At 41.2% G+C, this 136,662-nt stretch overlaps 3 protein-coding genes and 2 pseudogenes across 60 annotated transcripts; 1 reads left to right on the top strand and 4 right to left on the bottom strand.

Moving 5' to 3' along the window:
- The first annotated feature begins 15,382 nt into the window (after nucleotides 1-15,382).
- LOC106010279 (leptin receptor gene-related protein pseudogene) lies at nucleotides 15,383-16,374 on the top strand (annotated as a pseudogene).
- Nucleotides 16,375-37,004: 20,630 nt separating this feature from the next.
- Nucleotides 37,005-90,446, bottom strand: Cfap53 (cilia and flagella associated protein 53). 3 transcript variants are annotated; one of them, XM_021236621.2, is made up of 9 exons: nucleotides 90,069-90,446; nucleotides 89,388-89,453; nucleotides 84,855-85,084; nucleotides 84,037-84,210; nucleotides 53,736-53,988; nucleotides 52,358-52,576; nucleotides 48,260-48,476; nucleotides 44,442-44,544; nucleotides 37,005-39,884 (listed from the first exon to the last, which is right to left on the bottom strand). In XM_021236621.2, the coding sequence occupies exons 1-9, from the start codon at nucleotides 90,123-90,125 to the stop codon at nucleotides 39,656-39,658; spliced, it is 1,548 nt and encodes a 515-aa protein (XP_021092280.2). In that variant the 5' UTR covers nucleotides 90,126-90,446; the 3' UTR covers nucleotides 37,005-39,655. The 3 variants fall into 3 exon arrangements, with proteins under 3 accessions (XP_021092280.2, XP_021092279.2, XP_004855189.2); XM_021236620.2 differs by having other exon boundaries at nucleotides 37,083-39,884; nucleotides 53,685-53,988; XM_004855132.3 differs by lacking the exon at nucleotides 89,388-89,453 and having other exon boundaries at nucleotides 37,083-39,884; nucleotides 53,685-53,988; nucleotides 90,069-90,150.
- On the bottom strand, nucleotides 53,995-74,684 carry LOC147830084 (coiled-coil domain-containing protein 152 pseudogene; annotated as a pseudogene). Its single transcript, XR_015443713.1, has one exon. The product of XR_015443713.1 is annotated as a coiled-coil domain-containing protein 152 pseudogene (transcript).
- Nucleotides 90,447-90,586: 140 nt separating the features above from the next.
- Mbd1 (methyl-CpG binding domain protein 1) lies at nucleotides 90,587-105,949 on the bottom strand. Of its 50 annotated transcripts, XM_013075949.3 has the most exons (18): nucleotides 105,788-105,949; nucleotides 104,333-104,467; nucleotides 100,571-100,685; nucleotides 100,307-100,473; nucleotides 100,140-100,222; nucleotides 99,866-99,906; nucleotides 99,342-99,488; nucleotides 99,120-99,248; nucleotides 98,866-98,940; nucleotides 98,482-98,598; nucleotides 98,331-98,399; nucleotides 97,518-97,685; nucleotides 96,906-97,205; nucleotides 96,675-96,812; nucleotides 96,202-96,333; nucleotides 96,054-96,115; nucleotides 94,826-94,897; nucleotides 92,250-93,194 (listed from the first exon to the last, which is right to left on the bottom strand). In XM_013075949.3, the coding sequence occupies exons 2-17, from the start codon at nucleotides 104,440-104,442 to the stop codon at nucleotides 94,858-94,860; spliced, it is 1,893 nt and encodes a 630-aa protein (XP_012931403.1). In that variant the 5' UTR covers nucleotides 104,443-104,467; nucleotides 105,788-105,949; the 3' UTR covers nucleotides 92,250-93,194; nucleotides 94,826-94,857. The 50 variants fall into 50 exon arrangements, with proteins under 50 accessions (XP_087048859.1, XP_087048849.1, XP_012931399.1 ...); XM_087192733.1 differs by lacking the exons at nucleotides 92,250-93,194; nucleotides 94,826-94,897 and adding an exon at nucleotides 90,587-91,481 and having other exon boundaries at nucleotides 105,749-105,949; XM_087192723.1 differs by lacking the exon at nucleotides 92,250-93,194 and adding an exon at nucleotides 90,587-91,481 and having other exon boundaries at nucleotides 100,140-100,473.
- A 1,005-nt stretch (nucleotides 105,950-106,954) lies between these two features.
- On the bottom strand, nucleotides 106,955-112,863 carry Cxxc1 (CXXC finger protein 1). Of its 6 annotated transcripts, none has more exons than XM_087192892.1 (15): nucleotides 111,983-112,510; nucleotides 111,169-111,283; nucleotides 110,968-111,068; nucleotides 110,442-110,677; nucleotides 110,177-110,353; nucleotides 109,755-109,781; nucleotides 109,433-109,678; nucleotides 109,138-109,266; nucleotides 108,805-108,989; nucleotides 108,293-108,500; nucleotides 108,103-108,213; nucleotides 107,915-107,964; nucleotides 107,673-107,769; nucleotides 107,310-107,462; nucleotides 106,955-107,234 (listed from the first exon to the last, which is right to left on the bottom strand). In XM_087192892.1, the coding sequence occupies exons 1-15, from the start codon at nucleotides 111,987-111,989 to the stop codon at nucleotides 107,088-107,090; spliced, it is 1,989 nt and encodes a 662-aa protein (XP_087049018.1). In that variant the 5' UTR covers nucleotides 111,990-112,510; the 3' UTR covers nucleotides 106,955-107,087. The 6 variants fall into 6 exon arrangements, with proteins under 6 accessions (XP_087049018.1, XP_087049027.1, XP_087049037.1 ...); XM_087192901.1 differs by having other exon boundaries at nucleotides 109,147-109,266; nucleotides 111,983-112,507; XM_087192911.1 differs by having other exon boundaries at nucleotides 109,159-109,266; nucleotides 111,983-112,471.
- Nucleotides 112,864-136,662: the final 23,799 nt, after the last annotated feature.

The raw sequence follows: 136,662 nt of genomic DNA, 5'->3' as shown, positions 1-136,662 counted from the left end.
GTCCACTAGAAGCAAGAGTCCCCTGGCTCCTTTTTCAAAACTATCTCTGTGTCTTGTCTTTAATCTCTTTTTACCCCCTCTGGTTAGGCATTCTGAGCAGCCTGGTTTCCTACAAGTGGTGCCCAAACACGGATCTGGTCAGGGAAGGTCTGCCCAAGTGGAAGGAGTAGTGAATCAGTGATGGGGAGATCTGAAGCAGAGATGAGTTGGCCAGCAAAGAAATGAAAAGTACGCACATGTGGAAAACTTTTCCTGAACCAGGATAGTGGGGAAGAATTTGTGAAATGAAGAACAATGTTATGTCCATTTATTAAAAATGTTGTTGCTGAAGGACCCTAGTCAGCAAGACAGACTTCACATTGCTGCTTGACCCACCTGCCTGCCCTTTAGATGAACTCAGAAGGAGGAAGCTTAAAAACCTCCTCCCCTTGAAAGTCTCTTTAGAAATAACAATTAATCAACTATTGTTTTACAAATGTTCTAACAGCAGGATGTTCTGCTTCTGTACCTTTCACTTGCTTTGCTAGTTCTATCCCATGGGGGTGCCTAGAAGGTGTATAAAATATGTTGGCCTCAATGGTGTATAAAACATGTTTGTCTCCCCCCAAGTCGGGGCTCGAGTCTGATGCTTGGTTCAGGTTCTGGTCGGTAATAAACTCCTGTGTAGATTTAATATCGGTCTCTGGTTGGTTCTCTCTTGCTGGATCTAACATTGCACCAGTTTGGTGCTCAAGTTATTACCCAATTTTTTTCTCATATGTTATAAAATATTATCAAATGTAACTCTTGGTTCACTCAGATTGGCACATTAGATGTAGAAAATTGGGATGGATTAGTAGAAAATTTAAAGAGTGCTCATACTCAGGGCTCTGTTATATCTCCTGAAATTTTCTCTGCATGGAGAAAATTGAAAAATCTTCATGGAATTTTGTCCATGCAGTTCTTTGTTCTTTAACCCACATCTATTGCACTCTTGGGAGGAGATAAAAATGAGGGTGAAGAGCCTTGGCCTTCTCTTCTTCCTCTTCCCCTTCCACCTGTGGTTGATACAGAAGTAGTGTCTCCTTATCAAACATTGGTCAGAAGGCTGTGCTTAATGTACAGCCCCTTGAGACATGTACATTTCCAATTAATATTCATCCCAATCCTAACAATCTACAACAGAATATTTATGAGCATCATCCTTTGGAGTGTAAATTGTTTAAAGAATTAAAATCCAGTGTTATGAACAATGGGGTTCAAGGACCCCACGGCTTCTAACAAGCCCATGTTGGGCTTGTTAGACTCTATCTTAGGAGCTTTGTGCTTGGCCCCTTTAGGTATCAAGCACTTGGCTAGGCCCTGCCTTTCTATAGGACAATATCTACATTTCCATGTTAATCTTCAAGAATTAGCAGATGAGCAAGCACATCAGAATCGAGTGGCAGGAAATCCTGAGATTACTGAAGATATGCTGCTAGGAACGGGTCTATATTCAGATCTAATCCAACATTTAACCATTCCAGATCAGGCTTATCAGCAAATGGCTCTTATAATAAAATGAGCTTGAGCAACCATTCCTGAGGAGAGTACTCCCACTCAGTTCTTCTTACACATTCTTCAGGACTCTCAGACCTTACCCCCAGTTCTTAACTCAATTACAAGAATCTGTCTGATAACAGATGCCACATACCCAAGTGGCAGAGATTGCTGTATTACAGTTGGCTTTTGAGAATGCTAATAAGGATTGCAAAGAAGTATTAGGGGCCATCTGAGCTACTAAAAACCTTGGGAATTATTTAAAGGCATTCCAGAATGTAGATACTGAAAACTATAAATCTTTATTTGCTCAAGCTGTGCTTAGTTTAAGCAAACAAAATCAGGCTTCTTCAAAACCACAATGTTTTAATTGTGGCAAAACAGGGCATATTCATAAACAATGTACCCAACCCTAGAGGAAAAAAAAAGTTTCAGTCATCCCTCCCCTGGTAGGAAAAGCACCAGGCCTCTGCCCTAGGTGTCAGAAAGGAAATAATTGGGCTACTCACTGTCATTCTAAATATCACAAAGATGGCACCCCACTAATGGGAAAAGGGATGTGGGCCTAGTCCCAGGCCTGACAAACAATGGGGGCATTTCCAGTACAGGCTTACAACCCTAGTCCTCTGTGGGTCTCCAGAGGAATATTGAATCCCTTACCAATAGAACCCCCCAGGAAGCACAGGATTAGACCTTCTAGCTACTGAATGAGTGACTGATTAGCAGAGATAAACTCACTAAAATTTCCATGGGAATTTCAGGACCTCTCCCTTTAGGTACTGTGGGTCTAGTCTTAGGAAACAGTAGATTAAACCTACAGGTTGTTGAAGATTATTCCTGGGATTATTGATTCAGATGGGGGGGGATTCAGATTGTGATTCAGTCACATAATGTCTAGGTTTTTGAACCAAGACATTATATTACCCAATTGCTTCTCTTACCAGTTGTCAAAACTAGAGCTACTAGTCAAGAACAGATTTGAAGACTAAAAGATTTGGCAGTACCTCCCATAAAGAGGTGTTCTTTGCTCAAGATATCACAGGCCAATGGCCCATGTATACTATTAAGATTAAAGGAAAATACTTTCAGGGATTAATGGATCCTGGTGCAGATGTTTCGGTGATGCGTTCATCTCAATGGCCACCCACATGGGCAGGAGCTCATAGGCCAGTCCTGTGGAATTGCAGCAGGAGCAGGCTGCAGAGCACTCATAGGGTAAATACATACATTAATAGCTCTCAAATCCTGGAGCAGCCTCCACTTTCCTGATTTTTTTTTTGGTATAATAAAAAATGGGAGTATTCCAGGGGCTAGTGGAAGGCTCAATATGTCTTGCCTTTAACTGCTCCTCTACCAACACTTGTAAGTGAATGAACTTCTTCTTTTGTAGGGCCAATTGATCCACCCAAACAGGAGCATCAGTCTTCCATTTTAATGGAAGAGCAGTCTTTGGATGGAGAGAAGCCCCAATGACTGCTATTAAAAATTTATCTTATGGTCAAGACCTTCCCTTCCATTTCTCTGATAGAGGGCTGGGAATTTAGCTCAGTGGTTCTGGCGCCTGCCTCAAAAGTGCAAGGTCCTGAGTTTGATCCCCGGTACCAACCCCCCCCCCAAAAAGCATTTCTCTGATAGACTTCTGTGGGTTTGGGATTGTCTTGTTGATTTTTTCCCAGCCTTTATCCTGGAACATAGCCCATATTTTGCATCATTTTATTAACAAGTGGGATTGCCTCTTTAGTAATTTGAATCCACTATTCTTTCAGCAGATCCCTGTCTTGCAGTTTAACTGGGATCCCTGCAATGAATGGCTGAAAGACCCCCTTAGAGCTATCAGAGCCTACATAAGGCAGAGGGTAGCACTCTGCATAACCTGCCTGGGTGACCTGAACTCCACCAGAGACTGGACTTCATAGTCAAGTAGTGAGCAATAAATGTCAACCTATTGAATGGCTTTATCTCCTTAACTAGCTTACTAAAAGTCTTCAGATCTAAGCACAACAAATAGCAAAGCTAATTCAGAAGGTCCTCCACCACAGTATATAGCTTTTAGAATTTGATTCCAATCATATCATGTTCCCTATTGATCTTGCACAGCATACCCATTTATTACAAACTTCTCTGGTCTGGCAGATAGCCTTTGCAGATTATGTAGGATTAGTTGATAATCATTATTCTTCTGATAAGCTTATACAGTTATATTGCCATTATTTGTTTATCTTACTTAGAAATACTCAGACGATTCCTCTTACAGATGCCCTAATATACTTTACAGATGGATCTTCTTGTGGTTTTGCCACTTACTGGCTATACAAAATCACCAGAGAATTGCTACCCCTAGACTTTCAGCTCAAAGATATCAGTAATTTGACTGGCACAGCTGATCAAGCCTGGGAGTTGCAATGAACTATTGATTCCAAATTACAGTCTGAAGTTACCATCCTAGAGTCCATTGTGATGTGCTTAGGGGATCAGATAAAGAGTTTGCAACTACAGTAGGATCTGCACTGTTATTTCAACATTACTAGGTTCTGCATTACCCCTTTAAAGTATAATAAATCCACACAACTTTGGGGGTTTGTATAAAAAAGGCACTACAGGGACCCCTAGAAACTAACTTTGCATTTGATATAGAAAATCTAGGAAAGGAAGTTTTGTCTATGTCCCAAAAAACTGAGGATTTTGATAAGAAAGTACAACAATGGAGCCAATTTGCACAGGCATTGGATCAACTTAATCCTTGGAGTTATATGAAGGCTCATCTTGGCATGTACATAGGATTGATGGGATTCTTAATTATCTGTCTTATTGTTTTATTCATAGTCTGCAACCTTGGAGAAGAACCTAACAATGTATGAAACAGGTGCAACTTCACTTCACTTTGTTCCAGCTGCTGCTATTGCAAAAACAAAGGCAAGGAGATGTAGGAAAGTAGACATAAGGATCCAGGCCCAGTTGACCTTCCCTGTAGACACAAAGGAAGGAACAGCAAGCTGATCCTCCTTTGGCAACATCCTGGCATGCTGGTGTATTGCGAGTCCCAGAGAAGAAGTCAACAACAGCTGAGATCTAGTATAGAGAAATACTTACCTGGGGTCAGGGATTTAGCTCAGTGGTTCTGGCACCTGCTGAGCAAGTGCAAGGTCCCAAGTTTGATCCCAGGTACCCCCCCACCCAAAAAAAAGAGAGAGAGAGAAAAATACTTACCTGGATAGATTCTGCAAATAATGAGAAACAGATGAACTTTCCATTAACATAATTTCTTGTTCCCTTGCCTAAGTTGAATAAAAGCAAAGTGAGCCAGATGCTCAGAGTTTTTTGTCCACTAGAGGCAAGAATCCCTGGCCCCTCTTTCAAAATTATCTCTGTGTCCTGTCTTTAATCTCTGTTTGCACCCTCCAATGAGGCATTTCTTACAGGCTGGTTTCCTGCAGATAGCCACAAGAAACAGTCATGGAGAAGTTGCAGACAAGACATAGACCCCCTGAGAAGATTAAACTCTGGCTGGTAAGGTCATAAGACTCCACCCTCTATGGTGAGAGGCCAGGCCCAGTGTTTGTGGCTTTCAGGGGTGTCTAGGTTCAAAAGTTCTGGGTTTAAGTCTAGCAGTCTGCTTGAATACCCACCCTGCTCTCAGAATAGAGACCAGTGGTCTGACTGCTTTAACCATCTACTAACATGAGCAAGGGCATGCATTGGTTTGGATGGTTGCCACAGCCTAGGTTGTATGGACAGAGGGGCCTCTGGAATGAGGACCATCACAAGCTAACATCATAAAGCTAATATGAGAAAACTGTGACTTGCTGGATTCCAAGATTGCAGACCCCCAAAAGAAACCACTCATTTAAAAATACAAAGAGTTTTTTTTTAACTCATTTTATTTTTTGTTTATTCTTCATTATTTTGGGGGCTATGGGGTTTTATTAATTCTTTTTTTCTTACAGTTTTTTCTTGTATTTTCTTTTATTTTTCTCCTTTTTCTTTTTCTTATTTATTCTTTTGTTACTTTTACCTAATTCTATTAAGTTCCTTTTTCTCCTTAGTAAGCTCCTTTACCTCATTTTTTTCTTTCCCCCTTCTCATTTTCCATTGCTTAGTTTTTCAAATTGTACTTTCTTCATCCTCCAATTCCTTCTCCCCTCTACCTTTACTAGTATAATTATAAAGCATTATTAATCTTTAGATAGTTCTATGCTATTACTGTTGAATTCAGTTCTGCTGTTAATGGAGCCATACTTGTTGCATTTAGTAGATATTTCCTGTATGTCTATATTTTCTTTGTCTTAGTGTTTATACTATAATTGTAGATGTCTATGACTAAGGATACTACATTATTAGTTCTTATGGTATGTCAACAGCTAGCTTGTCTTTCACACTTTTATTATTATTCATTGTTTTGCACTACATTAAATTATTTTATTGGTACATTGTAGGTATACAACATAATTACATTTCTCATTGGGAATTGTACCTTTACATAATGCATCTTGGTTCTTATTATTTCCCCATTCCCAGCCCTTCCTTCACCCCCTCCACCCTTCCATATTTACAAAGACTTTATTTTTCCATTTCTCATCATTTTCCCTTACCCTTCTTTCCTTTCCCCTGCCCCTCCCACTACCCCTACCCCTTTGGACCTTTTCTTCCTATTTTGCATTATCGATTATTCATTCTAATCATTGGTACATTTTAAGTATACAATATAATGACATTCATCATTGGAAATTTGCACCTTTACATAGTCTCTCTTGGTTCTTATTTTTCACCCTTGCCCAGCCCTCCCTTCAACCCCTCCATTCCTCCCTATTTACAAAGATTTTGTTCCTATTTTTCTGTTTCCTCATATTAATCCCATTCCCTTCTATCCTTTCCCCTAGCCCTCCCACTTCCTCCCCCTTTGCCCTTTTTCTTCCTATTTCACATTACCTATTATGCATTTAGTCCTTATTTACACTTTCAGTTTCTCACACCAGAGAAACTATTCAGTATTTATACATGTGTGTCCTATTTATTTCACTTAAGAGTATCGCCTCAATGTGCATCCACTTAGCTATAAATGTCTCTAATTTCTTATTTTTTATGGCTGAGTAGTACTCCATTTTATAAAAAAACCCACATTTTCTTTATCCAGTCTCCAGTTGATGGGCTTTTGGGCTGCTTCCAAGTTTTAGCTATCACAAACAGTGCTGCTATGAACATGGGCGCACATATATCACTGTGGTATGATACTTTTAATTCTTTGGGGAAGATCCCCAGCAGTGGAATAGCAGGGTCAAATGGGACTTCCAGTCCTAGTTCTTTGAGGTATCTCCATACTGATTTCCATAGTGCTTGCACCAGTCTACACTCCCACCAGCAGTGAAGCAGGGTTCCTCTTTCCCCACAGCCCCGCCAGCATTGGTTATTGGTGGATTTCATGATAGCAGCCATTCTTTCTGGAGTGAAGTGGAATCTCAGCATAGTTTTCATTTGCATCTCTCAAATGACCAGTGATGTTGAACATTTTTTCATGTATTTGTTTGCTATTTCTACTTCTTTGTCTGAGAAATGTCTGTTCATTTCAGATGCCTATTTTCAGATTGGGTCTTTAAATTTGGGAGGTCTGATCTTTTTAAGTTCTTTATAGATTCGAGATAGTAGACCTTTGTCTGAGGAACAGCAGGTGAAGATTTTTTCCCACATTGTGGATTGTCTCTTCACACTGCTGTTGGTTTCTCTTTCTGTGCAGAAGCCTTTTAATAAGAAGAGATCCCATTTGTTGATGGTTTGTGCTAGTTCACGGGCAACTGAGGTTTTGTTCATAAAATCTTTTCCTACACTGATGTCTTCAAGGGTTCTACCTAACCTCTGTTCCAACTGGTTCAAAGTTTCTATTTTAATATTTAGATCTTTAATCCATTTTGATTTTAGTTTAGTGCATGGTGAGAGATACAGGTCTAATATTAATCTTTGGCAAGTTGAAGCCCAATTTTTCCAGCACCATTTATTAAAGAGGCTGTCTTTCCTCCAGGGAGGATGTTTGGCTCCTTTGTTGAAGATGAGGTGGCTGAGTGTGTCTGGCATTGTTTCTGCATCTTCTAATCTGTTCCACTGGTCCTCAAGTCTGTTTCTTTGCCAGTACCATGCTGTTTTTATCACAGTAGCTTTGTAGTAGAGTTGCAGGTTGGGGATTGTGATATCCCTGCCATGTCTCTGTTACCTAGAATTGCTTTTGCTATTCTGGGTCTCTTCTTGCTCCAAATGAATTTTTGGATTGATTTCTCAAGGTCCATGAAGTCTGCTGCTGGGATCTCAGTTGGAATTGCATTAAATCTATATAGCAGTGTTGGAAGTATGGCCATTTTCACTATATTAATCCTTCCTACCCAGGAGCAGGAGATGTCTTTCCATTTTCTGATATCATCTTCAATCTCTCTTTTCAGAGTGCTATAGTTTTCAGAGAAGAGGTCTTTGATTTCTTTCATTAGGTTGATTCCTAGGTATTTCAGTTTTTTGGATGCTATTGTGAAAGGAATTATTTGCCCTATTTCTCTCTCAGTGAGTCTGTCATTCATGTAGGGGAAAGCTATTGATTTTTGTGTGTTGACCTTGTAACCAGCTACTTGACTGAATTTGGTTATTAAGTCTAGAAGACTTTTGCTGGAGTTCTTGGGGTCTTCTATATAGAGTATCATGTCATCTGCAAATAATGACAATTTGACTTCTTCATTACCTATCTTTATTCCTTTTATTTCTTTCACTTGTCTAATTGCCATGGCTAATGTTTCCAGAACTATATTGCACAAGAGTGGTGATAGTGGACATCCTTGTCTTGTTCCTGATTTTAGTGTGAAGGATTTCAGTTTTTGACCATTGAGTATGATATTGGCTGTTGGTTTTTCATAGATGGCTTCTATCAGTTTGAGGTAGAGACCATCTATTCCAATTTTTTGTAGGGTTTTTATCATAAATGCATGTTGGATTTTGTCAAATGCTTTTTCTGCATCTATGGAGATAATCATGTGGTTTTTGTCCTTGGCTCTATTGATATAGTGTATTACATTGATTGATTTTCATATACTAAACCATCCCTGCATCCCTGGGATGAATCCCACTTGATCAGGGTGTATGATCTTCTTGATGATCTTCTGCATTCTATTTACCATTATCTTATTAAGAATTTTTGCATCTATGTTCATTAATGAGATTAGCCTATAGTTTTTTTTTTTTTGGTTGGGTCTTTCTCTGCTCTGGGGATCAAGGTGATGCTTGATTCCAGGAATGAATTTGGGAGTATTGCTTCCCTTTCAATTTCATTGAACAGTTTAAACAGTAGTGGAAGTAGTTCCTCTCTAAATGTCTTGTAGAATTCAGCAGTGAAGCCATCAGGTCCTGGGCTTTTCTTAGTTGATAAGATTTTAATTACATTTTCAATTTCATTGGTTGATATTGGGTTGTTCAGAATTTTTAGGTCTTCTTCGTTCAACTTTGGTAATTCATACGTATTTAGGAATCTGTCCATTTCTTCTGTGTTGTCCATCTTATTGGAGTATAGGTTCTGGAAGTAGGTATTGATGATCCTCTGGGTTTCTGCTGGGTCTGTTGTAATTTCACTCTTTTCATTCCCAATTGCATGGATTTGGGCCTTTTCTTTCCTTTTTCTGACAAGGTTGGCTAAAGGTTTGTCAATTTTGTTGATTCTTTCAAAGAACTAACTCTTGGCTTCATTGATTTTTTGTATTGTTCTCTTAGTCTCCATTGCATTGATTTCTCCTCTGATCTTTATAATTTCCTCCCTTGTATGAGCTTTGGGGTTGTCCTGCTCTTCTTTTTCTAGAAGCTTGAGGCTCAGCATCAGGTTGTTATTGGGCTCGTTCTGTTTTCCTAATATTCGTATTCACTGCTATGAATTTCCCTCAAGACTGCTTTCATTGTGTCCCACAGATTCTGATATGTTGTATTGTCATTGTCATTTAATTGAAGGGACTGACTGATTTCTTCTTTAATTTCCTCTGTGACTTATTGGTTATCCAGAAGTGTGTTGTTCAATTTCCAAGTGTTTGTGAAATTTTTTGAGTTTCTTTTGCTATGGATCTCCAATTTCATCGCACTATGGTCTGATAATATACAGGGGATAACTTCAATTCCTTTGCACTTACTTAAACATGTTCTATGTGTGAGTATGTGGTCTATTTTGGAGAATGACCCATGTGCAGCTGAGAAGAATGTGTATTCTGATTTTGTGGGGTGGAAGACTCTGGAAACATCTGTTAAGTTCATTTGTTCAAGAGTTTGGTTGAGTTCTAGTATTTCATTACTTATTTTTAGTCTAGTTAATCTATCTATTTGTGACAGTGGGGTGTTGAGGTCCCCCACTACAATTGTATTAGTGTATATATGACTTTTCATGTCCGTTAGTATTTGTTTTATATAGTTGGGTGCACTAGTGTTTGGTGCATAGATATTTATGATTGTCATCTCTTCCTCTTGGATTCTTCCCTTTACAAGGATGTAGTGTCCTTCTTCATCTCTCTTCATCAGTGTTGGTTTGAAATCTACTTGATCTGTCAAGAGCATAGCTACTCCTGCTTTTTTTCGGGTTCCTGTCACATGCAGTATTGTTTTCCACCCTTTAACTTTCAGTCTATGAGTTTCCTTTTGAATTAAGTGTGTTTCTTGTATGCAGCATATTGTTGGATTTTGCTTCTTGACCCATGCTGCCCATCTATTTCTTTTGACTGGTGAATTGAGACCATTAACATTGATTCTTATAACTGAAACATATTGACTTGTCATTGCCATGACTTTTTCTTTTTGTTGGGTTCTCCCCCTTTACATTTAATTTCTTGTCATGCCAGATGGGTTCATTCTGCTTTGCTTCCTGGGGTTGTGATCCTCAATGTCTGTTCCTAGGATATTGTGTCAGATTCTTTGGAGTGCTGGTTTGGTATTCATGAAGTTCCTAAGGTGCTCTTTTTCATGAAAGTATCTTATTTCTCCATCCATTTTGAAAGATAGTTTTGCAGGGTACATCAATCTGGGTTGGAGGCTGTTTTCTTTTAGGGCTTGGAATATGTCACTCCAAGCTCTTCTTGCCTTGATGGTTTGTGTTGAGAAGTCTGCTGTGATTCTGATAGGCTTTCCTTTGTATGTGATTTGCTTCTTTTCTCTAACTGCTTGTAGAACTTTGTTCTTCTGTTGTGTTTCTGGAATCTTAACAATTATATGTCTATGTGTAGATTTTTTTTGATCAAGGCTATTTGGAGTCCTATATGCCTCACTTACCTGTATGTCAAGTTCTTTTCCCCTGCTTGGGAAGTTTTCTGCCATTATTTCTGTGAAGAGATTTTTTTTATGTCATCTGTACTCTCTCCTGTTTCTTCTTTGAGTCCAATCAGTCTTATGTTATTCTTCTTTACATCATCTAGCAGCTGCTGGATTGATTTCTCATGTTCCCTTATAATTTTGAAGCAATTTTCTTTTCCTGGTCACTAATTGCAATCTTATCTTCTATATCTGAAATTCTGTCCTCACATTGGCTCATTCTGCTGTGTAGACTTTCAGTGGAGTTTTTCATGTCCTGGAAATCTATTTGCATCTGTTTTATGGATTCCATTTGTTTCCTATGTTGGGATTCCATCATGTTCCTGAGCTCCTCTCTAGATTTATTAATCATGTCTTGCACTAGGGGCACAATTTCTCCTGTTATCTGAGAAATTATTTCTGATTTCATTTTTTCCAGATCCCCTTTTGTTGCCAGTTCAGTGGGTCCAGGTGGTTGAGTATCAGAGTGTTCCATCTCATTTCCCTTTGGGGTTGCTGTAGGTGATCTGGAAGTCTGGTTTTGAGACATATTTGCATGTTTTCTCATTTCAACTGGGGTTGGGCCTGTTGGAGCCTGCTTGGATTACCTCTTCTGAGCTGGGAGAGGTGGGACAGGAGCCTGGAGCAGCAGTAGGGATGGTGGCCCAAAAGCCCTTCCTGTGGGCTGGGAGCAGTGGAAGAGATGGTGGCCAGGACGCCCCTTTCTCTCATCCAGGAGCAGTGGGATGGTGGCTCAGAAGCCCCTACCTCTGGGCCAGGAGCAGTGGGAGGGATGGTGGACTGGAAGCCCCTTCCTCTGGGCCAGGAGTGGAGGGACAGAAGGTGGCCCAAAGCCCTTTCCTGTGGGCTGGGAGCAGTGGGAGTGATGGTGACCAGGAAGCCCCTTCCTCTGTACCAGGAACAGTGGGACAGCAGCTCAGAAGCTCCTACCTGTGTGCTGGGAGCAGCAGGACTCAGTATCTTGCTCTGGTGGTCCGGTGTCCTCTGCGTCTTTGTAGTGTGGAACCAGGTGGCTGTACAGAGGAGCAGGGTGGGTCCGGTGCATTGTTGCTAGGGCATGTGCTGATTTGGCATGTTCTGCTTGACTCGGGACCTTGGTAGGGTGTCCGTAGACCTGCCTGTTGGCAGTGGCCTGATTCGGCATGTTCCAAGGGACTCAGGACCTTGGTATGGTGTCTGCACATCTGCCTGTCTGCAGTGGGCTGATTCAGCATGTTCTGCTTGACTCAGGACCTCGGTAGGGTGTCTGCAGACCTGCCTGTCTACAGAGGGCTGATTCAGCATGTTCCACATGACTTGGGACCTCGGTAGGGCATGCGCAGACCTGCCTGTCTGCAGCAGGCTGATTTGGCATGTCTGTTATTATTGATTTTGTTGCTATTGCTAGAGTGGTATAGTGGTTGATATTAATTGATTTTTCTCTTTTTGTCAATACTTGAATTGCTTTTGTATCATTAACAATACAGCTCTTCATTACTAGAGAACTGGGTGCTGGACAAACTATACTATGTCATGCCCTCCCAAATTAATGGGAATGGTTGGATCTTGGGACAGAGGCAAAGACCTATAGTTAGACAAAGGACTAATATCTAAATATATACAGAACTCAAAAATATTAGACCACCCTGAATAAAGGACTCAATCAAAAAATTGGCAAATAAATGAATAGACACTTCTCAGAACAAGTACAAGGAGCCAATAAATATATGAAAAAATGTTTGACACACTTGCCACTAGAATGCAAATCAAAACAACATTGAGATTCCATTTTCAGAAAGAATGACTGTCATCGAGAAATCAAATAATAAATTCTAGAAAGACTGCAGAGAAACAGGGCTGGAGATTTAGCTCAGTGGTTTTGCCACCTGCTGTGCAAGTGCAAGGACCCTAGTTTGATCCCCAGTACCAGAAAAACAAAAAAAAAACCCAAAAGACTGCAGAGAAAAAAAGAAGACTTCTACATTGTTGATGGGAATATAAATTAGCACACCCACTATGGAAATCAGTATGGAGATTCTTGAAAACAGTAAAAAATTGAAATTCCATTTGACCCTGCTATTCCCCTTCTAGGTCTCTTCCCAAAAGAGTGAACAACATCATATTATAGTGCTACATTCATGCCCATATTTATAACAGTACAACTCATAATTGCTAAATTTTAGTAGTGGCCTACATGTCCATCAACAGATGAATAGATAAGAAGGTGTGGTATTTTTACTAAATGGAGTACTATTCTTCCTTTAAAAAGTATAAACTTAAATCACTTGTAAGAAAATGAATACACCTTGAGACCATAATGTTAAAGTGAAATAAATCAGACACAAATGTTGCATGGTTTCTCTTATATGAAGAACACAAATTATAAATAAGGAGCAAAATAAAAGATAAGCAATAGGATAATAAGAAATAGATCTTTTATGAAAGAAGGGAACCAAGAGATGAAGGGAACGGGAAGGGAAAAAGGGGAAGGGAATGACAAAAGGAATTAAGATGTGTTATATACCTGTACCAATTCCCCACAAAGAATGTAATCAGTATGTACTGCAATCATGTGCCAATAAAAATAAAATTTCAATGCAATTTTTAAAAAATGCAGTGGGGTGAGGGGGTGGGCCAGCGTTAAGCTTGTGCTATGGACCACCTGGGGATAGAAACCTGAGGGCTGTCCTCAGAGAAGCAGGAAACAGTGTGGTCAGAGCAACCAAATGCATCTGGGTCTCCTGGGGCAGTCACGGAGGGCTGACTGACTTGGTGAATCAGTAATTTCCTCTGGCTGATGAGTGAGGGGACGATGGTGCTCCAGGCAGAAGGGACAGTCAACAGCTTCTTTATTCAACACCTTACAAAAGAAGAGTTGGAGGTGGGCACAGTGCATGCACTGTACCTCTCACCCCAGCACTTAAGGAGGCTGAGGCAGGAGGATCACAAGTTCAGGGCCTGGCTGGGCAACTTAGTGAGACCCTGTCTCAAAAATAAAAGGGCTGAGGATCTCTCTCAGTGGTAGAGTGCCCCTGATGCAACCCCTGTACACCACACACACACGCACATACACACGCATGCACACACATGATAGTTGGTCACATCTGTATTCAGTCCTTTAGGGCTCTGTGCCCTGTGCTGGAGGTTAGATTTTACCAGGCAGGGGAGCCAAGGAAGTTCCTGAGGATGAGTTTGGCAGGTTGTGTTCTCAAGTCACTCTGGTGGGAATTCAAGACTAGAGAGGCAGGGCTATGCAAGCAGTGGGGAGAACACTGAGGGCCAAGAGGAGAACCAATGGCAGTCGGCTGGCCAGGGGAGAGTTTGGGGTGACTTCTGGATGTCTGCAGAGCTGCATGACAGAAGGGGGTGGTGGAGACCAGCCAGAGCGAGTCATCTTGATGTCCATGTACAGACCCACCACTGTCATTAAGTGAAGAATGATAGTAGGAACTGTTTCTGCACATACGTGCTCATCCAGAGTTCTCCCAGCTATTGCTTTATTCTAGCTTTAGAGATGGGATCATTGCTGCCTTCATCCCTAGCTGTGAGCTGGAAGCCCAGAGCAAGGCCTGTCCCAGTCCGTCTGGCAGGAGGGACAGAGGCCGAAGTGGGGTGCAGGTTCTGTTTCCCAGCCAGAGGTTTCCATGATTCCACGACTGACTCCACATCCAGGGCTGTAGTCTGTGACACACCTGACTGTTCCAAGGTGAGCAAAGAGCCACTGCTGCTCTGTGCTGAATGCCATGGCAGAGAGACACAGACCTTGTGCTTCTAAAGCCAAAATCCTTGTTTTTGGTCCTCTCCAGGGGCTTGTGGACTCGTGACCTCCACATGTACTGACCAGTGTTGGTTTAATGTGTAATTTCACTCCTATGTGAACATCCCTCTCTGTGGGGTCCTGGAGGCTACTGTGAGTGCAGACAGTCTCTCAGGTTGCTCTTTGGAAAGCTGTCCCTGGATTTCAGGAAGAATGAGCAGCTCTCGGCTGTGGCTGGGTCAGTGACGGCCACACCTGTTCTGAGCCTCTTCCCCTCTCCATGAGCCATTTCCTCACCAGGAAAATGAGGGTCTTGACAGATTCTCGAAGAGCCCTTGCAGCAGTACTGTGGTGACTTTTGAAACATACAAAATCCATCTAGCTCCAGAAGTCAGAGTCTGACCTCCTGGAGGCCGCCCAGGTCTTCTGGGTGAAGAGCAAACCCCCTTCTCACTCTTCAGCTCCTCTCTGCCCCGAGAGGAGCCCAGTAACGTGGCTGCAAAGCCATCCTTGCTTCCACTTTGCTGACAATTGTTCCTGAAAGCAAGGGGAGGCTCGGTTGTTCCTCAAAGAGTGAAGCATCGTAAGTGTCTAACTGATGGAGACAAAGATGATGACAGAGCAAATGCAGTTGGAGACCAGATGATAATTTTTAATAAATGTGAAATAATGAAACTTGGAAAGAAAGCCATTTTGTTGTTTGGCACTGCAGTACTGTTGTGATCTATTGTAATAAACAGTACTGCACTATAGTACTGTTGTGATCTATTTTTATACCTTCCATATTAAAATCCCTTCTTTTTTTTTTTAATCCATTCAACAAGCATGAACGGAGCGCCTGTTCTCAGCCTGGAGATGAATGATGCGGGACCGAGGCAGATGGAGCCTGTCCTCATGTGAGTGAGGAGACTGGACGGAGCCAGTGCCGGCAGAGTTCAGAGGGCTCTGCACTCTAGTGTGAGCAGGACCTGCAGGGTGCACGGCCAGCATTAGCTCACTGCCTGTAGGAAGGGAAGTGTGGCCCAAGCAAAGGCCACTGTGGCCACAGGTTAGGAGAATGAGGGAAAATGGTACAAAAGGAGCGAAGAAGTACTACCCGCCATGAGGCCTTTTAGACCAAGGCAAGGAAGTTGGCCTTTATCTTTAAGCACTGAAGACTTTCAGCCTTGTGCACACTCAGAAGATCTTTACTAACTTAGCACACACCAGCTAGCACACAGCCACAGCATGTTCTATGGGGAGAGCAGAGATGATCTAGACTCTGTCCTGAAAGAAACTGCAGCTCAGCCATACAGGAAACAGTAACATTTGTAGGTCATACCTTCTATAGTTGTTTCTTAAGCTACATACATATTAACAGCCAGTAATTTTTAAATTATCACTATTATACCTGGCAGAATCATCTTATGTTTAATACCCATGATCGATTAATTCCTTGACCCAGACATTTGAAATAATGACTTTGAAATGAGAGCCTGTCTTAGTGTAACTGTGGCTTTCCCTGGCCCACCTGCAGCATCTACTGGCCCCTGTTCATGCTGGTCTTCCACACTATCTCACTCCTGCCCCACTGCATTGCCAAGAAGGTCACCTATGACTCTGATGTGGCCAGCAGTGCCTGCCAGGAGCTGGCCTACTTCTTTACCATCAGGATCGTTGTTTCTGCATTTGGGTTTCCTGTTATTCTGGCTTGTGTGGCTGATCAAGTGGGGAGCCTGCAGCCTGGTGCTGGTGGCAACGCTGTCATTTTCTTGACAAGTCAAGGATTTTTCCTCATCTTTGGAAGAGAAGATGATTTTGGCTGGGTGCAGTGGTAGCACTTTGCTCTGACAGAGCCCTGCGTTCCTTAGACTTTGTACTATGTTTGTTTGTGTACACATGAGGTGTTTTACTATGGCCTTTATATGCTGAGCTTTTATACCTTCCTATCATGATCATTTTTAAGGAAGACTCCACAAGTAAGAGGTTAGTTTTATTTCCAGCAAGTAAAAGTTGAATTATGTCATTTGTTTGGCTCTTCACATGGCTGCAGTGTGCTCAGAGTCAGCGCCATGTGTAGACAGCTGCTCATTCAGGCAGGGCTCCCAGGGCCCAGGGAGACAGAGTCAGCCCCCTGTGTGCCCCAGGCCTGTACCTCTCCAAACAGGGTCCACAGATCAAGGGCAGCAGTAGAACCCTGGACTTTGGGCCTTGTTAGATACACAGCACACAAAGGCCCACTCCTGAGTGACTCATGTACACATTAATGCTTGACAACCTTTGCCATGGAGGAATAAGCATCGACCCTGACTGCCTTGTCCTCCTTTGGCTCAACCACTTAAACTTGCTGGGTGTCACCTTCTCCTTTGTAAGAAAATACCCCACCTGCCTGAGTTCAGATGCCCTTTGATGTCTGAGATTCACACTGTAGTACACAGGCTGTTTGTCAGACCTGCAGCATGTGTTCTCAGCAGGGAACAGGTATGCCCTTCACACCTGAGAGGCAGTGGCTGTTGTCACAGTGCTGGGCACAGGAAGGGAGGCCTGTCTTGGAAGAAAGGATGGGTAATGCTTCATCATTCCCCAACCTGCCCTTCCCTTGCCAGGGCCTATGTGCTCTTTCCTCTCAATGGCTCTGACTTCCACTTCTTAAGAAGACAAGAGGACATGGGGGCAGCAGAGGGTGGATCACTTAGTTTTATTGACATTTTGATGTACTTCTTATCCTTCATGTAAAACTTTAAGGCACCTGTGAATGAATCATTAGCAGTGCATGTCAGGTTGAATCCTGAGATCATGGATCTAGCTCATCTTCTTAGCCAAGATCTGCTGAGAAAAGGAAATACAAAAACTGGAACCACTTGATCGGATTACAACCAGTGACTTTAAAACATAGATGTGCAGCTACTGCTGTGTGTTTGGAACACGTCCACCTTGAGGTTTGAGCCCCTCGGGACCAGTGCTCCCTCCCTGGCCAGGGCTGGGGCTGTGGGGACAGGGGACAGACAAGCATGGCTCCTCAGAGGATTATGTGTAATGCTGTGTTTTGACACTGTGCAGGATCTCATGTCCTCAGTGTTCTGTTTACATGTACAATTGTTCAAGTTGTTATTTCCAATATTTCCATTAGAAAAATTATTTAGATACTTTATAATTTTAAGCAACATTCTTAATCATGGCACTTGGCACTTATTGTATTGCAATAAATTTCACTTCTAACACAAAAGAAAAAAATGCAGTGGGAACATAAAAAAATTGACATTATAGTATTTAAGTTACAGAATTTCAGGAGAAGAGTAAGCATCACTCTAAGAAAATTTTTGCCTTTCAGGGAAGAAAATTAGTGCATTTCCACTTGTACACAGGGTAGTTGTATCGTGTTTGGTGTAATTATGAACTTCTATTGTATTTGGAGATTCAGTATGGTTTAAGGAGGCGTGTTTGGTTGTCAACTTGATAAAAGGTAGATTATGAGAATATGAGAATTAATTGTGTTATGGCAACTTGACTTGAATATGAACTGCCTAGCAGATTATTGTAGCACTGTTTTGGGTGTGTCTGTGGATAACACACATAGTTCCAGCTGAACTGAGGGGGAAAGATCCATCCTGAATGAGGGTGGCAGCAGCCAAAATGCTTGTAGGCTGGGCAGAATAAAAATGAAAAAAAAGAGCCATGTTCTGCTGGGAGCACTGCACTGTAGATCAATATGGCCAGGCCTAACTTGTCTCTTCCCACAGATGAGGCAGGGCCCCATAGGAAGAGAACAGGTGACAAGAGGGTAGGCATGGTGGAGCAAAGCCTGGCCGAAAAGAGGATGTGCCTTCCTCCCTGTATGTTCCCCATAAAACCATCAAAGCATGAGGTTCTGCAGACCTTAGCTACTCTCCTGGCTCCAGTTACAGACCAGCCCCTTTTACCTCCCCCTGCACTTCCATTATCTCTACCACTATAAATAAATGTGCTGCAGTTGCCTGACAGAACTTCTTTCACCAGGAAGAAGGCTTCAACTTGTCCTAGCTTTGTTTCTCTTTGTTCTTTTGTGTCTCTTTGTTTTTTCTTGATCCCCCGTCATGACTCTCACTCCATGGACCCTTCAGCCACACAGGCTGAGGCAGTTGGTGCGTGAAACAGGCAGAGTAGGAGTACAAGGGAGGAAACCAACTTGCAGATTGAGGTGAAGGGGATGACTCAGGGGTGTATGCATGCAGGAATAAGTTAGGGATGAGGTAGATTGGAAATGCACCAGGTGTAAATCATGGGGCAATCTGGATCCCATGAGTGACAGCTATATTCAGAAATGCTTGTGGCACTTTTAAAAGCTAGATAGTAAGATATCCCAATTAGTAAAATTCTTGAATTTTGTGAATCCGGACATATAGACAAGGGTGGGGAAAGAATTACGAGCCTGCTACACAGCAGAAGGACCAGAAAAGGTCCCTATATATACCTTTTCCTTATGGACTCTAATCCATGAGTGCTTTAATGATGGAGCCTCCTTGGAATCCACCCCTAAAGATCAGGCAACAAATATTGTTCTTAAATCAAAAGAGACTACCCAGAAATGTGGAGCTGTGGGGAGGTCTTGCCCAGTCTGGAGCTGTGGGCTCCACCTGGGGAACTTGCTGCCTCTTGCTGTGGTGGCTCTGGTGGGGATGTACTCAGTGGGGAAGGTGGTGGCAGAACTCTTGAGGCAAGTATTATAGTGCTTTCATTGTTGGCATGGTGGAAAGTTAAATCTACAACTTTTTCTGCACTGTAGGCTCGAACTTCTGCTTTGCAAGAACAAAGAAATTCCAAAACGCCACATGGTAGGACTTCATTATTCCTTGCAGACAGGCAAGGGAGACTTTTAAGGTGCCTACACCCACTGCTCTGCCTGCTTTTGCTCCCTTACCTCCCCCGCTCCTGGAGTGGGACTTCACAAAATGAAGGAAGGTATAATTCTCTCCTGGCCCTGCCTATTTACATATCAACAACTTGCTTGGCAGATTACACTAACAAGAAATTCCATTGGGCCCTATTGTTTTCTACACAAATATTGGAAAACAAAACATAAGGTTTTAAAACAATTAAAACAAAAATGGTGAAGATCAGAGATAAAAGACCAAATGCTAAACTACTGCCCAGTGCCTGCTATAGTCTACTTGCTCCATGTTATCAGCTGTGCTGTCTTGCTGGGCAGGGGAAACTTAAAAAACAAACAAACAAAAAACCAAAATAAAAATCAAATTATAAATTCTGGCTAATTGACAAATGTACCTTTCATCTCCAACTTAAAGTAATGTTTAATTGATGTTTGGTTTCCAGATATTTAATTGGTGTATTTAAAACATTTCTTCTACATTGCAAATTTTAAAATTGTAATTATAGGATTAACTTGCTCTTCTCTCTACTTTCAGCTTACAGACTTCTGAGAATATAACACATGATCATGCTACTGTTCTATTAGTAGCTTTTTATAAAAGACTACACTTACAGGTATAAATCACTTTTATTACTTCTGGTTCTAATTACAAGAGATCTCTGTTAGTTGTCCTACAAAAGTTTTGACTAGTCTTAATTACAATTATAACCAAAAAATTATAAAAGAAATGTTATAATTCAAATTGGCCAAATATATTTGAGTGCACTCTAGTTTCATAAATTGTCTTATATGTTTGCTTGTTTGTCTGTCCAATTGTTTGAGCCCAACAACATATTTTTACTTTTTTCCCTTAAAAATTTTTCTTAAAAGATATTTGCCTAAACTTTAAATTGGCTTATAGGTAAATGTTATAAAGTTAAAAGCATGCCTTCCTTTTCCTCCAGGTTGCTAGCTGATCAAAATGACATCAAAGTTTAGCTTTGATTGTAATGCATATTGTTGTGCAAAGCGAGCTGGTAGATCACCAAACACTGAGACAAACAACAAAGTTAAAACTGAAAGGAGTTTATTCATGTGTGTGGACTCCACTCCCTAAGTGAAGTGAGGCCCTGAGTCCAGGAACAGCACAGTTTTTATAGGGTGTTATAACAGCATAGCTTTTATAGGTGTTATTTGAAGAAAAGACATTCAAGGGGAGGTTAACGTGTTTTTGACTAGTTGCAAAAATATTTTTCACAACTCAGCTATCTTATCTTGCTGCCTTGTCAGGTTAGGATGTTTTGTGGTTAAAAGGAGGTGTCAGGCACCAACCATTTCCAAGAAGCGATGAAGCAAGTTTACAGAAGCAGAACAAGCAGTTACAAATACATCTACATTATAAGGTGAGGGGTATGAGGGGAGTTCATCTACAGGTCATGATGGCATTTCTTGGGTTCATCTTGGTCTCACATTCCCGACTGCTTTTTGTACAGAATCAAACCTTTGATTCATCATCTCATCTCTACATGTCATCTCTACATAGTCTCCTTCTTCTTCTTGAGGCAATGGTTCATACATCTGGCTTAACAACATGATTTTCACATTGTCTATTTGTTTGGACACATACCTGGTTATGACCTTTAGCATGCAACAACATGATAATAAACACACAATCACAACTATGACCACAAGAAAAAGCTGTTTAAACCATTGCATGTCAGACAACCATTGGGTTAACCAGTGGAACAAATCCCATCCTAAGTTTTCATTGTGTACTTTTTCTACCAACTTTTCTAATTGTTTTATTTTTTCTTGTATCCCTGGGCTGTTGTTGGTCATATTAAAACAGCACATATTTTTTACTTTTTCACATCCTTGATGATGGAGTAGGAGCAAGTAATCTATTGCCACCCTGTTGTCTAGTATAGCTTGTCAGTGTTCTTATAATTCCTGATTAATTAGTGCCAATGTAGATGATGTGGGGTTTAAACCTTTGACCACCTTACATGCCAATTTTCATACCGCCTTTTCATCATGAACCCCTATGGAAGCCAGAGCAACCACAGATGCTATCATAGATATCACTTCAGTATCTGTTAGAAGACCTACATCATCATCGAATCCTGGTTCAGTATAGGGCGACCACCATTTAACTCTGTTGGGCTTTATCAAATCAGTTCTATCTGGCAATATTATGGGCAATTGACTCAAGCAGCACCAGGCCTCAGACAAGTAGGCAGGGATATAATTAAACATTACTGCTTCACATGTATAAAACCATCCTAATGGTAAGGGTATATAACCCTCACCATATATGATCTCTTGTTCTTCATAACAAGTCAATTTTTCTGATCTTTTTAATCTTAGACATCTTGTAGTAAAATTTTTATATAAAGCACATTGTATATGATTTAACATAATCACCCAAGATGTATATAACTTAATAAGATTTTTTGGTTTAAAATAAGAGGGGATCCCCCAATTGTAACTATCTTCATATGTAAGATTTTTTTTCCTGGGATGTCTTTAAACAGGGTGTAAGGCTACATCAGACTCAAGGGAGTACACACTGTGATGAGACAACTCCCTAGTATGTAATGGAAATTTACATCTACATTTAAACAGAATTCAGACAGATTAAGTGATTGTGCCAGCTGAATCCAAACATTACCAGTAACATCCAATTGTCTTTGGGGTAATATTGCCAATGTTTCAGAAAATAATGACTTAAAAATAATGATCATGACAAATGCTGAATTACAGGTCAATATAGCAAACATCATTTGTCCTTTTTCAGTCGTAGCTTTTTGTTGCCTGGTTGACTGATGATCTTCCATTTGACCTCCAGGGTGTCTTCAGGAGCTGTTTTAATGTGACAGTGATGTATCCATGGTGTTTTTCCCATGACCTTTACAGCAGATGGCATCATCAAGATCACCTAGAAAGGTCCCTCCCAATGTGGCTCCAGAGCTTTAGATGAATGTCTCTTTACCAACACCAGATCTCCAGGCTGAAATTTATGGCAGGTGACCTCAGGTTGAGGGGTCAGCCTGGCCTCCTGAACTTGATTCTGCAGCTCCTGTTGGATTACCTGGAGGGCTTTTAAAGAATTCAACAAAGTATGATTTTCACATTCTGATACATTTTCCAAATTCACCCTTGGCAGTAAGGGAGGTGGTCTCCTGAACGTGATTTCATAAGGAATTAACTTTTCTATGTAAGGAGTGCACCTAGCCTGCAAGAGGACCAGTGGGAGGAAGTCTGGCCAGCTTCCTCCAGTTTCCAAAACAAACTTAGTTAATTTTTCTTTTAAGGTACGGTTCATGCTTTCCACTTGCCCTGAACTTTGTGGCTGATAGGCACAATGAAGTTTCCAATCAATGTTGAGGGCCTTGGCCACCAATTGGGATACCTTGGCCATGAAGGCTGGGCCATTGTCAGACCCCAGAGCATGGGGGAGGCCAAATCAGGGGATGAGCTCCTGTAATAACTTTTTACTAACTATTGTAGCTGTCTCTTCTTTAGTCGGGCAGGCTTCTACCCATCCAAAGTAAGTATCTACCCAAATCAACAGGTACTTATATCCATGGCTGGGCTTGATTTCAGTAAAATCCAATTTCCAAATTTCCCCAGGATGCTCACCTCGGCGTCGGGTTCCCTCGCCTCCAAGCATTACCTTGGCATTTACCTGGGTGCATATCTGGCATTGGGCACAAACATCCTGGACCATGGCAGCCAGCTTAGGGGTTAAGAATCTGGAACTTATCGATTGTCTGAGTTTCTTTTCTTCTAGGTGAGTAAACTGGTGTATCTGTTGAATTAGCTGTCAGCCAAGAGCCTGAGGCAAGAAAACTCGGCTGCTGGGATGACTCCACCATCCATTTTTATCTTGTACAGCCCCCACCTGGGCATTTTGTTTTTCTTCTTCTGATGAATAGTGTGGTGTAGCCAGCAGCTCAGGAAAAGCTTTAAGGGGCAGGGTGAGGGCCATCCCCACTGGTTTTCTGGCAGCCAATTTAGCCGCTAGATTAGCCTTTTGATTTCCTATGGCCTCTGATGTGTTGGGCCTCTGATGACCCTTGAAGTGTATTATAGCCACTGATTTAGGCTTCCATACAGCTTCTAGCAGAGCTAGAGTCTCATGTTTGTTTTTAATGTCTTTCCCTCCTGAGGTGAGCAGGCCCTGTTGTTTATATATCTCTCCATGAACATGTACAGTAGAAAAGGCATACCAACTATACATGTAGATGTTGACAACCTTCCCTTAACTCAGGTTTAAGGCCTGAGTAAGAGCCCTCAGCTCTGCCTGTTGGGCTGAAGTGCCAGATACCAGAGCAGCAGCCCACCTTGTCACTCCCTGGCCATCCACCACTGCTGCCCCCGCATACCTGACTCCTTGCCTGACGAAGCTGCTTCCATCCATGAAGAATGTCTCTTCAGGGTCTTTTAGGGGCACATCCTGCAAATCAGGTCTGGTCATGGTTATGTCCTGGAGGGTCTCCTTGCAGTCATGTAGAGGGGTCATCAGGTCTGAGGCAGGCAGCAGGGTCATGGGGTTTAAGGTAGTGGCCTCTGTGAACTTGATCCAGGGCTGGTCAATCAGGAGCGCCTGATATTGAGTCAGTCTGGCATTTGACATCCATCACTCAGAGCCTCCTTGCAGCATGGAGGAGACTGCATGTGGCATGCTGATCGTAAGCCCCTGACCCAGGCTTAGCTTGTCTGCCTCCTTTATGAGGAGGGCTGTTGCCGTGATGGCTCTGAGGCAGGGTGGCTAGCCAGCAGCCACAGGATCAAGCCTTTTGGATGAATATGCCACAGGTCTTTTCCAGGGTCCTAAGGTTTGAGTAAGGACCCCTTTTGCCACTCCATTTTTCTGAGCCAAGAACAATCGGAAAGGTTTTCCAATGTCTGGGAGGTCCAAAGCTGGTGCCTGAACAAGGGCTTGTTTCAGGGTCTCAAACACCCTCTGTTCAGTCTCTGTCCACACTAACGGTGTGTTTCTTCTGGGTGTGGCTGCATATAGGGGCTTTGCAATCTCCGCAAACCCTATAATCCAGAGTCAGCAGTAACCAGCAGTTCCCAAAAACTCTCACACCTGTCTCTTTGTGGTGAGTGTTGGGATCTGTAATATAGCTTGTTTCCATCTCTGAGACAGTCATCAGGTGCCCCTGTCAATCTCATACCCAAGGTAAGTGACCTGGGAGGCACAGATCTGGGCCTTTTTGGCTGACACTTGATATCCCAATTTTTGTAGCAATCCCAACAAGTCCTTAGTACCTGCCATACAGGTGTCCTGATCATCAGCCGCTACTAGGAGGTCAACTACATACTGGAGAAGGGTCACTTCAGGATGAGACGCTCTGAATGGAGCCAAGTCCTTATTTAGAGCCTCATCAAACAGGGTGGGAGCATTTTTGAACCCTTTTGGCAATCTTGTCCAGGTCAGCTGTCCCAAGTACCCTCCTTTGGGATCCACCCATTCGAAGGCAAAAAGGGACTGACTCACCTCAGCCAATGACAGACCAAAGAAGGCATCTTTGAGGTCCAGCACAGTGTAGACTTATTGTTGCAGGGGCAGGAGGCTCAGCAGGGTATAGGGATTTGGCACAGTGGGGTGTACAGTCTCAGTTCTTTTGTTTACCTCTCGGAGGTCTTAGACAGGCCTGTAGTCAGAAGTACCAGGCTTTTGGACAGGCAGGAGTTGGGTATTCCAAGGTGATTGACACAGGTTTAAGATTCCAGCATGTAGGAGTTGGTTGATGTGTGTCTGAATCTTTTCTCTTGCTGCCTTTCTGATGGGATACTGTCAGACAAAACAGACTGGGAATTGGACTTTAGATTTACCACTATAGGAACTTGATGGCCAGCTAACCCAGGGGGATTAGTCTCAGCCCACACAAGTGGAAACTCTGTTTGTAGGTCACCAATCAGCCCAGCTGACTTGTCCTCTGGCTCTGAGAGCATCAGGTATTCAGAGGTCAATGGGCAAGTCACCATAACTTTGACTGTGGGATACCTAGTCTCAGGTCTGCCTTTTCCTCTGTAAAGGTAATTGTTGCACCCAATTTCCTTAGCAGGTCCTTACCAATCAAGGGGTATGGACACTCTGGAATCACCAAAAAGGAGTGATTCACTTGCCTGTGACCCAAGTCTACCGTTTGAGCAGTTATCCATTTATAACCTTGAGCACACTTGCCGGTAGCCCCCTGTACCAAAGTCTCTCATGTTGTCAATTTTCCCAAAGGTTTAGTCAGTACTGAATGGGCTGCCCCAGTATCTACCAGGAAGTTAGTCGGTGTGCCCCCGATTTTTAATTTTACCATGGGCTCATGGGGGCTCAGTTTGGATGAGCCCTGACTTTCCTATTCCATATCTTCGAAGGTCAGGACCTCCTGTGTCTTTTTCTGGTCCTGTCCCTCTTTTTCCTTCTTGAGGGGACACTCATTTTTCCAATGTCCAGTCTGTTTGCAATAGGCACATTGGTCCCTTCCAAGCTTAGGTCGCAGGGGTCTCTCCGGCTTAGGTCTCCCGGTCTGCTTACTTGTCTCATAGTTTTTGAGGGCAGCAATAGTAACTTTGCCTAGCCAGTTGGTGATTATCTCTTCCGGGGAACCCTGGTTGTTGAAAACCTTTTTTTGCTATACTCAGGAGTTTGGACCTGTTCTTTCTGTTAAACCCTTCCAATCTCTGAAGTTTCTTTCTAATATCTGGGGTTGACTGTGACACAAAAGCCAGATTTATCACAGCTGCATTTTCTGGAGCATCAGGATTAATGGGTGTATAGACCCAATATGCCTCTAGAAGGTGCTCCAGGAAAACCATGGGGGACTCTGTCTTATTCTGTTTTACCTCACTCACCTTAGTCAGATTAGTTGGCTTCCTAGCCACTTGGCGGAGTCCCTGCAAAAGGTGCTGGTGGTAACTGGCCAGGTCTCTCCTACCTGCATTGGTGTTGGGGTCCCAATCCAGTCATTGGGTCAGCACTTCAGCCTCTGCTCTCTGCAGATAAGCTGGAGTACCAGGGCCAGGATCAGGGTTGGGACCTAGGGCCGCCTTGATGGCCTCCTGAAAAATTCGGTCCCATTCCTCCTTGGTGAAGAGGGTATGGAGGGAGTTGTTGACAGTCATCCCAGGTGGGCTGATGAGTATGGAAGACAGACTCTAGAAGATTAATTAAAGCCTGAGGTTTTTCTGAAAAAGGAGCAATTTTATTTTTCCAATTATAAAGGTCACTAGTGGTGAAAAGAACATAGATGAATCCTCCACCTGGTTCAACCTGTTTCAAAGGAAGGACAGTGGATGTTACCTGGCTGGTTGCCCCTTGAGACTCGTAGGACTGTCCTGACCAGGTATGAGGAGGGGATAGGGAATCAGTTGGCACAGAGGGGACAGACGAATCACAGGGGGCAGAATCAGAGGGAGAGTGGGGTCTTCTTCAGGCCCTTCCCTGTGAGCCCGATAAGGGGGTGGGTGAGGACAGAAGTCATCCTCATCCCACAGGGCCTGAAAAACCTTACACTTTGGAAGGGGCTTGGTGACAAGAACTATTGATTGTCCTCATCTGTTGTGAATCTTATCTTCCACAAACCTCCTGTGTCTCAATCCTGGGCAATCAAGAGAAGGAGGAGAGTCCTCTATGAGGTCCATCCATACATCAATATAGGGAAACTGGTCAAGATGAAGAGGCCCTCCCTTCCCTGTGACCCTGTCCCAAACCTGTTGGGTAGTCCAAATATCAAAACTTCCCACATCTGGCCATCTCACCCCGAATGATGGCCACTCTAGTTGACATAGGGCCCAGAGTCTTCCTTTTGAGAATTTGATGCCATATTCATCTGCTTTCTGTGGGTTATACATTTGTGAGAAATGTTGTAAAATACACTTAAGGGGGGTTGATGGGGTAGACAATCCAGATCCCATGGCTCACTGTAGAACAAAACTGAAAGCAAAAGGCACACAGAGTAAGCTGACAGACAACAGACAACAGATACACAGAAATTTAGACAGACTATATCTCTGGGTGCCGAAGGGGTAAACTGACCATACCAGAAGGCTTCCCACTGTTGCAATGAGGCCCTGGGTGGGGGAATTACTGTAGCATCCAACTTCCCTTTCACCCTCTTTTGGATCCACTGACTGATGACTGAGAATCATAAGATTCTTACCTGACATCCAGAGGTTTTCCAGAAAAACTCCCCTCAGTATGGCTGGAATGATCTGAATACTCTGCTCAAGACCCAAGCCCCCAGGGCCCTGATCAAATGGTCAGAGTGGCCTCCCTGGGGCTCTCTTGGGCCACAGCAGCCTGAGACAGGGGCTACCCACCAGACAGAAGTCACCAAGTGATGGTGATCTTCCTGGGGCCTCCAGAATTGTTGTGCCAAGTGAGCTGGTTGATCACCAAACACTGGGAAAAATGACAAAGTTAAAACTGAAAGGAGTTTATTCAAGTGCGTGGACTCCACTCCCTAAGTGAAGTGAAGCCCTGAGTCCAGGAACAGCAGTTTTTATAGGGTGTTATAACAGCATAGCTTTTATAGGTGTTATTTGAAGAAGAGACATTCAAGGGGAGGTTAACATGTTTTTGACTGGTTGCAAAAATATTTTTCACAACTCAGCTATCTTATCTTGCTGCCTTGTCAGGTTAGGATGTTTTGTGGTTAAAAGGAGGCACCAGGCACCAACCATTTCCAAGAAGCAATGAAGCAAGTTTACAGAAGCAGAACAAGCAGTTACAAAAACATCTACATTATAAGGGGAGGGGTATGGGGGGAGTTCGTCTACAGGCCAAGATGGCATTTCTTGGGTTCATCTTGGTCTCACACATATTGCTGTCTACATTCAATAACTCAAAAAATATTTTATTGGTTATAAATAATGTCAGTTATTACAATCTGGTTTTTAAAGGTTAATAAAAAATTGTCAAGGTAATTAAATAGAGACTTTTAGGTTTGGGGAGATGGCTGGATGGGACTCCTCTTGATTGATAAAGAAGCAGCTGCCCAGAAAACAGTTTTTCTGGTCTTTGCTCACTAATGGGAGCCTCAGTGATTTTCATAGCCTTATGGGAAGACACGCCCCCAATAATATTGCTTGAATATGTTACTATAAAACATTTGCATTGGTTATCATCAAAGGGTTAAGTTCTAAATAAGTTATTGTAATATGTTTATATCAGACATCTTCAAAACATAAAATTTTCAGTGGGAAAACCAAGGTGTTATTAAAAAGATACTTTTGGTACCAAACTACACTACAGGACATAAGGTTTCATATAATTGTAATAATTATTATTGCTACTTTTCTGGTGTACAAAATGTATTCATGTCTTCTACTATGCAGGTCTTCCAACATATTGTTTATGGTAATAACCTCCTTTTGATCCAGGTATTTGCCCTTCTCTTATGCTCCAGCTACTCATGATAACAGGTACATTTATAGGCCCATACCTTTTCCTTAGATGGCACTCTATCAAAAGGCAATAACTTAAGTAAGCGTTTCCTGTTTTTATGTGTTTTTTGGAAGGGAGTGAGTGTGTTTAACAATGGCTATTTTATACTAAGATACATATCTAAGTGTGTTACAAAGATAATGTCATCATGATTGTCATGCTAAAGTATTATGTGTGACACCTGATTTAAAGATTTTTCTGTTACTATTCCACAGGAATTCAACTACTAGAACAACCATGATTGATAAAAAATAACAGTCATCTAACTATATTTTAAATTCCAAAATGCTTGCTATCCAGCTAAAATTATAATAGTTAAATTCATTACTTCTTTTGCAATCTAATGTTATTGATCTTCTCTTCTGGGTGTTCAACCACTAAAGTCCAGAGACCAGCACTAAAAAGGTATCTGGGCTAAGAAGACAGCCAATATTTTGGCCCTGGGCCTCCAAGGTCAACAAAGATCCAGGAAATGAAGGAACCTTTTCTATATTTTTTGGTAAGTCACTTAACCTCCTGAGCAGGGAGATTGTTGGGCACCAAAACAACAACTGCAGTTTGCCAAAGGAATATCACCTGGAGGAGAAAAATCTCCCATGCTTTCACAGAAAGCAACATGATCAAGCAAGACTATGACACATCCTGATGGTTGACAGTGACAGGAGCTGAGAGGTTCTATACATGGTTCCAAGATATTGCCTGAGGAGACCTTATTGACCTTGATAGTTAGCAAGAGATTTATTTTATTTTTTTTGGTACTGGGGATCAAACTTAGGACCTTGCACTTGCGAGGCAGGTGGTGGCACCACCAAACTAAATCCCCGAGGTTATTTTTATTTAATATAGGTCTCACTGAAACTTGGTCTTAAACACCCAGTAGAAAAGTATAACTAAATATATGTAAAGTCAAGAACATAGTTATATAGCTAGACTTTAAAAAGAGGCTCCAATTGCTGACCCCTTCTGACAGTTTCCAGATACACCGGTAGCTAACAACTGTTATGGGTCATTAGATGAAATTTATATGAACTCAAGAACAGTTTTTAAAATATTTTGGCTCAAATTGTGTTTTGAAATTATCAAGTTTTTAGTCCTTTTACAGCTACATTTAAAATTATGACAAAATATCAGACTTATAGATAATCTCCATTAGTGGAGGGTCTACAGGTCAACAAGTTACATTCACTATTTTGATCCCTTAAAAACAGTTTCTAAACATGGCTCTTTTCCAAAATCACCCTTTTATTTTAGTGCTTATATGTTGACTATACATGCTCTAATTTCTTTAAAAATTTTGTTTAATCTTAGCTATAGGCTGCAAAGCTCAAAGTGATCATACAGATAATATCAACAAATGTGCTAGACATTTTTCTTTAACGAAATCCACCAGATTGACCTTAAAAAGTGAGTTTATGATTACTAAATCACCACATGATTTTTATTTAAGTCCTGTTAAATTAGCTCCCTAGAAGGGGCCCCTAACTGTGGTCTTCCCTACATTGACCCTTTTCAGCTCAAAGCGGTTAGATGAAACCTGCACTCCTTCTCCCCTAATTGCAGTTGGAGACAGCCCTTTCAAAAAGAGCTATTATAGATAACCAAGCCAGTGAAACACATTATAGGTCCTTATAACCCATACAGTCAAGCCATTGTTGGGTGTACTCACTTTTCCTTAAAAACACATCTGCATAAACAAGAAAGGGGGAGTACAGCTACCTCTACAAGCTCAATTAGATTTTGTCACCTTCTCTAGTTGCCTTCATTTAAAAAATTTTTAAATCCATTCATGGAAAGTAAATATCCCCCATCAAAATTCCATTGATACTAAGATAAATCTACAGACATATCCTAGACACAAATGTTTTCAAAGGATGTCCTAACTAAAATGTAATATGGCTCAATGCAATTGATAACACAGGGGCCAGAGTTTGCTTGTGTTTCTATGGAGGACAAACTCAGACCAGCCTTTGGCTCATCCCTTTCCTTGGGAAACTCTTGCTTTGGTACCTATTTTTACCAATCAGTCCAACATTTTGAGGGGCCAGTCTGATGCTCATATCTCTCCTACATCTACCACTTATAATTAGAATGGGCTTCCCTCTCTGTCTCAGCCTATCTTTCCTCTGTCTCTCACTTCAGGTAATTGAAAAGACAGCCATTGTCCATAATCCATCAGGCACTAATTGAGATGAGTTGGTGCTAATAGTTTCAATCTTACCTCAACAGATAATCTTCATAACCTTTCATGCCCTCTCTCCTTTGGCCATAATGTCACTTGTTATGTTCCCCTCTCAAGTATGCTTCTTGAAAAGACTGTTGCACCCATGAAGTAAATGAAACAGTTATACAAAATATAATTTTACAGGATTGATCTCATACAAAGTACAATGTTACTGGCCATCTTCTGGCATTGGTACTACATATGTCATCAAAATACTTCCAAAGAGATCTTTGGCAATTGGCTGCCAGTTTACAAGTCATCAGTCTCTCTAGTTGTAGCTTAAGGACAGGAGTCATACAAGGGCCAATAAGATTTGGACACATGCTTGTGTGCAAAAAACCCTTATGTCCTCCTAGTTGGACAGCTCAATATTACTCTAGAAGAAGACTCTTTTCATGTCAGTTGCAAAAATTGTATTCTCACTGCCTGCCTTACTAACATTAACAAGGATAAAAATGTGCTAATATTATATAGGCCATCCTTTGTCATGATACCCACTAATGTTTCTGGCCCTTAGTATCGTGATCATGGACTGCAAGTACTGGAAGAAATACACAGACAGCTCATTCACCCCTGTTGGATGGTAGGACTTATTATCCAAGGAATTATGTCTCTAGTTACTCTGCTTGCCACCACTGTGGTTGCATCTGTGGCCTTAGCACAAAATGTACAGAAAGTGCAGTTTGTCAATCATTTAGCAAAAAATACCTCTTATGCCCTTGAGACCCAAGAAAATGTTGATGTTAAATTGGAAGTGCAGCTTAATCCCTTAGAAGCTACAGTGCTAGAGATTGACAATCAAGTTAAAGCCTTACAATATTGTCAAGGATTGCAGTGTCATGCTGAATACCCTCACGTTTGCATCACTGCTCTTCCTTACAATGAATCACAGTGAGACTGGAAAAATGTTATTGCACATTTAATAGGTATGTTTCATCATACCAATCTCAGCCTAGATCTCCAAAAGCTTCATCAACAGATCTTGTCCATTCAGCATGCCCGAGTTAGTTCTGTCACCCCCGAGGACATGGCAATATCAATTCTTGATTTGTTGAATGGATTCAATCCTTTTAACCTGGCCAAACATAGAATTGCTATGATCCTGGGTATTCTGATTTTCCTGTTGCTACTAATGATTTGTTTACTAGTCCTCTGCAGTGTCTTCCTAGGACAACTCACCAAACTTGCCTTGAGACAACATCATCACAAGCTGCAGCTACAAAACAGAATGGGGGAGATGCTGGGAGCACTGCTCTGTAGATCACTATGGCCAGGCCTAATCTCCTTCTCCCATGGATGAGGCAGGGCCCTGTGGGAAGAGAACAGGCAACAAAAGGGTGTGGCAGAGCAAAGCATGGCCGAGAAGAATTATGTGTCTTCTTCCCTGTCCATTCCCCATAAAAACATCAAAGTATGATTTTCTGCAGACCTTAGCTACTCTCCTGGCTCCAGTCACAGACCAACCCCTTTTACCTCCTCCTGTACTTCCCTTATCTCTACCACTATAAATAAACGTGCTGCAGTTGCCCAGCAGAACTTTTCTCCTATCAGGAATAAGGCTCCACCTGGCCCCAGCTTTGTTTCTCTTTTTTCTTAATCCCTCACCATGATTCTCACTCCATAGACCCTTCAGTCACACAAGCCATGGCAATGTTCCTGCTTTAGGAAGAGCTCCAATTTTTGCCATTTGTTTTGGACATTGGTCTCCAGTTTCTTCAGCCTTTCAGTGTGAACTCACACTACAATTCTAGAGTGAGCTTCTAGGCCTTTGATTTTTCACTGGTGCTGTATCCTTGATCACTCTTATTCTGTGGCTTCCATCTTCTTGAATTGAGCAGCTACTGGATTTTTCAGCTCTCCAGTGAGCAGAAAACCATTGTGTACTCTTCTATCTCTGATACTGTAAGCCTACCTAATAAATCCCCTTGAATAATTATATCTTTATTTATTCTGATCCCTGAGAGAACTCTAATACAGACCCTAATGTTTCTTACTCTATGTGGCTTTGGTAAGTTTTTCAACCTGTTATTGTTACTCAACCAGACCTGCTTTGCTTACTATACACAGTATGTCAATCACTGACATGATGCGTTTTTCAAAAAAGAAGCTTATTCATGAAGTAGCTATGGTGGAAGCAGAGATGGGAGAACATTTTTTTTCTTGGTACCAGGGATAGAACTCAGGACCTTGCTCTTGCCAGGCAGGCGGCAGCACCACTGAGCTAAATCCCTGGCCCTGGAAGAACAATTCTTAAATCTACCTCCCAAGGATGACATTATGGGTATTTATGGGATAAAGAAGCAAAGTAATCTAAGGCATGGGAAGAGGTGTTTGGAAGTAAGGAAAAGGAGAGCAAACACTGATCTGTGCATTAATAATCAAACTTCATGGCTCTTTATCAGATATCTATTCAGGAAATGGTGGGGTTAATATGCCCTGGGAGTAGATATTTTGTTCCTCTCATGTCAGAAGGTCACCCACCAGACACTTGTACAGGCTCACATAAAGAGTAAGTGGTTTTAACTAGTTTGAACTCATCAAAAGCAGCCTCCAAGTTCCTGAAAAATAGCTTAGGTAACCATTACTATGGTGACCAATATGTCAGAGGAGTTATCTATAGCAAAGTTAGTGGGAGATTAAAATATTGCTTAGGTATGTGACATTTAAAATTGGTAATTTTTTCACTATTAGCAACTGAACCAAGAAAATGCTATGCTACATCCCAGACCTTTTCATTTCTTCATTTTGAGACAGGGTTTCACTAATGTTGCCCAGGATGGCACTGAACTTGTAGTACTCTGTGTCTCAGCTTCCCAAGTAGCTGGGATTATAGGTATGCACCACTGTGTCCAGCCTAAAATTGTTGATTTTAAGTCCGCTAAAAGCAAGTAACTAAAAGCAAATGAAATGGGTTAAGTCTAGTAGTTTATTAGATTTTCTCTTAGTTTCAATATGCCCTATGGTTTCCTCAGCTGTAAAATGGGCTTGAAATAATAGGGTTTCCCTCAAAAGATGTCATGAGGATTAAATGAGTAAACATATGAAAAGCAGTAAGATGGCAGTAGTCCTTGGTTGACCTTATCAAGTAGCTCCCCTTTATCCATGGGAGATGCGTTCTAAGATAACCAGTTTGCCTGAAATTGCAGATACTGCTCAACCCTGTATACACTATGTTTTTTTTCCGCCATGTACATACTGATGATAAAGTGTAACTTATAAATTATGCACAGCAATAACTAACAACAATAATGATTAAATAGAACAATTATAATAATATACTGTAATAAAATTTGTAAGAATATGGTCTTTCCAAATATCGTACTTTCATTTATTTTTACTAAAAAGAAGCACTTGTCAATGTAAAATAATAACTGTGCTTTAAAGGAAATAAGAAAATAGTTTACTGTATTCTGAGGTAAATATGAGTGACCAAGGGCTAGAAACACAGATTCAAGTTGCCCTAAAGAATGTTCTGAAGAAAAAGAAGCCATTATAACTTCTTGTGCAGACAGAGAACAAAGGTAACTGTAAATCAATACACTCGCCAGATATGGTGGTGCACACCTGTAGTCTCAGCACTCAGGAGGCTGAGATAGGAAGATCACCACAAGTTCAAGGTCAGACTGGGCTACATAGTGAGTTCAACCCCAGCCCAAACTACATAGTGAGACCCTGTCTTGAAACAAAACAAAACAAAAAAATAAATAAATAACTATTCCAGCGAATACTTTGTTGAAAGCACTACATAGGTGGGTTAAGGTAAAGTGAGGAAATTTTTGTCATTGGACTAATATGACATCTTACTGCATTCTTAGAAGAATGGTCAAGCTAAGGATATTAGCTTGTGACTAGTGAATCAAGTCTAACATTCATTCTGGAAAATTTACCTAATAGGAAGGAGAACGTTAGTTCAGATACAAAAAATCAGAAGAAATGGGTAGGCTTCTGAAGACCCAAAATAGCCTTTCGTCACAGGATTCCCAGTACCTCTCTGTTAGTTTTGAGATGAGGAAGTTGCCCATCTGGTGCTTGTTTGAAGAATTCCATTGTAATATAATTTCTTTAGGAATGCTTAATTTTATAACTTTATGGATTATCTTTAACATATTCAAATTGCCAGTATCACTACTTTTGTATTTGGGGACCATTATGAGGTAAAATAATGTACTTGTGAACACAAGTACTGTGATACTGTGGGAGTTGGTATAGTAACTAAGATGGCTATGTAGTGATTAATGAATGGGTAGCATATACAGTGTGAATACACTGGACAAAGGGCTGATTCATGTCCTAGGCAGGAAGGATGATATGATATTTTATCATGCTACTCAGAACAGCAAGCAATTTAAAAGTTATGAATTATTTATTTCTGTTATCTGATTTGATAGAAGTATTCTAAGACTGGATTGGAGTGATGGCTGTAAAGCTCTCTGAAACCAGTTAAAAATCACTGATGGTTGAATTTTATAGTATAGAATTATCTAAACATAGCTCTTAAACTTTAATCTAAAAGAATAAATTTCTCCAAAAATTTTACATTAAAACATTGGCGAGAGCTACTAGAAATAAAGTACTGCTTTATTTAGAAAGGAATATCCTATAGGAGGCTTTTTGAATACCCTATGGCAATGATGTAGTAAGTTATATGAACATGCAAGAGAAAGATGAGCACTTCAGAAACAGTGTTTTACTTTAACAGATGTGATCCAGTGAGTATGGATTGAAGATTAAACAAAGGTAGCTCTGGCTTTAGTTCATTTAGGGTTACCCAGAATCTTTTTTTTTCCCCCAGAATCTTTTGATACTTCTGTGTGCCTAATGACTCTCCAGGAATGGAAACTGGTCCACAGTCTTTCCAAATTTGTTTTTCACAAAAACTGGTATACCAGAAAACATGCTTTGATAAATGCAAAATACTTTGCTAAATCCCAGACAGATCACTGACCAGAGTTATCCAATAATTTCCTAATTTCTTCAAATTCATTTGATTAAGGATACCTCCAGATTTGTAGCTTGAGAGATATGTTAATTTTATCACAAGGGCAATTTATTGCTCTGTTGCTCTGACCAAAGTATGAGGTCATATTTGAATTTCAAACCCTACATCCAACATGCACAATTTTAAGCAAATATAGCTGGATTTAATTTCAAAATACAGTCTAAATTTGACTGTCTCACAGTGCCTCAGGTACCACCTTGTATTAATTCCTTTTTGCTATCAAAACACCTCAAAACTTGGTGGCTTAAAACCACAATAGGGGAAGGAAAGAGGAAATAAAAAGAAGATGTGTTATGTACATGTACCAATTCCCCATGATGAATGTAATCATTATGTACTGCAAACATGTACTAATAAAAATTTAAAATAAAGAAAAAATTAGAATTAAAAAAACCCACAAAAGCATGGATTGTCTGTCACAGTTTCTGTGAGTCAGGAGCTGGAGCAGTTTGGCAGAAGGGTTCCAGTTCAGAGTCTTTCAGCAAATTGCAGTCAAGATGTGGCCAAGGCTAGCGTCACCTGGATGCCTGTCTGAGGCTGGAGTTAAAGGATCTTTGTCCAAGGTTACTCAGTCACATAGCTGGAATGTACAATGCACAGTGAGCCTCTCCAGAGGGCTCCCTAAGAATCAATCCTATGCTTACCAGTGTCAGTGGCTGACAGCTTTCCCCTGAGGGAATAATCCAAGAGACTGAGACAGAAACTGGTGCATCTTATACGACCTAGACTTGGAAGTTACATCTTTTCACATTCCCATCACTGGGACAAAATACCTGATATATATCTTTAAAGGAGAAGAGCTTTATTTGGCTCACAATTTCCAGTGAGTTTAATCCATGGTTAGCTGGCTCCAAGGCATGATGGAAGGATATGGCAGAGGAAAGCTGCTCAACCCTTGGTAGCCAAAAAGCAGAGGAGGAACCAGGGACAAGAATAAACTCTTATAGGTCAGCTCCTAGTAACCTACTTCCTCCAACTACTGGATTAATCCAGTGATGAACATAGCATCCCCATGATCTAATCACATTCTGGAAGCCTCACATCTGAACGGATGACACTTTGGGGAACATTTTAGATCCAAACCATAACACTATTGGTCTTAATGTAATAAGGCATGAATACAAACGGAAAAGATGGTTAGGAGTCATCTTGTGCTGGCTCCTTCCCTATCACCTCCTATCTGGTTTATACCATCAGCTTCTTAACTGTTTCTCTCTCCCTGATGTTTATTTTCAACACAGCAGCCAGCAGCTTATTATATCATGCTGCTCACCTGCTGAAAGCCCTACAACAGCTTCCAATAGCCAAGGAAAAGTCAGACTTTGCCGTGGCTCCAAGGCCTTCCAACATGTGGCCCCTGCCACTTACTAATTTTCTTTCATTCTTCATTCACTTTGCTTCAGCACAAATACTACATACCTCAAATACACTAAGCAATCTTCTACCCCAGTGTCCCTGCATTGGCTCTTTCCTCTGCCGAAAGTTGTTTTCCAATAACTAGGTCATTCAGATCTCTTTTCCAAAGTCAGATAAGATTTTTCTGATCATCACAAATAAAATAAAATAAGACAAAATAGCATTCGTGTCATTTCCTTCTTTATAGTACTTAACAGTTATGGCCTATTTTCTTCCACTGGAATGTAAATTCCATAAGGGCAAGAGGCTTGTTTAGTTTTTGTTGAAGTCTTGTCATGAGTGACCCATGCCATTTACATAGACTGACATAGTTGTGTCTTCGCACAATGTCAGAATTTATTGACTCAATAAATTCACAAGCTACATCATTTTCATCAGCTTTACTTCATGGAGTACTTCTAACTTCAATTGGTAGTTGTGACCATGGCAATTGCAACTTCTTTATTCCATTTCTTTTTTTTTATCTTTTCAGTATAGGGGATTAAACTCAGGGCTTTGCACATGCTAGGCAAGAGCTCTGTCACCTCGCCACATCTACAGGCCCCATTCCAATCTTAATTACTAATATCCGTGATGCTCAAATTGCATATCACATTTCAAATGGTACTAATTCTGTTACAGAGAGGCTAAGAAAGGGTCAAGACGGCCACAGGATTGGAGAGAATACTAAGAGCAAGAGTAAAGAGTTGATACTGTACAAATGCAGAGTGACTACAGGTGGTCAGATAAGGTGTGAATGAACCCAGGTATAGAGCTATAAAGGTGAAAGAATCTGGATGGCTTTTGAAGTGGGCAGCATCAAAGGGTAAGGAAACCTGCACTGAGATGATTTCCAGAATCAGAGTCAGAAGTTTATCACCATGGTGACCTGCTGGGCAGAGGCTCTAACATGTGGTCTGTGATGAGGTGATGAGTTAGCGTTGCTATTGTTACTGGCCACTTAGGTGCATAGCTCAGATTCATTTGGTTCTCGCTGACCAAACCAAGGGAAGCCACACATTTTGGTAAAAAGGAAAAGGGGTTTATTTAAAGCTAGCTCTGAGGAGATGGGCCTATTTGCCTCAAATCGTCATTTCATTGTATACAGGTGGGCAAGGGTCTTGTACAGTAAGGAACAGAGGGGAGGGGGAGTACAGAGAGACAATGTAGGCCTCCAACTTGCTTTATCACTTCCTTTGTCCCATTTCTTGTGAAAAGGAAACTGGGCTCCCGGCCTCCTGGTGTATCTGTGTATTCTGTCACCTCTCTAGGGCTGAGGAGAAGGTGTTGGTTATGTGCTCAGCAAGAGCAAGTTTCGAGAAACTGCTTATCTATAAAAGAAAAAACTTCCATTTTGCAGTGCTGGTTACCCTGTGTTTCCAACCTTTTAGATGTCTCTGGTTAGGGGGTTGTATCATTCTTTGGTCTTTTTGATAAGCTCATGTGCCTGGTGTCCTTGATACGATCCAATAGGTCCAAGTGTCTATATGTCCCTGGTTCAATTCAGTAAGTTCACAGATGGTAATTTTTTATTAGCAAGAATGAGTTATTTTTCAGACTGTACCTTATAATTGTGCTGTGCAACTAGTGGTTGTTATTCTTGGTAAGTTTTATGTGTCCAACATCTGGTGGTTGTCTAACTGCACCCACAGATGGGAAGACATTTGGCCTTAGCATTTGCACTCAAAATGGAATAACTCAGGGTAAACTGCTGATTTATAAAATGGAGTAACTAAGAGCCCAGCCTGCTCTCTACAAGCCTCAAGGTCTACCATAGTGCCTGACATGTTAGAGACACTCATAAATACTCACTGAATGACTGAATATGTGAGTTTATGAAAAGTAGCTGTTAGTCCCAGTCCCGCTTGTGTAAGTGCCCTGTTGACACTGAATTATAAATATGAGCAAGAACAAAAGGGAAAAAGAGGAAATGTAAAATGGGTAGGTAGATATCAGAAAACTTAGTTACTAATAAGTGTGTAAGAAAGGGAAAGTCAGGGGGAAAACTATGATACAGAATAGACTATTCTGATTTGTAAGTTTATCACATCTAAAAAAAGAATAAGTTTATTTGAAAGAAGAAAATTCTGTATAATGAATTATACAAACTTTGAGAAACAGATGGTTTATCCATGAGTTAAAAGGAACATCAAGCAAGTTAAAAATAAAAAAGACCAAGAGAAGATACATTGATGTGTAAGCTACTATGGTGGAAATTTATTAGGGCAAGCCCTCCGCATGGGATGGATGTTCCGGGGGAGCACAGGATGGCTGGACAGGATCTCCTGGATCTTGTCCAGGCAACTCTGGTTTGCTGCTATCCCTGCTTCAAACTCTTGGTGCTTCTCTTCCTTCTCTGCCTCTCGGGCTTGCTGCTGGTGGGCTATTTGCATCTGAAGTTGCTTCCTGTACTCTTGGGCTAGACCACAGCATCTAGAGCATTAGAAATGTCAAATTGTAAAATTATAAAAGTAACCACGTGGATTTGTTTAGAACATTACAATTAAGATATAACTTGTGAAACCAAATTAAGATTTCCAGTAAAAATCAGGATGAGTTCTTGTATGTCTAAAAATTTTCACAATGAATTGTTTGGAAAGCCTGGTATGGTGGTACACATCGGTAATCCCAGCTCCTTATAAGGCTGAGGCAGAAGGATTTTAAATTTAAGGTCAGCCTGGGCAATTTAGTGAGATCCTGTTTTGAAATAAAAGTTGAAAATGGCTAGGGATATAACTCATCACTCCCTGGGTTCAATACCCAATACTGGAAAAAAAAATCAGGCAGAATGGCAAACAAATAATGGGTTTACACTGGCATGCCACTTTAGCTTCTCCTTTGTCCTCCCAGAGCTGGCCTGCCTATTATTTCCTGCTTAGGATCTACACAGGGGACCCCTGCAATGAGGTCTGGCACTGCTGAGGACTGGGTGGGTCATTCTGTTCAGTATTTACTACATAATTTTTTGCACATATAAGCCATACTTTTAATATATGACATACTTTAAAATTTATGATGTGGTTTTTATTGCAGTAAAAGACATATAACAACATTCACCACCTTAACTATTTCAAGTGTACAGTACAGTAATTAAGTGTATTCATATTGTTGTGAAAGAGATCTCCAAGACATTTTCATCTTGCAAATATAAAACTGCATAAACATTAAGCTCCAATTCCCCTTCCCCCTCTTCCCTCAGCCTCTGATAACTACATTCTACTTGGTAGAATCATACAGTATTTGTCTTTTTATGGGTGGCTTATTTCACTTAGCATAATATCCTCAAGGTTCATCTGTATTGCAGTATGTGATAAGATTTCCTTTCTTTTAAAACCTGCATAATATTCCATTGTACTGATAAGAAAAAAATTTTGAGATGTCTCAAACTTACAAGGGCCCAAGGATGGTGGAGAGGAGAGATAAGTTAAACAGTTAAAAGCTGTGGACCAAACCAACAAAAGAGTACTCTGACATTCCTGAGTGATAAAACCTTCAATCCCATCATGACCCCCTAAGTCACATCCAAGATCTGGTCCTTTTTCTGGCTAGCATCTATAATACCTCTATAACTGCTTTTATTTCAGAGATCCTTTGATCTCAAGAATTTTATATATGCTACATTTTGTTTAGGTTTTCATTTGTTGATAGATATCTGGGATACTTCCACCTCAATACTGTAAACAGTGCTACTGTGAATATGGATGTGCAAATATCTCTTTGAGACCCTGGTTTCAATTCTTTTGGAATCTCAGATGTGGGATTTCTGGATCTTGTGGCAGTTCTATTTTTAATTTTTTTAAAGGAAACTCTACACTGTTTTCCATAGAGGCTGTACCATTTCACAATTTATAAATCACATTTTTAATATTAGCTGTGGCATAAGAATTATATTTGGTTTTGTCCCCAGTTCCTGACACAGAGCTCCTAAGCCCTTGGAATTTCCCAAGGAACAGGAGTTTTCTTTTATTATTCCTAAGGGCACCTCAGTCTCTTCTAAAAGGGACTTGGGTGAAGCCCCTAGAAAACCTTAGAATGGGCCTGGTCACCAGAAAGACCAAACGATTAAAGAGTGGGAACTCTCAGCCCTATCTACTTTCTTGAGAAGGAGAGGATGGGGATTGGTGACTGAGCTCTATAAAAACTCTTGAGCAATGATGTTGAGAGAGCTTCGTGGATTGTGAGCATATTAAGGTGCTGGAAGGTTGTAGGCCTAGAGAGGGAATGGCAAGCCCTATGTATCTCTTCCATTTGGCTCTTACTCAGCTGTATCCTTTATGATGAGCAGGTAAACATAAGTAAAATGTGTTTCTGAGTTTTGTAAGCAGTTCCAGCAAACTATTGAAATTGAAGATAAGTTTATGGGAACCCTTGATTTATAGCAAGTTGGTCAGAAGTAGACTGGAACTTGTGATGGGTGTCTGAATTGGGGATAGTCTAATGGGGTTGAGCTCTTAGCCTGTGGGGTTTGTGCTAACTCAGGGTAATGAGTGTCAAAATTGAACTGAGCTGTTGGATACCCAACTGGTGTCTGGACAATCAAGACACTTTGTTGTTGGTGTCAGAAAGTACTCCATCAGCATTTATAAGGAATAAAGATAATGGTTTGGGTATCCCTCTGTGGCAGATTCTATTTTTCAAGCAGGCCATAGTCTCATCTCCCTTTCCATTTGATTTTCTGCAGTATGAATCTTCACTCCTTGGTTAAGAGGTAGAGCTTCTCTCTTCATCCCCTTGAATCTGGACAGGCCTTGGCACTGCTTTATAACCAATGGAATATGGCATTGGCATATGGCAGAAGTGAAGCTATGCCACCTCTAGGTGTACCCTTCAACTGGCCTTGCAATTTTCTCTTCTGTCTCATAGAATATTTGCTTCTGGAATGTTCTCTCTCAGAACAAGCCACCATACTTTAAATTCAAACCAGATGGAGAGGGCACCACATGTAGGTGAGGTGTTCCAGTTGATAATAGCAGATGGGATCCCTGATTACAATACAGTTAGCATAAGTTGCCAGCTATACAAGTAGGTATCTTAGGTGTCCAAGCTTTCAGATTATATATGTATATATAATATATAGAATATGTAGAATATATAATTATAGAATATAAATTTATATTATACTATATACTATACTATATAATATAATATATATATATCTTAGTTCACAAACTTAATTTGTTTTATAATTTGGAGTAAGATGTCTGTGGTTGTGTTTGTCACCCAATGTGGAATTTGTGAATGGAAGCAAAATTTTGTTGAATGCTTTTGAGAGCTGAATTGTTTGTGAACAGAAGCATTTGTGAATAAAGATATTACTATATGTATATATAGCCTCAGTTAACATCTGATTTTAACTGCATGAAATACTCCAAGCAAAAAACACCCAGCTGAGCTTTGTCAACCTTCAGAATCATAAGAGATAATCATAAATTGACTTAAACCACAAATTTTGGGGTGTTTTGTAAAATAGCAATTGGTAACCATGATACTTTAAGGCCATGCTTTTTACTTATCTCCCAGTTGACTCAGAAGTTGGGTGAGGAAGAAAGATTTTTTTTTTTTAGTATCCCTCAAATCTCCAAAAATAGGTTTTTCAAAAATGAGAAAGAAAGATCTCCAGAGTAGACAGTAGCAGGAAATCTGCAGGGTAGGCCAGATACTGTTTATAGCAAACTAGCAATAGGCTTAGGCACAGAAATCACACTCTTCTAGAAAAAAAAACCTTATTTCTCTGCACAAAGTGTGAGTGAGTCAAGGGACTGGTCTCATGGACAGGTCCTATCAATTATGTGAGCCAGTTCACTTTCTTACATTGCACTGGCCACCTGAATTCCCATGGGAAAGTACTACTATGGTCTGAGAAAAGCTGGAAGGAGGCATCTGCTCATCTCTTCCACCTAGGCCTGATTGTGGTGGTCATAAGGAAACTAGTTATGAGCACAGAGGTTTGTCAGAGGAGGGTAGTGGTATGTCCCAAAGCACTTACAATATTTTAGCATTTTAGGGCCAAAAAGTCTACTGGGGATATTTGCATGGAATCCCGTCTCTATAAACCATTTCTGCTAATATAGCTAATTGGGTCACTCTGTATTTTAGAATTTATTTCATTGGGAAAAATCTTGTTATTTCATCAGGATTTAAGACTGGTGCTTATTAAGGCTTGGATAAGTGTTCTCCAAGGCCCATGTGTTAAAGGCTTGGTCCCCAGTCCATGGTGATATTGGGTGGGACCTTTAAGAGCTGAAGCCTAGGAAGTCTTCCAGTGATTGATAGTGTGCCCTTGAAAGGGATACTGGCACCCAAGCCCTTGCCTCTTCTTCTCTTTTGTGCCCCAGCCAGGAGGTAAGTAGCTTTATGCTGTACCATGTGCTCCCTTCCATGATGTGCTATCTTCGAACAGCCCCAAAAGCAGCAGGGCCAACTGACCATGGCTTGATACCTCCAAAACAGAGTCAAAACAGACCTTTTCTCCTGATAAGTACATGATTTCAGGTATTTATTATAGTAACAGAAAGCTGACTAACATAGTAGCTTAAGTAATTTAAGAGTGTTGTTTCAAATTTATTTTTTAAGATGTTCATATAGTCTTGAGCAGGGCATGGTGGCACATGTCTATACTCCCAGCACTCAGGAGAATAAGGCAAAGGGATCACTGTGAGTTCAAAGCCAGCTTGGACTACATAATGAGATCAAGGCCAGCCTGAACTACATAGGGAGGCCCTGTCCCAAAAATACAAAACAAAAATGTTCATACAGGCTAATAACTAATGTATATAATCAGAATATACATAATGGCAACGGAATTTAATTTTACCAACATGATTGATGCCTAATTTTACATAAAATGTTGTAAACTGCTTAGAGCTTCTATCAGAACAAGTATAAGACTAATAAAAAATAATTTCAATGATGCATTAATTATGGTACATTGTTCTCTATGTTAAAAATCTGGTTGTGGGGGTAAAAATGATAAATAAAACCTAGTTGTACCTTGCAAAATTCTCCTTCTCTTCACGATTAAGTTCTTTAAGATCTTCATTTATTCGTTCCTGTTCCATAGCACATTCTTCCTGTTCTTTGGCTTTTCGTTGTACTGAGAAAGGCAACAGAAATTATCTGGTAAATGACTTTTTCAGACAAGACCTGCTCACATCTTTCTGGGCACCAAAGTTATACTGTTTTTAGGAAGGTGGAACTTGAAATCACTGAGCTGGACCTTCGATCAAGAAGGAAGAAGCAGTTCTCTCCAGAGACTAAGGAATATGCTCAGGATCATATATGCATGATCCACACTGACTTCCTCTTGACCAATTTTTCTTATTAATAAGAGAGATTATAAAATAAATATTTTGTAAAGATGAAGCTCTTATCAACTGATAAGAAAAATTTAGGCACTTCAATAGAAATAGGAGAAAGGAAACAAAGGGCATTCACAAAGGAATAAATGGCAACCAACCATGTTCCTAATCTGTGAGGGAAAATTATATACATAGTAGAAATACTCAAAGTTGTGAATAGAGAATTCCTGGGTGGTGGAATTATGTATGATTTTCTTTGTTTATAAATGATACAAAATATTCAAATTTTTCATATTTTCAGAATAATTTCAAGTTATCATTGATGAATACAAATTTTTTTTAGTTTGTAAGCTCTCCACATTTTCTGAAAATTTCATCTAATACTAGTTTAATAATTTCTGACTGCTGTGATAATTCCTGGAGTGAAGAATTAATCAATAGAACCAAGAGTAGTTTTCTTTTACAAAGAACACTTGTATGAGATGTAATGTTACCCTAAAAGTAAATGTGTCTATATACTGCATCTCGTGCAAGTGACAGAAATCTGAAGGTAGCAGTTAACCCTCTCAACAAACATTACTCCATGACCAAGCTGAGGCTGAGGGAATAGTAGTGCCGCATCACAACATGTCACTTGGTAGCATGATGCAACCAGGTCCAGTGAGTTCCATGAGACAAGGCCACCTCTGCACAGATGTAACTCTCAGAAACTCTAAAACAAAGCTCATCCTTGTAAGAATAACTTAAGCTTCCTTTATTAAAGAAACACTTAGTAACTCATATGGGCTGGATTCACATATTAAAAAAGGAGAATTCCTCAAATTTTGAGAATGTTCTCTGGATGGAAACTTCCTGGTCAGCCAGTCAGCTGAGATGTGAGCAAGGCACAGTGAAAGCCCTGGAAAGAGGATTCATTTTGAATGGAGGAACACTAATATTTGAGCTGACCTTGAAGGATGTCTAGGATTTCTCAAGATCAAGAACATCCATATGAAGAAAAAGCTGACTAAACAAAGATATGGAGACAGGGAAATAAATACCACTAGAAAGAAAAAAGGGAAGATAAAAAGGAGGAGGGAAAGATGTCCCTGTGTCTGTCTCCTGTTCTTTATAATCACCAAGGTACACAGAATTCAAATGACATATTTTTTCCTTTAACTTTGAGACTACCTCGGCACTGCTCAGAATCTGCTGGAATATGAAATTCTTCATATCCACTTAGATAAAGTTTTCATAGGAAAGGATCTTACTTTAATTATTTTTTGCATCACTTCCGATATATCATACATACCTACTTAAATATTTTTTTTGAATGAAGAACTAATTTTTATTCCCAGAACCATTCAAAATGTACATTCATTCTATACCAGTAACATCTAAAGTCTTAACTAGTTCTAGTTACCACTCATAAGACTAAATCTGGGAACTTCATTTTTATCAGATATGGGTGAAACTCAATGTATGGTTCATCCCGAGGAAAATTGCCTTTCAACTATAAATGTGTGAAATCATGAAATTTATATCCTTCTGAAGTACCATTTTAGAACAGGCACCAGACAGACATTTGTTTTTCAAAATGAAAAAAAAAATCCAATAAGATAATTGTAACAAGTATCAAAATCTAACAAGTTCAAAATTCAACAAGGAAAACAACTTTAATTCTTAAGTCTTGAAAATCTCGTATCTATGTCCCATCTCCTAAAGACACTAAAGCAGAGGCTAGTTCTCCATGGCCCTAAACTGCTACCTGCTTCTAGGTCTTTGAACTTTCATGAGTTGGAATCAGTTGCCTGTTGCTTTTCCAGATTAGCATCACAGACTAGTGGCTCTACTGGCCTGGAATCTCCAGCTGCACCAATCCTAGGAGACCTGTTACATTTTTCCCTAGTGGATTCTGCAGTGGTCTCACCCATGTGGAAATTACCTGCCTGGAACTTGTAGCTCTCTGAGATATATTTTGTAATCCATGGCTCTAGAGCTCTTACACTCAGTACTGCATTAGAATGATGAGGATTCTACCAATGGTCACTACTTGTACCCCATGGCATGAAAGCTTCAACTATGCAGTACTTGGATTCCCCTGAGCCATTACTAAGGTGGCTGCAGAGTATTGTGCCATAATTCAATGAGCACAGATTTGAACTCACTCTGAAGAGTGTGACCTAAGTTTTGGCAGGTACACTGGGCCATTCTCTTGAAACTGTTCTACCATCAGGATTCTGGCACTTTGTACTTATTATGGGCTTGGCAGCCTCAGATATCTCTGAAATGCCTTGAGTGGTCATTATTCCATTGTCTTCATGAATAGTTCCTAGCTTTCTTCTACCCATATTAATCTCTTTATCAAATTGTTGTTTTTCTGCACTCTTAATTTTCTCTTTTAAGAAACTTTTAGGTTGAAAATTTTCAAGTCTTTACATTCCACTTCTTTTCTAAACTATAAATTACATGATTAAATCATGTATTTCTTCACACACTTTACTATTACTAGTGAAGAAAAACCATACAGCAATCTGAACACTTTCATGCTGAGAGTTTTCTTTTACCAAATATCTTACTTCATCAGTGCTCAGTTTTTTCTTCCACAAAATCAGGGGAGATAGAAGTGATTTATCAAATATTTTGTCCCTTGTTAACAAAGATAGTCTTTCTTCCATTTTTCAGTACCTTATTTCTCGTTTTTGTTTGAGACTCACAAGAATAGTCTTAGCTATCATAAGCACTTTACTGACTTCTAGGAATAAGGGGACTTCTCCATTCCTCTTCTCCTTCTTTTGAGTTCTTGATAGAACTGATTTTAATTCTGTTCACAACAAATGATTTTTTCCAACACTCACTTCGAAACTGTTCCAGCCTCTACAAACTTCCCAGTTCTAAAGCTGCTTCCATATTGCCAGGTACTTATTCTAGTATCACCCCTCTTTACTGGTACAGTTTCTGAGTTTATCCATTTGTCCTGCTCACTTTGTTTTCTCCACCAGGACTTTCATTACTTTGATTTCTAATCCTTATGGATCTACTCCTTCAGAGAAGCATCTTCTGTCCATTATTTGTCCAACATGGTATGTAGGAGGTTTTATGACTGTTTGTGTGGAAAAGATAGTTATATTTTGTTTCCCTCCACAACACCAAGCAAAGTGTTTAGTACCCATCAGAATCTTAGTAAAGAAGTTTTAGGTTTGCAGCCTGCCTTCCACTGGTACAAAGCACATCAGATATGCATTTCTACATGGAATGTACAATTAATCAACATATGTCCAATGTGGGCCATGCAAAAACACATAGTCACAGTAAAAAGCTTGTTCACAGTTTGCAGCCATGAAACAGACCCCTACTTAAATATTTTGATTGTTACTTAAACCAAAGTAAGGGCTAGGGATTTAGCTCAGTGGTTGCGCCGCCTGTTTTGCAAGTGCAAGTTTCGATCCCCGGTATCAAAAAAAAAAAAAAGATTCAAACTTAAACCAAAGTAAGGATAAACAATAAAATAATGCTAATTCAGTTCCTTACGCTTTTCTTGAACTTGGAGTTTTCTTGTACACATGACTTCATTCATGAGTTGTTTCCTTGCCTCTTTTTCAAGTCTCAGCTCCTTGTCTTTCTCAGCCCACTTCTTTTGCTTTTCTTCCTCTAATATTCTGTCTAATTCTTTCTCCTGAGCTTTTTCTTCTTCGCGTCGCTGTACCAAATACTTAAGATATATCTTCTGTTCTCTTACCATTTCTTCCTACATAACATAGAAATTTAGAATTTTTAGGTGTGATAATGATGCTAAGGATAACTTTAAAAATAAAGCTACAATCCCAGTCTTTTAGATCCATACAACTAAAATATGTGTATCTGAACTACCATGTCTGGGGTTTACTTTAAAATGGTGATGGGTATAGATGAAACCAGAAGGGCTGGGTAGGGTGGTGCATGCATATAATCCCAGCACCCGAGAGGCTGAGGCAGGAAGATCACTACGAGTTCATTGCCAGCTTGAACTACACAGTGAGACCCTGTCTCAAAAAAAAAAAAAAAGAAAGAAAAAAAGAAAAAAAAGGGCTATTAGTTGATGATTTTTGAATCTAGGTGATGGATACATGGGAATTTATTATACTATTTTTTGTATCTGTTTGAAATTTTCCACAATGCTTTTATGAATAAATTAATTAAAATACTTACCCAAAGTGTTTCTCTAAGAAGTTGCCAAATCATTTTCAATGCTTTTATAAAGGTTATTTTCATTTAGGTTGATGAAACCTGATAAAATAAGTCACTACAACTATTTCAGCACTGTCTTTCTGAGTGGTAATCACCTAACTGTGTAATGATTACATTCTAGAATAACCTAGGGAAACTTTAATAAGTACTGGGGAGGACCGAGGGTGTAGCTTAGCTTTAGAGCACTTATTTAGTATGCACAAAGCCTTAGGCTTCATCCCAATCACTTAGAGGAGGAAAAAAAAAATCATTGAGACCTGAGTCTCATCCCCAGAGCCTTCAACTTAATGGATAACTTTCAAGTTTCCCAGGTAAGTACAATGTGCAGATGAGGTCAAAATTTTCTGACTTATAATGCTGTTATTTTTAGTTGACTAGTGCCAAGTAGCAGCAATGATCTGATAACATGAATTTATCTGTTTTGGGGTTTTTTTTTACAGTACTGGGGATTGAATTCAGGGGCTAATGCATGCCAGGCAACTGTTCTTGCAGTGAGCTACAACCTCAGCCCTTTTTATTTAGAGACAAGGTCTTACTAAGTTTTCTAAGTTGGGCTCATATTTGTGATCCTCCTGCCTTGTGCTCCTGAAATTATAAGTATGCATCACTGAGCCTTCCATGAGTTCATCTAAATAACAAAAGACAACCAACTAAAAAATGGACAAAGGACTTCAAGACTTCAGACAGAGTTCTCCAAGGAAGATATATAAATAGCCAAACAGCATAGAAAAGGAGGTTCCACATCATTAGTTTTAGGGAAATGTAAATCAAAGCCATAATGAGGTACCACTTCAGATATATTAGGATGGGTAAAATAACAACAAATAGACAATAACAACTATTGATGAGCATGTGGAAAAATTGAAATCCTCATGCTCTGCTGATAAGAATGTAAAATGGTATTACCATTTTGGAAAATAGCCTGGCAATTACCAAAAAGTTTAAAAATAGTTACCTTATGACCGCATAATTCTATTCCAGGATATATGCCCATGAGAAATGAAAAAAATACATCTATGTAAAAAATGTAAATGAATGTTCACAGCAGCATTATTCATAATAAGTCAAAAGTGAAAACAACCCAAATGTCCATTGACTGGCATGGGTAAACAAAATGTGATATAGCCATACAATAGAATATTATAAAGCCAAATAAGGAATAAATAAAATGATACATGTTATGATATGGATAAACCTTGAAAGTATTATGATAAGTAAAGGAATCCAATGAAAAGGTGACATAACATATGATTTCATTTATAAGAAAATCCAGGACAGAGAAATCTATAGACAGAAAGTAGGTCAGTAGTTGCTTAGGACTAGGGTTTGGGGTAGTAAGCAGAAGGATCAAAATATTCTAAAATAGACTGTGGTGATGGCTGCACATTATCTATAAATACACTAAATTCCACTGAACTGTGCACTTTATATGAGTGAGCTGTATGTTATAGGAATCATATTTTAATAATTATATTCTCAAGTAAGAGAAAATGATTCAATTGAAAACAAAAATGCAATAAAAAAAATCAAACAAGCAAGACAATTAGTAAATGGTCAAGAGATATTTCACTGAAGACCATATACAGATGGCAGATAAGCACATAAAAGAAAATTTTTCAGCACCATTTGCCATTAGAGAAATGCAAACTAAAGCCATAATGAGATATCACTATACATCTACCAGAATAAAGACATCACTACACATCTTTCAAGATAAAGTAAAAATAGTTACAACATCAAATGCCAATTAGAATGTGGAGAAACTGGATTGCTCTTGCCCTGCTGGTGGGAAGCACAACTATCCTGGAAAACAATTTTAGTTTCCTTCCTTCCTTTCTTTTCCTTTCCTTCCTTCCTTCCTTCCTTCTTTCAGCTCTCTTCTCCTCCCTGTCTCCCTGCTTTCCTCCCTTCCTCTCTCCTTTCCTCCCTCCCCTGTCCCACTCTCTGTTGGAGATTAAATCCAGGGGCTTACAATGCAAACACTGTGCTTCACCACTGAGTCATACCCCATGCCCCAGCCCTTTCAGTTTCTTTATAAAATTAAACATGCAAATACCACATGACCTACGGGCCAGGGATTTAGCTCAGTGGTGCCACCTGCCTCCCAAGTGCAAGGTCCTGAGTTCGAATTTGATCCCCGGTACCAAGAAAAAATACCACATGACCTAGCAATTATACTTCTGGGCACTTATCCCAAAAAATGAAAATTTGTGTCCACACAAAAACCTATAGTCAAATATTCACAGTAGTTTTACTCAGAATAGCCATAAACTGGAAACAACACAAATATCCTTCAACAGGTGAGTGGTTAAACAATTTGTAGTAAATTTATACTATGAGTCCTACTCAAGAATAAAAAGAAATAAACTGTGAATAGATATAATAGCTTGCATAAATCTCCAAGGTTATGTGGAATGAAAAATGTCAGTCCCCAAAGATTATATATTATATCCTTTATGTAACCTTCTTAGAATAAAATTATCAAAAATGGAAAAGGTGAGCTGGGAATCTAGCTCAGTAGTGCCACCGCCTGCCTCGCAAGCACAAGGTCCTGAGTTTGATCCCCAGTACCAAAAAAAAAAAAAGGAAAAGGCTATTGTCTGCAAGGATTAATTAAGGAGAGGGTGAGGCAAGAGGGTGATTACAAAAGGGCTACAAAAGTGATTACAAAAGTGAGAGATCCTTGTGGTGATAGAAATGTTCTATATTTTTACTGGATCAATGTCAATATTCCAACCTTGATATTGTACTGGAGTTTTGCAAGATATTAAGATTATTTCTTAAAACAGCATGTGAATCTACAATTGTCTGAAAAAAAAAGTTTCATTGAAAAACAAAGACTAAGGTAGAGCTCATTGGTATAGTGAGCTTTAGCATCTGGAGGCCCTGTGTACAAGATAAAAAAACTCCCCCAAAAACAAATAAAACAAAAAAGTCCAAAAACAAAAACAAAAAGCAAAGCACCTATAGGAAAACCACAAAACTTTTCAAAGTTCAGTACAAATTCCAAAGGTACAAGTAGCTAAATAAATGTAAAATGCCTTTCCCTAATCTCTTTACTTGATTCTAAGACTTTACATATTCTGTAAGTTTCAACTCAAATGCTCCTTTCTCAGTGATGTATTCCCCAAATTTCAGGAGTTCTCAAACTTCATGAGAGCATGAGAATCACCCAGGATTGCTTGTTTAAAACACAGATTCCTTGTTCCTGACAAGATTTAATTTGGAGAGTCTGATTCTGGAGCCTGTGGATTTGTTTCCAGTCTCCTTCAGGTGGCCCTGGTGCTGCTGGCTCATGGTACTCAGAGCAGCAGCATTATTCTTTAGGCCATGTTCCACAAGAGTGAGAACTCAACAGGAAATCCTGTCCAGTACTTAATACACACTAAATAAATGTCTTACTCTTTTTTGCTTCTTTTTATCTGCCTCTTCCTGTAAATCTTGAAGGGCCCTTTGCACAAGCTTCATGTTCAGATCCTGCTCTTCTCTGTATTCCTGCTGAATATATTCCATCTTCTCTTGTAAGGTCTTTTGCAAGACACTTCTAACTTCCTGTTTTGTCTTTTGTTTCTTTAGCTTTTCTTGTTCACGTTCAAGTTTAACATGTGCATTGTCCTTTTCCTAGGTTGAACAATAATAAAGATAATGCATCAATCAGTACAGTTAGATAAAACTAGTAAGTCAATGCACTTGCTATAAGAAATGAGACTACGGGATTTCTTGGAAATTACACACACATACACACACACACGCATGCATGCACACACACACCCCTAAATTCAGAGGTACTATAAGAAATAAAATGTCTTTTTATGGCAGAGTTGTCAATAAAGCTTCTGAAAATTGCTGCATCTATATGGGATTATAAGGTAATAAGTAGTTGTGAAGTTTGAAAATGTAAAAAAGTATAAAGAGAAATCACCTTTAATCCCAGCACTCATCACCCACCACTACTCCCAATACTCTGGTGTGCCAGTCTTCCAGCCTTTGTGCATCTGTGCACATCTGCACACCTGTGAGGTGTGAGTGAAAATACAGTAGATGTTTAAATTTTTAAAAATGTATTACAGTAAAAGACACATTGCCTTTAATCTTCCTCAGTATACTCCCCCTCATTTCCAACATTTATCCTATTGTTCTTACCACTTTCTGAAGCAGTTCTGGAAGTCCTTTTTCTAGAGCCTTTAATTGCACTGTCATGGCTGCTTCAGTGTCCTGAACCAATTCAAATATTACCTTTTATAGTCATTTTGACTTTGGGGAAGAGCAAGAAGTTGCACGGTGCCAGATCCAGTGAATACGATATCTGAGAACTCACCATGTTTTTATGAGCCTGCCTTGCCATTGGGTGGCACTGGACAGCAGCAGCACTCACCATATTTTTTGTCACCCTTCATAAAGACACTCATGAAACAAGATTTTCAGAACTGCTTCAGAAAGTGACAAGAATGATGGGTAAGTGTGTTCAAAGCAAGGAGTATTTTGTGGGGTATTAATGGCAATGTCTTTTACTGAAATAAAATTTCTAAAATTTAAACATTCACTCTACATTTTGATCATACCTCACAGATTTTTATACATTATTAAATAGCAATAAGAGTCAAAAAAATGGAAATGTACTCCCTGTAAATCTGCCCAGGCCCTTAGGCAAACTGTACAGTAACAAGCTTGTAAGTTGTACTCCACCCAAGAGGCCATCACCCCATCACCGGTGCAGAAAAATGCCCACCACCAGGCGTGCCTCCTCTTCTTTCAGTTGCTGCACTGCCTGCCTTTGCACCTGGATGCTGGTGACCTGGGCATTCAGCCCCAGGCGTGTGTCCTCCACCAGCTCCTTCTGTCTCCTTTCCTGTTGGGCTTCTCGCTTTTCTTTGGCTAAGCGGTCCTCCTCCCAGAGCCTTGCAAACATTTGGTCTTCTATCACATTTTGCCTCTTCTGTTCCTCATTAAATGCTATCTGTGCTTTCCGCTCCTCACACACCTTCCTTTGATGGATGCAAAACAACTCATTACGGAGCTCTTCACAGCGTTCCCTAAAGAAAAAGATAAAACTCAGCCTTTCGTGAGGCACTGCTCTATTTAGGCACATACCTACAGTCATTCACAGTAAGCAAAGTCAAAGACCTGGATGTAGGCCATCTGTGCACAGGAAACATGAGGAAGGAGCAGGGAGGCAGGTGCCAGGAAGCCGATGCTCAAGCCCAGGCACTGGAGTCAGGAAGAGCAGGTTTTGAATCCTAGTTTTGCCATTTCCTGTGTGAATGTGGTTCAAAAACTCTGCCTATCAGAGCTTGTTTCCTCATCTGTAAAATAACAGCCATTCAAGGCTCTGGTAAGGATGAGAAAGAATAGATGTAAATACCTGGCAGAAGGGGGATCAATAAATGGTGACTATTATTATTCTGTAGAGGAAATAGAGTAGCAATGGGTACCTGCAGAATTGTAAGTGTTACCATGGAATGGGTTGATACAGTCTAGTCTTTTGTGAACTACAGAAATTGCCAAGTGTATATCCAGTAGCAAGTGGCAAGCAGCTATATTTATTGAAGATCACAGGAAGCTGTGCTTAGGGCAAGTCTCTGCCCACAAAAGATAAGGCACAGACAGAAAAAGGTGCCAGGGTGACAGAAAGTAAAAGCACTGCACACAGGTCACAGCACACAGAAAGAGCAACAGTGCACAGATAAATCAGGATTTCGGAATTTAAAGGATTTGTACCTCAGCCTTTTGCAGCAAATCGGGAGTCGAAATGATCTTTCAGAGACAGAAGAGTTGGGTAAAATAAAAAAGAAGTTTATTTCCAGGCAATGGTAAGCCTCAGGAAACAAGTCCTTATAGACTGACCATGAGTTAAGACAGTTTCTCCTTTTTATACCTTGCTTGCAGCCTACAGGGTAGTAGCACAAGTTGTGGTTATACAAAATGTGGCAAGTATGTGATACAGTAGGATCAGGCTTAGATAAAGAAATCTCAAGGCTGGTTTCTAATCTCTCTGGGAACAGGTTGCCCACAAGAGGGGGAAGGCCCACCCAGAGTTTCCAAGCAGGGGCAAGTTGATACAGACGGAGTTTTAGGGGTGGCTTACACAAAGTACATAAACAGCGCATTAAGCTGACACAGAGTTCATGAACAAATATTTTACAGCAATTATCCATTCCAAGTTATGTTTGGCAGCTCTTTCTACCACATTTCCCCCTGTTGTTACATCAAACACAATCTTCATTGATTTGAACAGGACAAACATAATGGGCCTCTGCTCGCATTAGCATTTGATATGATTGTATGGAATGGACTCTTTCTGTTATAAATTTGGAAATCCAATTAATTAAACATGGCCCTACAGTCACCAGGACTATTATCATTATTATGGGTCCCATCAGGGGCCCTAACCATGCTTTCCATCCAGAGAACTGCCAACTCCACCAGGAGTTGGTATCCTGGGAACCATACTTAATTTCCATATGATTTAACCTTTCTTTTAGTCAAGTCATGGATTTCCTGACTACTCCTGACTGATTTGCATAATAACAACATTCTTCCCCTAGGTAAAGACAAGTTCCCCCATACTTAGCAGTCAGCAAATTGAAGGCTCTTCTATACTGCAGCACTATGTCTGCCAGCGAGTCAGTCTGTCCTTGGAACTTTACAGCCATTCTTGTTCATCCTTCTGGCCTCATTGTACAGTATTGCTGTTCCCAACTATGCCCTCCACAATCTATCACTCCCGGCCAGCTGTGGTGCTGGTGTGGTCATCCATCAAATGTAATGGGCAGGGGGTACCCTTCACGTTCCCATTTAATTACCTTATTAGTTTGGTTTGGGCATCAAACTTTGAATCTTTAGGCTTGTACGTACTCAGCTCAAAGTCCCAATATCCCACATTTACCTTAAACATATAAGAACAAAGAAAAGTGAGATGATACATTATGTGATAGCAAGCCAGCATTTTTGGCAAGTGCTCCAGTCTTTTGGGGCATTGGCACCCAGAGGAATGCCAAAGAGGAACCCAGTTAGAACTAATCACACAATAAGAATAGTGGGAGAGAAGTCCCAGACAACAAGACAGTACAACTATTCATGAGCTTTTAGCGGTATGTCAGACTGTCAGCAGGGCTTTGTGAGCATTATCTCCTTTAATTTCTTCAGCTGTGTGTTGACCTGTCAGCTTCCAGAGTGACAGGAGCAGGGCTTTGAGAGTGCCACCTCAGCATTGCCTTCAGTGGGTTTGCTGGATCTGGCTGCCACGTCCAGGAGTCTCCTGGAAGAAATTCCTTGATTCTTGAATGATGGATCCAAGGCTGGATTTCTGCAACTTTTACTGCTGTGGGAGATGTCATAATAATAACATAAGGCCCTTTCCAAATTGGGGTGAGGGAGTCTTTTTTCCAATCTTTTATATAAATTTGGGCCCCTGGCTCAAATGAATGAGCAGGAATGTCTGTGGGGATGTTATCCCTTTCCCCGAATATTTATGAGGCTGATGAAAAACCTGTCCTAAAACTTCAAGCTGTTGGTTATGCATTAGGCTTCCTACTTCCTGTGTATTGCTGCTAAGGCTTTTAATAAATGGTGGTGGCCTTCCAAACAGGATCTCATATGGGAAGAATATTCCTTTGCTAGGCATATTCCTGATTTTCATCAAGGAGAAGGATAAAAGATCTACCTAAGGGTCCTGGGTCTCTAAGCAATATTTGGTGAGAGCTAACTTTATGGTCCTGTTCATCCTTTCTATTTTCCCTGAACTTTGTGGACAGTAGGCGGCATGGAAGTTCCATTTTATTTTTAGCAGCTTAGCCAATTTTTGGACTATTTTTGCTACAAAGGCTGGGTCATTGTCACTGCCAATGGTTAGAGGGAGTCCATATCTTGGAATGATTTCTCTTAGGAGGACCCTGCACACTTCTTGGGACCTTTCTGTCTTAGTGTGGAAAGCTTCAACCCATCCTGAGTAGGTACAGATTAAGACTAATAAATATCAGCAGCCTTTGCAGGGGTTTACTTCTATAAAGTCTATTTGTATGTCTTCAAAAGGAGAGCTTCCAATGTGTTGGATTCCAGGCACTGGCCGAGGCTTTTGGCAGGGTTCTACTCTGGCACAGGTGTTACATCCTTGGCAGACAAGGCCACAAAGCATGGGGAGTTGAGGAATATAATAGTATTCCCGAAGGAGTTTATTTAGGACAGTTTTTCCTGCATGTGTGAGATCATAATGTCTTTTGACCCACGAATAGGCTAGTCTTGGAATGACTACCCATCAATCAGGGAGCACCCAGTTGTTGCATTCTCCTTTATGGGCTTTCTGACTCTGTGCCCATTCATCTTCCTTGTCTGAATAGAGCAAGTCAGTCTTTTTGTATTCCTCTTGGATGTTCTGCAGGTTCCCTATAAATTCTGTGCTGGAGTCGGCCACCTCATCGGCCTTTGAATTCTCAAGAGTAATGGAATCTTTCACCTTCTGATGGCCTCTGCAATGGATGACAGCTACCTTCAGAGGTTCCCAAACTGCATCGAGGAGCTGCAGGATTTCTTCTTTATTTTTAACTTGCTTTTCTTCTGCTGTAATCAATCCTTTCTCTTTGTACAGCATGCCATGGACATGTAAAGTGGCAAAAGCATATCTGGAATCAGTATATATATTGACTTTCTTCCCTTTTGAACATTTAAGTGCCTGAATCAATGTCCACAGCTTGACCCTTTGTGCTGAACATCCAGCTGGAAGAGGTCCACCTAGAAACACCTCTTCAGTGGTCACTACTGTGTATCCAGAGTGGCAGATTCCCTCCCTAACTGAGCTGCTTCCATCCATAAAAAGGGTGGACTCAGCATCAGTCAAGGGAGTCATCTGAAGGTCTGCTTGTCTAGCACAGGCTTCATCAACAGTCATCAGGCAGTTGTGGTCAGGTGGATGCATTTCAGAGGCCAGGTAAGTTGCAAGATTTAGAGCTTTACAGCCATGATGGTCAGGGGAGGATTTTCACATAACAGTGTCTGGTATTGAGTGATGTGGCTATTGGAGAGGCAATTCTGGCCTTTACTATTTAATAACTCCATTGCTGAATGAGAAGTATACAGTTAGTTCTTGTCCTAAAGTCAGCTTGTCAGCTTCTTTTATTTTTACTTTTTTTTCCCATTAAGTTTATTGGTACATTTTAGATATAAAATAGTTGCATTCATCATTGGGATCTTGTACCTTTACATAAGTATCTTGGTTCTTATTTTTTCCCCTTCCCCTGCCCTCCCTTCACCCCCTCCAGCCTTCCCTATTTGCAAAGACTTTGTTTCCATTTTTTCCTTTTCTCAAAGTTTTTCTTTTCCCTTCTTTCCTTTCCCCTACCCCTCCCACTTCCCCTACTCCTTTAGACCTTTTCTTCCTATTACACAATACCGATTGTACACTTTTAAAATTACAATATCAAGATCTAGAAGACATTACCACAGATTTTACAGAATTTAAAAGGATATAGAAGGCATATTACAAAAATCTGTTTTGAAATAAATTCGACAACTTCTAAGAAGTGCCTTGGAAGAAAAATTAATGAAACTAACTCTGGAGGAAATATAAAATTTGAATAGCACCTATTAAAGTATATTCCTAGCTTGAAAACCTGCCTGTATGACAACAGGGTCATATACATTTTAACTTATAAATTATATCAAACATTTAAAACAGAAAAAAGAAGGGACATTTCTCCCCACATTTTAGGAAATCAACATTGTGCTAATCCTAAAACTGGATAAAGATAATAGAAGAAAAAAGTATGAACATAGATAGAAATTTGTTTAACAAAACAAACTATTAGAAGTCAGATCTGGTAGTATGTAAAGAAAGTGGTTTTATTATAGGGATGGCAGTGTTGGTTCAGCATTGGAAGATTCACCCCCAAAAGTCATCATTTTAACAGAGGGAGGGACAAAGCCATATGATCCTGTCGGTAGTTGGAGGAAAAAGTATTGGACTAAATTTACAGCTGTTCATGGTAAAAGCTGTTAGGAGACTAGAAGTAGAACAGAACCTTCTCAACAGATCAAAGAAAAGTACTCCATACTTCCAGCAAAAAATGCCTTACATGAGTGGACAAGATACAATGCTTTCTTCCTAAGGTGGGGAAAAAGACAGATATGCCTACTCTTTATCAGTCCATTAAACTTTGAAACACAGGCCAAAACCAAAATAGTCTGGCAATAAAATGACACAACTAGGATAGGATTGGCACTGCAGAAGCAAAATCTTAATATGTAGATGAAATGATCATCTACAGAAAAAATACTAAGAAATTCCTAGGAGCTCCTAGAACTTGTATTTGAATTTGGCAGTATTAGAAAACACAAGGTATACGTAAAAATTCAGGTCTATGTATACTTGCTATAAATGAAGAATTGGATATTGAAATTTAAGAGTTATGTAGGAGTACAAAGGACCTAGAGAAGTAAAAAGAAAAAAAACAGTGTTGGAAGACATTTAGTACCTAATTTTAAGACTTCCTCTAAAACTACAGTAATCAAGGCAGTGCTGGTGTAAGGAAAGACATATAGATCATTGGAATAAAACAGAGAATCTAGAAATAGAACCACACATATATGGTCCACTGAGTTTTGAAAGACTATTTAACATTAACATTTTATAGAACATAAACTCAAGAGCAGAGGAAAAGATAGTGTTTTCAGCAAATGGCACTAGAACACCTGGTATCCATATATAAAAAAAATTAACCTCAACCTATTACTTCCATACATAAAAATATCTTGAAAGGATCTATGAACCTAAATATGAAAGACCAAAACTATAAAACTTTAAGAAGAAATTATAAGGGAAAATATTTATGAATTTAGGGTAGGCAAGAATTTCCTAGGACATAAAAAAACATGATGTATAAAAGAAAAAAATTGATAAATGAGATTCCATCAAAATTTAGAACTTTAAATGACATCATTAAGAAAATGAAAAGTAGTCCTTAGATAGACCATATTTATAATGCCTATAACCTATGACCAGAATATATAAAGAACTCTTACAGCTCATTAATAGACAACCCAATTAAAAAGTAGACACAAGAAGATGATAGCCAGAACAGCACAAGGAAAGGTGTGCAATACTAGAATCAGAAAAATACTAACCAGTACAATAACAGGATTGAATTATACACTCATTAGGGAGATGAGGTTAAAAGTTTTAAAAGAACAAATGTCAGCTTAGGTATGAACCAGTTAAGTTAGAACTTTTTAATACTGCTAATGTGAATGTAAAATGATAGAACCATTTTGGAAAACAACATAGAAATTTCTTGTATTACTGTTAAGAACCAACAGTCCTGTTCTTAAGTTTTTACTTGAGAGGAATGAAAACACATGTTCACAATAGATTTGTACATACAAGTTGAGTATCCTTTACCTGAAATTCTTGGGACCAGAGTGTTTCAGATTTTCACTTGAAATCCACTTGATCTGCAAAGTGGATAGCTAATCCTGCTTTTTTAGGGGTGGAGGTGGGGGTTCCTGTCACATGGAGTATTATTTTCCACCCTTTAACTTTCAGACTATGAGTTTCTTTTTGAATTAAGTGTGTTTCTTGCATCCAGCATATTGTTGGATCTTGCTTCTTGACACATTTTTCCAGTCTATTTCTTTTGATTGGTGAATTAAGACCATTAGCATTGATGGTTATAACTCATACATATTGACTTATCATTGTCATGACTTTTTCTGTTTGTCGGATTCTCCTCTTTGTATTTAATTTCTTGTTGCACCTGATGGATTTATTCTGCTGGGCTTCCTGGGGTTGTGATCCTTGTTGTCTTTTCCTAGGATATTGTCTAAACTTTTTTGGAGTGCTGGTTTGGTATTCATGAAGTTCCTAAGGTGCTCTTTGTCATGAAAATATTTTATTTCTCCATCAATTTTGAAAGATAATTTTGCAGCGTACATCAATCTGGGTTGGAGGCTGTTTTCCTTTAGGGCTTGAAATATGTCACTCCAAGCTCTTCTTGCCTTGAGGGTTTGCATTGAGAAGTCTGCTGTGATTCTGATGGGCTTTCCTTTGTATGTGATTTGTTTCTTTTCTCTAACTGCTTGTAGAATGTTGTTCTTCTGTTGGGTTTCTGGAATCTTAACAATTATATGCCAATATGTAAATCTTTTTTTGATCAAGGCTAGTTGGAGTCCTATATGCTTCACTTATCTTTATGTCAAGTTCTTTTCCCCTCCTTGGGAAGTTTTCTGCTATCACTTCTGTGAACATTTTTTTTTTTATGTCATCTGCACTGTCTTCTGTTTCTTCATTGACTCCAATCAGTCTTATGTTATTCTTCTTTGCATCATCTAGCAGCTGCTGGATTGATTTCTCGTGGTCCCTTACAATTTTAAAGCAATTTTTCTTTTCCTGGTCACTAATCGCAATCTTATCTTCTATATCTGAAAGTCTGTCCTCACATTGGCTCATTCTGCTGAATAGACTTTCAAAGGAGTTTTTAATCTCCTGGAAATCTGTTTGCATCTGTTTTATGGATTCCATTTGTCTCCTGTGTTGGGATTCCATCATGTTCCTCAGCTCCTCTCTAGATTTATTAATCATGTCTTGCACTATGAGCACAGTCTCTGCTGTTATCTGAGAAGTCATTTCTGATTTCATTTCTTCCACATCCTCTTTTGTTGCCAGTTCAGGGAGTCCAGGTAGTTGAGTGTCAGTGTTCCATCTTGTTTCCCTTTAGGGTTGCTTTAGGTGATCTGAAAGTCTAGTTTTGAGACTTGTTTATGCATCTTCCCATTTCGACAGGGTGGGTGGATTGCTGCTGGTACTTGCGTGGCTCACCTCCTCTGTGCTGGCGGGGATGGTATGGTCACCTGGAAGCCTCCTCTTGTGTGCTGGGAGTGCCTCACCTCCTCTGTGCTGGTGGGGGTGGTACAGTGGCCCAGAAGCCTGCTCTTGTGCTCTGAGAGTGGCTCACCTCCTCTGTGCTGGAGGGGCAATCTTCTTTTATTAATGTGACTGCAGTGGCCACAGCTCATAAACAGGGAGTCCATCTTCTTGCCACAGGGTCTAAAGCTTTTGAGAGGTAAGCAACAGGTCTTTCTCAGGGGCCTATCTTTTATTTGTTTTGTTTTTAGTATCAGAGATCGAATGCAGGACAAGTGGTGGCACCACTGAACTAAATCCCTGGCCCAGGGGCCCATCTTTTGAGTTAAGACCCCCAAGGCAACATGATTTTTTCATCTAACAACAAGTTGAAGGGTCTGGTGACATCTGGGATACCAAGTGCCAGAGTATTCTTTAAAGCCTTTTTCAGTCCTCTGAAGGACAAGTCTCATTCAGTATTCCATTCTAAGTTGGAATGTTCCTTTTCCTTGCCTCTCAGCATTTTATATAGCAGCTTTGTTTTCTCTGTGAACCCCAGAACCCAGATTCTGCAGAATCCTGTCATCCTGAGGAATTCTCAGAGCTTCTTTTTGGTTGTGGGCCTTGGCAGAGAACAAACGTCTTCTTTTCTCTCTGGACCTAGCCTCCTCTGTCCTTTCTATAAATCAAATCCCAAATATCACACTTTGGTCTGACAGATTTGTGCTTTTTCCCATGAAACTTTATATCCTGCATCTTGCAGGAACTCGAGGAGGGCCTTGGTCCCTTCCCAAGTCTTTTTCTGACTCACTACGAAGGAGGAGGTCATCTACAAATTGTAACAGGCAGCAATTGTGTTGAGCATGTGGGAAATAGTTTAAGTCCAAGGCTAATACCTTGCCAAACAAAGAGGGAGCATTCTTTTTTTTTTTTTTTAAAGCTGTCTCATTTATTATTTAGGCTATTTAGGCAGTATACTTATATTGAAAACGGAAGCAAATTTTTCAATTGCTTTTTTAAAAAGTAAATAGTAATTAATGAATTTACTGTTATACTCAAAATCATCTACGTTTAAGGTGAGAATCTTTGCCAATAGAAAGGTGCTGCTCCAAATTGTGAATGGTATTTTGAAGAGCTGCAATCTCTTTGTTTTTTTCTTCTTGAAGATGTTGAAGCTTCCTTCTGTAGATACTCTGTGGGGAAATAGTAGCATCTGGATATGGTTTTGACTTAGTCTGAACTCTCGTTAGTTTGGCATCAAACTCCAGCTGTAGTTTGATTATTTCATTTTGCTTTTTTCTTGAGTTATTAACTTTGCATTTAACTCTGAGATTTCCATCTCCTTTTTCTTTATTAGATCTTTGTGCTTTTCTTCATTTAGTTCAACTTTTTTCTGCATATCTTGATAAAGTTTGCTTATTTCTATCGTGTGTTCTTCCTCTTTGATTTTCATTTCATGTACAAGTTTGGCAATATTATTCTTGTAGTTCTGTTTGTAAGATTTCAGCTTTTCCCTTGTCATATCAGCATTTCTTTTTAGCTGTTCATTTTCACCTCTCAAATTGTATTGATATTCAATGGTCTGTTGTAGCCCTTTTATCATATCATGAAGAGCAGCACATTTTTTTTTAATTGAGGCTTCCTTTGTTAACACTACTTTTAATAAAGAGATACTCTTTTCCAACTGAATTTCCAGTATGTTATTCTTTCCACTGGTTTCTATCATTTTCTTTTCTATCTGTGAAAAATCCTTTATAAGTTTGTCAATATTCACACTGCTAATCTTTTTTGTACATCCTTCGCTACTTTGATCCATGCTTGAACTTGATAAATACAGTAAAATTTTGCTGTTGTTCCTGGTTCCTCAAAGTCTCCCCTGCCAAGTGGGAGCATTCTTGAATCCCTGCCATAGTCAGGTCCAGGTCAGCTGTCCTTTCTGTCCTGTTCCTGGATCTTCCCATTCAAAGGCAAAAAGTGGCTGACTCACTGGGGCAACTTGAAGGCAAAAGAACGCATCTTTCAAATCTAGGCAGCTGAACCATTCTGCTTTTGCGGGAATCAGACTGAGCAGGGTGTAAGGGTTAAGAATGGCTGGGTATAAGGTAACAGTGGCCTGATCAATGGCTCTCAAGTCTTGTATGTGTCTGTAGTCTCTGTTAGGCTTCTTTACTGGGAGGAGAGGAGTATTGCAAGGTGACTGACATTCTATAAGGAGCCCATTTTCTTTTAATCTATTTATGAGGGGGTGGATTCCTCATTGAACCTCCTGTGCCATCGGATAGTGTCGAAGGGTCACTGGAACCTTAAGCCCTTTAATTCAATTTGGTACAAAAAGCATCTTTTAAATAAAACCTTGTTCTTTTTCTCACAAAAAATTTAATCTTTTGAAGATGACCAGCGTAAACATATCACTATAACATATTTAGAGCTTAACCTTTTGATGACAACCAATGTAAACATATTACAATAACATATTTAAGTAATATTCATTGATGTAAGTCTCTTTATGCCTGTAAATGCAAACCTTTTATAACAAACTTGAAACTAACAAGCAAACATACATATTTCTTTAATAAATCACTTCTGCACACCTTCTCAATGTACCTAGGCTTTCTGGTCTTGTATATCTCTCTTTATCCTTCTAACAAGACAAACATACAAAATTCTTTTTATATCAAAAGTATATCTCTTCTACTTATAGCTTTCTTTATATTTTTCCTCCATCTCACTATAAACCTTCTATAACAAACTTGTCTTCAGCTGTTAAAATTTTAAAGTGTCCCTTTTCTCTGTTCTCAGATTATAACATGTCAAAATTTGACTGGTTGCCAATAGAATGATAGTAACCTTGAGTTCTTCATCAATAAAGTAGAGAAAAGCATGTTAAGCCTATAAGTACAATTTAAGAATTTGCAATGCACAAGAAATATTTTAAGCACACCAATTAAACATCAACTCAAACTGAAGCAAAGATATATTTATCAATTAGCTAAAATTTTTTACTTGATTCCTCTTGTAAAATCTCTTGATGTCTGGTAGAGTGCCGTTGTAGTTTCTCTGGCTTTGTTTTAGATTCTAGACCTTTAGAGGTAGCATCAGGCTGCTAACATAGTGGTGGCCTTGACTCTTAAAGCCAGGAGTGTTTTTTTCTCACTATTTTGCTTTATGCTCTTCAGGGCACACATATGAAGCCAAGGAGTCATTCTGTGGCACAAGCTGAGCCATGAATCAATATAGGGATATTGATCTGGATGTTCCCATCCTGGGGGTGGGGTGACTGCCAGCCAGATGGACCAGATGAGACCCTCATCTAGGGATCCCTCAGATGGCCAAGCTGGGCAAAGCTTAGGCCATTCTATCTCACAAAAAGTTCTAAGTTTGGGGGATTTCATCTTAATGCCATAATCTCAGTAAAACCTTTCTTAAAATTCTTAATCATGTATTCTAAAACAGTAGGATGTGATGTTCCTGTCCCCATGATCGGCCGATCACTGTGTTGGTGTGTGTACGGGTACCCTTGTAAGAAGACGCAAGACAAACAAAGGAGGGTGACCATCAGAGATGACCCACACAGGCACCTGTCTGGCTGCATGACCAGCACTTTCAGGACCATCCAGGCATAAGGGATTTATCTTTTCACGAGAACACCCACTTAGCCCTTTGGGAGAACAGAACTCTCCCCCTGGCCTCAGGCAGAGGGAGATGGTCCACAGAATCGCAGATCAGGCCCAATCACATCCATAATCTCAGGAGGATATTTGAGCACAGAAGTGCCCCCCCCTTTAGTCTTGGACACAGATGGAACAGTGTACGGTTTATGCTGTCCGTTCACACTTACTCTCACATTCACACACAGTCATTCAGAATTTCAACATTACTGCCCGCCTGGGATGGCTCTAATTCGGTTTTCACAAAGCAAAGCAAATGGGACTCTGAAAAGCCCCAGTCAAACAAAAGAGACTTCAAAAGCCCCTACCAAATGGGACTTCAAAAAGCCCCTACTGAACAGGAATTTGATATTCCCACTCAAGGGGTGATCAGGCCTTTCTTCTAACTTGTGTCAGAATAAGCAAATTGAAAATTGAATCTCAGGCTTTTCCCAGGGTAGTCTACCATGTCCAAAATCAGTCAGTTGGTCCTGTGTCTCCTGTCTCTTGTCCTGGGTCCAGTCAAGCTGATGTCAATGAGGTTGGCATTATGAGTCCCTGAGGGGACTGAGAAAATTCTCCCAGGGGTGCCCTTCCCTTCAGAGGAGTTGGAAGGCCAAGCTCACTCTGGCAGGGTTCGAGCCATTGGCCAAGTGGCCAGAAGATTATCTCAAGATCCTGGATGAGCCTCCAAACATTGTGGCAAATTGGGAGTTGATATGATCTTCCAGAGACAGAAGAGTTGGGTAAAATAAAAAAGAAGTACATTGCCAGGCAATGGTTAGCCTCAGGAAACAAGTCCTTATAGACTGATCATAAGTTAAGACAGTTTCTCCTTTTTATACCTTGCTCACAGCCTACAGGGTGGTAGCTTAAGTTGTGGTTATACAGAATGTGGCAAGTATGTGGCAAAGCAGCATTAGGCTTAGATAAACAAATTTCAAGGCTGATTTCTAATCTCTCTGGGAACAGGTTGCCCACAAGAGGGGGAAGGCCCACCCAGAGTTTCCAAGTAGGGACAAGTTGATACAGACAGGGTTTTAGGGGTGGCTTACACAAAGTACATAAACAGTGCATTAAGCTGACACAGAGTTCATGAACAAATATTTTACAGCAATTATCCATTCCAAGTTATGTTTGGCAGCTCTTTCTACCTCAGGCCCAGGTACCTCCCCCTGAACCTCTAGGTGTGATTAATATTAATGACTGACAGGGTGCTGAGTCATCTTAGGGGCTCTCAACACTCATACTTGTCCCAGAATTCACTCTAATCTTAATGAATAACATGTAATACATATTTATGAACCTTTAGTGAGGTGCGAGTAGGGTGAAGGTAACTGAAGGTCAGGCTAGGAGATCCAACGTGCATGTGTTCTCACTTAGAGCATCAGAGATCTTCTGGGTTTTTGCTATTTTATTTTCTACCTTTCTTAGGACAATGGAAGCAGGAATGACCATAGGATGCTGCTTAGAATTAAATGAGTGGAAGGGATTGACTCACTCATCTTCATTGTTTATAACTGTACTATTAGTGAATTACGGACTGGTTAAAAGAGACCCTGCTAGCACTTCCAAAGAAAGTACTAAAGATGGGATCAGCATGTCATAGTAAAGCTTCTCCATTGCTCTTATAACCCTGGCAGGGCACATGCTCACCAAAGGGGTTCCTGCCCAAGTTGAGGAAACAGCCCTATTGTTGCTGCTGCACTGCCTTTTCACACCAGCCTGATGCACCATTCAGGAAGAAATGCTCTTTCTATAAGTGTTCCTTTCTTTCAGTTTAGTAAGTCAAATGTCTTCAAAAGTTCTTCAGTGAGCCTGCTATAATTTGAATATGCTTTACAAAGGTTCATTTACTGGAAGTTTGGTCCTCAGTAGTGTTGGGAGGTGGTGGGACTTTTAAAAGGAGGGGCCTAGAAGAGAGTTAAGTAGGACATGGGCACCATCTTCATGAATGGATTAATGCTATTATAAAGAGCAAGCCCACTCCCCCTATCTCTTGCTTTTTCACTTGCACATGTGCCCCTTCTGCACACAGCAGGTTCCCTTGCCGCTTCTCCATCATGTTATGCTTCTCCCAGAGGGCCTATCCCATGACACTGGCACCATGCTAAGACCTTCTTGCCATCAGAATAGTGAGTCAAATAAACCTCTTTACTTTCTAAATTATCCAGCCTTATGTTACTTACTTTTCTCATTGCTGAGACAAAATATCTGACACCCAAAGTTAAAGGAGGAAAGGTTTATTCAGCTCACAGTTTGTAGAGGTTTCAGCCCATAAACCAAGGCATGCTGGCATGGCAGACAGACATTGCAGAGGAGAAATTGTTCAGAAGGTAGCAATGATAGGGAAAACGTTTTAGATGGCTTAGTAGATTAAATATTAAAATATTTAAGTAACTGTAGAAGCAAAATAGGTAATATATCCCTTTAAGACTTGCTTATCCCTGTTACTCTTGTTGTTTAAAGTGATGGATTTATGACTCTTTGATCTGTAGCTTTACTATAGATAACATCTTAACTCTGAGAATCAAAGTTTCAATGCTTGGGCAAATTTGTAATATATGTGTTTTAACTGTCATGTATTTATGGCTGTAACCATTAACAGAAACCACCTGTGTTTAACTATTAAACAGGAACTGGAATTTTTACTTACTCAACAAAGACCACTAGGGGTGAAATAATGACCAAAAAGGGTATAAAAGGGGAAGCAGAACAAACATCGGTGCAGACACTGACCAGACCAGTTTCTGGCAGTCCCGCCTGCTTGCAAGTAAACTTTTATTATTTTATCCAAATTCTGTGTCTCCATGTATTTCTTTCTGTGATTTCTGGAACATTTGGTTCCCTGACTGGGGAATCGGGAATGAAATAGCCCTTTTGGGCATTGGCCCGAGCCCCACCAGAGGGAGTGGCTCTCTGTCCCCTCGAGAGGAAAGGCGCCCCCCCAGGACAAATTTCCTAGGCTCCCCAACAGGACATGGAGACCCAGTCACTGGTTGCAGATCACCTGAACCCAAGACAGAGGACAACAGAAGGAGGACTGCTGCTGTTGGTGTCTCATCTGTCTCTTTCGTTTGCTGGGTGAGAAACCCCCAGGAAACCCCTGTAGTCATTAACTTTTGGTTTTGTTTTGGTTTCACTTTGTGATTTTGTATTTTGTAAGTTTGGGCAAATACAGTGCAGGGGCCTGTTCACCACTTGTACTTTGCCATTTGGGGAGGTAGCTCCTCCCATTTGTTTTGGTTACAGTTAGGGGGCCACAGGGAGGGAATGTGATAACTTCTGAATGAATGTGTGAGTCAAAGAGTTCTGGATAGGAGAGTGTGTTGAACGAGCTGTGAAAATTTATAGGCAGTCTCGTCTGTGGTACCAAGATAGAGGGAGGAGGTGCTTGTGCTTAAAGAGTCCTCCCCAAGTCATGGAACCTGTGTGTGGTCTGTCCTGCGGTTACGTGGTCTCATTTAACAAAGGCACAATGGTGACCTTAAGCGACAGCCCACCTTAGCCTGAACGGACCTTAAAGTGGCTGAGAGGCCCGCAGCCAGGCAGGCAAGGGAGTGATCACTTCTCGTCAGTGGTTCCCACCTTTGTCCCTTGCCATCATATAAGGGTTGCAATAATTGTCTGTGATCATGGGAAACACAAATGCTAAACCAACTGTATTAGATTGTATGATTCAGAATTTTTATAAAGGATTTGTGGGAGATTATGGGGTGAAATTATGACCAAAAGCCCTAAAAAAATTTTGTGAATTGTTGTGGCCACAAATAGCACCTGAGTGGCCATTAGAGGGAAGTATAGACATAAAGAAAAGTAAGACAGGTGTGGAATAAAGTGACCAAACAAAGATGAGTAAATGAATTCCTGTACATAGACACTTGGCTGGATCTATGTGTAAGGCCACCTCCCTGGCTTCACGTCTGTGCCTGAGGGAATAAGTCCACTTGTCTTGTGTTAAAAATGGAAGGAGAGGAACCAGATCAGGAAGATATGCTAGATTCTCCACCTCCCTACAGAGGGAAAGCAGCTGGAGCCGGTGCCCAAATACCACCAGAACTGGAGGACACTGCACCCCAACCCACTGGGACAGAACCACCTGCCCCAATAACTCATAGTACTAGACCAGCTGATCTGGCAAAAACCTTTCAGATGCCATTGAGAGAGTACCCTGCTGAGGGAGGCATTGTTATCCTACATCAACCATCAATCTGACTGTATTAATTGGAAAAGAAGTACTCCTTCTTTTACTGAAGACCCCTCCAAAATGCTTCAATTATTTGATTCCATCTTTGCTACCCATTGTCCTAATTGGGAGGACTGTAAAGAACTCTGTAGAACTTTGTTAACCTCTGAAGAAATGCAGAGAGTTTTAGGAGAACTTAAAAAGATCAATGCTCCTAGAATGCTGGCAGGCACACAAAATCCAGATGCTTGGCATGAACAGCAATTTCCAGTGAATGAGTGGCCCAATTGGAACCCCAACACCCCAGGAGGCCAGGACAGCTTAAGCAATTATCGGACAGCTCTCCTGGCAGGGATATGAGCCACGAGTAAAAAGCCTACAAACATGACTAAAGTGCTAGAAACACTGCAGGAGCCCGATGAGAGCCCTGAGAGATTTTATGAGCTGCTCTGCAAAGCTTACAGAATGTACACAACATTTGATCCTGCTGTACCTGATAACCATCAGTTAACCAATATGACTTTTGTGACCCAGTCAGCTCCTGATAATAGAAGGAAAATTCAAAAGCAAGAAACTTGGGAGGGTATGAATATAACACAATTGTTGTAATTGGCTAGGAAAGTGTATAAGAACAGAGAGTCAGTGTGAGAGAAGAAATGAGTTAAAAGTGAAGATGAACAAGATAAGAGGCAGGCCAAATACACAGCAGTGGCTATGGGAGCCAAGGTAGAAAAAGAAGAAAGACAGGGAATGAAATCAGAAGGACAGCAAAAGAAAGGCTTTAAATGTGAGGACTTAGATTTTGACCAATGCGCATATTGCAGCGAGAAAAGACATTATAAGAACAAGTGCCCAAAGCCCCATGAAAAGAAAAATCAGGAATTAAAGGAAAGAAAAGATAGTGGTATGCTATTGCCTGTGATGGAAGATAGTGACTGACACAGACTGGGCTCAATGCCATTAGGCCCCCACAAGCCCATGGTCAATATAATGGTTGGGGGCCAAAATATGTCCTTTATGGTAGACAGTGGAGCAGAGCACTCAGTAGTGACAACTCCAGTCACCCCTTTGAGTGAAAAGTGCATCCAAGTGATTGGTGCCACTGGGATCTCAGAAAAGTGCCAATTTTGTTATGAAAGGACTGTGAAATCAGAGGACATAAAATAAAACATGAATTTTTATATATGCCAGAGTGCCCTATCCCCTTATTAGGGAGACTTGTTATCAAAATTGGGAGCCACAATAACTTTTACTCAAGGGGGAAATACATATCTACATTTAGACCCAGGAAAGGATCTCATTATGATAGTAACTACCAAAAGAGAAGATGAATGGCAATGTTACAATGTGGATGATGTCCACCAGGCTCCACAAAAATTAAAAACAATGTTACCTGGAGTATGGGCAGAAGATTCGCCCCTGGGCCTGGCAAAGAACCATGCACCCATAGTTATAGGATTAAAAGACAATTCTGCCCCCATTGCTGTAAAAGAATATCTGATGTCCAGGGAAGCTCAAATTGGAATTAAACCCTATATCATGAGACGGAAGGAATTTGGACTTATAAGAGAATGTAAATCACCTTGGAACACCCCCTTGCTGCCAGTTAAGAAACCTGACGGGGACTATAAGCCAGTACAAGATCTTCAGAATGTAAATGACAGAACAACAACATTATATCCAAGAGTCCCTAACCCTTGTACTTTGTTGTGACTAATACCCCTGGAGGCAACATGGTTTACTTCTCTGAACTTAAAAGATGCCTTCTTCTGCCTTTGCATTGTCCCCTTTAGTCAACCAATCTTCGCATTTCAATGGGAGGACACACATGATGGAATAAAGACTCAGTTTACATGGACCAGATTGCCACAAGGATTTAAAAATTCACCCATGCTTTTGGGGGAAGCTCTAGCCAGGGATTTGCTTACCTACCCTGCAGAACAATATAACTGTGTTTTACTACAATATGTAGATGATTTACTATTATGCAGCCCAACTCAAAACAATGCTGGGAAGGCACAAAAGGATTGTTGTTACACTTACAGGAAACTGGATATAAAGTATTATGGAAGAAAGCCCAGATTTGTGTACAACATGTTAAATATTTAGGATTTCAAATAATGCAGGGCATCCATTATCTATGAAATGAAAGAAAACAGGTTATTAGTCCCATTCCTGAACCCCACACAATGAAACAACTGAGGGAGTTTCTTGGGGTGGCAGGCTTCTGTAGAATTTGGATTCTTGGTTTTGCAGAGATCACTAAACCTCTTTATGAAGTTCTAAAAGGAAAAGAAGAAAATCATCTACTTTGGACTATGGAACAAAAGACAGCTTTTAAGGAACTAAAACTGACTTTAGCAGCTGCCCCTACTTTAGGCATACTGGATGTATAGTGGCCTTTTGTTCTATATGTGACTGAGAAAAACCATGTGGCCCTTGGAGTATTGACACAAGAAGTAGGCCCATGGAACCAACCAGTGGCATATCTGTCTAAAAATTTAGATCCTGTAGCAAAAGGGTGGCCTCTTTGTCTTTGGGCCTTAGAGGCCTCAGTTTTATTAATCCAAGAAGCAGACAAGCTAACTCTCAGTCAGGAACTGACTGTGCAGGTTCCACATGCAGTCCTAGAACTGTTGAACACAAGAGGGCATCAATGGCTCTCAAATAATAGTTACCCAGTACAAGCCCTTCTCTGTGAGAGCCCCCATTTATGGTTTATTCCTGTAAAAGCTTTCAATCCTGCTACCTTCTTGCCCATGGAGACAGGCCCTCCTGATCATGACTGTTCAAGCATCATGGATGAGCTCTTTTCCAGCTGCCCTGACCTACAAATGACACCCTTGTCTGATGCTGACCTTGTTCTGTTCATGGAAGGGAGAAGCCTCATGGAAAATGGGGTTCATCATGCTCGATATGTGGTAACTACAAAGGATGAGGTACTCCTGGCCAGGCCTCTTCCTATCAGCCGGTGAGCACAACATGCTGAGCTCTAGGTGCTCATACAGGCATTCTGATGGGCAAAGGGTAAGAAGGTGAATATATACAGAGACTCACACTATGCATTTGCTACATTGCACATCCATGGCATAATTTATCGAGAATGAGGTCTTCTCACAGCAGAAGGGAAACAAATCAAGAATAGACAGGAAACTATACAGCTGCTAGAGACAGTGTGGGAACCTAGCAAGGTCATAGTAATATATTGTTTGGGACATCAGAAAGGCAAAGACTTCATTGCATAAGGCAACAATAAAGCAGACATGGAAGCCAAGAAGGCTCCCGAACAAGAATTCCAAATGGCTATGCTAACACAGAGACAAGCTGTATGACAAAGTTCTCAAAAACTGCAGGTTCCTATAATGTATTCAGACAAGGAAAACATCTGGGCTAAAGAACAGCTTCCCAAGAAACAAGAAGACATGTGAGTACTTCCAGAAGGGAAACTAGTTATTCCTGAAGCCTCATCCTATTCCTGGGTAAAGTGATATCACGAGTTAACATATGGAGGCAAGACTGCATTGAAAAGGCTACTAGAGAGATACTTTTATATCCCCCATGTGGCTGCTCTATGTGAACAGGTATCTCAGAGATGTCAGACCTGTCAAAAGATAAATCCTATGACAGGACTGAAACCTCTCCCAGGGATCCAAAGAGCCAGCACTAGTCCCTTTGAGGACATCCAAGTAAATTTTACAGAGTTGCCACCCTGTAGAGGATATAAGTATTTATTAGTTTGCATTTGTACATACTCTGGATGGCCTGAAGCCTTCCCTACTCAAATAGAAAAAGCCTCAGAAGTGTGTAAAGTATTGTTAAGTGAGATTATTCCTTACTTTGGCCTCCCATTTCCTATGAGAAGTGACAATGGACCAGCATTTGTAGCAGATACTTTGCAAACTTTAGTTAAAATACTACATATCAAATGGTATCTATATACTGCATACAGGCCACAAAGTTCTGGGAAAGTAGAAAGAATGAATAGAACTATCAAAAATACATTAACAAAATATTGCTTAACTACACAGGGACCATGGATAGATGTACTCCTTATGGCCTTATTAAAAATAAGGAACACTCCAGGCCATATGGAATTCACCCCTTATGAAATATTGTTTGGAAGACCCCCTTGTATAATTAGGGACTTTACAGGCAATCTCACACAATTAGGAACCTCCATTATGGAATTGCAAATGCTAGAATTAGGAAAAGCATTTAACAATATACAAGGTCAGTTAAGAACAAGGGAAAACTTATTTACACTTTCAGTCTCTCACACCAGAGAAACTATTCAGTATTTATACATGTGTGTCCTATTCATTTCACTTAAGAGTATGGCCTCAATGTGCATCCACTTAGCTATGAATGTCTCTAATTTCTCGTTTTTTATGGCTGAGTAGTACTCCATTTTATTAAAAAAACACATGTTCTTTATCCAGTCTCCAGTTGATGGCCATTTGGGCTGTTTCCAAGTTTTACCTATCACAAACTGTGCTGCTATGAACATGGGCACACATATATCACTGTGGTATGATTCTTTTAATTGTTTGGGGAAGATCCCCAGCAGTGGAATAGCGGGGTCAAATGGGACTTCCAGTCCTAGTTCTTTGAGGTATCTCCATACTGATTTCCATAGTGCTTGCACCAGTCTACACTCCCACCAGCAGTGGAGCAGGGTTCCTCTTTCCCCACAGCCCTGACAGCATTTGTTATTGGTTGATTTCATGATAGGAGCCATTCTTTCTGGAGTGAAGTGGAATCTCAGCGTTGTTTTCATTTGGATCTCTTGAATGACCAGTGATGTTGAACATTTTTTCATGTATTTATTTGCTATTTCTACTTTTTTTATATTAAATTCTTTTCTTGGTACATTGTAGGTATACAACACAATTACATTTCTCATTGGGAATTGCACCTTTACATAATGCATCTTGGTTCTTCTTTTTTCCCCATTCCTAGCCCTCCCTTCACGCCCTCCACCCTTCCCTATTTACAAAGACTTTATTTCCATTTTTTCCATTTCTCAGCATTTTTGCTTTCCCTTCTTTCCTTTCCCCTGCCCCTCCCACTACCCCTACCCCTTTCAACCTTTTCTTCCTATTTTGCATTTTCGATTATTCATTCTACTCATTGGTACATTTTAGGAATACAATGTAATGACATTCATCATTGGAAATTTGCACCTTTACGTAGTCTCTCTTGGTTCTTATTTTTCACCCTTGCCCAGCCCTCTCTTCAACCCCTCCATTCCTCCCTATTTACAAAGATTTTGTTCCTATTTTTCCATTTTCTCATATTAATCCCATTCCCTTCCATCCTTTCCTCTAGCCCTCCCACTTCCTTCCCCTTTGCCCCTTTTCTTCCTATTTCACATTACCTATTATACAATACCTATTGTATAATATTATAATATTTACCTATTATAGGTATTATACCTATTATATTATAATATTATATTAATAATTATTACTATCAATAATATTATATTATACCTATTATAGGTATTTACCTATATATTATATTATTAATAATAATTATTAACAATAATATATTATACCTATTATATTATATTATATTAATAATTATTAATATTAATAATATTATAATATTATACCTATTATAGGTATTATACAATAGGTAATGTATAATAGGTAATGTGAAATAGGAAGAAAAGGGGCAAAGGGGAAGGAAGTGGGAGGGCTAGAGGAAAGGATGGAAGGGAATGGGATTAATATGAGAAAATGGAAAAATAGGAACAAAATCTTTGTAAATAGGGAGGAATGGAGGGGTTGAAGAGAGGGCTGGGCAAGGGTGAAAAATAAGAACCAAGAGAGACTACGTAAAGGTGCAAATTTCCAATGATGAATGTCATTACATTGTATTCCTAAAATGTACCAATGAGTAGAATGAATAATCGAAAATGCAAAATAGGAAGAAAAGGTTGAAAGGGGTAGGGGTAGTGGGAGGGGCAGGGGAAAGGAAAGAAGGGAAAGCAAAAATGCTGAGAAATGGAAAAAATGGAAATAAAGTCTTTGTAAATAGGGAAGGGTGGAGGGGGTGAAGGGAGGGCTAGGAATGGGGAAAAAATAAGAGCCAAGATGCATTATGTAAAGATGCAATTCCCAATGAGAAATGTAATTGTGTTGTATACCTACAATGTACCAATAAAAGAATTTAACAACAACAAAAAAAAACAACAAGAGAAAACTTACCTACTATGAGTCCTGCACACTTGATTGAGCCCGATGATTTAATCTACGTTAAGAACTGGAAAAAGACACCCCTACAACCAAATGGGAGGGACTGTATGTTACACTTATGATTATGTTAAAGTCACCAAGATCCAACCATGGATTCACCACTCCTGAGTGAAGTAATCCCACACTGAGGCCAATGCTGAAAGCCAAGAAAGACAATGCACTCAAAGCCCTGTTCTCACCACTCTGGAGGCTGGTGAGTCAACACATGGCTGAAGAATGGGAGCACCGACAAAGATGATATGGATTATTGTGCTATGCCAGATCACCACTCTTCTAAGTTTCTTTGCTTTTGAACTGTGGGTGTTGAAGCCTAGTTATGAAAATTTTGATGAATAATATGTGACTTTCAAAATGGTAAAATGGGAATCAGAAGGCCATCCATTTACAATGTTCTTTGATGCCTACTCAAAAGAATCTTATGGGGGACCTAGGGTAGCTTCTGACTGTGAGGGCTATTCTATTGAGAAATTGTACTGCAAAGAGAAAATAAAAGTTTGGGTCAATGGCTCCCTTGCAGGATGAGCCACTGGCAATTGAGACAATTGTGAACAAGGTCAATGTAATCCTATATCTGTGTATATGCCAGCCCCATGGGACCCTATTTGGCTACAAGGAGTAATGTATCAAATTTATATAGGATATCAATCCACCACTAGGCATGGACCCCAAAAGATAAAACAGTGGACATTACAAATTAAAAAGACATGGAAAACTGTTCCTCCTGAAATAGGAAAAAACCCTGCTCTCCAAGAAATTCAAACTATATTGAAGGGGCACCCCCAAAATTATACTGGCATAGATATGATGGATTTAATTAATAGCACCCATACACTACTTATGCAGGCAGATGAAAAATTGGCATCGGACTGTTGGTTATGTGCCCCTTTAAATTTGATGACTTATGAGGCCACAGGAATTTATACCAATCTAACCCTCAATACCACCAAACAGGCTATGCATTCACTTCTGAAATACCCCTCCAGGGTTATTGGAAATGGTACATGTTTCCTTGGTGGACAAAGGGACAATGGGATAAACAACACTTGTACAAATCTAGTATTGTTAAAGGAAGAAAACAATTATTTAGCACCTAATGGGACCTTTTTCATTTGTGGAGATGGAGTATATAAAGTGATCTCTGGCAGAACTACCACAAGGTGTGCTTTGGGAATTTTAATCCCAAATTTATCTATTTACACCCCAACAGCCATGAAGAGGGTACTCTTACAAATTACCTCTCCAATGCATGTAATTCACACAAAAAAGGACCCAGTAGTGTTGCCCATCCTAGCTGGCCTACCAATTGCAGGGAGTTTCACTCTAGGAGCAACTGCCATTGGCTTAGGACAAAAACAATATATTTCATTAGGACAGGAAATCAGAAAAGATCTTGAGGAAATTTGAGATGCAATTCAGGATTTAGAAACCCAACTAGATTCACTGGCCAATGTCGTATTACAGAATAGGCATGCTCTTGATTTGCTAATAGCCCAGAAAGAAGGAACTTGCTTATTTCTCAGTGAAGACTGTTGTTATTACACTAATAAATCTGGTATAATACAAGAATCGCTAGACAAACTGAAAGATTAGATCAAAGCTCTTGATAATGAATTTGGTACAGGAGAGCCATCCTATGGAATTACTTTTACTTTGGCAGGATGGAAAACTTGGATAGGACCTCTTCTGAGTCCCCTTCTTGTTATAATATTAATATTAATGATTGGTTCTTGTGTCATTCAATGGATTTCAAAATTTATACAGCAGCTCATTGCTGCTGCTCAACACTACCAAATGCTAGTGCTAAGAAATGTAGATAAACTAGATAGAACATATAATGGATAAAAGAATTATCCTGAAGCAAACAGAGGGAGGAATGACAGGGAAAAAGTTTTAGATGGCTTAGTAGATTAAATATTAAAGTAATTGTAGAGGCAAAATAGGTAATATATCCCTTTAAGACTTGCTTATCCCTGTTGCTCTTGTTGTTTAAAGTGATGGATTTATGACTCTTTTGATCTGTAGCTTTACTATAGATAACATTTTAACTCTGAAATACAAAGTTGCAATGCTTGGGCAAATTTGTAATATATGTGTTTTAACTGTCATGTGTTTATAGCTGTAATCAGTAACAGAAACCACCTCTGTTTAACCATTAAACAGGAACTGGAATTTTTACTTACTCAACAAAGACCACTAGGGATGAGATAATGACCAAAAAAGGTATAAAAGAGGAAGCAGAGCCAACATTGGCATGGACACTGACCAGACCAGTTTCTGGCAGTCCCACCTGCTTGCAAGTAAACTTTTATTATTTTACCCGAATTCTGTGTCTCTGTGTATTTCTTTCGATGATTTCCGGAACAGCAAAGCAACAAGGGACCACCACAGCTCTTTCTATTCCTCATATCTTTTCCAGGCTACTCTGATCTACTCACACCCTTAATCCTAGCACCCTCATTCCTTGCATTGCACCATGAATCAATTCCAGCACCACACACTCTAGATTGAGCCACCTCTGAAAAAGCCCCACCTATGACCACATAAGGCTCTAAACACAAGCCATAACAAGCCTCAAATATTTTGCTACAGCCACACCAAACAGACTGAGAGCCCAGTTTTAATTTCAGGGCTGAGATTCTCAATACAATCAGCAATTTAAAATTACCTAGGGATATTTTCAAAAATTTTTCCACTCCCCTCCCCAGGGCAGATGAGTGAAAAGTAAAATCAAGTATCTGGGAGTGGATATTAGGAAATCATACTAGTTTTTTGTTATTTGTTTAATAAAAACAGCTGAAAATAATACCCTAAAATGCCTGCCTCAATTTGGTATCTAATCATTAATTGTGCAAAAATATAGGACATTTAAAAAGAAATTTCACAATGTACCAAAAGCATGACACATAAAATGAGCATTGACAAATTAGAATTCATTAATATTTTAATAATTGGCTCTATGAAAGACCCTTTAAGAGCCTAAAAATATAAGTTACAGACTAGGAAAACATATTTTCTAAGCCACATATCTGACATAAGACTCGAGAATATTTTAAGAACTCTCAAAAATTAACAGCTAAAAAAACCACAATCTAATTAGAAAATGGACAAAGCAGTAGAGACATTTCATAAAAGAGGATGTACAGATGCCAAATAAGCACACAAAAAGTTGTTCAATATCACCAACCATTAAGGAAATGCCACATAAGCTCAGGTTGAGGTATCACTACAAACCTATTAGAATAGCTATGATAAAAATAGTGACAAACTGGGCATGATGGTGCACATTTGTAATCCTAGAACTCAGGAGGCTGAGGTAGAAGGATTGAAAGTTCAAGCTCATCCTGGACAACTTAACAACTTAGTGAGACCCTGTCTCAAAATAAAAAAATAAAAAATCACTGGGGATGTAGCTCAGTACAAAGGCCTTAGGTTCAATCTGTAGTACTGATTAAAAAAAAAATTGACAATACCAAAAGCTGACAAGGATATGGTAATACTACTTGTTTCATACATTGCTGGTGGGAATAAAAAGCAGTACAGACACTCTAGAAATTCAGCAATTTCTTTAAGAAATTAAATACAGTGGACACTTGACTTATAAACTCAATTTATTCATGACAGCTGATTGTAACTCAAGTTGGTCGATTGAAGGCTCAGGCTCCTGTACACATCCTTCAAAGTCTCTCTCCTGTATACAGGCAGATCTCAGTGTCCTTAGAGAGACATTGGCCCAGGATTCCGCAATTAACCCCACATAGGAAGGGATGTTGTAATGTTCCTTCCAGAACTCTTTAAGGGCTAAATCTGTATCTGAGACCATCTGGAAGTACAAGTGTCCGGCATTTGGATCATAACTCAAGACTTTGTTTGTAAGTTAAAACTAAAATTCTAGTCATAACCCAAGTCATTTGCATGTCAAGCTGGTTGTAACTCAAGGGTCTATTTATATATATATGCCCCAGAAATAGCATATGGCAATTATCCTAAAGAAATAAAAACTTATGTTTACACAAAAACCTAAACACACAAATATTTCTTTAAAATTCACTTAAAGTAGTCTCAAACTAAAAACAACCAAAATGTCCTTCAGTAAGTGAATGGTTTAAACAAACAAGTACATTCATCCATTTAATGTAGCAGTAAAAGACAAACTAGCAACAACTTGGAAGGCCTTCAAAGCATTATCACATTGAGTGGAAAAGGCCAACCTCAAAAAAATCACATATAATGATTCCAATTATGTAACATTTTAAAAATTGATGAAATTATAGAAGTAAATATTTAGTGGTTGACAAGGGTTAGGAATGCTGTAGATGACTGAGGTGAGGGAAAAAGGGTAGCAGCAGGGAAAGGTCCTTGGTGATGGATGCTTGGGTATTTCCTTTCTTCTTTATTGTTTGTTATGGCTTATATCTAGATGTCCCACTGTAATGGCTTCTATCTAGATGTGCCCCCAAAGCCTCATGCAGTCATAGGTGGGGCTTTTCAGAGGTAGCTGGATCTAGATTATGGGATGCTTGGATTAAGAGAGCCCCACCCTGGGAGTGGCACTAATCAATAAGATTAGAGCCTAGACAAAATATAAGGGCAACTTCTGCTATTGCTGCTGCTTGCTGTTTTCTGCCCGCTCTGCCATGCCATGGACTATTTCTCCTCTCTGTCATGCTGCTCTATCTTGGAGCCAGCTAATTATGTACTGAAACCTTTACAAACTGTGAACTGAAATAAACCTTTATTTCTTTAACTTTGTTGGGTATTTTGTCTCAGCAATGAGAAAAGTAACTAAGACACTCTCTAAAGCCTCAGGCACTCGTAAGTGGAGCTTTGGGGAGGTGACTGGATTGTGGGTGTGTGATACCCAATTAGCCCAGATGGGTTTATAGCTGATGTTGGAAGGTGAAGTCCAGCGAGAAGAGGTGAGTCATTGTGGGTGTGGCCTGGAAGAGTATATCCTCCCTTGATGGCTCACTGCTTTTTGCCTGCCATGTCCCTCTGCCATGCCACCTTGCCTTGGAGCCACCTGACTACAGACTGAAATCTCTACAAACTGTGAGCTAAAATAAACCTTTTCTTCTCTAAGTTGTAGGAGTCAAGTATTGTAGACACTTTTTTGTTTTTTGGTACTGAGGATTGAACCCAAGGCCTTGGATATGCTCTGCCACTTAACTATATCCCTCGACCTTTAAAAATTTTTTACAGTGTCTTTCTAAGTGGCCCAGGATGACCTTGAACTTGTGATCCTACTGTTTTAGCTTTTCAAGTAGGTGGGATTACACTCCTGAACCACTGCACTGAGCAGATTGATGTGTATCTTGAATGTGGTGGTTCTCACACAAGCACACACACATATTGCACTGCTGTCTACTTCCTCCAATACTGTACTACAGTTACACAAGATGCAACCATTGAGGGTAAGTGGGTGAAGGGTACCTGGGACCTCTGTATTATCTTTGCACTTTCCAAGACTATACAATTGTTTTAAAATTAAAAACTTTTTTAAAAAAAGAAATAATTGGCTATCTTTTTTGTCATTATTCATCTTGTTATTATTACTGAAAATAATTTTGCTGTATAGATGACTAGGATCACTGAAAATGATTCACTCCAGGTATCAAATATTTTAGGAATCTCACTGAGTATTCACCTAAGGGAAGTGAACGTGTATATATATCCACTCAAAGATAGGAATATTCATAGAAGCTTTCTTCATAAGAGTCCAAACTGGAAATTAACCAAATGCCTATAACCTGGCAAACAGACAAATATATTGTGTTATAGTTATATCATAGATTATAAAAATAAATAGAAGAAAAATTATTTTGCTTTATTTACTTCTTAAAGCTTCATTTATATTTTCAGTAATGTGACCTAATATAGTATCCTTACTCGAAAATATGTTTGCTTGGGGTGGGGATTTAGATCAGTGGTTCTGCCACCTGCCTTCCAAGCACAAGGTCCTGAGTTTGATCTCTGGTACCAAAAAAAAAAATATGTTTGCTGCTCTGTTATCAAAGAGTTGGCTGTATTGCATTAAAACTACTGAAAATAATTTGCTTCTGGATGAAATACACTACTGCAGAATGAGTTTATTTCTTTAAAAATAGTAACAACTCATCTAACTAGCAAAAACTCATAGAAGTCTAAATTCACTAATTTTGCTAAATTCATTAATTTTTAAAAGCACAAATCCCTTATGAGCATTCCTTTTTTCTTAATATACCAAGAAACAATTGTAAGGAATAGAAAGTATGAATAGGCCACTGAGAGTCACTTTGCTAGTGTCCTATCTTCTCAGCATCTTCTACCTCACAGCAAGTAGGGAAGATGTCCAAGACCACCTGAGAATAGGGTGTAAGGATATACTTTATATAGGCTGGAAAATCTAAATCTGACCCTGGTTTGGCCCTATAAGCTTCAAGACCTAGGCAAACTTCTATCTGTGAAACTCCATTTCCTATCTGCAGGACAGGGGAAGTGGCAAGTCCCTCTGGCCCTACATATTCTTACTCTGGTTTTCTTCGTGGCCCTCTTTCAGCTGCTTCCCCTACAACCTGTACCCACTACTCCCTGCAGTAGCTTACTTCTCCTGCAGGCCTCTTGTAGGAGGGATTAGGCCAGTCTGTATTATTAACAGCAACTTCACGGCATTTCTACCAATAATAGAGAGATTTCAAAAGCTTTTCTTCGATCCCTCCACGTGTCTGGTTGTCACCTGGTGACCTTTGGATTTCTGAACTATTTAAATTTTTAATACTGTGAAAAACAGATGCATGTATTCCTTCTGTATTCTGCCAGATCTTTAACTCGGGGCTTATATTACTCTTGGACCATCTGTTCTTGAATCCAGCTTCCCCCACACACTTGCCCACTCATAATTGGTAACCTGATGACCTAAGTGACGTTAATTTGTCCTATACCAATCAATCTATTTTTCTATCACAGAGTCCAAATGAGAGGCTCAAAAATTTTACTGAATGAATGCTAATGACTATGTTATAACACTTCTGGGTAAAATTTGAATTTTTAAAATCTTTTCTGAAGATAAAATCTTAATCAGTTACTCTAAAATTAAAAGGCACATGGAGTGCATGATTTGGGACATTCCATGGGTCACATTATGTAATCATCACAGCATTGAAAGAAGCAAAATGAACAAACCAAACAAACAAGCCTCAGAAATAAGACAGCATTCTATCACCCCCTTAGAAGTACAAGACACACTAAAAATATGGCTGAGGAATATAATTAAATTATAAATTACGGGCTGGAGATTTAGCTCAGTGGTGCCACCACCTGCCTCGCAAGTGCAAGGTCCTGAGTTCAATCTCCAGTACCAAATAAATAAATAAATAAATAAATAAATAAATAAAAATTAGAAGTATGTTTTCGCTCTAAGAGCTGCAGCTCTAAGGAGGCATTGAGAATTTTCAGAATATCTTTGGTGTAAGAATAAGGCATCTCTTAGTTTGTGATGCTAAAAACATGCAGCCAACTTTTATGATGTAATGCTATAGGTTATCTCAGAAGATGGTCTTTCCTACAGACCTTCCGACTATAAGTGCACAGCACTGGCCTGAAATTAGCATATAGACTCAGCGCATCCTAAAATGGAAGAGGAAGATGAAAAGGCAGATGCAGGCAACCACAGGATCAGGGTAAATACACTGAAGGCCCAGGATCTGAAAACTAAATATGGGTCATAGGTATGGGTCAGGAAGTGGATCAAAAGTCCAAGGGATCAGACCCTGAGGATAAGAATATAGGCATTCAATAAAGAACAGGGAACCTAATACACATTCGGCACAGATAAAGACTACAGTAGTAGGAAGCAAGCCCAGTTTTATCAAAGACTTCCTAGGACAAGGCTTTAAAAGAACTTCCTGACAACAGCAAGAATGAGGTTAATAGCCAAAATCAATAACAAAATCTTACTTGGTACTTAATTCTAATTGGGAAGCAAGTTTAGAACACTCTGAGTTTTCACACAAACTCAGTACCTGTGTTTTCAGTTATGTATAATATATTTAGCAGAGCTTAAAAGTGATTACTGTGTATACCCACCTATAATTTACTGTAAATTAACATTAGAATTACTGTTAATTCTAAATCCTTTTTAATATGCCAAATTCAGAATCTATGTGTTTTCACTATTCCATTACCTGAATTGTTGGTCTAACTTTTCAGCCACAAAATCTTGTCTTTCTTTTTCTTTCTTCTCTTTCAATAATCTGATTTTCTCTCTCATTCTATCTTTTTTATCCTCAATGGTTTCTTCTTTCCATTGCATTTCCATAAAATACTCATTTTCTTCTGATGCTAGAAGTTCACGTAGCCTAAAACAAAGAGAAAAAAAAAACCTGTCATGCCATTTATTGATTTTTGTTATAATAAATTTCAAAATTGTCAAATCATAAACTTTGTAACAGGAAAAAATCATTGTAGTCCTCCATAAAATAAGACATTGATCTGTGCCATATTTTATTTGATCATATACAGATGAAGTATGAAAGATGTATTTTCAACAAAAGAAGTAAAATGGACAGATTTCAATTAAAGAAGCAAAATGTAAAACAATGTATTCTTTTGTTTTCTATCAAAAGTAAAAATATTTATAAGAAATAGCTACTGATTTAACTATGATCTTGACTATACTTGAATTTGTGAGTGTGTGTTTGTGTGTGTGCATGCATGTGCATGCGTGTGTGTGGTTCTGGGGGTTGAATCCAGGGCTTTCATACTGAGCTACATTCCCAGGGCTTTTTCTATTTTCCATTTTGAGACAAGGCCTTACTAAGTCATTAAGCTGTTTGCCCAGGGTGAGCTTGCATTTGTATCATTGCAACATACTGTACCAGAGGGATGGGATTACAGGCCTGCACCACCATGCTCATCTTACAATTGATTTTCTGACAGGCCAACATCAAGGTGTGGTTTCAGAAATGTTTCATAATATGGGCCACCAGGTTTGCAGCCTTACTTATTTCGCCTTTCTTCAGTGTTGATGATAAACGCTTGCATGGCATCATTAATTCTTGCTCGCACAAGGCTGTTAAAAAATTTGCGATCAATGTGCTGGTCCCACTCAACTTTGAGGCGATCCTGCTCAATTGATTTAATGGAAGCCAAAATAGCATGGTGTTTCTGGTGGCTGCATTGGATTCTTTCCAGATGTTGCTTCATCCCTGAGCCTTTGGGAGGCTTGGCTCTCTTAAAACAAAAAAGCAACTATTACTTACAATAAACCAAATGTCAATAGTATATTTTCAATTAATCATGACCTCTACCAATAATCATACTCATGCTAAATAAAATTGGCCATAAAAAATGGATATATCCTGTTAAAACTGAAAACAGCTTAATCACCTAAGAAGTAACCTATTTCATTCTTTGAGCTTATACTTAACATGTGATCACGTTAGTCTCAAATACAGATGCTCCTTGACTTATGATGGGGCTACTACCTGACAAATTCATTGTAAGTTGAAAATCTCCTAAGTTTAAAAAAATGTATTTAACACACCTAAACCACTGAACATCACAGCTTAGCAACACAATACACTATGGAGAGTATTTCATATTCACCCTCATAATCTTATGGTCTGCTGAAAGCTATGACTTAATACTCTGCCCAGCATCTTGAGATTATCACACTGTTTATTGCTAGACTTGCATCTTAGTTATTTTTTCATTGTGAAACAAAATACTTTTGACATTCATAAGTTAAAGGAGGAACAGTTTAATATAGCTCACAGTTGATAGGTTTCAGTCCAAAGTAGGCTGGTTCCAAGGCAAGGTGGTATGGCAGAGGGTTGTGGCAGAGGACAAACAGTCCATGGAAGGAAAGGCAGGAGGCAGCAAAGCAGTGAGCCTCCCTTTCCCTTTATATTCTGTCCAGGGTACAAGCCTATTGGTTGGTGCCACCTACATCCAGGGTGGGGCTTCTGTCTTCAGTAAATCCATTCAGCCACACCCAGACTCATGGTAAACCAATCAGTAGACTAATCGAGTTATCACACATCCATAATCCATATTCACACACCCTAGATGCAGCCACCTCTGAAAAGCCCCACCTATGAGTATAGGAGGTTTTAAGTGGACATTTAGATACTAGCCATAACACCTTTAAAAAGACCCAAATTCAAAATTCAAAGTACAGTTTGTATTGAATGTGTATTGCTTTTGCACCATCATGAAAAAAAAAAAGTCAAATCATAGTTTGTTGTAAGTTGTGGGTTATATTTTTCTTGTTTTGTTTTTCAGTACTGGGGATCAAACTTGGGAGCTTGCGCTTGCACGGTAGGTGCTGGAACCACTGAGCTAAATCCCCAGTCCTGTGGGTTATGTTTTTAAAATGTTATTTGAAATTATAAATTTCATATAGGACCCTGGAGAATATTTGATCAAGCCCATGTGCCCAAGGTGCTTCAAATAGTAAAGGTAGACCCAGATAGAACAAGAATTAGAGGTCTTTAGCCAGGCATGATGGTGTAATTCCAGCACTCGGGAGGCTGAGGCAGGAGGATTGCTACACATATGAGACCAGACTGGACTACATAGTGAGTTCAAAGCCAGCCTGAACTATATATATAGTGAGACCCTACCTAAAAAAAACAAATCAGATGGCTTTTCATTCCTTACCTTGATCTTGCCACCCACTATTCCATATTATTACACCACAGTCACCACCATCAAAATATTTTCAATGATCACTTCTCGGCCTTTTGGCTACAATCAAGTCCAAAATATTTTCAATGAAAAGGAGCTACCATCTAAGTCTACAGGCTATATATATGGGGGGGGGGAGGATGTGAGAGAGAGAGTTGTGACAATGAAGAACTAAGAAGGAAAGAAGCAATGAAGAGAGGAAGGAGGGAGAGTAAGGAAAAGAAAAATGGGGCGGGGGAGCTGTGGTAGAACATTATTTGTAATTCTATGGTTTCCAGAAGTTTGGATGCAAAGGCTTTGCTCCTGAAATTATGGGGTAGCATCAATTTCTGTAAATGTATTGTTTTTATACAAATATCCATTAAAAGATTGGAAATCCATGCACATTTTGAATACATTTGAAACAAAATCTTATAGAGTATGTATACCTTCGCCATTTTTGTATTCCTAGCATTGAGAGCAATTCCTACCTCAGTCAGGTTCTCAATACAAATGGGTGAGTGAATAGATAAATGTTTCTGGGTGGATTTGATACTATTTCTGTACCTCCTGGAGCCACCATGGAATTAATATTTTCAGCTTTATGTTCTCTTTACTTTCTTATTCATTTATTTAGTCCTGGGGATTGAACCCAAACGTGTTAGCACTGAGCTACACTTCCAACGCAAGCTTGTATTTTTGGCCACAGTTTTATTCAGTCATTCTTAGGTAGTTTGTGAGTGTTGAGGATACTGATTCACAGTAAAAAATTCTTGAACTTATGAAGCAGAGTCAACCCAATCAATTATATTTAAAACTTATCAGTGTCAGAATATTGGTGTTTGGTATTTGTGATAAAATCTCCTAGGAAAAGAAAACAAACATTTGAAGATAGCTTGATGAAAAGATTTAGGGGTTGGGGTCATATAGGGCTCCTACATGTAACTGAACAAGATGAGGCCAGTCTGAAGTGGAAGGGAAACAGAAGATGTTATATGAGAAGTAGATAATCTATTTTAGAACAATTTGGAGCCAGCTAACTACTATTCTCTAGTATTTTTGGCATTTTGTGAATGCAGAGTCCGTGACAGTAAAGCAGAGCAGGGACATAGCAGGCACTCAGGCTCCTGGTATACATGTGGGCTGAAAATAGAAATCATGAACTAAGATCATCTATAAGCAACTATCTTGAGTTGTCAGGACAGAAACTAGGCTATTTGATACCTTTTATCCAAAGAGAGAAACAGGGGTGAGAAGTGGCGAAAAACAGCATGAGTGGCAGCTAGAGGACCAGGGAGCCTTTTAAGGCTTGGGGCATTCTAGCAAGACTGGTCTGGGAAGGATCCAGTTTCCAGATGAATAAAGTATGACCTGGAGTTCTTTAGCCAGGTGATGCCAATCCAGGCTATCTTGTCATTGCTCAAAATCTGCATTACTTAATAGAAATATAATATAAAACATATATGTAATTTCTAGTAGCTACATTTAAAAAGTGAGAAGAAACAAATTAATTTTGATAATATATTTCTATTTAACCAATATATCCAAGATATTCTCATTTCAGTATGTGACTCTAGGGACAGTTCAAGTGGTCAAAAGTCATGTGTGAGAAAGGCATGGCAGCATACACCTGTAATCCCAGCACTCAGGAGACTGAGGCAGGAGTTTGCCAGCACTCGAAACTTCCTCTTGCAGCCTGGACTACATAGTGAGTTCAAGCCTAGCCTGCAGTACAAAGCAAGGCTTTGTCTCTCTCAAAAAAAAATGCCATGTGTCGTTAGTGGCTACCATATTGGACACTGAAGATCTGAAACATGCTGACAGTAGAATAACACAGGATTAATGACTTTGTACTGTCAAGATCATTAAAGGCTTTTGTTACTGTTATAGTTTCCAGAAGTACAGTTGACAGTTTAATGTTTTAAAAAGAAAATACCTTCATTCTAAGTTTGATTCTGGTCTCCATCCATTGCAAGCAGTGTTGAGCATTTCACTGAGTCTCAATTTTTTCATTTGTCATATGAGCAAGATAAATGTCCTTCTAGTGAATATTCACAGTCCATTTTTAATTTTTTTCTCCTGGAGACTTGTTTAGGGTGCAAGATTTATCTCCTGGTGGCTTTAATTCTTCCTCTAACATGACTCTGTTACCCTCCAACATTTATATTTCTTATAACACTCAGATACCTGAGGAACATATGCACCAAGTCTGGCCTCTTCCTTTTTCTCCTAATTCTTTTATAAGCACAAGTCTTTAATAGGCCTGCCTTTTTATTTATTTATTTATTTTAACTTTATTTTATTATTTTTTTTGTACCTAGGACTGAACTCCAGACCTTGCACCTGCGAGGCAGGTGCAGTGCCACTGAGCTAAATCCCTGGCCTACAGACCTGCTTTTTTGACTTGGGGGTATTTTTTGTTGTTTTTTATTGTTTTCCAACATAACAGCACCCAACCAATAGCTGAGCTCCCAAGCACTATGTTTGAATATAGGACCCAAGGAACATTGGTTTCTGTCCTTCATTAAATCTGTCTGGATTATCAGCTTGAACCTTAGAGCCTAAAGAAGCTTCCTTTCTACTGCTTTCCAGTCCCATATCTTAGTCCTTGGACCTACAGAAGAAGCAGTCTGTAGGTGGACTGAAATGTTATGTGTACAGTGGAGAATAATACAACTGTATTCTTCATTATTCTTGATCTTTTTTCCACAAACTACCATTACAGAGAATATAGATTATAATTTACTGTTAATACTTAATGCTTCATGGATGAGCAAGTTGGTTCTGCAACTAGAGTATAAGCTCTGTGAAGGCAGGGATCATGCTTCTTACTGAAGAGTAAACTTCCCAGGGCCACTGGACTCACTTCTGTATCTTCCATGTTGCAGTGCATAGAACTCAAGCAAGAGGCAGATTTTCTGGCCTGCAGAAACTAGTTTGTAGGAACAAAGGACAATAGGTGCTTAGACCAGTATTTCATGGTTTCTGAGCATGATCAAGTTCTGCAGCACCCACCATTCGCATGGCCTACCACCCTAACCTTGGAGACAACCACCTGGTGCAGTCTGCATGGGTACTTCTGTCCCCTACCCAGTTACTGGTTGAGTTGGCACAGGAAAGGTTCTATAGCCACACACAACCCCTCACAATTCAATTCCCCTTCCACAGATGATTTTCCTAGGGTCACAGGATCAGTCCAAGATTATTATGTTGAATCACCACCTGCCCAGATCCCAGATCTGCTTCCCATCCAGTGCCATTTCCGTGTCTTGGAGACTGAAAATCCCCAAGATCTCAAGTAGCGATTCCACAAATAGACTATGTACTGTGACTGGAGGTTGGGAGGGGGAAGAGAATGATAGGGGATAAGGGGGTGAGGGAAGAGATAGGTGAGCGACTTTATGTTTCTTTTAAAATTCAAGCCTCTGTATCCAGCACCTGCTGTCCTAGGAAAAACCCCAACTGGGGCACAGAGTGCGCTGTGCTAGGCTGGACAGCCAGGAGATGGAGAAAACTGCAGGATTCTGCATCCCTATCTTTAGCTTACCATGATCACCACGTTGGGAGTCGGGCCCTTAACCTCCCGCTGTACGAGGCTGTACATTTTCGACTCCCGCTGGTATGTTGCCCGTTAGAAACCAGTGACCTGCGGAACTCGCCTCCGCTACTAACGCAGAGGTCTGGTTGCCAAGGTGCATCTCGCACTGAAGGCAGTGGAGGTGGGTGGATCAAGCGGAAGTCGGTCTCGTTGCCATGGGGCCCACAGACGCCAGCACTCGAAACTTCCTCTTGCAGCCCAGGAGTTGAGTCTCCGCCCCAGCTGAGTTCCTGCCCCTGGCCAGACTGACACCATCCTGGCTCCCTTTCTCTAGGACTCAGAATGGCCGGGTAAAACCCTTTAACCTGAGGAAAGTTGAAGGTCTAATTATAATTCCAGTCCACTCTATTTACAGACTGTGATCCGTCTAAAAACACAAGGAAGACTAGTGGAAATTTTGTGGGCAGGCTGAATTTTGTACCTAGGTTATTCTCGATGATGGCGATAATAATCATCACAGGACAACCTTGTATTTGTGTAGTTCTTTACAATTTGCAAGATATTTTCACAGATACAACCTTTGAGCCTGACAAATATCTTACAGGGTTGATGGAACAGCAGGTATTATCCTCATTTTACACTGAAACAGATTCAAGGCCCAGGGAGCCAAAGTGCTTTATCAAATCATCCAAAGAGTAATAATAAATTTCTTAATAAAGTCATTCTACTGCACTGGGCAGAAACCAGGGCTTAGACTTATGGTTACCATAGGAAAGGGGGCAGATCAAATGGGCTGGTGGGGGCACTCATGTGACCTGGCTGGGCACAATTTTTTTAAAAAAAAGTCTGAATCGAGGTCACTGTGGACCAGGGTAAGGATGGTGCTCAGAACTCCAGGTAATCGGTTCCTGAGCATCAGGATACCAGTCAGAACTGTCAACACAGATCAGGAAACCGGACCCGGCTCTCAGCACAGGTGGAGACCAGAGTTGTATTTCCCATCAAGAGCAAGATGGTAGTTAGTACCTAATAGCCAATTAAAAATGACACTTTGGTACTCCCATTCTAAACTGGGGGCAACATAGAACACTAACTAGATCACAGGAAAAAAAATCAGTAACTAAGCCAGTCACTGAGGCATACTAACAACCACCATACGGCTAATGTTTACACCCTCTTAAGGCTGCAGTAAATTAGCATTCCTTAATTCTTTGTAATCCACCTGCTTCGGGTTTTCTATGTGGTACATTTCTAGATTTGGATTCCATTTCCTGAATTGCTGGTTCAGCTTTTCAGCCACAAAATAAGTCTTTCTTCTAATAATTTCTTTTAATTATTTTTTTTTCCTCCTATAATGCTTCTTCTTTCAATTGCAGTTCGGTAAAATACTCATTTTCATTTACTGTTAAGAGTTTACGTAGCCTGAAACAAACAAAAAAGAAAGAAGTTAGGAAGTTTCCTGGGTTCCCTGGACAGTGTCCTGCAGAGCTGTGGCTCCTGGATATTTGCATCTGTCTTAAGAATTCTGGGCCACTAATGAGCCTGGGAGAAGCAATCCCCCTACACATACACCCTCCAGGAAAAGAGACAATGAAACTGGTGCCAGGCACCCTCCACCCCAGCGAGATTGGGGAAGGGTCACTGATGTGATGTTCAGAGCTGCCCATTGGAATGAGTTTTCAGAGGCCACAGGGAAGCCTGGGCCAACAGCCAGCTGCAGTCAGAAGTCCCATCGTTGGTTCTGAGCTTGTCATGCTGCACCCTCACCTTGGGCAGGCCTGGCAGTATAACTCCGGTTCAGTGTTGCCTTTTTCTCCACTATATGAAGTGGGAGTTGCTTCCTTCTGAGCTTAGCTCAGGAACCAGCATTGTGCTGAGGCCCCGCCCCGGAGCTGCCAGGCCAGCAGCAGTGAGTCCCGGATGGCCAGATGACTTCAGTCTAGAACTGACCCCCAGGGCGGGCCCCTGGAGATATGGGAGGGCTGGGCCAGGTGTGCAGCATCAGGTGCCTGATTTCAGCCACCCCTCGAAGGCCTACAGAAGTGATGTGCCTGGATCCTTCCAAAGAACTGATCTTGATCCTGCCACCCACTATGCTAGTTTCTCCACGGCAGTCACCGCGGTTACCACCATCAAGACACACACCAAAGAAATGCTAAACATACAAATCAATAAATGGGACAATAAAAATCATTTAAAAGTAATTTTTAAATAGACCTGCTTAAGAGTTAGAAACTAAATTTCCAATTTTTGCCCCAACAAAGTTCTCACAAAGACTGGCTTCCCCATACTTTCTTGAAATGTGTATTTTCAGCATTACATTCCAAGATAAATTTGGAAATCCATTCACGTGTCATACACATTGATACATCAAATTGCACGGACCATATCTTTTTAATTTCTGTATCCCAGTATTAAGTACAGTGCCTACCAGGGGCTAGGTTCTCAATACTTGAACAGCACAAAAACAGCCAAGACCAGCAAGTTTGTTCTGGGTGAGCTGGGTGAAATTCTGTACTTGCTGTAGTCACCATGAAATCTATAGTCTTCAGCTTTGCATTTTCAGCAACGTAGTTTTATCAAGTTATTCTCAGATGAGCAGCGAAACCCTTGGAAGCTGATTCATGGCAGGGTGGCTTTGTAACATGTCACCTTGGCTAGGCTGTTTCCCAGAACTCCCTTCTTAGTGTGCTGCTGGCTAGGTCAGGCCACAAGAGACATTTTGCCTGAGAACTGGAGAGCAGAAGTGAAGAAGCTGCATATTCTTTTTACACTTGGAAGACTGGTGCAAAGACACCATGTGCTGCTGCAGTTCATGCATGCTGTCACTTATTTGCTGGCTCACCTCTTTGGTGTGGGGCAGCAGATAGGCCTGCAGCCAGGCCTGCAGCTGCTCCACCTTCCCTGGGATCTTCCATCAGCCTCTCTAATCCTGGGCCAGATGCATTAATTTTATGAGGAAAGGCACCAGTTTCTTCTGCAGAATACCCATATCATCGAAGTAGGAGGCGACGAGAGACTGACATAGGTTCCAGGCCATTCTCATTGGTGCTGACTCTTGCTCGTGGGCTCCAATGTGTCCTCGGTCTCCCATACTTTACATCCATCTTCCCTTTCCGACTGCCTCCCTGCAGACTTCAAGCTCCAGCATTAGATGCAGACAACAGCCTTACAGAGACTGTTTAACCAGCTCCCATAATTACACAGGTTCAAATCCCTCTGACAAATCCCTTAAAATACACATGTGTATCATGTGTATCTTGGTGGTTCTGCTCTTCTGATTGTACCCTAATTCACTCAAATGGTAATCAGACTCTGCACTCAGGAGTCAGAATGCCAGTCAAATAAATTTTCCTGAGAACATCACTGTCAGAATTACAAGAGTACTAGGGTTAGGTATTGGACCCTAGGGACAAAAATGCAGTAACAGATTACCCAGTCTTGGCTGGGACTGGACTAAATAAGGCAAGGCAGAGGAACAGGAGACAGTGGCAGAGAACTGTATCTTCTGAGTTACAAATGGGAAATGACTAATTCATATCTGACTTAACTACCAATACAGGGCTGGGAGTAGGTAAGGCAAGGGGGTGAACAAGGGAGAATAAAAAAATTAAGGAGGCACTGTCAGTCTTGGCCCTATAAAGCTAAGTAACAAATTACATGTCTGATCTTTTTGGCATTTTATAAATGAAGCACACTGAGTGAGGTAAAGCTGAGCCAAGATTGGCCTTGGAGCAGAACTGGAGGCAGGAATTAGCCTCCTAGTAGACATCTGGGTTGAGTGGCAAGAACCAAGCAGAGAGGTCATGAGAAGGCAGGAGACACCTGTTATCAGGAGAGATGGGCCATGCTGGCAACTTTAGTTCCAAAGACTGCTCTGAGGTTGGGGAGTCAGTCTGACAAGCAAAATGGACAGCAGGCAATGGAGAAGACATCTTCTAGGGGTGAAGACTACTATGCAACACATGGGGCCTATGGTGAAACCAGTTTCTACAAGAATAGCTGCTCTGCAAACAAGGTGACCCTATCCAAATAGCTTTGGCACTCCTTAAACCATGCTAAGGGCAAGAGTATAATGGATTTATACATTATTTACAGTAATCCATTTTCTATTTTCAAAGTCACTGAAAACTATTCCTGCAATATTACATATTATTGCACATAGGATTGCAGTTAACAGTTTAGTGCCTTAAAGGACAAAGCCTTTATAGCCCCAGTACAATTCTAGCTTTACCAACTTGCTGTTTGACATTAGGAAAGTTCATCTGAGTCTCAGTTTTTTCATCTGCAAAACTGCACAGATGAATGCTGCCTAAAGACTGCTTTGAGGATTCAAAACATTGGATCCATAGAAGCTCAATAGACAGAAGTTTCTTTCCTTTCCTCATTTATTCACATTGCATTTTCAATTGTTGTCTCCCTGAGAAAATGTTTAAAGACACTGCCAGGTCTCATCAGAAGCCACTTAATTTATGAAGATGGCTTATTTAGGCTGTTTGTGGTGGCTTTAGTTGCATCCCCTTCCCTATACCATCTCCCCAACCCCTCCATGCAATCTCTCCTTTTGGGAGAAGCAGATGGACCAACTTTCTATTCTGACTTTCCTTCCAGCTGGGTCCTGTTAAGTTTGAAGTACTGAGTAGGCCTGCTCAAGTTTGCTGGGAAGTTTTCCTTTTAGGGTTGATACACACAAGCCCTGCAACCAATCTATGGTCCAGTCCCTAGGAGATCAGGGTTGTCTTGTGAAGCCGGTCTGCAAATATCACCTTGAGTTCTACAGTCTGCAGAAGCCTCCAGTCTACTGCTTTCTAGCTCCACGTTTTTTAAAGCCCTTGGACCTAGAGAAGAGGGAGCAGGTCTGTATGTTGAATGAGGTTTGCTATGCACAAAATGGAGCATCACAAAACCATTTCCTACTATTCTGAATCCTCCACCCATTACCACTTAATTATCCTGTATCTCTTTTCTTTCTTTTTAAATATTACCAGTTCAGACAGCCCAGCATTTTCTCTGTAACGTGATTATTTTGCATACAGGGAAATGTTAAGCTCAAGGAGGGATCCTGTGTCTTCGGAAGGCCAAGTCTTATAAGACTCAATGCTGTCACCACTAGGCCCCTCAAACTGCTGTGCACTCAGCAGAGGCTCAGTCAGTAACTATGTCATACCCAAGGTATACCTGGAGCAGTTTCTGGTCTGCTGGAACTGGTTTGAAGGAACAAGGCAATTCAGGTGCTTAGCTAATAGTTCCTGCTGCCTGTCTCTGAGGTTCTGTGCAAGGCTTTCTGTAGGAGTCAGCATTCCCCTGTCTTTTTCCCATCGTCTCAGCCCTTACAGACATCTACACTTTATCCTATTGTCAGGCCTAACGGAAAAGTTCTGCATAGTACCTGAAACAGTAACCTCAACAGGAAGGGCTCAAGAGACATAGCCCAAGCCCCTCCACAGAGGCTGCTCTGGGAGGCATAGGACAAGTCAGAGGTCATGCAGCTGTATGCACCCAGGGAGTGAGCTCAAGACCCACATCCCCTACCCATCCCACAATCCAGGCCAGCCTGGCACTATCTGTGATATATACTCTTCCCAGTGTCAGGGACACCCAGTGGTCTCTTAAGAGACTCCAAAGGTCTTCAAGACCTCAAATGATGATCCTCTAAGTAAGAGCTTATACATTATTAAGTCTGGCCCTTACAGGATTTTCTTAGGGTGGTAGGGACAGATTCTCCGTATTTGTTTTTCTTTCAAATCTTATCAGATGATCGGGTCTTCTCTCTCTCCCCCAAAAAGAGATCCTGATCTGGAATGGTACTGCACTGAGTTTCTGCAGAAATCTCTAGGGTGCTGCAAACCCCTCTGCACTAGCTGTGAACAGCACAGTGGGTGGGTCTTTATCTCCCTCTGCAACCAGCCAAATTGCTGGATGCACTTTCAAACTTCAGGGTCCACATCTGACCGGCACCCACCCCATCCCCACCCTTCACTGTGTGGGGCACACCTTGGCAACCAGGCTGCTGTGTCCCGGAAGCGGGTTCCACCCAGGCTGAAAATCTCCGTGATCTAGGGAAGAATTAACATCATGGGTCAACATGGCTGGAGGGGCTAAGGCAAGATCAGGGCAGGGACGGGTGTCCCCCAGCACTGACCACAGGTGTGCCAGCCCCTCCTGCCTCCTCCTCTGGGGCCGATTCGGAGACACAGCCATCCTTGTTCTCCTCCTTTCCCTCCTCAGGGTCAGGTGGCTCTTGCTTCACAGGTGGCAGGCCCGGGTCTACTGCCTGGGAGAAGTGGGAAAGGGCAGCAGTTAGAAGGACAGGGTTGGACTGAGTAATGTCCCTACAGCCAACCTGTCATCGTGTTGACAGATCTCACTTCCTTCACAGTTCAGCACAGAGATGCCAGCTTGTACCTATAATCCTTTACCATTCCTCACTGGTCTCCATTTTCCTGTTAACTGGGCAGCAAAGTAGGGAAAGCTAGTTGCCTGTGGATAATTGTGCAGAACAGCCACCATCAGCACACCTATTACTCTCTCACAGTGCTACCATCACAGATCACTATCACTCTGCTTACAGACCACCCATTATGGCACCAACAGAACATCCATCACTGCCCCCACCTTGCTAGGGCAGCCAGGCCGCAATGTGGGAGAAGTCAGGACGGCTGTGCCTGGTGTCCACTCTTCGTGGGCATCTGCCTTCTCTTGCTTCACCTGAGGTAAGGCCACAACCCAACTCAGGCCAGAGCACTGGGCCTCCTGCATGAGGGAGGATGGCAGCAGACATGGTCTCAGCTCCCTGGCAGGAGCCTGGGTGGCAGTGGGAAGGGAAGGGTACAGTGGGGCCCTCACCTGCAATGGAGCTTCTGTAGAAGCTGTAGCAGGGCCAGGCACCTGCACAGGACTGCTGGCGCCTTCCCGTAAAAACACAAGGTCGGTGCCAGGTGGAGGCAGCACAAAGCCACCACCTGCTTCCTGCTTCAGTGGCGCCTGGGCACGACCTGGTCGGGCTGTGTGCGTAGCCAAAGGGGGCTTCACAGTGGGGGCCAGACGGGGCCGTCGAGCAGAACCGGGCCTCTTTCGACGAGGGTAAAGTGGGGGCGATCCTGCCCACTCCTCGGACCCTGACCCGGTACTGGGCAGCAGCCGCTTCTGTGAGGAGAGATGGGGTACTATGGCCACCTAGTACCTTGACCAACCACACCCACCCTTCCCTGTTCAGCGTGCCTATAAATTCCCATTAGTCCCAGAACAGAATTTCCTTATGTATCAGCCCTCATCATTGAGCCTGCCAGTCTCCCATTAGCAATGCCTGTGTAGCCTAGAGTCATTTACTCCAGCACAATGTCTTGGCTGGAGCTACTGCACCTCCCAACCCATCTAACAGGCCTGCCCACCACTCCCAAGCACTGGAGTACCTGGCCCAACCTATCCCATCCACTTGACCCTTCCTGCCCCACCCACCATGGCAAACTGCAGGCATTGGCGCCAACGACACTTCTGGCGCTTCTGGTTGCTGCCCCCGAATTTGGGCTTGTCACAGCAGAAGTCACAGCGGCCACAGTCCATCCGCCGTAGGCAGGCTGCACAGGCCCCGCACTTGCGGTTCTGCCGGCGGTTCGTGTAGGGCTGCTGGGGTGGGGGGGAATGGTGGTGCTGTCACTAGGACTAGGAGAGGCTATTCTCAATGCCCATTCCAGTGCTCTTCGTAGTGCTCCTTTAGTCCCATTGGGGGAGCTAGCTACACACTAGTCTTAGTCTGCTGACTCCCCATTTGTCACACTTCAGCATTGGCAAGTTCAATATTAGCCACTATCATTGTGCCAGCTGGCATTCAATACTATTAGGACTGTGGCTGCTTCATCACAGTATCATCACAGTATCTGCTGTTCTCGAGAAATCAAATACCAAGACAATGTTTTTGACCCCCACTTCCAGTAGGATTTTGTTGATCCTCTATTAGGTCCCATCAATTGCTGGCTATATCTGCTCATCCTGCATGAACACTGGTCACTATGCTCCCTGCTCCTCTATCAGCTCCACCATTGAGTTTGCCGGTTCTGTGTTAGTCATCAGTGTTGGTTCATCTGACATTAGGCACTGTCACCTTACATGTTAATTCTATATTGTTCCTTCCCCATTACTGCTCATCCTATTCTAGTATCCATTACTATGCCTTGTTGCTCCCTTATTAGGCCCATTACAGCAGCCGCTTCTTTGGGGTTAACCAAGCATCTACAGTGTCTAAGCTTATCCAGGTAGGGTGGGGCCACTCACTAGCTCGTCCTCGTCTACCCAGTAATAGATGGCTTCGGCAGGTGATGAGGGCGCCAGGGCGCTGGCATGCTGCAGAGGCAAACGGGGTGGGTCAGGGTAGGTACTGGGTAAGGTTAGGGTTGTGCTTTCCCCCGGCCCATCAGGGCCTTACCAGTTCTGCAGGCTTTGGGGGCTCTGGTGCAGGAGGTGGAGGCAGTGCCTGAGCTTGGGAGTGCCGCTGGGCAACCATCTTGGAATCAGAGCCTCCCCTGCGGCGGCCACGCTTACCCTGGGAGAGAGCCAAAAGAATGGTCAGGGCTTGGTGCCACCACCAAGCCTCAGACACAGGACACTCTCCAAATACGGAAAGCATGCGTTACAGGCCAGCCATAGTGGCACATGCGTGTAATACCAGCACTTGGGAAGTTAAGGCAGGAGGAGCACACGTTCAAGGCCAGCCCTTCCCAGAACATAGTGAGACCCTATTTCAAACAAACAAAAAAAGAACAAAAGCATGCATGGGACAGGCAGGCAGAGTGTGCAGTGGGGAACTCACAGCAGGGGGAGCCACAGCCAGGGGAGGGCGTCGCTGACATCGCTGATGATGGCGACTGAGGCGGTGAGCAAGGTGCTGGCAGACAAAGGCAGGTAGGCAGGTCAGGAAGGTGAGTGTGAGATGGAAGAAAAAAGAAGACATGAGGTGGGCAGGGCCAGGTTGAGAGGAAGCAGCAGTGGCGGTAACTTTAACAGCAGAATGAGCTCTGGCCCAGCCTTGGCCCCGCCAGTGCTGGCCCCTCCAGCCTGACTCACCCGAAGGCAGCGCCGCTGCACACACCTCCACTGGCGCCTAACACCAGGGCGGGGAGGGCGAAGGCAGACTCGGCAACGGCCACAGTCCTCTTGGGTCTGACAGCCCCGGCACACTCCACACCCTCGGCTCTGTGGGGGGCCGGAGGTGTGATGCAAGGGGTCAGGGCTATGAGGGCCAGAAGCTGGGGTGAGCCTTGGGCCCACCCCACCTGCTGAACTCACCCTCTCTACAATCCGGAGGCAGCGTCTCTGCTCACACTTGCAGAACAGCCCTGAGGCCACATCATGGGGCAGCTGCAAGAGGCAGGTGGAACAGGCCCCGCAGTCCTCGGTTACTTGGCAGGCTGCACACTCTCCACAGCCCACACGCTGCCAGAAATAAGTGGCATGAGTCACAGGCCCAGGCAGGGTAACCCCAGGTCCTTGCTCCTCCCATGTCTGCTGACCCAACATCAGCTCCCATCACCATGTGTTAGCCCATTAACCTCATCACTGTATCTTATAATTACTGATTAGCCACCCACACTGAGTCTACAGTGTCTACTGGTCCCGTTAACTTCATCCCTGTGTCTGTTGACAGACATCCTATTAATTCCCCTTGCTATGTCTGCTAACCAACCCATGGGCTGATCCCTACAAAAGGATTCACATACTGTGTGGAACTATCACCAATCCTGGAACCTCTACGAGCCCCATCACATCTTGTCCCACTGTAGGGCTGTGAGGAGAAAGCACACTGCTCTTACCTTAAACATCCTCTGCTCCCGGTTGAAGGCAATTCTCTGTGCTGGGAGAGGGACAGAGAGAAATGGGAAGGGAAGAATAGGCATCTAGTTTCACCCACTGTCTTGGCCCTGACTCTCTTCTACCATTCAGCCTCTATCCACACTTTGTACTTCCTAAATCCAACCTCCAACCATGCCTCTGTCCTAACATTCACCAATCAACCTCCAACCTAGCCCGAAACTGGGCCTATATCAGCTCGTCTCCCATTGTCCCATCCCCTGGGGGGCCAGTCACCTCGGCAGTCCTTGCACAATGTCTTGAGCCGCTGTCTTCCAGTACTATCCCCTGAGAAGCTGATTCCACAGTTCTCACAGCACCTGAGATGGGAAAGACAGGTGTGGGGCCCTAAGAGCACCTCCAGTCTCTCTCTCCTACCTGGCTCAACTTATGCCAATACTCACCCAGGTGCAGGGAATGAAGCTGGAGCTGTGTCAGTATCATCCTTGGTTTCAACCTCTGGGGTCTCTTTCCTGACCTCAGCCCTCTGGGGTCCAACATGACGTTTCTTAGCCTTGGCTGGCTTAGAAGGCTTCTTTCGTTTCTTGCTGGGAATAACCACAGAACGGGCCTGGAGATGAGAATGAGGGCAGGAAGAGTGTGGGTCATTGTATGGGTGTTAGGCAGCATAGTGACCCCTGCCTTGGGCACCCCACATTGTGAAGTACCTTAGGGGCTGAATAGCACAAGATTCCTTGTTTGAAGTCGAAAAGGCTGAGGTCACACGCAGGGCCCAGGTATCGGGTGAGCTCAACTTTGCTTCGGATCCTGTCTCCTGTGGGGCTGGGGAAGGGCTAAGATGAGTTGGTACCCAGGTAGAGCCAATGCCATTCTACTCATTCAACCCTTCTAAAGTTAGTGGGATACAGAAAGCAGCCTGGAATGGGCCTGTGAGGCCCACCCAGGTTCCATACCAAGTAATCCTGAGTAATGAAAATAAATATAAAATATGACTAAATATCAGCATATCTACAAACATAAAGTCACAAGCTGTATAATGTTTTGGCCAATGATAGACCACATACTGTTTGGCAGTCCCATAAGATTACATGAACTAAGAAATTATTACTGTCTAGCAACATTGCTGCCATTATAATGTGGTGAGGCTTGTGTAAAAAGCCCGTGCTACCAGTCACATAGAAGTACAGCACATATATATAATACATGATACTTGATAAGTGATTATTACTGGTTTATATATTTACTACATGCTTTTCAATCACAAGTATATTCCCATTTATAAAAAAAGTTTACTGTAAAATAGTATGACATGTTAAACAAGTGGCAGCCTTATTCATCTCATGTTTACAGTAGTTCTTGATTTTATCATTTTCTCATGCAAGAAGCAAAATGCAGTAACATGTGTATATGTATATGTGTACATATATACACATATATGCATATATGTATATACATATATGCTACATTTTGATCAATGATGAACTGAATATACAAAAGTAGTCCCAGAAGATTATATTGTCCAGTGACACTGTACTAGCTGTCCTAGTATGTATAGATGCATTCTATAATGCTTGTGTGGTGAATTTGCCTGACATGTTTCTCAGAACATATCTCTGTCCTTAACAATGCATGACTGTATCATCTATACCACCTAGCTTTGTGTAACTATGCTCTATGATGCTGGCACAATAGATTCACCTAACAATGCATTTCTCAGAATGTATTTTCATTGTTAAAAGCAACACATAACTGTATAAATGCAGAGACAGCTAGGCATGGTGGTGCAAGCCTGTAATCCAGCTACTTGAGAGGCGAAGGCAGGAAGAATGAGTTTGAGGCCAGTCTGGGCAACACAGTGAGAAATAGTCTAAAAAAAAAAATTAAAAAACACAAAACTCAGGTGCAGTGGTGCACACCTGTAATACCAACTACTTGAGAGGCTGAGGCAGGAGGACCAATTAAGCCCAGCAGTTCAAGGCTGGCCTAGGTAACACAGTGTGACCTTATCTTTAAAACAAAAAATAAAAAAAGAACACTAAGAGACTATAGGGCAGTGATGGCAAACCTAGAGATGAATGCCCATACTGCAACCCAAAACCTACTTATTCATCTCAAAATGCCAACACTGCAATTAAACCTGAATACTTCAGTTCCAGTTTAGAAAAAACTCATACATTAACATCCTTTGTCTTAAAAGAAAAACACATAACATGCATGCCACAGGTTTGCCACCACTGCCACAGCAGATACTGGGGATGTAGCTCAGTGGCATAGTGCTTGCCTGGCATGTGCAAGGCTCTAGGTTTGATCCCCAGCACCACAAAAAAAGAGAAATAATATTAGAGACCTTTAAAAGATAAATGTAGAGAATGTAGCTCAGTGGAAAAGTGCCTGTTTAGCATGAAAAAAGTCCTGAGTTCAATTCCCAGTACCAAAAAGAAAAAGGCATATATCTACAACACAATACTAGTGGTATTGAAAATATTTTATATAAATAACACAAATGAGAACACAAACATATCAAGTAACATTTAAAATACATAAGCATTACATAATCAAGTAAACACGTAAAAGAAATTGTTTAAAATATATAAAAATGAAACTACATACAATATAAAATAATTGATAGTGGGAAAAAATACTCTCTGGGTCTATTCATTTCTGTGTGAGGCACTGATTGTCCTTTATAATAAACTACCTTTTCAAGGACATTTGTAAAGCAAATAAATAACCTTGGAAGATAAAAGATGGGGTCTCTTTTCAGAGCAAAAACGAAGCATATTTACTATCCTAGTATTAAAAAAGATTTAATTCTGTAAGTTTACACCTGTTTCCCTATAATACAATTCACTGTACGTGTAGTAAATGTTACTTGACAATCTTCATGTAACTAGACGGGAATTGGGATTCAAGGCACTAGCACAAAAACAATATTCTGGATCTTGCTAATGGTGTAATAAACTGATTTTCATCTATGACCCATAAGTCTCATATTTCCTACCAGCATCCACAAAACTGTCATGAACGCACTTGTCTTCATAAGTAGGGTAAAAACCTCAGATCCCATAGTTCTTGACAACTATTCACAAGTTCTGAAAGTTTTATACAAATATGTAAATATGAGTCAAAAGAAACTATTTATGGTTCCAGTACATTTTTTTAGAGAAATGGCAACTTTGACGCAAAAAGAAAACACAGTGTAGAAAGTTTAATAACCATATCACTATGTCTGAAAACATGAAAATGTTTATAAACTTGTTTTTACATTTACAGTCAATTCTCATTATTCATGGTAATTATGGTTTTTAATGCTGCCATGAGCCCTGAATTAGTGAATCAATGTTCCTATGAAAAACACAAGGTTAAGTTCCAGCAAAAATTTGGTCACATTTTAATTCATCAATACATAATATTGTTTTAGGTGTTTAAAGACACCTTTCTTAATCTACATATTTCTATAAATGATTGTAAAGTCTGAATGATTCAAAGCCAGGGGCATTGAAGGCTGTCTTTGTCATATAGGTTTGTTTGCCAACGTCCTCATCAAACAAGTCAGTCTCAAAAAAAAAAAAGAAGTCAGTCTCACCAATTAAATAACCCTTTTCCTGTGTAACATGAAACAAATATTTTTAAGACTTTTCCCCACCGATACCTGATCTGTACCTGCACAGCATGTAAGTTTAACATTTTTCATGCCATATCAACTTTTGAAATGTGCCAGCCAGCACTAAGACAGGCTTATATTTTCCTAATACCGGGTAACATGTCTTTGGCTTTCCTTGTAATAAATAATAATGGTGTCCAAAATGCTTTATTGGTTATTTTATGGCTCCAGAAATTTAGCTGCTTTTCCATCTTTTCCACAGCTTGATCAAGTAATATAGATGTTACTTTTTGTACTTCCCGGAGTGGCCTCACAAGTATCCTCTTCTTTTTCTGGATGTACCATACTTTTAATTCATGACACTGAACTCACAACTAACACCATTGTAAATCATGCTCAAATGAAGCTTATCTGACAGGTCCATAAGGCACGTCACAGCTTTCTTGCACTAAAAACACTACACGGCACTTCAGTATTTTATCTGGGGATCACAGTAAAATCACAAGAAAAACACAAAAATGAGAAAAACACGGCACTAAATACATCACATAAAGGATGCTTATTTACAATATGAAAGCTGACACAAAAAAGGCCTTGTTCAATGTTGGCTGGGAATACATGCATTGGGGGACTCAAATTTTTAACTGCTCTGTGTGTCTGTGAATAACCACGAACGCACCATATTAACTTTGGTCAAATAAATTTTATTAAGTAGGTGAATTTGCAAATATGAAATCTTTGAATAATGAGGATTGACTATGTGCATAATTTGAAATCTACCCATAAATTTAACCACGTTCTCTTTTAACCTGTACCTAACCAGGCTCAACCCCTCCCCTGACTCTGCCCACAACCCACCCAGTACCTCTGATAATAGGTGTCTGAGCGTCCACAGGTGGCCCCTGACTTGCGATAGACTTCACGTCGCTTCCAGCCAGGGCCCAGGGCTGGGCAGTCCAGCCAGTCCTCAGCCATGGAGGCCTCAAGAAGGAGCAGCAGCCTGCAAGGTGGGGAAGGGTGGGGGGTATGGGAGAGACTGAGGCTCTAGAGAGGGGTAAACTGTCCCAAGCTACACAAATCATTGGTATCCTTTAATTCTCTGCCTAAAACCTAGCACCTGCCACAGGGAACTAGCTCATGTATGGGAGAGAAAACCCCATTCCCATCCCTAATCTTCCCTGTCCTGGAACCAGGGGTTCTTCATTCTTCCTCCTCCTCAACCTGCTAGCTGCCATTGCTCTCCATTCTCAGACTGAGAGTCCAACATTTCTATCACAAAACCAAGACCTTTCTATTCTTCTCCCTCATTCCTACCTGTCTTTGGCACAGGAGACCTTCCCTGACTTTAACATAAGTGATCCTATCTTTCCTCTGTGTCACCCTAACACCCCTGTAATTCTTAAAACCAGTCTAAGACTCATTTCTGTGATCTCCTATTTCCCCTTTCCTTGACCCTAGAGTTGCCAATTTCTTTCGGGATTTTAACTGTCCCACTTCTTCCTCCAGCATATCCTCGTAATTATCCTATTTCAGTAAAATGACTTCAACTTCCTCTGCATCCTCTGCAGAGGAGCCCCCTGCTCCTCTGCATCATTGCCCTGAACAGCCCCTCATTCTTCCTATTCCTGTTTGGAAACCTCCCACGTCTCCCTTGTCACAGCCCAAGAGTTCCCCCAACCACAACTTCTGTTCCTTCAGTGTTCTGATCTACAACTGCCCCAATCTCTGCCCCCAAATCTCTCTATCCCTCTCCTTTACAGCCAGAAAGTTATCCACTCTTTCCCTTCAATGTTCTCATCCTCCATTTCTCTTATCCGCCTGAGAAACTCTGATTTCTCCCTCAGCACTCCAAACTGTCCCCACCTTCCTCACCGTTCATGTCCCAGGATCACAACATCTCTGTCGGCCTCCTGATACTCTATTCATACTCCGTGAGTGCCCCGTCACTCCCTTTCAGCATCCCAATCCTCCCATTTCTCTCTGTCATAAACGTAAGTGCCCCTTATTTTTCCCTCGGAGCATTATGAACCCCCACTTATCTCTCCTTAACTTGGAAGGCCCGGTGTCTCCCCTGCACTGTCTAATCTCCTCCATTCCAACCCGTCTTCATTCCGAGATCTTGATGCTCTTATCAGCGTTCTGAGCCACATTCCATCCTGTCCTCCGTCTAACTCCCTCTGCTGCTCCCTTTTAATGTGCCAACGCCGCCATTCCTCCACCTCCTCGGCCTGAAGGCCTTTCATTCCTCCCGTCAGCGTTCTGAGCCTCAATTCCTTCCTACCCTCAGCCTGAGCGCTCTCCACTCCTACGCCTGTCTCACCAGCTTGGCACCAGGACCGTAACTTCCGCCGATCTAGGCCCTCAGACCCATGGTAAGGGTCCCGCCCGCGACCCGCCTAGCTCTACTCTTCTTCCTCCTCCGCAGCCTCCTCCTCGGAAACGGTAGCTGTCGCCTCCGCCGCTGTTCGTTGCTCCCGGAACCGGAAATCCGTTGCCTGCCTCTCAGGCTCCGCCCCCGACGTGAAACTTGCGCGGCTTTGGCGGCACGTGCCCTTACTGGGGAGGCTGCCGCGCCTGAGTGCCGAAGCCCCAAAGCTGCGCGCGCCCTTTGTGTGCTGCGCCTGCGCACTGATTCTAACCGCAGTTTACAACCCCCTCCCTTTCGGGGGACTGCAGCGAGTGCGCTGCTGGCTTTCCCAGATAGCGCATCCTCCCCTAGCAGCCCAGTCTCGACCTAAGCGGTGTGGACAGTATGGTCTCTGTGTCTTCGAGTAGTCCGCAGGCGCAAAGCCTGGTGCTGCACTTGCACACCTCCCAACGGGACGAGCATTCCCTGCCAGCCCTCTCAGTGGCCCCCTGCATCCCCTCCGTTAGTGTCCCGCCTTCTCCCAGCGAGAGTCCCCAGCTCCAGCTTCTTCCCGCAGAACGGATGGGGGGAGGGGGGCAGTGGCACGCTGCAGGTACAGACATAGGGAGTGGGGTGGGTGTCCATGCCCCAAAGCCCGGGCTGTGCCCCTCAACGGGAGAGGGGTGGCGTGGGGCTCCCCACACAAGCCTAGTGGGCTCCTGCTGTAAACGCGTCTCCAACTCCGCCTGGCACAGGGCAGCCAGGCCACCACACGGGTATGAGTGCTGACCGGGTGGTTACCACTACCCCAAGACAAGAGGCTGCGCATATAGGTCGTTGGGCTCTCCCTTGGCAGGTCCAACCCCCACAGCCCAAGCAAGCAGAGTGGGTGCCAACTAGATACTCACAGCCTACTCATGTACTTCGGTCCTCCTGAGTACCAGTGTGCCACTGCCCATCTCATGCAGGGACTGAGAACACAGTTGCAACTGCAGCAAGTATGAGGACCATCAGGAGTTATCTTCCTCAGTTCTTCAAAATTTTATTAACAAAACTCAGGGCAGCGGGAAGGCAAGGGTCAGTAGACGTCACAGTCCCACCCAGGCACAGAGAATGGAGAAACGGGGACAGACACTGAGGAAAATTCTGAGAACCTTTTATAGAGCAAATAGGCAGTCAAAAGGTGAGCACAGGGAAAGAAGGAACAAGACGGGGACTGGGGCCACTCCCCCGACTGGAATGCAGGGTGTGAGGGGCTCTGGGCTGGTGAGGATCAGCGGTCGGCACTGGAGCGCAGGTCGGTAGTGAGTGGGTCATGCTGGATCGTTTGGTGCAACATCAGGGCCAGTAGCCCTGCCCGGTTTGTCATGGCCGTCCGTACATTGCGCTCCTGCTCAAATAGCTCGTCCAGCTTGTACCACTGCCAAGGGAGTGGAAGAAGCCATGAGAAACAGCTCCTGAGACTCCCCTAACCCTTGTTAGCATCAACACCTACCACACGAACACGCTCCAAGTCCACTTCAGCACGCCGCAACTTCTCCCAGCAGTAATGCCGATTGCACTGGCGCTTGGGCAGGCGGCAGAAGTCACCTGTGAGCTCAAACACATCACGTACAAGGGGGCACCCACATACTTCATCAGCTGGCACCTGTAGAGAAACCAAAGGTGTCAAGGGAGAAGGAAGAATGGGGCGGTGCTCACAGAGGGAAGGAATGGAGTTTGGGAACAGGGAATGAGGAGGATAAGGAGAAAGGGACTCAGGGAAAGAGAAAGGAATGAAAACTGTCAAGTAGGAAAATGAGGGAAGGAGGGTGAGGCAGGGAGGGACAGAATGAGGGGAACTGAGGGAAAACCTTACTTTGGGGTCCCGTGAGTGCTCGGGGCATAGCACCTGGAGCCGCTTACAGTATGTTTTGCTCTGAGGGTTATAGACATCACAGAAGAGTCGTGTGGCCCTACAAGTTTAGAGATGGTAATGGAGAATGAGAAGAGGCCCACCTATCCTTGTCATGCCCATTTCCTGGCTCAGCTCCACACATATTCCATTTCTGACCCCACCTTTATCATCCCTCCTTGAACTCCCTGTGGCACCTCACTCACCCTTCAATGCGTGTGGGGTACATGGACCCAAAGGACGTCTGGCTCTCATACTGGAGGGATGAGCACAAATGAAGATAATAGTGAATGTGTGCTGCATGCCCTCCCAAGACACCACCAAACATCACATCTGTCCCCCATGGGCCCACTGATGTTCCCACACCATCCACGCCCTAGGCTGACACCCTGACCTTGGCATAGCAGCGCTCCATGTGGCGCAAGGCAACACGGGGATTGATGGGGTGCCCACAAGAGACACAGAAGATCTGCAAGTCTGTGTCATCACTGTCATTCTCATTGCTCTGCATGGGGTAGAAAGAATGATGAGGCCAGGTGTGACCAAGTACTCGACCGTGCCCTGGTAGACCCATGCTTCCTAACCTCCTCATCCTCGCGCACAGCCTGCTGCTTGGCTCGAAGAATGATGGCCTCAAGCTCATGGAATCTGCGCTCCATTTCCTGAAGACGGGTGCGGGCACTCTGCTGCTCACGGCGAATGCGTTCTAGCAGCTTCTTGCCATGCTCTTCAGCAATGCAGGGGCTCTGCTGCCACTGCTGGATGCGCTGAGGCAGGATCTCATAGATTCGGCTGCAAAGAGGGAGTGGGTAGGGTGCCAGTCAGGAAGGTGGCAATTAACAAAATGGATTATGAAATAGTGAAAGGATAATAGGTGAATAGCCAAATGGTAGGTGGATGGGCAGGTAGTGACTGAAAGATGGATGAATGGGCAGATGAATGAATAGCAGATAAGATGGGTCAGTGGCTATACTGATAGGTGAGTGATTGTTCAAATGTAGGATAGATGGCTGACCGATAGATAGATATACACAAGGGCTCTGGTCATGCCCCACTCTGTACTTCCTCTCTTCCACCCCCCCCAAGAAAGACTCACTTGGCTGCCAGCTTCATGCCACAGTCATCTGAGCAATACTTGGAGCCTGGCTGAGCGGCACGCACACAACCAGGCCCCAGGCACTGTGGTAGTGACGCAGGGTCCTTGGCATCAGCCCTCTCTGGGTGTTTCCATTTATCCTTGTGTTTCTGCTTCTGCCGATGCCGCTTGTATCTTTCCTCCTTCTGTAGGATAAAACAGGTGAGGTCACAGTGGAATCAAAGTCATCCTCAGACCCTACCTCCCTCTCCATTCCAGCATTTTCTGGCTCTTGTCCCATCCAGCCCTTGACCTCTGCATCTCCCTCCCCACCCTGCTCCTGCCTTCCCATACCCTTTTTACCCTCTCCATCACCTTCTTCTCAGACTTCTTCTCCCGACGCTTTACATGCTTCACTTTCACTGCCCTCTTCCGAAGTGCAGGGTCCAGGAACGGAGACTCTTCTGTGTCACTCATCCAGGGCTGCAAGCAGGGTGTGTAGTGACCCTCCTGCCCCACTCTGGACAACCCAATACCTATTCACTTCCCAAAGCAACCCTTCATACTCTATGCCTTCCTCTTTCCCCTTATGAATCTCTCTGCTTCTATAACCTTCACCCTTCCACCCAGGGAGGTTCCTGGTGCTCACCAGGCCATGGTCATCAAAGGCTCCTGCACAGAAATCTTGGTACAGGTCAGGATCCAGTGTTAGGTCCTCATCTGACAGTGGCTCAGGTGTGGCTGTAGCCTCAGGTGGTTCCTTGATGGTGGATGATGCCACTGCCCCCTCGTCTTCACGCATTCGCCCCAGCTTCTGTGATGGCTGTGGCTGCTGTTGAGTGGGCGGTGGCCGCCGGGGCCTTGGCAAGGACTCTGAGGGCGTCACCGGCGAGAGCTGCAGGGCAGAATCTCAGGACTGGCCCTGACCGCCCTGCCCGCATGCCCTGCCCCGCCCTGGGGGCTGGACTCACCGAGGAAGGGAAGTACTTGTACGATTCCTGTGCCGGCAGGAGGAAGGCCTAGGTCAGCCCCAGATAGATGGAGGGTAGCCCTGCCATAGCCCTACCCATCTCATCTTCCCTTGACACACTTGTACCCGTACCCCTCACCAACAGGACATGTTCTGCCCTGCCGGCTGTGTCCTGACATGCCCAACCACCTATACACACCTGACTCTACCCTGCCTTCCTAGGATTCAGGGGTTCTCCTGCCAGCCCAGCATATTTAGTCATGTAGCATTCATGCATCTACACATGCTAGGCCCTTCTCTGCTGTCTGGATAAAATCAGGCTTCATCCCACCTGGGTCCATCATTCCTAGTCTCAAACAGCTCTACCTGGACCTCCCAGCCATGCACTCCCACCTGACCCTGCCCAGCTCTGCCCATGCTCACCCGGGCCCGAAGCTGGCACTGGCGCAGCCGGCACTTCTGCCGAATCTTATTGGGGCCCCCGAATTTCTTCATGTCACGGCAGAAGTCACAGTTGCCACAGTCCTCTGTGCGTCGGCATGCCTCACACTCACCACACATGCGGGCTGACCTTTTGATCTGCTGTTGCTGCTGGTGATGCTAAGAGATGTTGCCCAGAATAAAAATCAGGAATTTGGGCATGGGCCAAGATGGGACTACTTTACCCAGCCCAACCACTGCCACTCACCTGACTAGGTGTGGCCATCAAGGGCTGTGGAGAGGATTTATGGGGTGAAGCAGAGCCCCGAGCAAGCATGGCCCCAACCCCTGTCCCTGACCCTGCCCGCCGCTGCAGGTCTGGATCTGGGACAGGCCTCTTGCGCCCTCCACCCTCATCCCGGGGCTCACTGCTGTCCCGTTCATTGCCATCCCGCTCCCGTGACTTTTTGTGCCGATAGCGAATCTCCAGCTTAGGGTCCTTCTCTGTGGGATAAAGGGATGGTTGGCATGGTGAGCTTTAATTGTCCCAGAACCTCTTTCTTCCTTTTCTCTCTCTGACCCACCTGTTTGCTTCCCTGCTTCAAGGCAGAGTTGCTTACATGTCAGTAAGCATGTCAGTGCTTACAATGCAACCCACATTCCAGCTCACCACAAACCAACAAACACCCTGCCCACGGGCATATACCACCTATTACCCATGATCCCTCCTACCATAGCTCTTCCCCTTCTCTGGAAGGCCCACCTGCTCTCCATATGCATCCCAGCTCCCTCACCTCGGCACTCCCGACAGTACCACTCTCGGATGGCCTTGGCCATCTTCTCAGTGATCCGGATGCAGTCACCATGGAACCACTCATTACAGCTGTCACACCCGCTGCAGAGGATGGGGTGGGTGACAGAGATGTGAAAGGTATGCCCAACTGGCCTCCCCAACCTTGCCAGATGTCAGCCCCACCAGCCTCTCCCTAACTTACATCATGAAGCAGTTGATGTCCGGTTTTCGGCAAATGCAATAGATGGGTGCATTCTCCCCATTCTCTGACTTGCTGTCGTCCCCAGCGTCTGGATGCTCTGGGTCTGAACCATCTCCTTCCTGTGGGACACCCCATTATGTCTCCTTAGACAACCCAAGTTGTACTGGGTCATCTCCCCATTATAGCTCCACATGGCTTGCTACAGATCCCCATCCCCACTCTACCTATGGACTGCCCATCACGGCTCCCCATAAGTCTCTCTGTCATGGTTCCCTAGAGCTCCATCACTCAACTAAATACCTCATTATTCTCCTTATAACTCTCTAAAACTCTGCCATAGACCTTCCTAACACCCTAGGATCACCCTAGTTCATCACACCTACTGTCCCGGTCAGAAGTCTTCACCGAATCCTATCAGGAATACGAGACAGTTAGCACCTAAATTATTCCACACCCTTTCCTTCATGGTCTCACAGACAGATCATGGTTTCCCACCTACTAGTACCCTTAACACAGACTGTCCAATACGGCTCAACACAAACCCCTTATCCCTCTGTCCAAAGAACCCTCGTCACAGTTTCCCACACGCTGTCTGAGGTACCCGCTAAACTTACACTACCGACCCCCGTAATGGCTCAACACAGAACCACAAGAAGGTTCACTCCACATTCCATCATTCTTCCACAGATGCCCATCATTTATTTGGCCCACAGATTCGGGTTACTGCTCACCACAGATCCCCACGCGTCTGCCGAGACACCACAGTTTTAACCCCACCGGCCTCTATCGCCAAACCCCTGCCTGGACCCCGTACTCGCCATATCTCCGCTGTCGGCTCACTCTCACACTCCAGCTGGAGTCCCGCAAACCTGCACAAACACCTCGGCGGCGTCCGCGGCGGTTGCAAAGGCGCCCACAACTACTTCCGCTACTGATCGCACTTCCCGGGCACCGTAGTCCTACTGCGCATGCCCAACAAGAAGGCTCAACGTCAAACAAATGGGTCGCCCTCCTATTGCCTTTGCACGTCCCTCAGGCGCCACCATCTTGATTAATGAGTCCGTACGGTTTCCGAATTCATATGTTCGTGGGAAGCATGGTCGCACCTATAATGTTGCTTTTTTGAGAGCACTACCACCTTGTAAGTCGGGTCCGTACAGTGGCTGCTTGCAAGTCCTCGTCGTAACAGGCAATATGGTCGCACATACTTTGTAACTTCCACAAAAATGTCATCTTGGAATCTGATTCCGTCAGGGAACCGACTTCTTACAGTCCCAAGCGAAACATGGCGGCGCCCTATGGTGGATTTTTACAAGGTCGCCGCCATCTTGGAAGCCAATTCCGTACACCGGTTGCAACAGCAGCTGCTCCAGAAATTCTACTTGGATCAAATGTCATTCATTCCTCCGTTCAGTTACTTTCCCCTTCATGTGTATCAGTGAGACACTGGCATGCTGTGTGCCTTACCCGGACAAAGAACACCAGTTTCCTCTGTGGTCTCCAACATCACCAGCCTCCGCTTTTTCTTGGGCTTTTACTCTGAGGTTTTTCAGGCAGGTCTGGTAAAATTCCTCTTCTATTTATTTTATTTAAATATAATCCTGAATATAATTGCAAATTTCATTTTAGTTCTATAAGCTGAACAATAGCCTAAGTATAGCACACTTTACTTTTTTTGTTGTTCAACGAGTAGGACTGAAGACATAGCCCGAAAAACGGGGTCTGCAAATTCCTGTCAGGGCTGGAGGACAAGTTGAACAGCAGTCAGGATCTTCGGGATTCCAGTCTTATGATCTAGTTAATTTTAACAGTTTCATTTTAGTTCTTGACACCGTTAGAGTAATAAATAACTTGGAAAATGACTATCAACACATCTTTCCGGAATGCGTCGCATAAACGCACAAGGACCAATCAACAACCTGAGCTACCTTTGCCTACAAATACAACTCCCCGTCTCCCCCCCCCCCCCCCCCCCCGCCAAGGCCTCATGGATCTATCTGAGTATTTATTCTAGGCAACTAGATTAAGTGTTTCCTGGGTGGTCATTCTCACTCTTGGCTCAAACTCCTTTTCTTACACACTCGTGTGAGACTCTGTTTTAGGTTGACAAAACACTTCCAAATGTTACTCTAAAAGTTGCCGTAAATGTTTTAAACATGGATCTTCAGGCTTATTCCTGGTTATCTTCTTAGAGGTTGTGAAAATAAAATTTTTTAAAAACCCATAAAAGTGAATCCAAGGGAAAAGGAAAAGAACCCCTTAGCTTCACTTGCTTGTAGTTACTTGCTTTTGTCACCAATTTTAGAGATAATGTAATTATACAATGTACTCCCATTATCTTTACTATAGAGAACCCCTCTGACTTAGGGGTCATCGTAGTAATGGTTGCCTAAACCTCTTTTCAGGAACTTAGAGCCCACTTCTGTGTGTCTTAAACTCGTTGAAACCACTTACCCTTCACTTGCTTCTCCACAAGTTTCCGATGGGTAACCTTTGAACGTTAGAGGGCCAAAACCTCCTGCCTCAGAGCATCCTATCACCGCCGTTTCTGAACACTCGCCTTATGAAGCCCCTTGTTTAAATACGCATGCGCAGACTGGTAATTCCCCCCTCCCCCTTTACTTGCAATCACCTTTCCGCGTTTCTCCGAACATCTTGTTTCTTTATCTCACAAATAGCCCTGAACTCATTTCTTCAGGAAGCATTGCTGAGGTTAGCATTGTGGTCTCCATATGATTTGCTGCCTTGTGAATAAGCTCTGTCTTTTACGAAACTCCGTATTTTAGACACTGACATTCTGTGTAGTGGCAAAATGGAACTGATTTGCTAACAAAAGCAATATTGAAGGGATTTTTCAAAGTGGAGTATGTAAGCCATTAAGGGAGCAAGATCTCAAATCTCAAGTAGCTCCCTAGGAATGTGAACATGTGTCCCCACCTTTGACACGGAACGTGGATTCACTCACCGCCAGATGAGAATAGAAGCCAAAAAAGAAAAGATAGCAAAAAATAGAATAGATAGCAAAAAAGAAAAGCTTTCTTGCACGGCGATCCATCATTAGACAGGAGGCAGGCTGAAATCTGCCCCACCAATCAGGGAAGAGGGTTTTTAAAAAATATTCTTTTATTGGTACATTTTAGGTATACAATACGTTTACATTTATCATTGGGTGCTTGTACCTGTACATGATGTATCTTAGTTCTAATTTTTCCCTCATTACCTGTGTGCCCTTCACCCCCTCCACCCTTGGGAAGAGGGTTTCTAAAGGCGTTGGCGGTTGATGGGCTCGGTAATATCCTGGATCTGAATCCGATCAAGTTACAGTATATCTTTTCTGGTTTTTCCTATTATAGTCCTATGTTGTAATTTTATAGTCTGAACCCCATTTCAATTTTGGTCCACATAGCTCCTTGTCTTGAGTCTAAGTTTCCATTGCCTTGAAGTTTTTAGTTCTGTCTAGCACAAGGGACATCCCTAGACTTTAAGGTACCTCTCAGGATGCTTTCCTCTGAAAAACATCTTATGCAACAGGTAGGAATAAGGAAATTATCATTTAAAATATCTAGCAGGCCCTGCAGAGCAAGAGCTGTTTCATTTCCACCCGTTGACTGCAGGATCAACCAGATAATTATGTTGTACCCAGAGACTCGAGATGCATAATAAAAGGTTATTGCATTCTTCTTTTATAGACATTTTCAGTAAGTACATACATTCTTTTTTCTTTCTTTGAAAGAGAGTCTCCTATGGGACTTTGAGACAGGAGTCACCAATGTTGGGCAGTCTGGCCTCAAAATTACAAACATCCTGCCTCAGCCTCCCAGGTGGCTGGGATTATAAATTAACATATAAATTAAATTAAATTATAAATTAATAATAAATTAACACTGCTTACCATACATGCTCCCACATTCTCTACCTTCTTTGGAACACTCATTCAGAACTATGTGCCCCTCCTGAATTACAATTCCTAAGACTGAAAAGGACTCTTAGTTCTATAGCAGGTGGGTCCAACATCCAGCCTAGATGCCAAATGCTGCCATAGATAGCTAGTATTGTGGCCCCACAAGATGGTGAACTTTTATCATTATTTTATGACTTTTAGAGACATTTTTCAAGTCTCAGCTGCAGAGCATAGGCTGCATAGGTGGCAGCAGAAAGTTGTGTAGGGGAGGGCTCAATCCATCACCTGCATCCACCATACAGTCAATCTAATCAAAACCAGTGTGTATCAGACCTTACATGCACTTGTGTAACTTGCCAAGTAAATGGAGTGATTACTGATAATAGTATATCCACCTACCTACATATTTGTGTACAGGTAAAGATAAGTGTTTATAGTTATTAATCAAATATGTAAATTTCATTATTTAATGACTAAACTTGGACTTGGTTGTTTAGTTTTAGCAACATAATAAAATAATTTTAAATAAAGGAAGTTTTGTTACTTTTGTACATTAGGTATATTATATATTTCATTTGTGGCCCAAGACAATTTCTCTTCACACAATGCAGCCCAAGTAAGCTGAAAAGTGTTTTACAGTTTCTAAGCTTGAATTGATCAACATTATATATTGTCTGTCTTGGGATCTGAAGTGACTCATCTCTATCTCCAGTGCTGCTGTGGACATGCATTATGGTTTAGGTATAAAACGTCCCTCAAAAGTCTTGCGTTCTGAGGTGGTCACTGAAGCATGACCTGGAAAGTGTATTCTTGTCCCTAGCTCCTCCTTACTCTTTCTACTTCACAGCTGCCATGGGATGAGCATCTGTCCTCCACCATGCTCTTCCACCATGTGTTTCTGCCTTACAGCCAGGTGAGTTTGGTCTGAATCCACTGGAAACTATGAGTCAAATAAACCTAAGTTATGGATATTGGATATTTTGTCCCAGTGACAGGAAAGTGAATAGTAAAGAAAACTGGTACTAGGAGTGGGTTCATTGCTGTGACTGTGAAGCAGGAGATAGACAAAGTAGCAGACACCCTGGCCTTAGGCTCACAATAGACAAGATGTTTTCTGGCTCATAGAGATCACAGGAGCATCCTGCTCTCATCATATTTCCTTAACATCTTAACATAAACTTGAGAAATATGATGCTAATCTCACTATATTTCCTTAAGATCCTGACATGAGCATAAAAACTATACTCCTGCCCTTACCGCACTTCCTTGACCTCTAGCATGAACTTGAGGAGCAGGTATGCTAACTGGTTTAGAGTATGGTAGGGTAATCCCAAGGTCATTGTATCATTAACATTGCAGCCTTTATTCCCTCCCTGAGGACTTTGGCAGTCACACTGGTTCTGTCTAGGCTTGTGTAAGTCCATAGATTCCCCCTCCTGATGTGAAGGTGAAGAGTCACAGTTGATTGGGAAGAAGCCCAGTATACCACTCTAACAACTTCTTAAATTCTAGGAAATCAAAAGAGAAGCAAACTTGGACTCATGGAAGTTGCCATCTTGGAGTCTGCCTGCCCTCCATTCTTGAAGGTTTACTTTCCGTACTGGCAGTTGCCATCTCTGGCTCCCTTGATCCTCTGTTTTGGAGAGTGTATTTTCTTTTTTTGTTTTTTTTCGAGTTTTATGCAATTTTTTTTTAGAGTTTGTGTAGAGTTTTTTCAAAGTTTTATTTAACAAATTTGGGCCACAAAAACTTAAATCTCTTCCATACACTGTATTCATGTATCTCATCCTGAAGTAAATGCTTGCTGGGAAGCTTGTTTTCATAATTTCCTTTTTTTTTTTTTTTTTTTTTAGTACCAGGAATTGAGCTCAGGACCTTGAGCTTGTGAGGCATGGAGACTGCATTTTCATTACTAGCTGTTGCCATCTCTAGGTGTTTCCCACTTTGGACTTCTGCCAAATGTACCTTAATCTCAAACCTAAAACAGATGGTGCCACTCTAAGTCAAACTCACTCTTGCATTTTCTCATCAGCCCAATCCTGCTCTATGGAATGTACTTTCCTTTAATAAATCTCTGTCTTTCTTACACTTCTGTATGCCCTACTCAATTCTTTGTTCAGGGTACAATGAACCTGGATATCAGGTGAGACTGACACCAACCTGAAAGGTTAAAATTAAGCCTAGAAAAATCTCCCTTGTTCATAACAGAGTGCCATGGCCTTGTTCTAAAGATTAGATGTTGAGGTGCCTTGGCAGAGTATCGTGATATAAGCAGAAACTCCTTGTGAGCTTGGCCCAGTCTCATAGATGGGCTATTTCTTACTTATCTAGAAGACACAGATGTTTGTTCCCTTGGGCATTTGCCCAGTTCTTAGGGGCCACAAATTCCCTGCTTCTAGCCATGCATATAGTTGGAACACTGCCACTTTTGTCTCAACTCCTATTTAAGGGGCCTCACTGATAGGAGGACTTTGGAGTCTTACCTATGGAGAAGGTACTCTGACTGAACCCTTCCCAGTCAGAACCCAGAAAGCCGTATAACAGGACTCCCCAGCACTGAAATTGGAATGTCAGGTGTTGAAGCTCTTCCAATTAGTGTTGTAGTACTTTCTCTTTCTTCTGTGTAATCATGCATATGTTAATTAACAGTTTTATTAAACTTTGTTTTATTGCTTTTACCTTGGTATTAGAGGCTTTTGTTGTTTGCAAATCTAGGACTGCTAAATTAAGTAGCTGCAACTACTGTAGCCTCTTTAAGGCTACAAAACTGTCCAGTAACAATTGTACCTGACCATGTAGTTCAAAAGCCACTGGAACTGGTTTATAGGAGGCATTTGGAAATTTGGGTTAGAGAAGCCCTAGGATGTTGTGAACAGTCCTTGATACATGATACTGGTCAAAGCTGAGAAGGCAAGAATGATGATGGGAAGGCAGACAGTAAAGGCCAGGCTCAAGAGTTTTCAGTTTGGAACAAGGACTCCATTCACAGTTGGACTAGAGACCATGTATACCATGATCTGGCAGAAAATGTATCTACAGTTTCCTCATGTCCAAGACTTTGCAGGAGACTGAGATTAAGGCCAGCAGATTAATTAAATTGGAAGGGAAAATTTCAAGGTGGCCCAATGTACAGATTAAATTGGAAGAGAAAATTTCAAGGTGGCCCAATGTACAGGCTATGGCATGAATACTGCTGGCTGCTTTTAGTGAGATTTACAGTGAAAATCAGGAGCAAATGAATGGTTGAAAAAGTTTGCCGTTTCACCAGAACAGAAACACCTGAATAGCTGGAGCAAAGGAAAGCATGGTTTCAGCATGGCTGCTGAAAAGATTAGTATTAAAAGAAGTCAAGTACTTTGTACAGGGACAAGATGAAAGATGCCTTGAGGGCATTTCAGAAATCAGCAAGACCCCACCCATTGCAGGATAAAGGATACAGAACTATAAATCCTTCATTTGAAAAGAAAGTCTCTGGGATACCTGCTCATTCAGGGCTGCCTAGAGAAATGTATATCTACAAGTTCAGCCATCCAGGCATTGAGAGGTCACTGCAGCCATGATCCAAAGGGGCTCAGCTACTGCTCAAGCAGTAGCTTGACTTTAGCATCATCCATGTGGCGCTGGTATTTTAAACATGTAAAAAAAATAAGAGTTAAGGGGTCAAGGGGAGATGGTCAAGGAGGCTTCCATGAAGATTTCAGAAGGCCTGAGAGACCAAGCAAAAATGTGTGACAGAATTATAGACCAAGCTAGGAGCCCATGAGAAGGCAGTGTGTGCAGATATGAGAGTGAAGTTGAAGATGCAGTGGAAACTCCAGGAGGTTAGAGATGCCAAGAATGTAGATTGTCTACTGAGGAAAGCTTTAGGCAACAAGTGGAGGCAGCCTAAGAGAGAGACCATGTGAGCTGCAATCAGCAAGCCCATAGGGGTGGGTTGCTTAAGCCCTTTAGAGCCCATATCTCAAAATGAACTTCCCAGGGTGCTGTCCATGCAGCTACAGCATTTCTTCCCCTGCTGGGTTTTGGTGTTGCTTTGATCCTGATTCTGTCTATTCCCCTATTCCTTCCTTTTGGAGTAGGAATGCATGTGCTATTGAATGTTACAGGGGCTCACAGAAAGTCTCACAGAGGAGACTTTGCATGTGGACTTTTCAGGAATGTTAGAACTATTAAGACTTTGGAAACTCTTTTTGATGGACTAAATGCATTTTCCTTAATGAGATGGACATGTGCCTTTTGGAAGCCAGGGCAGCACGTTATAGTTTATATCTTTCCCAAAAGTCTCATGTTTGGAGGTGGGGCCTTGTTGGAGGAGGTGGGTCACTGGGGCATGATCTGTAAGTGTGTATTCTTTTTTTTTTTTTTTTTTTTGGTACCAGGGATAGAACTTGGGTCCTTGCGTTTGTGCAGCAGGCAGAGAAAGTACTGAGCTAAATCCCCTACCCTATAAGGGTTTATTCTTGTACCCAGCCTCTCCTTGCTCTTCCTGCCTCCTGGCTGCCATAGGATGAGCAATTGTCCTCCACTATGTTCTTCTACCATGAATTTCTGCCTTGGAACCAGCCAACTTTGGACTGCACCCACTGGAAACATTGTACCAAATAAACCTCTTCTACTCTTCAAGTTTTGGGTTATTTTTGTTCCAGCAATGGGAAAATGACTAATACAGCATGCATAAAGGTACCTACAGGAGACCTTGAACCCCATTATCTACTTGGTGGTTTTGGGCCATGGGGGTAAGTCCTCTCATTCTCTGAATGTCTTGCCTCTTTGATAAAGATTCCAAACCTTTCTTTGGGTGTCCTTCTGCCAGATTCTCAGGACAGTATTCCCTCATCTAGGTGTCTAGGAGGGACAACCCTTATTTTAGGTGAGTACACAATTTTCAGGAAGGAAAACTTTCGTCTTTCATCTATGGGTATGTAATTCCTTCTCTGAAGATACTACTGGTAGAAGGTATGTAATTCCTTCTCTAAAGATCCAGAACACCTGCTTCTTTTATAATTAAAATTTATGGTTCTGTTTCTGTTTCTTTTAACTTTTTGTCACTATGGGCTAAAATTACTTGTGGTGACTTGAAAGTCTGTAGATACAATTTGGGCTCTTGATATTTCAAAATTAGTTTATTTGCAAGCTCAAATGTGTAAAACTAAACAAATAAAAAAAACTAAACAAATTCAATGAGAAGTATATTTTCAAGGCACTAAACATAGTAATGACTAGTAGAGACTCATGCTTCCTTTAAAGAGACAAATTTGAAGTTGTCCCAGTGAATTTCCAACTATATAAAAAACCCTCTGAGGTTTTAAGGATCTCTGTTTCTCTGGTGCCTTCTGCTGCTATCCACCTTCTTGACTTCCCTCTCAACCTGCTTTTCATCTTGCTATTCTCTCTCAGAGCCTCCTTTGTATAATATTGAAATTGAGCCCTCTCAAAAACCTACCTGTGACAATTCACTTATTACTTCCTCAAAAATTATGCCTAATGAGAATAATACTAAAACAGAGCTATATTCCCAGCCCTTTTACATTTTTTAAAATTTTGAGACAGGGTCTTTCTTAGTAACCCAGGCTAGCCTCAAACTTTCAACCCTCCTGCTGCAGCCTCTGGAGAAGCTGGGCCTACAGGTATATACCACTACACTTGGTGACAATTTGATCTCTAAACCAAAACCTATCCACCTCACTTTTCCAATTTATAAATTGGAATAACCCTAGTGGGGATTTTTCTAAAGTGGGTGATAAAGGCCAGACAGATGCTCAAAAATTATACTGAGATCGTCATAAATTCCTATTATATATCCTAAATCAGTATATTGGCACATCATTCAACTGTGTTTTTAATGGCCTGATGAATTCTTATGATTATTACACCTAGCTCCAAAATTCTGACATTAAACACCTGACAGATGATACCAATAGCTATTCAATTTTAGTCTAGTTTTGGGGATGTATTTACTACTTCAGTCAAAAAATGTTTCCTGACATGTTCTGAAAAATTGCCTCACAAGTTAGCTACCCTAGCTGAACAATTTTCCCCTAAACTCTTGCTCAAAAAACTAAGAAGGCTGTTAAGGTCATGGACTCTCAAATCCAGTTGCTGAGTTCATGAGCCTTAAGATGAAACAATTGTCTCATAGAACAAATTCCCCAAACTTCTTTGCTCCTTCCAAGGTATCTGTTATTATTACAAAACAACTGGACATTTTAAAAGAACTGTAAAAGAAAAAAAATATATATATATATACATATATATAATTTTCAGTGCCAACAGCAGGGCTTTAATAAACATTCCCACCTTGCAGCCTCAGTAGGGTTTCTCTAAGGAAGAGAGATTTTCCCCATTCTCATTAAAACTCCTTGGAAGAAATAGATTTTATAGTTGAGAATGAGGTAATGATGGCCCCAATTGACACAGGAATCACATTATTGTCCCTTAACCCTATCAGCCTAATCAATCCTCTTTGTTGGAATAAAGAAACTATTTCAGTGATAGATATCTCAAATCAGCCTACAAAGGTTTCTCTTATGAGAAACCCAAAGTATAAATAATTTAAAGAGCAAAAGAAAAGTTAAAAAATAGGAAATATGGTGATTGATATTTTGCAAATGACAAGGGGATGGAGGGAGGAGAGGGGAAGGGGACTTGAAAGAATTAAGATGTGTTATGTACATGTACAAACTCCCCATGATGAATGTAATCATTATGTGCTGCAAACATGTACTAACAAAATTTTTTTTAAATTCAGAAGTTAGCTCAATAACTCCCTTCACCGGCAATGTCCCATGATCCTTAAAGATTGGGTCAGATTTTTCAGAAATTTGAATTCTTCTATTATTGGTAGTACTTAAAAAATTAATGAAGTTGTTTTATTTCATATCCTCTCCAAGTGCACGAGTTTCTCCGAGAAAGTGTACAGCATTCACCTTAGTCTGTTTCCTGATAGTCTTCACTTTTCCTGGAAGACAAGAGGGAAAGATTTGCTGAGAGTGAGACCTTGATCAGTGGTGAGATGAAGACTGTGCAGACCCAGCAATTCTGCCCGAATAGGAAGTTGGATTTTGTGACCAGTATGCCAGTCTGTAAATTAATAAATGTCACTAAATCTCCTCAAATCATGTGATTCTTGGAACTGTCGTTTGGACTTAAGTAGCGTGATCTGTTTCCCAATTTTGATTTCTTTTTCAGAATCCTCTCTAACTGCTTCTTTGGACTCCTTCCTAGTAGTCTTTCATTTTCTCCTATTTCTTGCCTTCCTTACACTAATTTTGACAAACTGTATGGAAACCAAGTTGAGGTGAGAGGAAAACAGACGCATCCCACAAAGATCCACTTGTCTTCAGAACCAGGCCGTGTGATGACTTTGTTTTCCATCTATAGGGAGTATAGCAGGCTACTTGAGCCTGTTTCACTCAGCCACTAGTCAGCTCTGGTAATTAGTTAGGTCAATGTTATCTCAGTCCAGGTCTGCATCAGCAGGGGCCTTCCCATTTCTGTACCACCAAGGGCGCTGACCCCACTCCACTCTCCACATTCCCTTTCAGGCTCCACCACTCTCCCTGCACCTCACTCCAGTCAGCAGCCCCAGTTCTTCAGAATGTGTTTCAAGAATCCAGGACTTCCCATCTCTGGGTTCCTGGAGTCTAAACTCCTCCCCACTGATGGAGGTGTCCTCAAACTCAAAAATTCCCAAGGGAAGAAAGAAACCATCCCTCTTCGGTGAGAAGATTAATTCTTTGTCCTCACTTCTTTCTAAGGGAAGAAAGAAACCATCCCTCTCAAGTTCTTCCTGAAAACCAGACAACAGTTCAATTTCTTTGGTTTTTCTTAGGCTATGTGATTTCTTAATAGGAGATTAAAATGAGTATTTCATAAAATGAAGTTGGAAAAAAAGCAACTACAGGTTACAGATAAAACAAGAGACTAAAATCAACATATTAGAATAAATAAAACAAACATAAGATTTTGTGGGCAGGAAAATTTTATGGGGGAATTCAACTCTAGAAAAAGACACATATAGAATCCAAAGTAATTGGAGTACAAAGGACTTGGAAATGTTAATTTTCTGTAAATTACACCCTTAGTAAGATACGTATTCATTGTACTATAGATGCCATAGGTCTTGTTTATATATTCATCTGTGAATGACTCAAGTACTAATTTTGTCACTCCTTGCTAGCAAATGAGAATTTTATAGTTGAGAATGAAGCATGATTTTATACATAATTGAATTTTAAGTATTTTCCTGAGCCTTGATGTTTGAATAAATACCTGAAAGTTTTCCATCTCCCTCCTAGAAGTCTTTGGTAGAGTTGGGTTCAACTTTCCTGCTGCTGTGGTTGCTCTGCTCTGAAGTATTGTCCTCAGCTCCTCATTTTGTGTTGCTTGTTTCTCTGCCTAAGATCCTGATCTTGATACCTAGATTCTGACCACCTAGACCTCAAACCCAGTTCCTGACCCAGGTCAACTGTGATTCCTAGCTTTCAGAACCTGCTCCATTCTGTGGCTGTTCTTAGCTTTTTATCTAGCTTCTCCTTTCCCAGGGTTCCTAATCTATGCTCTGATTTCAGCCCTTAGCCCTACATTCATAGTAGGGTGATTTTACTATTAATATCAGACTCATTATTACTGGCTGTGTGACCTCATAAGAGACTTAGGTTCTCTGAATCTCAATTGCTTTCACTGTAGATTCAGAATAATAATGCTTCTGTTCCATTCTTCTTATAAGGCTATTTGTATTTCTTCATCTGAGAAATATCTATACATTTCAGGTGGCAATTTTTTGATTTGGTCTTTAAAATTGAGGTTTCTAACTTTTTGAGTTATTCATGTATTCTAGATATTATTCCTTTGTGGAACAGCAGCAAACATGTTTTTCCATTCTGTAGGTTGTCTCTTAACTCTGTTGGTGGTTTCTTTTGCTGGGCAGAAGCTTTGCAATTTTATGTGACCCCATTTGTTGATTCTTGGTATTATTTCTTGTGAAACCAGGGTTTTGTTTAGAGAGTCTTTGCCTACACCTATGTCTTCAAGTGTTTTACCTATTTTGTCTTCCAGTAGATTGTTTCTTTTCTAATGTTTAGATCTTTGATCTGTTTTGATTTTAGCTTAGAGCATGGTGAGAGAAATGGGTCTAGGTTCAATCTTCAGCATGTTTATAGCCAGTTTTCCCAGCACAATTTGTTAGAGAGGTTATCTTTCCTCCAGCAAAAGTATTTGGCTCTTTTGTTAAAGATAACATAGTTGAGTATGCCTGGAGTTGTTTCTGAATTTTCTATTCTGTTCCATTGATTCACTCTGTTTTTGTAATGTGGACTTTCACAGCTTTAAATTTCCCTCTTGAAACTGCTTTCATTCTGTTCCTTCAGTCCTGGTATGTTATACTGGCATTATCACTTGATTCTAGAAACTTTCTAATTTCTTCCTTATTTATGCTGTGACCCATTGATCATTTAAGGGCATATTGTTCAATTTCCATGTGTTTGCATAATTTATGTGGTTACTTTTGCCATTGATTTGCAGTTTTATTGCACTATGGTCTAATAATATGCATGGGATAATTTCAGTTTTTTGTATTTCTTTAACCATGCTTTATGGGTTAGTATGTGGTCTATTTTGGAGAAAGTTCCATGTGCTGCTGAGAAGAATGTATATTCTGTTTTCATTGGGTGGAACACTTTATAGTACCTATTTAGTACATTTGTTCAAAGGTGTGGTTCAGCTCTGATATCTCCTTGTTGATTTTATTGTCTAATTTATCTGTCTATTTGTGATAGTGGGGTATTGCATTTCCTCATTATAATTATGTTGATGTTTATCTGATCTTTTGTATCCAGTAGTGTTCGTTTTATGAAGTTGGGTGTGCAGATGTTTGGTACATATATATTTATAATTGTTCTTTTTCTGTTGATTTCTTCCTTAACCAATATGTAATGACCTTTTTTGCCTCTTCTGATCAATTTTGGCTTGAATTCTACTTTGTCTGAAAATAGAATAGCTACTCTTGCTTTATGGGGGGCTCCTGTTTATATCAAAGAATATAACCTTTGATTTTTAGTCTATTAATTTCTTTTTCATTAAATATATTTTTTCTATACAGCATACTGTTGGGGCTTTGATTTTTTTTATTCAATCTGCCAATCTGTGTCTTTTGATTGGGCAGCTTGAACCTTCATTTATAGAGCTTATTACTGAGAGGTATTGACTTATTCTTATCATTGCATTATATTCCTTTTGTTGATTCTTTTTATCCCTCTTCTGCTTAACTTCTTATCTTACCAGGTATATTCATTTCATTAGTCTTTTTGGCACTGTTAGCTTCATTGTCTCTAGGATATCCTTGAGAACTTTTTGGAATGCTGGTTTTGTGATCATGAATTTCTTAAGGTGCTCTTTGTCTTGGGAAAACATTATTTCTCCATCAATTTTGAAAGATAATTTTGGAGGATGTAGTAGTCTGAGTTGGAAGTTGTTGTCTTCTAGGGCTTGAAACACTTCACACTAAGCATTTCCCGGCTTTTAAGGTTTATTCTGAGAGGTCTGCTATAATTCTAACAAGTCTATCTTTAGAAATGATTTGTTGCTTTTCTCTAATAGATTTAAGATTCTGTCATTGTGTTGGATTCTGGGATTTTTGACTATGATGTGTCATGGAGATGTTCTTTTCCAATCATAGCTATTTGGTGTTCTATATGCCTCACTTATCTATATGATAGATTCTTTCCCCCAACTTGGAAAGTTTTCTATTATATCTGTACACAGGTTTTTATGCCACTTGTGCTGGCTTCTGGTTTTTCACTAATTCCAATTAATCCTAAATTACCTTATTTGCATCATCTAGCAGCTATTGGATCCACTTCCCATGTTCTCTTTTTGTTTTTAAGGTGTGTCTGAGTATATGGTCACCTGCATCAGCACTATCCTTTAGCCTAAATCCCTGTCTTCTCACTTGTCATTTGCGTCACCCATATTTTCAATAGAATTTTTGATCTCCTTAATTTATGTTTGGTACTTTTTCATGGACTCTAATTCTTTTATTAATGTCTTCTGTAAGCTCACTGATGACTTTATTCAGTTCACTGGCTGCTTAGCTATATCACCTTTAAGCTCACCAAGCATCTATTTTTGTTTTGATTTGTTTTTGTCTCCTCTTTTATCATTTCACTGATTGACTTTTGAGTTTTTGCCCACTGATTCTCCATGGATCAGCTTTGAGGAGTTGGGAGTTTAGGGAGGCATTCGGTTGCCTTGTTTTCTCATATATCGTGTGTGTGTGTTTGTGTGTGTGTGTGTGTGTGTGTGTGTGCGTTTTGAAGGTTGTAAATCAATTACAGTGGAAAAACTGTTGCTAGTATGGAGATTTCTTTACTTAGTATCTGCTTTTCATTGATGCATTCTGGCCTGGCTAACTATAGGCCTTTGCCTCTATCCCAAGATTTAACCACCTGGCACAGTAACTTTTGAGGTGGAGTACACTTAATTGGCCCAGAACCCAGTTTTCCAGAAATTAACCACAGTATTGTTGATGACACAAAGACAAACCAGATATTGGCTTACAGCAAAAAACAATTAATAGCAACAACTATGTTTCCCTGACAATAGCAAAAAAATCAGTAACAATAATAGGGTCAAAGACAAAGTGGATATTACATACCATAAGAACCAGTATCTGTACCACTATCACTATACCACTCTTCACTATAGAAAGAGATCTATAAAGCCAGGAATGGTGGCTATACCTATAATCTCAGCACTTGGGAGGCTGAGACAAGAAGATTGCTGAGAGTTCAAGGCCACCCTGTGCTACAGAGTGCATTCAAGACCAGCTGCAAATATACAGTGAGACCCTGTCTCCAAAAAAAGAGAGATCTGTAATTATAATAGACTCAAAGACACACCAAATACTGACATTCAATAAATATCTACTAGATGCAATAACTATACCATTAACACTAGAAAATAATGCAACAATAATAGCATAGAGTCAACTAAATATCTATAGATTAATAAATCTTAATAGTAATACTAGTAAAGATGGAGACTTGGAAAATTTGAAAAATAAAGAACAAGACATTGATAAGTATATAAAAATGAGATAAAGAATCCTGTTAAGAAATAAATAAAAATTAATAGAATTAGATAAATTAACAGAAAAGAACAAGGAAGAGAAAAGTTTTAAAAAGGAGAAATAAGAAACAAGAAGGAAGCCTCCCCCCCAAAAAAATGAAGAGAGAAATGAGTCCAAAATTTTTTCCTCTGTCTTTGAATAAATGATTTCTTTCCAGGGTCTGCAGTATTGGAATCCACCAGATATGTGGGAGAGAGAATGAGTCACTACTATGGCCTATTTTGTTTCTACACCCACCTTTTTGAGTATGAATGCTGAATCTTACCCTGCCTTTCCTGCTAGGCATGATCAATTGATGGTGTCCACTCTTGAGCTACATTCACTTTACTCTCTCCTAATTTTTATGTCCCTCTGCATGCCCCAAGTCAGAACTTTTTCTACCTTACTTTATTGCCTGTGGGTTTGTAAGGTACCTTTCCTGCTCCAGAGGTCCCTCTGTTTGTAGACCCCAGGCTGTGGCAACTGTCTAAGCTTGGGTTGTATCCCTGATCATATTCGCAAATGGAGAAAGCAAACACACCTCTTATCTCTGTGTTGGATGTAAGCAGTAGGGTAAGGGAGAGTCAAGAAATCTGCTGGACTTAATGCCAGCATTTTTAGATCCAGACCCCTTTTGAAAGCCACACACAACTCGCCAGGCTTCTCAATTCCAAAGGCAGCAACCCCATGTTCTTTCTGGCCTGAACTTAAACTTCCCAGGGAATCTCTGTATAGCCCATTCCCTCTCCACAACTGTCTCCTGTGACTGGCTTCCACCCAGGCACTGTGAAGATGACCCCCAAACCCTGAGGTATAGTTGTTCTGTAGCCCAGTCTTAATTAATCTCTTCCCCAAAGAGTTGCTGATTAAAGCCTTTCAAATATAGTGGGTGAGGCACTAGATTTCTTCCCCAACTCTAGCCTGCTGTGCAGGAGTCACTTTTAGAGTAAAACCCCACTCAGTTTTTTCCGTTTATAGTAACTATGAGCTTTTCTTGGGGCTAGTACTACTATCCCAGTCTGCTGTTTCTCCCTGGAGCTGCAAACCCTCTTCAGGCTCACCTTGAGTTAGCAGAGACTGTTCTCCCTCCCCAGAAGCCAGGGTCAGTTTTCCAGAATGGGCCATTCTGTGTTGTGTTGTGTTTCTCCAGCTTCTCTGTAGTTTCTACTATTTTTGTCAGCTTCCTTAAATTCCCAGAGATATACTTATTTTTTTCATCATCAAGTTGTTGTTTTCCAGTGTCTCAATTTCAGGCCTCAGAGAGACTATTTTGCTGCTAGTCTTTACCATTTTAAATCCTATTTATTTACCTTTTCAAAGCTGATTGGAGGACTGGGGATTTAGCTCAGTGGCTCTGTGCCTGTCTCGCAAGCACAAGGTCCTGAGTTTGAAACCCAGTACCAAAAAAAAAAAGCTGATTGGAATTATTCAGAGAACATAAAAAGTATTTGTGGCCTGAAGGATAGTCCAAGTTGAACATCATGAAAAGAGACATAGAGGGGTTAAACACCATGCCATAGAGCAGGGTGTGTCTTAGAGGGGTTGAGGAGCACCCAGAAATGGCACCACCAAAAGCAGCTACTCCTATGGGATAAACTGCCAGGCAAGGGTACTTTCAGCTGAGGCTGGGAAGGTAGGCAGGGGCCAGGATAACAGTGCTTTTGTGTGTCATGCTAAGGATCCTGAGCTTTTCTGTGAAAGTGATAGGGAGCTGTAAAGGCACTTTTGTCAGGGAAGAATTGTGTCCTGCCACAATTACTCTGCTCACACCTAACCTTCATATCTCAGTCATTCCAGATCTGGTTCCCATCTCATCAGCTACAACCCAATTCTGGGACTATTTCTCTAAGCAGTAAATCTAAGCATTGTGGTTCATAATAGGATGTGAGGATGTAGTCTGTTCTCAACATCTCAAGAACATCTGTGAGGCATCTCCATCTATCAGGTGGAAAAGCAAGAAGAGAAACTGGGTAAGGCCAGGATGACACACTAGATAATGGGCCAGAGAGCCTATTCTGGAGCATAAATAATTAGGCAATAGAATGTGAAGGTATAGTGGAGTCACTAATGTACTCTGGTTCTACCTCATGATTGAATGGTATGTTCCTCTTGCTGCAAGTAGCATTGCTAGCACGTTTTCAGTTGTTAGCCTTATTCTGAATTGTCTAGGCTAAAGATGGTTGACTTACCAGGTCACTCCCCTTTCCTGAATAGTTTACATCCAGTGACTCATCCAAGACATGGTGCATAAAGCCTCCCTTTCTTGACTGCCCCAACTCCAGGCAACTCTGACAGCTTGTCCCCTTTCAGAGCTGTTGTAGACTTCACTGAGACTGGGCAGAAGAGTTCCATATTTCACTGTGGCCAATTCTACTTTCTTCAACTGTGTACTTGTTTCTGTTGATGGTGAGTTCATGAACAAAAATAAGAAAGTTTCAACTGCAAAACAGCTATTTTTATTCATCTCTTCTTTAAACAGAAGCAATGCTCTACTTCCAGTCACTTATGAGCCCTTTTGAGCACTCTTCTCTGGTTTCTAAAAACAAATATTTCAATTATTATTCTCCTGTGTTGTTTCTCTCTCTCTCTCCCTCCCTCCCTCCCTCCCTCCCTCCCCCCCTCCTTTTTGAAAGGGTCATGTTACATATTCCAGCCCAGCCTTGAACTCACTGTGTAATCCAGGTTGGCCTCAAACTTGCAGCAATCCTCCTGCCTCAGCCTCCTGAGCGCTGGGATTACAAGCCTGTGCCACCATGACCTGCTTCTTTTGGCTACTTTCCATAATTTTTCTTCCCCTTGGGTTTGGTAGTTTAATTGCGATGTCACGGGGCATGATTTTCTTTGAGGTTGTGTTTGAAATCCTGTTTGGGGTTCCTTCTACTCTCCTTCTTCAGTACTGGGATGGACTCATGGTCTCCCACGTGCTAGGCAAGCACTATTCTGCTGAACTGTACCCCCTCACTGAGCTTCTTGAGTACATAAAGTCGTCTTTCACTAAATTTGAGAAGTTTCAGTCATTTTTTCCTTCAGATATTCTTCCTGCACCATTCTCGTTCTCTTCTTCGTTTGATACGCCAAGGACATGAAAGCGGAACTTTTTATATTATCCAAAAGATTTTCAAGGCTCTTTTCATTGCTTCTCAAGTGTTTTTCCTTCATTTTTCAGACTGTGTAACTTTTGTCGATTTAGCTTTACATTCCCCAACTTCTTCCTCTGCCATCTACTTTCTGCTATTGAATTAACCCAATGGCTCTGTTTTGTATTAATTTAGTTTTTTATTTTTCAACTCAGAAATTTCCCTATGTATTTTTTCTATAACTCCAATTTTCTCTGTGGAGAATTCCTGTTGTTTCATTCATTTAAAAAGTATCCTTATTTTAGGGAAGATAGTTATATGGCTGTTTTAAAATCTTGTATGATAATTCTAATATTTAAATTTTCTTTTGATAAACATAGAAAAAGGGTAGCAAAGAGTTTTGTAGAAAAGTCCAATTTGTGTGATTCTATTTATAGTAGAACTTGAATATAACTGTAATAGTCATATAAAAACTTAAAACAACATAATGCTTCTTATTATAAACTTATAAGTTTATAATTATTTACATATATAAATTCTTATTTGATTTTTACAAGTGCTTATCATGTATACTTTATCCATTTTCAGTTAAAGCAGTTGAGACTCAAAGAGCCTAAGTCATTTATCAGACTACACAGCCAGAAGTAGCAAATCAGATATTACTAATCAATCTTCCTACTATGAATGCTAATCCTTTGGCTGAAATTAGGGCACAGGCACAGAGAATCTCAGGATGGAAGAAATGAGATGAAAAAGCTAATGGAGCAGCCATAGCACTGAGCCATGGGCATAATGAAAACCAGGGTTCTACATGCTGAGAGTCTCAGTGGACCTGGGTTGGAGCATACGTCCTTTCAAATGCAGTTAATAAAACTCCAAGGTTTGATATCGCAGGCATGGGAACCATCGAAGCACAGCAAGGAACTATGACTAGCACCTTAGAACAAATACTTCCAGTAAGGCTGAAATTAATTTTTAAAATTCAATTACAAAATCATACTTTGTTTCTTCTGTTCTAACTTGGAGTTGAACCAAAAACCTAGAGCACAGACAAAATTAATATTGTATGTGCTTTAATGATATTCATCATGTAGTCATATTCATGGATAAGATTTATCACAGTGAAAAATATAATGCAAACCAGCATGAGTAAATAGAACATGGGAGATGGGAGGTCTGATTTTTTTTAAGTTCTTTATAGATTCTAGATAGTAGACTTTTGTCTGAGGGACCACGGGTAAAAATTTTTTCCCACATTGTGGGTTGTCTCTTCACTCTGCTGGTGGTTTCTCTTGCTGTGCAGAAGCTTTATAATAAGAAGAGATCCCACTTTTTAATTGTTTGTGCTAGTTCATAGGCAACTGAGGTTTTCTTCATAAAGCCTTTTCCTACACCAGTGTCTTCAAGAGTTCTACCTAACCTCTGTTCCAGCCCATTCAGCATTTCTGTTTTAATATTTAGATCTTTAATCCATTTCAATTTTAGTTTAGTGCATGGTGAGAGATATAAGTCTAGTTTTAATCTTTGGCAAGTTGAAACCCAATTTCTAGCACACCATTTATTAAAGAGGCTATCTTTCTTCCAGTGAGGGTGGTTGGGTCCTTTGTCAAAGATGAGGTAGCTGAGTGTGTCTGGCGTTGTTTCTGCATCTTCTAATCTGTTCCACTGGTCCTCAGGTCTGTTTCTTTGCCAGTACCATGCTGTTTTTATTACAGTAGCTTTGTAGTATAGTTTCAAGTTGGGGGTTGTAATACCCCCTGCCATGTCTCTGTTACCTAGAATTGCTTTGGCCATTCTGGGTCTCTTCTTGTTCCAAATGAATTTTTGTATTGTTTTCTCAAGTTCCATGAAGTATGCTGCTGGGATTTCAATTGGGATTGCATTGAATCAATATAGCAATTTTGGAAGTATGGCCATTTTCACTATGTTGATCCTTCCTACCCCAGAGCAAGGGATGTCTTTCCATTTTCTGATATCCCCTTCAATCTCTTTTTTCAAAGTGCTACAGTTTTCAGAGAAGAGGTCTTTGATTTCTTTTGTTAGGTTGATTCCTAGGTATTTCAGTTTTTTGGATGCTATTCTGAAAGGAATTGTTTGCCTTATTTCTCTCTCAGTGAGTCTATTGTTCGTGTAGAGGAAAGCTATTGATTTTTGTGTGTTGACCTTGTAACCAGCTACTTGACTGAATTTGGTTATTAAGTCTAGAAGACTTTTGGTGGAGTTCTTGGGGTCTTCTATATAGAGTATCATGTCATCTGCAAATAATGACAATTTGTGTTCTTCATTTCCTATCTTTATTTGTTTTATTTCTTTCTCTTGTCTAATTGCCATGGCTAATGTTTCCAGAACTATATTGAACAAGAGTGGTGATAGTGGACATCCTTGTCTTGTTCCTGATTTTAGTGTGAAGGATTTCAGTTTTTGACCATTTAGTATGATATTGGCTGTTAGTTTTTCATAGATGGCTTTTATGAGATTGAGGTAGAGACTGTCTACTTTGATTTTTTGTAGGGCTTTTATCATAAATTGCGTTGGATTTTGTCAAATGCTTTTTCTATATCTATTGAGATGATCATATGGTTTTTGTCCCTGGCTATATTGATATGGTGTATTACCTTGATTGAATTGCATATATTGAACCATCCCTGTATCCCTGGGATGAATTCCACTTGGTCAAGGTGTATGATCTTCTTGATGATCTTCTGCATTCTATTTGCCAGTATCTTAGTAAGGATTTTTGCATCCATGTTCATTAGTGAGATTGGCCTATAGTTCTTCTTTTCAGTTGGGTCTTTCTCTGCTTTGGGGATCAAGGTGATGCTTGCTTCCAGGAATGAATTTGGGAGTCTTGCTTCCCTTTCAATTTCATTGAAGAGTTTAAACAGTAGTGGGGGTAGTTCCTCTCTAAATGTCTTGTAGAATTTAGCAGTGAAGCCATCAGGGCCTGGGCTTTTCTTGGTTGGTGAGATTTTAATTACATTTTCAATTTCCTTGATTGATATTGGGTTGTTTAGAATTTTTAGATCTTCTTCGTTCAACTTTGGTAATTTATACATGTCTAGGAATCTGTCCATTTCTTCGTTTTCCATCTTATTGGCATATAGGTTCTGGAAGTAGGTATTGATGATCCTCTGAATTTCTGCTGGGTCTGTTGTAATTTCACCATTTCCATTCCTAATTGCATGGACTTGGGCCTTTTCTTTCCATTTTCCTATAAGGTTGACTAAGGGTTTGTCAATTTTGTTGATTCTTTCAAAGAACCAACTCTTGGCTTCATTGATTTTTTTGTATTGTTTTCTTAGCCTCTATTGCATTAGTTTCTGCTCTGGTCTTTATAATTTCCTCTCTTGTATGAGCTTTGGGTTTGTCCTGCTCTTCTCTTTCTAGAAGCTTGAGGTTCAGCATCAGGTTGTTTAATTGGGCTCACTCTGTTTTCCTAATATGAGTATTCACTGCTATGAATTTTCCTCATAAGACTGCTTTCATTGTGTCCCATAAATTCTGATATGTTGTGTTGTCATTGTCATTTATTTGAAGGAACTATCTGATTTCTTCTTTAATTTCCTGTGTGACTTATTGGTTATTCAGAAGTGTGTTGTTCAATTTCCATGTGTTTATGAAGTTTTTCCAGTTTCTTTTGCTATGGATCTCCAATTTCATTGCACTATGGTCTGATAATATACAGGGGATAACTTCAATTCCTTTGGACTTACCTAAATATGTTCTATGAGTGAGTATGTGGTCTATTTTGGAGAACAACCGGTATACAGCTGAAAAGCATGTGTATTCTGATTTTGTGAGGTGGAAGACTCTGGAAACATCTGTTAAGTTCATATGTTCAAGAGTTTGATTGAGTTCTAGTATTTCATTGCTTGTTTTTTGTCTAGTTGATCTATCTATACGTGACAATGGTGTATTGAGGTCCCCCACTACTATTGTATTAGTGTGTATATGGTTTTTCATGTCCATTAGTAGTTGTTTTATATAGTTGGATGCACTAGTGTTTGGTGCATAGATATTTATGATTGTCATCTCTTCCTCTTGGATGGTTTCCTTTGCAAGGATATAGTGTCCTTCTTTGTCTCTCTTAGTCAGTGTGGGTTTGACATCCACCTGGTCTGCAAAGAGGATAGCTACTCCTGCTTTTTGGGGGGTTCCTGTCACATGGAGTGTTGTTTTCCACACTTTAACTTTCAGTCTATGAGTTTCTTTCTGAATTAAGTGTGTTTCTTGTATGCAGCATATTGTTGGATCTTGTTTCTTCACCCACTCTACCAGTCTATTTCTTTTGATTGGAGAGTTGAGACCATTAACATTGATGGTTATAACTGATACATATTGAGTAATCATTGTCATGACTTTTTCTTTTTGTTTGATCCTCCCCTTTTGTTTTTAATTTCTTGTCATGCCCAGTAGATTCATTCTGCTGGGCTTCCTGGGGTTGTTATCATCGTTGTCTTCTCCTAGGATTTTGTCTAAAAGTTTTTGGAGTGCTGGTTTGGTATTCATGAAGTTCCTAAGGTGCTCTTTGTCATGAAAATATCTTATTTCACCATCAATTTTGAAAGATAGTTTTGCAGGGTACATCAATCTGGGTTGGATGTTGTTTTCTTTTAAGGCTTGAAACACATCACTCCAAGCTCTTCTTGCCTTGAGGGTTTGCGTTGAGAAGCCTGCTATGATTCTGATAGGCTTTCCTTTGTATGTGATTTGTTTCTTTTCTCTAACTGCTTGTAGAATTTTGTTCTCCTGTTGAGTTTCTGGAATCTTAACAATTATATGCCTATGTGTAGATTTTTTTTTGATCAAGGCTAGTTGGAGTTCTATATGCCTCGCTTATCTGTATGTCAAATTCTTTTCCCCTGCTTGGGAAGTTTTCTGCCATCACTTCTGTGAACAGTTTTTTTATGTCATCTGCACTCTCTCCTCTTTCTTCATTGACTCCAGTCAGTCTTATGTTATTTTTCTTTGCATCATCTAGCAGCTGCTGGATTGATTTCTCATGTTCCCTTACAATCTTAAAGAATTTTTTCTTTTCCTGAACACTAATTGCAATCTTATCTTCTATATCAGAAATTCTGTCTTCACATTGGCTCATTCTGCTGCATAGACTTTCAAAGGAGTTTTTAATCTTCTGGAAATCTGTTTGTATCTGTTTTATGGATTCCATTTGTTTCCTATGTTGGCATTCCATCATGTTCCTCAGCTCCTCTATTTTTTTAATCTGTATCCTCTCTAGATTTATTAATCATATCTTGCACTATGGGCACAATTTTTGCTGTTATGTGAGAAATTATTTCTGATTTCATTTTTCCCAGATCCTCTTTTGTTGCCAGTTCAGAGAGTCCAGGTGGTTGAGTATCAGATTGTTCCATCTTGTTTCCCTTTGGGGTTGCTGTAGGTGATCCAGAAGTCTGTTTTTGAGGCTTGTTTATGTGTCTTCTCATTTCCACGGGGTGGGGGGTGCTTCTGGCACCCACACGGCTCACCTTCTCTGGCCTGGGAGCTTGGGATGGCGGTGGGGGAGCTTCCTTCTGGGTCTGGATCTTGTTTCTTGATCCATTCTGCCAGTCTGTTTCTTTTGACTGGTGAATTGAGACCATTTACAATGATGGTTATAGCTAATATGTATTAGGTTTTTCTTTTCATATTGTTTTCCTGCTATTTGTTCCCTGTCTTTCCTCTCTGTTTTATTGTTTGCCCTGCCTGGTGGATTCCTTCTATTGGTGTTCTTGGAATTATGATTGTCATTATCTCTTTCTAAAATGCCCCTCAAAACACTTTGTAGACCTGGTTTGTTTGTTGTGAATTTCTTCCGTTGTTTTTGTCATGGAAGCATTTTATTTTTCTGTTGATTCTGAATGATAGTTTCGTGGAGTACATCAATCTGTGTTGGAGGTTGTTTTGTTTTAGGGCTTGACTTGAAATACTTCACTTCAGGATCTCTTTGCCTTAAGGGTTTTTGTTGAGAAATCTGCTATGATTCTGATGGACTTTATAGGTGATTTGTTTCTTTTCTCTAACAGCTTTTAATATTCTGTTCTTGTGCTGAATTTCTAGAATCTTGACTATTATATGTCTTGGTGTGGATTTATTTTGGTCATGGCTATTCAGACTTTTATATGCCTCACTTAGTTGTATGTCAAATCCTTTTTTCATGTTTGGGAAGCTTTCTGCCGTTGTTTCTTTGAACAGATTTTGCATGGCATTTGCACTGTCTCTAGCATTCTTTCTGACTCTAATCAACCTTATATTATTTTTCTTTGCATCATCTTGCAATTGTTGGATTGATTTTTCATGTTCTTTTGCTGTTTTTAAGAAATCTTTCTTTTCATGATCAGTAACCACAGTCCTGTCTTCTAGGTCTGAAATTCTGTCCTTACCTTGGTTCAAAAGATTGGGAATACTTT

This window comes from Heterocephalus glaber, unplaced genomic scaffold (assembly GCF_053883595.1).
Source record: "Heterocephalus glaber isolate CG9 unplaced genomic scaffold, H.glaber_assembly_v1.0 deba00000331, whole genome shotgun sequence".
Classification (NCBI taxonomy): domain Eukaryota; kingdom Metazoa; phylum Chordata; class Mammalia; order Rodentia; family Bathyergidae; genus Heterocephalus; species Heterocephalus glaber.
The sequence above is the reverse complement of the archived record's forward strand: the minus strand, read 5'-3'. Positions and strand labels throughout refer to the sequence as shown.

Bases quoted from the DNA above. Each gene is read 5' to 3' on its own strand.
- Cfap53 (XM_021236620.2), bottom strand. From the start codon at position 90,125: ATGTACAGCCTCGTACAGCGGGAGGTTAAGGGCCCGACTCCCAACGTG. The intron at 53,989-84,036 runs GTAATGGAATAG...CTTTTTCTTTAG, and splicing joins AAGTTAGACCAACAATTCAG to GGAACGCTGTGAAGAGCTCC. The intron at 39,885-44,441 runs GTACAACTAGGT...CTAATGCTCTAG, and splicing joins GAGAAGGAGAATTTTGCAAG to ATGCTGTGGTCTAGCCCAAG.
- Mbd1 (XM_013075944.3), bottom strand. From the start codon at position 104,442: ATGGCTGAGGACTGGCTGGACTGCCCAGCCCTGGGCCCTGGCTGGAAG. The intron at 97,206-97,517 runs GTGGGTGGGGCA...CTCTCCTCACAG, and splicing joins AATGCCTGCAGTTTGCCATG to AAGCGGCTGCTGCCCAGTAC. The intron at 96,813-96,905 runs GTGAGGGCCCCA...TCCCTCATGCAG, and splicing joins CTACAGAAGCTCCATTGCAG to GAGGCCCAGTGCTCTGGCCT.
- Cxxc1 (XM_087192892.1), bottom strand. The intron at 110,678-110,967 runs GTGAGGGAGCTG...TTTATCCCACAG, and splicing joins GTACTGTCGGGAGTGCCGAG to AGAAGGACCCTAAGCTGGAG. The intron at 107,463-107,672 runs GTAAGGTTTTCC...GTTTCTCTACAG, and splicing joins AGCACTCACGGGACCCCAAA to GTGCCAGCTGATGAAGTATG.